The sequence below is a fragment of the Talpa europaea genome (genome assembly GCF_964194135.1).
Source record: "Talpa europaea genome assembly, chromosome: 1".
NCBI lineage: Eukaryota > Metazoa > Chordata > Mammalia > Eulipotyphla > Talpidae > Talpa > Talpa europaea.
The window spans coordinates 109,828,501-109,972,679 of NC_140073.1; the positions used below are offsets into that span (position 1 = coordinate 109,828,501).

General features: G+C 42.5%; 3 protein-coding genes across 3 annotated transcripts; 2 read left to right on the forward strand and 1 right to left on the reverse strand.

Annotated features, from left to right (window-relative positions):
• Positions 1-1,600: 1,600 nt before the first annotated feature.
• Positions 1,601-79,870, forward strand: METAP1D (methionyl aminopeptidase type 1D, mitochondrial; the record flags this gene model as incomplete). Its single annotated transcript, XM_084237157.1, has 10 exons — positions 1,601-1,640; positions 62,382-62,539; positions 64,523-64,672; positions 65,947-66,095; positions 66,674-66,716; positions 70,171-70,334; positions 77,229-77,326; positions 78,620-78,667; positions 79,553-79,631; positions 79,792-79,870. 10 exons carry the CDS (start codon positions 1,601-1,603, stop codon positions 79,868-79,870), a joined length of 1,008 nt encoding a protein of 335 aa, XP_084093283.1.
• A 5,307-nt stretch (positions 79,871-85,177) lies between these two features.
• Positions 85,178-87,779, forward strand: DLX1 (distal-less homeobox 1; the record flags this gene model as incomplete). Its single annotated transcript, XM_084230885.1, has 3 exons — positions 85,178-85,505; positions 86,179-86,378; positions 87,525-87,779. The coding sequence occupies exons 1-3, from the start codon at positions 85,193-85,195 to the stop codon at positions 87,777-87,779; spliced, it is 768 nt and encodes a 255-aa protein (XP_084087011.1). The 5' UTR covers positions 85,178-85,192.
• Positions 87,780-100,256: 12,477 nt separating this feature from the next.
• On the reverse strand, positions 100,257-102,221 carry DLX2 (distal-less homeobox 2; the record flags this gene model as incomplete). Its single annotated transcript, XM_084247975.1, has 3 exons — positions 100,257-100,658; positions 101,145-101,329; positions 101,828-102,221. The coding sequence occupies 3 exons, from the start codon at positions 102,219-102,221 to the stop codon at positions 100,257-100,259; spliced, it is 981 nt and encodes a 326-aa protein (XP_084104101.1).
• Positions 102,222-144,179: the final 41,958 nt, after the last annotated feature.

Sequence of the window (144,179 nt, forward strand, 5' to 3'; positions counted from 1 at the left end):
TGGGCTTAATGTCTTCTGACACTTTGCTAGGGACTTCTAGTTTTCTTTTTTCTGCACACTTCCTGAGACTCTGTGCCGCACTATCAGGCTCCTTTGCTGCACTCAGCTTCTTGGCTTCAGTTACAGAGCAGACAGACTGACCACATTTAAACACCTCCCTGGAATTAACCTGACTTTGAAAAAGTTGAAGCTAGACATCACCTGTGGGAACACATTTCATTCCCTATACATCTTATTTACCTCAGTGGAAAACATTAATAATTCTCTTTCAAGGTGACCCAAAAGCATACAAGACTGGGTCTCCAAGAAGTAGGGCATGTATCCTCTAATTAACTCGTTCAATGTAAAAATATCAGGACTGTGAAGTCAATAAAAAGAACGAACTAGGGCTAAGTGTTCTGAGATTTGATGTTTATGATGAGTGCGATAAGCAAGTTGTAACAGTAAGTATGCAATACCATTAAAATATTTATGCATATTTACCTGTAAAAGTGGGGGTAATGCACACATCGGTTGGCTGCAGAGTGGAACTATGATACATACAGTGAATGAGGCAGGGGACTTGTGCTTTTCCCGTTACTCATTTCTGAATTGTCTGTATTTTTCAGTGTGTAAATTAAAAACTGAAAATTAATTAGGAGACATCTCACATTCGCCCTAATCCTTACACAGCTTTCCTGCATTTAAAATCTGGGACACTATTACATTCTTGGTTTGGCTCGTTCCATGGAGAGTTCAATTCCTTCACCAGACATTTCTTGAGTTTCGGATGCTTCGCCGGAAACCAGGCTACCAAGAAAATGGAAATCTACCCCAAAACGCAGAGTAAGAGGAATAGGAAATTTGGTAAAAATGGGCACTGTCATCACGAGGAAGACATCAGTTCCCTTGACTCATAATTGGCCTTATGTCTGTTTCATCTTTTGGCAGAGCAGGTGGCAGACGTCATCCTCCCGTTCTCAAACGTCAAATTTAAAACTAAGACTCCAGTTAATACCGCCGGCCGGGAGTTGTCCTTGGGGAGAAGTCCCCTGGATACACCCACTGGGGTACCTAAAATAGATTCTGCGGCGGCACACAGATTCTGTCTTGTCTGGAGTCTGCTGAGTAATGTAGATTCTGGGATAGCAAAGGGGCAACTAGTGACTTTGAACCAAATTTTACCTTCCATCTGTATCTAGGGAAATCATTTACAACAAAGTGGCAGACGATGCAAAGTGCTATGTTGAACGCTAGATTGTGCTTTATTTTTTTCCTCCTAACTTCACGTTTCCATGCACCAAAATGTTGATGCTACAAATATTGGATGCCACACTTACCTGACAGGCTTCTTCCATCGCACCTGGACGCGGGGACTCCGAGCGAGCGCGCGAGCTGCGGCTGGAGCGGGTCTCTCGCAGCCGGAGCCAACCGAGGATTCCCTCGCTGGCCCGGGCGCCGGGGCCGCTCCGCCGCCAGGGCTCCCGCAGTCCGCCCCCGGCGCGCACGCGCGCTTCCCTCGGGCGGTCCCGGCGCCGCGGGTTTTCGGCAGGGCTGCGACTGCACGGCTCTGGCGGGTGGGGTGGGGGCCGGCGCTCCTGGCCACGTGACCGACGCCAACATGGCGGCGCCCAGCGGTGTCCACCTGCTCGTCCGCAGAGGTAAGCAACAGGAGGACAGCCGCGCGGGGGTTTGCACCGTCGCCCACTCCTTACGCATCGGGGTTCCAAGGGATATACGCGCCCGCCCTCAGACGTCCCGGCGCGCAAGGAGTTCTGTCGGTGCCGCGGCCACCGCGCCGGCACTCACGGTGACACAATTGAGACCCCGCAGGAAGACGCACATTTGTTCACTCGTTACTCGCGACGACCACGTCACTGCCTAGCATCTATGGCCAGCCACTCCTTGAGGTTTAGGAGACTTTGTCTCAAGTTTTCTTTCCCCACTTCTGTGTAGCAAACTTATTTATTCCAACTGCAAAGCAATAAACCCTCAGAACCTCTGAAATGCGCCTGGACACCCAGTTGCCACAGAGAAGGCAACGAGTATGTGTTGTATCTCTTGGCAGGGTACAAGCCGTCTTTTGGGGAACTTGAAAATGTGATTATTCGTTGCCAGTTTCTTAAAGTTAAGAAAAAGAGAAATTATATGTGGGTTGCTTTTTTTGGTTGAATGGTGAGATTTTAGTAGATGTACATTATACTTTTGCACCTGAATTAGAGTAATCTTTGTTGGATTTGAACTCGTTTCTGAATCTTTGTTGGAAAGAACTAGAAAGCTGTTTCAAAGATGGGGGAAGAGGTGAACTAAATATTTTGAGGGACTCAGATATCAAGCATGTCCTTTGAGGTAGATATTATTTTCATAGTAAATAGTTACCGCATATTATGTGCCTTTTAAGTAGGTGATACTGTGTTAAGCACTTTTACATATGTTAACTACCTTTTAAAAGCCAAGTTAGGCATTATTCCCTGTTTGCAGATGAGAAAAATGAGGCAGAGATTGGGTAATATGACAATGGAAACACAGATGGAGGGAGGTTAGAATGGGCGTTTGAACATGATTTTTTTTTTTTTTAAGTTTTCATTCCTCTACTGCATGGCATGGCCTCTCCATAGGAAATAGGTGTACAGTTTGGGTGAGCAAGGACAAGTATGGTTGGGGGTGTGTGTGTGTGTGTGTAGGAGGTTGGTATTTCAGTGTTAGTGGAGACAAGTAAGGAGACACAGGAAGATTTGAGGTGAGAGGTGCAAAGGGAAGGTGATATTGGCAGCATTTTGGACTGTTTGGAAGAGTGGAGATCAACATGAGAGAGTTGCCTTGTGAAAAGAGCACCAATTTACATTTCTTAAGATTTGGGCCCCAGTCAGGAATACTTACTAATCAAGTTACTTTTCTCTTTCTTCTTTTGTCAAAAAATAATGGTGTTTAGACTTCTTTTTTGTGTGCTGCAGGTAATGGTTGAAAAGGATCTGGGGAGATAGTCAAGTTACAGGAGTCCAAACACACACAGACCTACCACATACATACATATGTGGTTTCTTTGAAGGTTTTATAAATGAAATGTTAATTTTTGGCACTTATATTTCAGATGGTAGTGCTATAGGGAAGCCAGGTCAGGTTATTGGTTCCTATAACCTATCTCTCATTGTGTGAAACAGCTAAAAAGGGGATCTTCTGATGAGAAAAGGGAGGAAAAATGGGTCATCAAGAAGAGATGTAGTAATCCGGAAAAGGGAAGTCAGTAAATGCCATTTTCTTGGATCACTCTAGTTTTCTGCAGTTTGGGTACAAATCATCACCATCCCTCAGCTAGACAGGATCCTTGTAACTGGTCTCCACATCAGTTGATCATCCGCACAACCAAAGTTATCTTTCTAAAATTCAGATATGGGGCCTCCCCGGTGGTGCAGTGGTTGAGGGCTGTGCTGCGAAGCTGCCCACAGCTTCTGCAGCACCAGTTTGATCCCCGGCTGCCAGGCGAGGGTCCCACATGGCGTGCAGACCTCTCCTGCTGCCCACTGCTCCCCTCAGCAGTGTACTTAGTCACTCTGCCTGTTCTGCTCTCCGCTCTGGCTCTGGTGAATTCTCTTACCCTTCCTCGCTTCTGACTGTACCCAGTGCTTGTATAAATAAATAAATAAATAAATAAATAAATAAATAAACTACTTTAAAAAAAATAAAATTCAGATATGATATTTCATGATGAAGAATCTCCATTCTCATTGTTGAGATACGGTCAGACTCCCTTAGCATGGAAGGACAACTTCATCTCAGTCTCAGTTTACCTTTTCAGCTTCTAGCAGTTTACTATCCTCTTGTCTCTGCTAAGGTTTATTATTGTGTGCCTCTATAATCATTCTGCCTGCAGTGTCCTTTTTCACCAAGCAATGCATTCATCCTTTAAAACCACACTTTAATGCCTTATCTCCTTTGAAACTTTTTTGCCGCTGCCCAAGCCAAACACTCTGCTTACATGACAATTAGGGCATACCTTTATTACAACCAGTATCATCCTGTAGCAAATCATACAAACTTATCTCAGGGGCCTCCCTGGTGGCCTAGGGGTTACGTCTCAGCACTGTCACCCTTACAGCAAGAGCTTGGTCCCGGCCAGGGAGCTAACCCACTTCTGGCACAGCAGACCTTCCCTATCTTGCCCGCTGTTCCCCCTAGCAGTATATTTCATAAATCCACCTGTTCTGCTCCCCACTCTGTTTCGGGTAAAACTTCTCATACACACACCCCCCCCCCCCCCCCCGCACTCTGGCCTATAGCCCATTCTCCTATGTCAAAAAAAAAACAAAACAAAACAAAAAAAAAACACCAAAAAAACAACTTACCTCAGAAGTGGTTTTTTTTTTTTTACATCTCTATCTTCCCTCCTAGAGTGGGATCTTCTTACAGGCAAGGATTTTACCTTCTTCCTCTTTGTCTCCCTAAAGCCCGGAGCACAGTGTCTGCACATAGTAAGTACTTGAAGGATGAGTAAGGTGGTCAGCAGTGAGACTGTGGGAATGGAGTGAGGGGATATTCCTAAAGAGATAAGAGGTGGTGGGAAAATCAGATTTTGTTAGATACTTGTAGATGTTTCTTCAACAGAGACTTTGGCTGGAGCTGAGAGTTTCTCCTGGGGAGTCATAAGACATGAAGATTAATAATACATTTTAGGGCCAGATCGTGGAGAATCTTGATGGCCAGCTCAGGGTTTATCTTACAGGGAGCAAAAGACTGCTGAAGGTTTTTGATAGTTAAGTGAAATGGTATGTCTCTTTTAATCTGCTGCTGTTGGTATTCTTGAGATACTGGAGAGGGAAAGCCATTCAGTCATTTAGGAGGTGGTTGTAGAAACAAAGTGATAGAACCTGAACTAGAGCAAACAATGCAGCATGGAAAAGGAGAAATGGTATAAGGAGAAGCAATTAGATTAGAAAGTGACCAAAGGAAGGAGAACAGTCATCAAAGTAAAAAAGTAGTTGGCAGAAATGGAGAGTCTAGTCAGGAAAAAAGGTTCAGGAGAAGGTTTTGGGATAATTCAGTCAAGATTTTGACCACTGGGAGATCATAGTGACGTGGACCAAAACTTTAGCAGGGAAAGGAATGAATGAAAAGTGGCAGTTGATGGTGGCCATAGATAAGTGTGGAAGGTTTTTGTCCTCTTCAGAAAAAAATTTTTATTGAAAAATAATTCACACACTGTTCAACTTATCTCTTTAAACTGTAAAATTCAGTGGTATTTAATGTAGTCATGGAGTTGTGCAATCATCACTTCTGTCACTCTCCAATCCTCCTGTCCCCACTAGCCTTAGTTAATATCTGATCTGCTTTCTAGCTCTATACATTTGCCTATTCTGGACATTTCAAATACACGGAAGCATACATGTATTTGTGGTCTTTTGCAACTGGCTTATTTAATGTAGCTTATATGGTAGCCTGAATCATTCCTTCATTCCTTCTTATTGCTGAATAATATTCTCTGGATATGTCACATTTTGTTTTTCCATTTACCATATGTTGATAATTTTAGGTTATTTCCACTTTTTGACTGTAAGAATAATGCTGCTGTGGACATTGGGGTATAAGTTTTGTGTGGACATAAGGGCAAAATTGGAAATTTCTTTTTCTAGGACTGAAAATATCTTTACAATGTATTTTCTGATTACAGGAGTATAAGGAAGGCTGTATAACGGTGCTAAAAATGTTGGTTTTCAAATCAGGCTGCTTTACTAGGTGTAGAACCCTACACATGTTAGTTAACCAGTCTAAACTTTCTTCCTTTGTAAAAGGGGGGTGAGATGAGTACATAACCTACCGACCTATTATGAGGATTAAAAGAAATAATGGCAGTACAGCTATATTAGTTACTGCTGTGTAATAAATTACCCCAAACAACAGATGCTCATTATAGCAGTTTCTGAGGGCCAGTAAGCCATGTGGCTTAGCTGGGTGCCTCTGGCTTAGGATCTCTCTTGAGGTTGTAGTTGAGTTCTTGGCGGGCGCTGCAGTCACCCCACAACTTGACTGAAGCTGAAGGACCTGCTTCCATGCTCACTCTCATGGATCTTGGCTGGCCTCAGTTCCTTGTGGAAACTTTAGCTTCTTGCCACCTGTCTCTCCAGAGGACTGCTCACAACAGGGTGGCCTGCTTCTTCCCAAACCAATGAACCAAGACAGAGAAACAGAGTTCTGTGCTATGACAGAAGCCGTATCTTTTATAACCCAATCTCAAAAGTGACTTTCCATCACTTCTGCCACATCCTCTTGTTCACACAGACTAGTACACTGTGACTGACCAGGGTGTGAGTGCCAGGAGGCTAGGTCACTGGGGACCATGTCGAAAGCTGGCTTCCACAACAGTTCTTAGCCCAGTGCACGACACATAATAAGCCCTTAATCTATTCACAGTGGTATTATTAAGGTATTATAGAAATGTAAAAGAAGAAAGTAAAAGTTACCCATGAACTCACCATTTAAGTAGAAAGAGTCGTCTTTTCTAAAATGAATTTTTTCCTAAGGAGGCCTTCTAGTCATATGACTGTGATTTAAAAATATTTCTACCACATCCACAAGGGAAAGCTTATTAATTATTGAAACATTAAATTAGGAAAATTAATTTTCAGATTCTTTTATCTCTCTATATTACATTCTTATTTGCCCTTCTTAGTATTGTGACGACTCTGAATTTGGGGCCTCATATACTGTCTCTGTCATCAGTAAGATTATTATTTTCCTATAGGCTCAAACAGAAATAGGTTGGAGTGAAAAGAGCACCCTCTAGTACTCTCTGCCAACTGGCTGTTACTGCTGAAAACCAGCTTCTCTAGGAAGTGATGTTCTAGAAGACAGCTCCTTTCTGACAGCTCTTCTTCATTTCTCCCCAACTTTATGCTCTGTGAATAGCTGGTCTTCAGGACATTGCTAGCACAGGGCCGCTACAGTCAAAAAAGAGAGTAAAACATGGCTGGAGAAGGCTGGGGTGTGGGGAAGTGCTGTGCTCTGGTGATACAGTGAATAAGTGGGAGACAGACAGCTAGATAGCAGTACGAAGGCCCCTCGGGGGCATGTGAAAGATGATCAGTTACCTGCATTAAAAAAAAGGAAAGCCCTTAACATCTCTGTCACCAGTCACTTCAGCAAAGCCTTCTAACTCAGGGGACAAGAAAACTCATAGCTGCTAAGAACAGTCTTAGAAAGTTGACTTAGGTAGATTAGTATGTTGTGCCTGCTTCTTTTATGAGGGTCAGATTAATTTTCTAATACCATTTTCTACTTTAATGTTATTGCTTTAATCATTAGACTACCAATTCCTTCAGGCAATAGGAAGCGATTGAAGATTTAATGAGATTCATATTGCTTATGCTTCAATGTTGATGACTTCCTGCATGCATATTAATCATTCCTGACCTTGATCTTAAATTCCTTCCTAGTACACATTCTCATCAAGCATACCTACTAGATCCCTCAGTGTTCATCAAATACCTGGTTTGTTTCCAAAATTATATTCACTCTAATGTTCAGTGTGTCATATTTTCCAGTGCCCATATCAGATTGGTCTTCCAGCTCTTATGGCTTAAGTCTAGAAAGTCTGAGGAGAAAAAAATTAGCAATGTTTCACAGAGATTTAGCCTAGTTTAAAAGACTTCTGTTCAGCAGACCTTGAATATGCCTTAATTGATTGTCTAGGTCAATAGGTCCAACTGGCAACTCTCAGCCCCCAGCCTGGCCACAGCGCCTTTCTGAGTAGTTATGTGTGTGCAGTCCGGCTGTTGAGCAGCAGGACCTGGCCTCTGTGCCCTGCTTTGACAGCCCTATCCTTTAGTTCAGGCCTACCCCCTCCTGCCACAGAGGCCTGGGAAACCCTAGCTGGCCACCTGGTCTCCTCAGGCTCAGCATCCATGCATCTGCACCCACTCCCTTGCTCCAATTATCTCCTCAGCCATCTTAGCATATTTCCTGACCAAGAGTCCTTCCCTGAACCAAGATCCAGGACAGGGATTGTTGGAGTGTGTGAGAGGAGAAGTGAGAGGGCCCAAGAGTCTATGGGAAGATTCAAGTGAGAACAAAGGCCTGTGGGAGTGAGAGGGGGAAAGGATCACATCAGACAGGAGAAAATAAATACGAAAGAACTTGAGGGCAAGGAGGTATATATACAAAGAGATATGTGAGTGGGAAAAGCTAGGTTAAGAGGTAAGGAGCTTGAGTTTGGTGATGCCAGTTGCTGTGATAAGGAACAAAAGAGGTAAATTTGTGTATGAAAGAAAAGAGAAGTGGAGAGCAAAAGCAGCTCTTCTGGGCACAAGGTGACCACCAACATCGGGAAACACTGAAGCCTGATGAGGCATTTTGTTCAGATTTGTGAATAATTACATAAGAAAAAATGTATTGTTTTAAAATAGTTAAACCACAAATAGACACATCCTTAGAAGATTATGGTAATTGAGATAATTTTAGGCTGTCCCAAATGTATAGTAGTTTGATTCAGAAGCACAGCCAGCTTGCTAGCATATTGATTGCTTTAAATGCAACTCCTCCCGAACAAGAAGTTGGACAGTATGAACTTCAATGACTGAGTGCTGGCTATTTGTAAAAATTGGCTGATTTCTACACTCAGACGTTTTTTTAAAAAAATGTTTATTTATTTATGCATACAAGAACTGGGGTGTAGGTCAGAGATGTGTGGGTCGGGGGTGAGAGGATTCAACAGAGACAGAATGGGGAGCAGAACAGGTGGATCTACTGAAATATACTGCTGAGGGGTGCAGTGGGCGAGAGGAGAGGTCTGCTGCGCCATGTGGGTCTGCTCCCTGGCTGGGGATCCAACTCCTGCTGCAATGGCTGTGGATAGCTGATAGCGCTGTGTCTTTAACCCCTGAGCCACCAGGGAGGCCCCACACAGATGTTTTTTCTTTTCTTTTTTTTTTTTTTTTTTTTAGAGGCATGTTTATTTATTTATTTGTTTGTTTGTTTGTTTTGTTTATACATGCACTGGGTACAGTCAGAAGCGCGGGAGGGTGAAAGAATTCACCAGAGCCAGAGTAGGGAGCAGAGCAGGCAGAAGGACTGAAGTACACTGCTGAGGGGAGCAGCGGGCGGCAGGAGAAGTCTGCGCGCCATGTGGGACCCTCCTCCGGTGGCCGGGGAGCAGCCGGGGATCGAACCGGCGCCGCAGAGGCCGCGGGCAGCTTCGCAACCCAGCGCTCAACCGCTGCGCCACCGGGGAGGCCCTCTTTTCTTTTTTTTAAGCAAGTAATCTGTTGATAGCATTTAACTGAATATATGGAAAGATAACCATTTTGCAAAGTAGACTTTTTTCATGTTTAGTGATTAAAATCTTTGTCTTTTAAAGACAACTTTTAAAAAGACCCAGAAAATTTTGTACCTTATCCTCAATTTATTTTTTAAAGATTTATTTAGTCATTTATACAAGAACTGGGGTACAGGTCAGAAGCATGGGAGGGTGAAAGAATTCACCAGAGACAGTGCAGGAAGCAGAACAGGCAGAAGGACCGAAGTACACTGCTGAGGGGAGCAGCGGGCGAGACAGGAGAGGTCTGCCCCCCCATGTGGGAATCTCCCTGGCCGGCGGGGAATCAAACCGGTGCTGCAGATGCTGCAGACAGCTTTGCAGCACGGCGCTCAACACCTGCGCCACCGGGGAGGCCCCCTTATCCTCAAATCTTTAAGGCTTAATTTTTTAAGGCAAAATTTGTCTTCATATTTTCTATAGGTTCTTTACTATATGTCTTAACAGTTGATTAAAACACAAGAAATTATCATTCTTTATAGCAGACATTCTTCCACCTGGTATAGGTTATAAGGCCAGTAAGATCAGTGGTCTTTACTGAACAGTTTTATAGCAATAGACAAAGTAGTTTCATTACCACAGGCTCAGTTTTCTCTTGTGAGTCTTAGGCAATTATTTTACTGTCCTTATTGCAGCCAGTTCTTTACTGTTTATTTAATTTAACTTTTAGAAATCTGTATTAAGAAAATAATCAGGGATACTGGAAAAATTTTGTTTCAAGGACATGTATTATCCTGTTGCTTATATTATTAGCAGAGAAATGGGATACCCTAAGTAGCCAATAAAATAGAGAAATGACCAAATTATGATACATTTATGAGTGAGTCTGTTATATTAAACTACTTTCTCCAATTCATCTCTACACTGCTGTCAAGCAGCCTTTTAAAAATCATGTTGGATCATTTCACTCCCCCTTGAAACCCTTCCTTGGCTTCCCATTGTAGTAACCACGAACATCCTGATCTTCTAAGCACACTGATCTTATCACCTCCAAATCTTCCGTTACCTTACCCCCCCCTGCCCCCACTTACTACTACTATTCAGGGGCTTTCTTTTTCCCAGCCCTCTCCTCTTTGGGGGTCTTTGTACATGTTGTTCCCTGTGCTTGAACTGCTTTTCATCTCCCTAATTCTTGCTTGTTCTTGGGATTTCCTGACTTGCTTGACTTCCCCCCAGCCCCATTAGATTCTGTCAGAGTGATGGTTCTGTATAATGTATATCATGTTTTAAAATAGTATCTCCATTTGTGTGACTGTTCATTTACTTCCCATATTCCCTGTGGACTCTGTCATTTTGCTCTTCTTTTTTTTTTTTTTCATTTCTTTTCTTTTTTAAGATTTATTTATTTATTTGTTCGTTCGTTCATTCATTCATTCATTCATTCATACAAGTACTGGGTACAGTCAGAAGCACGTGAGGGTGAGAGAATTCACCAGAGCCAGAGCAGGGAGCAGAGCAGACAGAAGGACCAAAGTGCACTGCTGAGGGGAGCAGTGGGCGGCAGGAGAGGTCTGCGCGCCATGTGGGACATTCCTCCTGTGGCCAGTGGCCAGGAGCAGCTGGGGATCGAACCAGCGCTGCAGAGGCTGCGGGCAGCTTCGCAACCTAGCGCTCAACCGCTGCGCCACTGGGGAGGCCCATTTTGCTCTTCTTTCTGGAAGAGTTCTTCAAGTTTATATTCTGCCTCTTCAGTTGAGATTTTCATTTCTGTTGTCATAGTTTTAATTTCCAAGATTCTGTCTTATTCCCTGAAAGGTTTCTTTTTAATATCCTGTTTTTGTTTCATGGTTGCAATATTTTTGTTGAGTTTGTTATTAATAGTTTTCTGGATATGTTCTTCTCTTAGTGTCTGTTTCCTTTGAGTTTTTTTGTTTGTTTAGCTTTTGGTTTTTGATTTGGTATTTTTACCTTTTATGCAAGAGATTGTCTGAGATATCTAGAAATCCGTGGTTGTTTGTGTCTATAAAAGAGGGGGGAATTTTAAAAGCTTAGTGGACATGAAAGCCCAGGAAAGACTTAGGAACTGTCACAAGATTATAGAAGAATAAGAAGACAATTGTTCATTGCATTGTGAAATATTGTATTGGATCCTGGAAAAGAAAAATTATAAATGGAAAAACTGGTAAAATTCAAAAAATATCTACACTTTAGTTAATAGTAATGTACTAATGTTAATTTCCTGGATTTTATGATAAAACTGTGGTTATGTAAAATGTTAGCAATAGGATAAACTAGATGAAGGGTATATAGGTACTTACTGTACTTTTGTTTTCCTTTGTACCATTTTCTGTAAGTCTAAAATTACTTCAAAATAAAAAGAAAAGAAAAACAAGACAAACAGAGTGGAAACTGAGCAAGTGGTGGGGGACAGGTAGCTGTGGTTCAGCTCTGAGCTCTGGGGCGATCTGATTACCTTGGGGAATCTTTTGTGCCATTAGGTCTTTTTTCCTAGGCTGTTCAGAGTACCCAGAGCAGGTTCTATGTATCTCCTGTCTGAGAGGTGAAGGTCTGACCACTAACAATCTGGAAGCTAAATGGGAAGGCTGAGTAGTGGGCAATGGATCTCAGCACCCAAGTTTGTAGTTATCACATAATCCCCTATATTCATCATAGTACACCACCCTTAACAGTTCTGTTTTACTCTGAACAGGATTCAGTTTTCTTGGTTCTAGTGTTATTTAGCTCCCATCATCTGCTTTTTTAGCTTCTGATCTTCTCCCTCCCCACCTAAAGTCTTTCTGTTTTCTCTGATCTGATTGGTCCGTGCCTTCTTCTATAAGAGAGACACATTCCTTTGGACCTTTGTAGGCTTCACTAGACTGTAGGTTCCCCAAAGGCAAGGACTGAACCTTTTTCATTATTGAAGCCCCATGCAAGGTAAGTGCTTGAGAGATTTCTGACAGGAAATTATCAGATATAAAGTATTAGGGTAAGAGAAAGAGAATTAAAGGAAGAGAAAATTAGGAATATGAACAAAATGTGGTTCATAGGTAAATCAGTCTTCAGAGATTAACAGGATTTGACAGAAAAATAAAAGGATGTTTTACAGAAAAACTTTTCATCATATCAGAAGTGGTAAGAATCTGAACCATTCAACAGTTGTCAGTGAGTAAAGAAAAAGGATTGAAAATTAGAGAAGGTTACTGCCACAAAAGAATTTATAAACTTGAAGTAAAATAGAACAAAATTCAAACCATATAGGTAATGTTTCTGGCCAAGAAACACCAAAATTCATTTCAGAAGTCAATAGGATGGTGAACTGAACATGCATCTATTTTTACTGCTTGTCTTGTAGTTGAAGGGTTGAAGCTATCAGATCAGAGGGAACAAGAGAAAAGGCTCTAGAAGGGAGGGGAAGAAGTCTGGAAGCTCAAAAGCAGACAATGGAAGGTAAATAATTTAGTGGAACCAAAAAATGGAATCCTGTTCAGGGGGTAGAGAGCAGGGAGGATTCCCAGAACTCAACTGGTAGCATCAGATTTCTCTAGATATAAGGGTAAAGTGGAGCTAAGAAAAAGGCTTATTCTGTATGAAGCAGATAGACCATGAGAGTCCTGGGGCAAAGGCCAGATTTAACATGATGAGGTATAAGAGGTAGTCAGATCCAGACCATAGGACTATGAAGTATGTTAACAAGGTAGATTTTAAATAAGCTATAAAGTCTTTCCAGATTCATTATCATTGATTCTCAGCATCAACTCTGCATTTCCAAATGTATCCTAAACACCTTCACAGAAGGTACTGCTGCTATTTCACATTCAGTAAATCCAAAACCAGTTATACCTCTGCAATCTCTTTTATTTGTCCCTTTTTTTTTTTTTTTTTTTTTTTACATTGCCTAAATTACCACAGAGTTTTAATCCTTTGCTTCTCATCTGGCCTCTTGTGTTAGCTTTTAACTGAATCATATCCTGAATCTCCTCTCCAATCCATTCTACCCTTATAATTTCCTTAAAGAGTAATTTCTGATATTGGTTACTCAAAAAACTGTAATAATTTGCTGAATTAAATATAAATGCTTTATACTGTTATTACCTCCAAATAAATAACTCAGTGCTTTAGCAAATACCAGACTACTCAATCCTTATGTATTCTGGGCTTTTATAATTCTATACCTTTATTCATTCATTAACCCTCAGCATCATACACTTTTTCCTTCATTTCGGTCAAAATCCTATCTGTATATCAAGAACTATTTCAGCCACCACCTTCTCTGTAGACCCTCTCTTGGTCTTTCCTCATCATTGTGCTTTGTCTCTCTGCTTCTCTTTTCATTCTCTCTTCCATTCTCCTACCAGTATTATTAGAACCCCACCAGTTGGAGTTAAATTGCGGGAAACTGAAGTTACTACAGCTATTTTAAGCAGAAGTGCCTATAATATGTCCATTGGGTGTTTTCTAATTGTAGGGAGGTTAAAGAAACAGCTTGTAGGCTGTGACTGCAAGAACAGTTTCTAGAACAGCTCCTGAACTAGCCCACAAGCAGAGCAGATAGAATTGGCCTACTTTGGGGAAAAAAGGGAGAAAGCACAAATAAACAGGATCATAAATGAAAGAGGAGAAATCACAACGGACACAGCAGAAATCAAAAGAATAATCAGTAACTACTATGAACAGTTATATGGAAACAAGTTCAACAATCTAGAGGAGATGGACAAATTCCTACAACTCTACAATCACCCAAAGCTAGATAAAGAAGAAATAGAACACCTAAACAGACCAATTACAAGCAGCGAAATTGAAATGGTAATCAAAAACCTTCCCAAAAACAAAAGCCCAGGACCTGATGGATTTACAAATGAATTCTACCAAAGATTCAGAGACGAATTAGTGCCTATCCTTCACAAACTCTTCCAAAAAATTGAGAAGGAAGGGACAATACCAAACACGTTCTATGAAGCCAACATTACACTAATACCAAAACCGAATAAGGACAACACAAAAAAAGGAAAACTACAGGCCAATCTCCCTAATGAACACTGATGCAAAAATCCTCAATAAAATTTTAGCTATCAGAATCCAACAATATATCCATAAGATAATTCACCACGACCAAGTAGGATTCATTCCAGGGACACAAGGATGGTTTAACATCAGAAAATCAATCAAAGTTATCCAACACATCAACAAAAAGAAATATAAAAACCATATGATAATATCAATAGATGCTGAGAAAGCTTTCGACAAAGTGCAACACCCATTCATGATAAAAGCCCTTGAAATTCTTGGGATACAAGGAACATACCTCAACATCATAAAGGCCATCTATGACAAGCCAACAGCCAGTATCATCCTCAATGGTGAAAAGCTGAAAGCAATTCCATTAAGATCTGGAACAAGACAAGGATGTCCACTCTCACCACTGCTTTTCAATATAATACTGGAAGTCCTAGCCAGAGCAATAAGACAAGAGAAAGACATCCAAGGAATCCAAATAGGAAAAGAAGAAGTCAAACTATCACTATTTGCAGATGATATGATAATATACATAGAGAACCCCAAAAACTCCACAGAAAAACTAATTCAACTTATCAATCAATTCAGTAAAGTGGCAGGATACAAAATCAACACGCAAAAGTCAGTAGCCTTCCTATACACAAACAATAAATCTGAAGAAGAAGAAATAAAAAAAAAAAACATCCCTTTTATTATCGAAACAAAAAAAATCAAATATTTGGGAATAAATCTAACAAAAGAGGTAAAGGACCTATACAAAGAAAATTATAAAACACTGTTAAAAGAAATAGAATAAGACACAAAGAAATGGAAAGACATCCCCTGCTCATGGATTGGAAGAATAAACATTATTAAAATGGCCATCCTACCAAAAGCAATATACCGATTCAATGCTATTCCAATCAAAATTTCAATGTCATTCTTCAAAGAAATAGAACAATTATTGATGAAATTCATATGGAATCACCAAAAACCCCGAATAGCCAAAGCTCTCCTGAAAAAAAAAGAAGGAAATGGAGGCATCACACTCCTTGACTTCAAACTATACTACAAAGCCATAATCATCAAAACTGCATGGTATTGGAACAAGAACAGACATACAGACCAATGGAATCGAATAGAAAATCCAGAAATAAACCCACAGATTTATGGTCAACTAATCTTTGACAAAGGAGCAAAGACTATGCATTGGAGCAAAGAAAGTTTGTTCAATAAATGGTGCTGGGAAAACTGGGTTGCTACATGCAAAAGAATGAAGCTTGACCACTACCTCACACCATACACAAAAATCAACTCAAAATGGATTAAAGAACTAGACATAAGACCTGAAACCATAAAATACATAGAAGGAAATATAGGTGAAACACTATGTGATTTGCATATCAAAGACATCTTTACAGACACATCACCCAAAGCAGTGATAGTGAAGGCAAAGATAAACAGCTGGGACTACATCAAATTAAAGAGCTTCTGCACAGCAAAAGAGACAATAACAAAAACAAAGAGAAACCCCACCAACTGGGAGAACATTTTTGCACCCAACACTAATGATAAAGGACTGATCACAAAAATCTGCAAAGAGCTGATGAGACTCAACAACAACAAAGAAAATAACCCAGTCAAAAAATGGGCAGAAGAGCTAAAAAGAAACTTCTCTGAAGAGGAAATGCAAATGGCCAACAGACATATGAAAAAATGTTCAACATCACTTGTCATCAGGGAAATGCAAATCAAAACTACCATGAGATACCATCTTACACCAGTGAGAATGGCACATATTAAAAAAACTAGCAACAACAGATGTTGGCGAGGTTGTGGAGAAAAAGGAACTCTCCTGCACTGTTGGTGGGAATGCAAACTGGTCCAACCACTATGGAGAGCTGTGTGGAGATTTCTGGACCTACTAAACATAGAGCTTCCATATGATCCAGCAATTCCACTCCTAGGTATTTACCCAAAGGGCACAGAAACATCAATTCCAAAGAACACCTGCACCCCTATGTTTATAGCAGCACTATTTACAATAGCTAAGCTTTGGAAACAGCCCAAATACCCAAAAATAGATGACTGGATCAAGAAGATGTGGTATATATATACCATGGAATATTACTCAGCATTCAAAAAAGATAAACACATGCAGTTTGCAGCAGCATGGATGGCGCTGGAAGGGATCATGGTCAGTGAAATAAGCCAGAAAGAAAAAGAAAAATACCGGATGGTCTCACTCATAGCAGGAATCTAGAAAACTTAAATAAGGGACCAGGAAAAAGAATAACTATAAGAAAGTGAAAATCAAAATCAACAAAAAACTATGAACCAGAGACACTTTTTGGGGGGTGGGGGCCGGAGGGGAGGGATTGGGGTCAGAATGGGGCATGTGCAGTTGTATGGGGGAATATAAAAATAAAATTTATTATTTAATAAAAAAAAAAAAAAAGAATTGGCCTACTTTGGGAAACTCAGTTGCCACCACTTCTGACCACTTCTTAATATGAAGCTGACATGAGACACTAATGTTCCTGAGAAAAACCTACCACTTCTTTTTGTTTGTTTGTTTGTTTGTTTAATTTTTTTAATTTTTTATATGTATATTTTTTAAAGGTTTATTTATTTATACAAGAACTGGAGTACAGGCCAGATGCGCAGGAGGGTGAGAGGATTCACCAAAGACAGAGCGGGGAACAGAACAGGCAGACTGATTGAAATACACTGCTGAGGGGAGCAGCTGGTGAGACAGGAGAGGTCTGCTCCCCATGTGGGTATCTCCACAGCCAGCGGGGGTCGAACCGCCACTGCAGAGGCTGCAAACAATTTCACAGCACTGCGCTCAACTGCCTGTGCCACCAGGGAAGCCCCTTTATATATTTTTTACATCATGTTTCATTTTTGTACAATGTATGTATTTTCATCTTGGTTATAGTCCCCATACAATTCCCACCCCCCTTGTTTTGATCCTACTCCTTTCTCCCCCCTTCCCCTGCCCCATAGTGTGTCTCTGGTTTATATTGCTTGTTGATTTTGATTTTATTATAATTAGTCTTTTTCCTCATCCCTTATTTAAGTTTTCTAAATTCCTGCTATGAGTGAGACCATCCGGTATTTTTCTTTTTCTTTCTGGCTTATTTCAGTGACCATGATCCCTTCCAGCGCCATCCATGTTGCTGCAAATTGCATGAGTTTATCTTTTTTGATTGCTGAGTAATATTCCACTGTTTTAATGTACCACATCTTCTTGATCCAGTCATCTATTTTTGGGCATTTGGGTTCTTTCCAAAGCTTAGCTAATGTAAATAGTGCTGCTATAAACATAGGGGTGCAGGTGTCCTTTTGAATTAATGTTTCTGTGTCCTTTGGGTAAATATCTAGGAGTGGAATTGCTGGATCATATGGAAGCTCCATCTTTAGCAGATTGAGGAATCTCCACACAGCTCTCCACAGTGGTTGGACCAGTTTGCGCTCCCGCTAGCAGTGCAGAAAAGTTCCTTTTTCTCCACATCCCCACCAACATTTGTTGTTGCTAATTTTTTTAATATGCGCCATTCTCACTGGTGTAAGATGGTATCTCATGGTAGTTTTGATTTGCATTTCCCTGATTACAAGTGATGGTGAATATTTTTTTCATATGCTTGTTGGCCATTTGCATTTCCTCTTTGGAGAAGTTTCTTTTTAGCTCTTCTGCCTACTTTTTGACTGGGTTGTTTACTTTGTTTTTGTTGAGTCTCATCAGCTCTTTGTAGATTTTTGTGATCAGTCCTTTATCATTGTATTGTGTGCAAAAATTTTCTCCCAGTCAGTGGGGTGTCTCTTTTGCTGTACAGAAGCTCTTTAATTTGATGTAGTCCCAGTTGTTTATCTTTGCCTTTGCTATTGCTGCTTTGGGTGATGTGTCTTTAAAGATGTTACTGAGGTGTATGTCATGTAGTGAAAAACCTACCACTTCCACAGCTATGCTAATGAGCAGAAAAAAAAGAATAGAAGCAGCAGGAACAAGTACTCCAACACACTACTGTCTTCAAATATCTCATGAATGTATCTAATCGGTAGAGTGAAATTCAGATGCAGAACCCAGATGTAGAGGAATGTGGGAGATATAATTTTTAATGATCCAGTCTGTATAATATAGAAGACAACTTAGGAGGAGGTTGGAATGGACGGGGAGTCCATCATTTCTTCTACAATCATTGCAAACCACTAGTTGTTCTGCTTGTCAAGTCTACTAGGGCAGGAGATATATATATTAGTAATTCCTATGCGCCCCTCATGGTAAGTATAAAACTTTTTTTAAAGGACAAGAACTAAATAACTATCTGCTAAATGAGTGAAATAGTCATCTTGCCAAGAGTGGCATCATTACTTGGCCATAAGGAAAAAAACCTTTTAATATTAACCCAAGACAAGACAAGGTAGTAATTGAAGGGAATCTAAAAAACTCTAAGGGAAAATTAGAACTTTAATTGAGATTCTAACTACAAATAACTCCTTTCCCCCAACATTGAAGAGAAAAGAGCCTATGAATGGTCCTGATGTTATTACTAGTTATGAAGTGTCTCATGGGGGAGGTGCAGTTGCCATTGAATATGAGATTTGGAATGAGAAGATTCAGGCTAGTAGATGGAATTGAAGGTTGTCAACGTGTGTCTGCTTATTAACAATGAAGGAAGATAATCTAATGTGACGATTAAGAAAGCAGAGACATAAAAAATAAAAGGCTATTAGAAAATATGAGCACCTAGGAAATAAGGGACTTTTATGTCACAGATGGTAAAAGTGATCTCCTTGACTTCATGGCTATTGACAAACTTATGAGAATGTAGGGACTCTCTACCAGGGGTTGTGGTGATGGATCACAGGTGCTGTGGTGGTGGGAGAACTACAGGGACGACACCTGAGAGGAGAAATCAAATACTGTCCAAAAATTAACAATGATATAAGAAAATAAACAAACAGTAGCGTGGTAGTGAAAAACAAAAAGGAAGTAGATACTCTAATAATGAATGGTAGTCAGGCTATGAAAGATGTTGTTATATTAAGATACAAAAATAAGATAATTTTTTTTTTTTTTATAGAGGCATGCTTTATTTATTTGTTTGCTGGTTTGTTTGTTTGTTTTGTTTATACATGCACTGGGTACAGTCAGAAGCGCGGGAGGGTGAGAGAATTCACCAGAGCCAGAGCGGGGAGCAGAGCAGGCAGAAGGACCGAAGTACACTGCTGAGGGGAGCAGCGGGCGGCAGGAGAGGTCTGCACGCCATGTGGGACCCTCCTCTGGTGGCCGGGGAGCAGCCGGGGATCGAACCGGCGCCGCAGAGGCCGCGCGCAGTTTCACAACCCAGCGCTCAACCGCTGCGCCACCAGGGAGGCCCAAAAAAATAAGATAAATTGTATTAGAAATCTTTATCAGAAAAAAGTGACTCACTTTAGAGATGGGTCTGGATAGTTCAGAGTTAGCAACATAAAACTATATGACAAGCAGTAGCTTCATGTCTGGATGTAATTTACTATGTGACATTAGGCAGTTTGGCAGCCTATGGCTTCAGTTGCCATACCTTTCTGATCTCCCTGCCCATCACTCTGTCTGCCCTTCCATCCATCAACTATTTTTTTTATAGTCCCCAAAACTGTCCCCTGACGCTAGAGATTAGGCTGTCCCATTGATTCTAAACTTTAGCTTGCATTAGAATCACCTAAAGGGCTTGTGGAACAATATCTGAGCCCCATTCAATCCCCCAAATTTGTAGTTTTAACTACAGGGTATGCTCATTCCCACTGTGCAATGCTAGATGAAGAGCAGTGGTGATATATGTATCTCACCCCATTCTGCAATGTCAGCATATCCAAAATGAAGCTCATCATCTTTGCCTGAAAAGTCTGCTCTTTCTCCTCTTTACTGTGTTATGGTTAATAACTCCAGCATTCTTCCTGGGTCCTAGGCCAGAAACCTGGGGAAAGGGGTAACCAATTCCTAGACTTCCCCGTCTTACTCATCCCACACACAGCTGCTTCTAGCTACTGTAGATCCTGCCTCCTGAGTGACTTCCCACTCAGACCCACATACTTGTCCCCTTCTGTACTATAATAGCCTTCTTTTTTATCTACCCCCCTCAGATCTGTCCCTCACCCCAGCCTACCCTCATGTATTCGTCCTCCGGATATTTCTAAAATTTAAATATGATCATCGCCTTTCTTTGCTCAAGAGTCTCTAACATCTTCCAAAAATTTTTAACATAAAATGTAAAATCTTTACTTTAGACCACAAAACTTTTCATATTTTGGCTGTCGGTTTACATCTCTAATCTTGTGATGGACATTCTTTCCTCAAGCCAGTGCATCTGTAGCCTTTACAAAGAGTGCTCCTGGGTGAGATACATATATCACCACTGCTCTTAATCTAGCATTGCATTTCTGTACATTCTTTAAAATTCAACTCAAGGCCTCCCTCCTGGCACAGTGGGTTCAGCACCGCACCATGAAGCTATCCACAGCCATTGAAGCACAAGTTCGATCCCATGCCAGGGAAATACCCACATGGTGCAGCAGACCTCTCCTGACTTGCACGCTGCTCCCCTCAGCAGTGTATTTCAGTCAGTCTGCCTGTTCTGCTCCCCACTCTGTCTCTGGTGAATCCTCTCACCCCCTGCATCTCTGGCCTGGACCCCAGTTCTTGTATGCATAAATAAATAAATATTTTTAAAAATAAATAAAATTCAACTCAAGTACACTTTAATTTATGTGCACCACTGTTACAGGGCAGGGAGAGGGGCACTCCAGAACCCCCAAACCTGCCCGTTCTAAATAGGTTCTGCCATCTGCCACATCAAGATAAAACATACTCCAGTATATAAGACCTTTAATGGAAAGGAACTTTAATACAATTAGTGTGCATCAAAGAATATAATTTCCAAATCAAGCACCCAAAGTTACCCATCCCCTTGAGGGTAAATGCACAGCCAAACAGGGTTGGCCCAAAGCAGGGCCACTGAGGCCCAAAAGCCTGCCACCAGTCTAAGGCTTCTGGTGGGGACCCACAGGAAAAGGGCAGGAGGGGCCCAGCATATCTGGGCCAAAAGGAACAAAACCAAGATAAAAGCTGCCACTGTTAACCTCCCCATATTTCTCTCACCCACATCTGTTTCAATCAGTCCAACACCAAGGAGCAAGCAAAGCTTCTTCATGTGTCTCTCTGTTCCATGTGCCTCCTCCAGGTCTCCTTCTTGCTCTTCATCCTGCTTCCTTCCTTCTCAAATGTGGTTTGTTTGTTTGTTTTGTTTTTTGTTTTTGTGGGATCCTCTCCGGTGGTCGGGGATCGAACTGGCGCTGCAGAGGCTGCGGGCAGCCTTGCAACCCAGCGCTCAACCGCTGCACCACCAGGGGAGGCCCACCTGCTTCCTTCCTTCTCTAGTCTCCTCTCCAGCTTCTCTTTTCCTGGGGACCACCCTGTTACACCATCACTTGCTTCCAACAGCCTCCTGACATTTCCTCTAGTCCTATATTGTAACTGTTGGTTTAATCAGTTTATTTTTTCCTTCTAGACAATAAATTACTTGAATATAGGGATTCTCAGACAGTAGGTATGGAACAGGGCCTGGAAATCTGCATATACAGCAAGCTCCTTGGGACATTCTCAGACCTCAATTTTTAAGTAGTTTCTAAGATCAACTGCAGCCCTGTAGGGAGGAGGGAAAGTTTTGGGGCTGTTCATTTCTAAAAAACTTTTTAAAAAACTCTCTTCTTTCATGCCCACAATAAAATAGCTTACTATACTGATAATGTAGGACAAGGTAGATAAGTAGGTATAAGATAAATTCCTCTAGGGCCTCCCCGGTGGTGCAGCGGTTGAGCCCTGGGTTGCAAAGCTGCCGGCAGCCTCTGCAGCCTCTGCAGCACCTGCTGGATCCCCGGCTGCTCCCCTCAGCAGTGTGCTTTGGTCCTTCTGCCTGCTCTGCTCCCCGCTCTGGTGAATTCTCTCACCCAACCGTGCTTCTGACTGTACCCAGTGCTTGTATAAATGAATAAATGAATAAATCTTTAAAAAAAAAAAAGATAAATTCCTCTATTTCATTTAAAAGTGTTTGCTTATTTAATTTAATTTATTCATTAATTCTAAGACCATATCCTGAGAGCTTGCTGTGTGCCGGACACTATGCTAGTCATTTGGAGTGTCAATGAACAAAACAAACAAAAATCCCAACCCTCAAGGAGTTTGCATTGATACGCAGTAAACAAATACAGTAAGTGAAGCACAAAATATTTCAGAAGGTGATAAGTACTATGAGGTAAAATGGACTGAAGGAAGAGGACTGTCATTTAACTTTGTCGAGATTTAGTAATAAATTAGTGGAGATAATAGTTAGTGTAAACTATTTATGCAAGCCCTGTTTTAAAAAAGCAGAATTTAACCTGTACCCAATCATAAGAGAGCTTGGAATTTTCAAGATTCTAGTCTGATTTTCTTTATAAAGTGGAGAATAACTGGTTTTCCCATTATGTCGGTAAGAAGGAAATAATTTAGGGAATTGCTTCCAAGGAGTCCTAAATAGACTATGTTAAAAATTTCTTACTACAATAAAGAAAAAGGAACAAAAGAATTCAGACACAAACCAGTAATGTTTGTGTTTTATACTAATCTGCAAGGTGGTTTAATTGTATTATTAAAAAAAAAAAAAAGAACCAGGCCTCCCTGGTAGTGCAAGGGTTAAAGACAGCTCTATTAAGCTGTTACCAGCCACTGCAGCACGAGTTTGATCCCCCACCAGCCTGGGAGCAACCCACATGGTACAGCAGATCTCTCCTGTCTCCCCAACTGCTCCCCTCAGCAGTGTATTTCAGTAGATCTGCCTGTGCTGCTCCCCACTCTGTCTCTGGTGAATTCTCTCACCCACCCCCCTTATACACCAGTTCTTGTATGCATAAATAAATAAGTCTTAAAAACAAAACAAAAAAACCCTTTATTCCAAAACCTCTTTTCTTATTTCCCCACTTAACCCATTTTACTTTTTTGTTTGTTTGGATTTTCACATTTAGGCAAAAAGTATCAGTTCTTTTGAAATTTATAGGGAAGCCCTCATCAATGGCATGAGAAGTACAGGGCTTTTTCTTCACCTTTGTGGGACGCTTAGGAATAAGAGAAACAGGTTTGTTCTGTGGGGAAAATCACTTATCCATCTCTACTTTCAAATAACTTAATCAAAAGATCTAATGTTTCACTGCAAACAGTCTTAAAAGTCAAATTAATGTCACCTGCAGAGCAAGCTAAAAGAGTGATGAGTATTGTTTTGCACAGCAGTTAAAATTGTTTTCAAAGTCCTACTGCAATGAAAGACCTCTCTTGCACTTCTTAAAAACTAGAACTGTATGGTAATTCTGATGACTGTCAGTTCCTGTGGGGTATTTACACAAAGGTACTTTTAAATGAAGAGTCATTTTTAGAGCAATTAGGAAAGAGGCTAGACGGAGAATAGCCAGCTCAGGGACCTAGCAGGTCGGGGTTAAGATTTATTGACAGGACAGGGTCAGGCGTCTGCTCCACCACCATTGCCCCCTGTACCTGCCCTCCGGATACACCAAGACCTCCACAGGCCTCAGCAGGCCAGCTCTCCCTCCCCCTCCCCAGTGCAGAGTGTGGTGAAGGGAAAGAAGAAAGAAGGAAGATAGGGAAGTCCTGCCTCAACAGTTCGGTTAGGTATTGAAATGCAAGTTTGAAAATGTTTGTGTCTATTTTTCTGGCCCAGTTGTTACATGGCATTAGAAAGAAGAAATTCTGAAACACACAAAGAATTGTCTGTTCTTTTAGCTTTGTAGTTTGCAATTATTGCATCCTGAAGAAAGAAATTGCTTAGCCAAAGAAGTCTTTTAATTTCATTTTTCAGTTTTGAGTTACAGGTTTCTGGCAAGCTCCCTGACCACTACTGTTACCTGGTGGCGCCTATATTTCATCAAATTTAGACATGCAGACTACCTGGATCCAGGCCCAGATGAACTGTTGTGACTGATAAACATGATCCCACCCTCCCCCTTGCATGCTCCTGCTTTTCCCTTTAAAGGAATCTAAGACTTTGAGTCCTTTGGTCCCTGAGGGAGTGAAAGAAAAATATGTTCCGGTATTCACTCTTGCTCTGTGGTTTTCTGTGCTGCATCTCTGCTTGCCCAGAGGCTGGTGAGCATCCTTGCCATGCCCCCACTTCTCCAATGTTGGTAATTAATGCAGGGAAGATTTTTTGTTTTTAATAAAAACAAACAGTGACATCTATCAGTACCCACAGTCAAGGCAGAATTTGTTTGACATCTTGTGATTGCTGCTTACAAAAAGAATGACAGCAGTTATTAAACAAATAACAAAAAAGATGCTGTTTATTGGTAGTTTTCAGATATACTAAGAATATCTTTGTAACATTACTGTCTGCATGAATAGAAAATAGTAGAAAGAATAGAATCATTAAATTTTGAAATCTATTAAATTTAGAGTAATAATAAAAATTCAAATGTTAAGCAAATAGATTCTTTTTAGCTATGTAATATTGTAGGGGCTTTTCCTTTCATTAGAATATATTTCCAACATTTGTTTTTATGATTGCAGGGGGAGTTTTAGCATTCAATGTAATTAAACTTAATTGCATTTCCTATGTGAATTATTTTTAGTCTCTTTTTTAATGCATTTATGATTTTTTTTTTCCTCTATCCTTGCTATTCCTGTAGCTTTACCTTGATAAAAGGTTACGGAAAAATTGTCTATTGGCTTGGAAGTCAGAAGTCATGAATTCAATTTCAATTTAATTTAGAAGCTTTGAAATGAATTTTTTGGATATTGTTAAGTAGGCAAATCATGAAATTGACTGTTCAGGGTCTGAGGTTTTTGTTCTCATGTCATGTTCATATGACCTAAGGAAAATAATTAATGTCTCTCTGAACAAAGTTATCCTACTTGGGAAGTGTTACAATAATGTCAGAAGTGTTATAGTAATGTCAGTAATGACCTCAGCAGATGATGTGGAAGCATCAGATCACATATTTCTGTAGTTACTGGGTGAGGGTGGGAATTACGGGGAAGGAAACTTCCTGGTGTGTTGGTAATAGGTGTGTCTTGATAGATGTTTGGTTATACCACTGTGTACATTTTTTCAGAACTTATCAAGTGATGTTCTTAAGATTTGTGCATCTAAGAGTATGTAAATTTTACCTCAAAATACAGTAAAAAGAACTCTAAACATATATTAAAGTTTGATTAATAATAGGCATATTGGGATGAGGGCCTCCCTGGTGGCACAAGGGATTAAGTCTATGAAGCTATCTGCAATATGAAGCTATCTGCACTGTGAAGCTATCTGTAGCCACTGCTGCATCAGTTCAATCCCCAGCCAGGGAGCTGACCCACATGGCGCAGCATCAAACCTCTCCTGTCTTGCCTACTGCTCCCCTCAGCAGTGCATTTCAGTAGATCTGCCTATTCTGCTCCCCTCTCTGTCTCTGGTGAATCTTCTCTTCCCTCCTTCACCTCTGACCTACACGCCAGCTCTTGTATGCATAAATAAATGAAATACAGCTTTAAAAAAAATAGGCATATTGGATTGTGGGAGAGAGGGGTACTGATCTTTGAAACTTTGAAATATATCTCCCCTCCCCAAAAAATGGCAAGTGGAATGTTTAGAAATGTGCTGTAGAGCAAATGTAATAAAATGTTAATTGTAGAATCTAGGAAGTATGACTGTTTATGAAAAATTCTTTGAACATATTTTTGTTTGAAAATTTTTATAATGTTTAGGGAAAATGGAGATACTGGAGGGTTTTTTTTTTGTCCATTAAAGGATCTGTGTGCCTACTGTTTTTAATTCTACCTTTCTCTAACTCAAAATCAAAACACTTGGATTAATACCAAAAGGGGGAGGGGTGTGAATGTAGCCATTTAGATAAATAGAAAAATGTACCCACTTCATACTTTCTCTGGTTACCATGTGAAAGGCCATTACCAAGCATGGAAGCCAAGGGTACCTTTACAAACAAGAAGAGTTCTGAGAAACCCAAACCATGCAGCCCAACAAATGACCTCTTCTGCACAGATAAAAGTTGGCCTCCTAGAACCCTAACCATGGAAAAGGACATGGCCTCCTGACACATGATCTTCACCAGTAGCAAGCTGGTGACCCCCCTGCTATATACCTTATACTGCAGCCCTATCAAATGAAATTGGACTTTCGGTTTTCAGCCAAATCCCAGGGATTTGGCCATGCACACCTCTACTTTTATCACAATGCCAAGCTATCTCTTACATCCTGAGAGAGCCCTCTTTTTAAAGATACCTTATAAGGGACCCCTGTGATACTTACGTTGTGTGTGTGTGTTTTAATCTTGAAGGGTCAAAAGGGTAAATTGGTTCTGGTGGAATTTGAAGCAAACTTTTAAAGCTAATGACAATATATTTTTAAATGAGTCTGTGTTGTTCAGTTGGTGCTTGAACAAACTAGAAAGTCAAGATCTGAGAGGTTCAAAGACCTCAATTCCTTCAGGGTCTCAAAGTGAACTCTGGCCAGTTAATTTATCTCTATCCTTTGATTTTCTCCCTTGGAAAGTGAGAAATAAAATGACACAAAATTCTCAGTCAGTGTTCTCAAATGTTAGCATTTGTAAGAATCATTTATGTAAGAAACTTCAGTGTGTGTGAAATCATTTAGTTTGTTAAAATAGAGATTTAGGCTTCCACACCTGGGTTTTCTGAATGAGTTGGTCTGCGACAGAGCTCAAGAATCTGCATTTTAATAGACACTGATGCAATTATTGGACCAGGTGAAAAACTGGTGTAGATGTGTTTTGGGTGGCTACTATGTAAACTGATATTCTCTCTCTCTCTCTCCCCGCCCCCCCATATATATATATATATATATACATACACACACACACACACACACACACTTTTTCTTATGGGAATATTTAAACATACACTAGAGAGAATAGCATGATGAACTTTCGTAGGTCCTCATTTAACTTCAATCTTGATTCACTTCTACCCTTATCTACTCCCTGCACCCCTCTTCCACAGATTATTATTGGAAGCAAATCTTAGCTATATAATTACATCCATAAATATTTTAGTAAGCTAATCTAATATGTTAAAATATAAGTACTCTAAACATATACCATGATTAAACTTTACAAAAATTTGAAAATAATTCCTAGAATCAAATATGTCTGCTTCTAGATTTCCTTGATTGCTTCATTTTTTTTCAAATATACATATTTAATTTGTTGGATTCAGGAACCAAACAGAATCTACTCATTACATTTGATTGATGTGCCTCTTTAATCTTTTAATCTATAGGTCCCCCTTCCCCCCTTTTTGTCCCTTGTGATTTATTTGTTGAAGAAATGAGGTCATTTATTCTGAAGAGTTTCTCAATTTAGATTTCCTGATTGGATGCCCATAATGTCATTTACCTTTTTCCTTACCCCTGTATTTCCTGTAAAATCTGTCACTTCTGTCCTGAAATTTGACTGGATCAAAGCTCAGGTATTTGGCAAGAAAGTTATCATGGAGAGTGTCCATCAGGAGACACATGTGGTGGTCCATATCTGGTGGTCTCTCTGTTATGTTAACAGCCATTGATGATCATTGCTGAGATTCTTTCAAGAACCTTTTTTCTCATCATGGATTTTTCCTTTTCTATGTTAAACTTCTCAAGTTTTTGCAGTGGACCTATAGATGCCTACTTAGACATTGTGTTTACTATAGAAAACTGAAAGGCTTTCTAGCTTTCATATCTTAGTTTCATCTCCTCAATATAGCCATCTTTAAAATTTGTTCTAGTGCTTCCAACATTTATATCAGTTCCTGAGACATGTATAGATGAACAGATTACCATACAATTAAAGAGAAAGTTTGGGACCCAGAGTAAGTACAAGTGAGTCAGATTTACTAAATTCGCACCAGTGTCCCCAAGCAATGGGTTTTTAATACCTGTATTTATTTTGTCCTGAAAATAAACGTGATTTCTGGAACAGGGCAGGCAGTTATTATTTATGGCAATAACCACGTTGGTTCCCTATACCCCTGTCTCCTTTAAAGTTATGTGAAGGCGTCTAGAAGAAGGAGGTTGGGTGTGCTAAAATCACTCGAGGAATTGGGAATGAATGGGTTCGTTCCTTCATTGAACAAGCATGTGCTGATTACCAGTTGTATGGCAGAAACTGAGCAGCCCTGTTAGGCGATAAAGTCCCAAAAGAACACATAAAACCGTTTGTCTTTGTGTCTAGATTTAACTATCAGGTATCATCTTGTAATTACAGATAATCAAATATATATATTTACATATGTTTGTGTACATATTTGGCTTTGTGCCTATATATTATGTATATGATTTTATACATATATACTTATGTATGTATGCTATTTGATTTTCTACTCTAACTTACAATATAATTTCAAAAAATCATATTCTTCATTTTAATTTTATCTACAAATGTAATTTGCATTGATGTTTGCATGAAGTTTTCTCATCACCAGCTTTTCAGGTAGCAGATGCATTAACTATATTTTATACCCAGTATGGTTAGTTAAGTGGAGAGTTCTTATGAGAGAGAATGAAATCTATTGTGAAAAGTTAGACTCTGAAAGAAGAAAATCCAAGTGCAAAGTAATAAAAATTTTACCAGGCCGAAGAGACCAAAAGAAAGAGAAGAGGTGGTTCCCAGCAACTTTTTTGATAGGTCCTGGAGTTTAGACCTTATGACGTTGGCATTCTGATAGGGAAGATAGTAAAACACAATTAGACAAACAGCAAAGTGGTAAAATGCTTTGAAGGAGATAAAGTTAAGAGGGAATGAGTATGTGGGGAGACCACTTTAGAGAAAGTGGTCCCAGAAGGCCTCCCTGATGATGACACTTGTGCTGAGGCCTGGTGAATGAGCCAGTGATGTGAGGAGCTGGTGAAAGAGCAAATGAAGAGAAAAGACTTAGCATGTCCAAGGAACAGACAGGGGCCCCTGTGGCTGGTGGGCAGTGAGTGACAGGAAGAGGGGAGTGTGAGGAGGCCAGAGAGGTAGGCAGAGGACAGGCCAGGCAGGGCCTCGTAGACTGAGAAATTGGAATTGTGTTCTAAAGGCATCTGACAAACATTGAAGGATTTAAAGCAGGAAAACTTAGTAGTTATTCTCATCTAATCTTTCCCCATACCCGTGGAGACCTCATGTGTGTATGTTTTTAAGGATATCTTGCTATATGTGATCTACAACTTGCTTTTTCATTGCCCAGTAATATGGGCACCTCAGAAAGGAAGATTTATAAAGAAAAATAAGTTTGTTTTGCTGTGTGAAGTTCTCAACAAATAGATTTAGGTACGTAAGATTTGAAACTGGTGGAAAATCAGTTTCTTTGGGCTAAAAATGTTAGTAAGGTACTGGTTTTTAATGTCTATTATAGAAACCAATTCACTTCAGTAATTTAAGAACAATAAAAATGTGTTCAGACTTAGTCCATGATATTCTCATAAACTTATCATGATTGGTATATTACTTTAATCCTGTGTTTGTTGTAAAAGCAACTTTATAGGCCATTTTTAGTGTTCTAGATACAGCATGGGGGGACAAAGATGGGAAATCGAAGAGTAAGGGCTCAAATAGGAAGCACATGGTCAAGCAACAGCAAACCAGGAGATGGTCCATAAATGCAGAGGACATGTCCCCTTTAAAGTATAGTTTTCTGTTGTCAGTAATTACATATGTACTTATTTATTTTTAAAATGTATTTAGTTTTCGTGAAAATATATACCTAAAAGCCCTTGCCTACTTATAAAAGCTAAGAAAAACTTGAATAGGAGAAATGGTATATTTACAGTAAAGAAGAGATAGGGATTATGTTTCTTGTCCTTTAGTTCCCTATGGTATAGGCTCCTGTGACAAGTGAACCTTTTCCAACAGCGCAGGTGAATGCAAAAGCCAGGACCCACAAAAACAACTGCCTCAAACTCATGAGTCAAACTTACCTTCACTTAATTCATTGTTAAGCCTACATTAAAAAGAGACATACTGTTGAGGTAAAAACCAACAAAAGCAGGCAATAAGCAAAGGAGTCGGAAGATGTGTGACACAAAATTGCTATCACAATACAGACAAAACCCTGGGCTTCATGCTTAACCGAAAGCCCTGGCCCCAGCCTTCAGCATTTGAAGGTACCTTTCTAAGTTCTAGTCCTCGATATGGTTCTAGTTTTGTAATAAAGTCATGGGCAGGGCCTCCCCTGGTGGCGCAGTGGTTGAGCGCTGGGCAGTGGTTGAGCGCTGGGCTGCGAGGCTGCCCGCAGCCTCTGCAGCGCTGGTTCTTTCCCTGGCCGCCGACAAGGGTCTCACAAAAAATAAATAAATAAAAATAAAGTCATGGGCAATAGTAAAGCAGTCATCAAGTCCTTTTATCTTAAATTGGAGACACTGAAACAACATCAATTAGCAAGAAACTCTTGTTTCTTTTCTTTTTGTATTTTTTGTTACTGAATTAATGTTGGTTGACAACACAGCCAATGATTTGGGTTCTTATCTCTTCAGATGTCCATAATCCTCCACCACTGACTCTCTTTCCTACTTTGCTCCCTATTCTCCACCCCCACTCTGGTAGCCTCAATTCTTTTTTTTTTTTTAATCTTGACGTTATTTATTTGGCATATATCTTTTTAAGTATTTTATTTTTTTAGCTTTTTTATTTTTTACATCATTGTTCAGTTTAAAACAATATTTGCTTCCCCCCACCCCCTCAGGTGCAATCCCCATAGAGTTTCTTTTTTTTTTTTTTTTTTTTTTTTTATAGAGGCATGCTTTATTTGTTTGCTGGTTTGTTTGTTTGTTTTGTTTATACATGCACTGGGTACAGTCAGAAGCGCGGGAGGGTGAGAGAATTCACCAGAGCCAGAGCGGGGAGCAGAGCAGACAGAAGGACCGAAGTACACTGCCGAGGGGAGCAGCGGGCGGCAGGAGAGGTCTGCGCGCCATGTGGGACCCTCCTCCAGTGGCCTGGGAGCAGCCGGGGATCGAACCGGCACCGCAGAGGCCACGGGCAGCTTCGCAACCCAGCGCTCAACCGCTGCGCCACCGGGGAGGCCCAATCCCCATAGAGTTTCCTTCACCAGTGCACCCCTGCACTTTCACCTCAGTCCCCTGTGCTCCTGCTTCCCTCCCTCTGATCCCTCTCCCTCCTCCTCCCCTGCAGGATGTCTCTGATTTATAATTGTCTGTTTTTGCTTTGTTGTGTTTTGTACTGTTATTATTTTTTTACACTGATGTCTTATTTTGTTCCCCTATATCCCTGCTATAAGTGAAACCATCCGATATTTTCTTTTTCCTTCTGGCTTATTTCACTGAGCATAATTCCTTCTAGCTCTATCCACGTTGCTGAGAATGTGGTAGCCTCAATTCTACACTTATATTTTCAGAGTTTGCGTTGGTTTAGTTTTGTGTATTCCTTTGTTTTGTTTTGTTTTGTTTTAAATATTTTCAGCTGCTTAATTTCTTTTTTTTTTTTAAGATTTATTTATTTATACAAGCACTGGGTACAGTCAGAAGCGCGGGAGGGTGAGAGAATTCACCAGAGCCAGAGCAGGGAGCAGAGCAGGCAGAAGGACCGAAGTTCACTGCTGAGGGGAGCAGCGGGCGGCAGGAGAGGTCTGCGCACCATGTGGGACCCTCCTCCGGTGTCCGGGGAGCAGCTGGGGATCCAACCGGCACTGCAGAGGCTGCGGGCAGCTTCGCAACCCAGCGCTCAACCGCTGCGCCACCGGGGAGGCCCCTGTTTTGTTTTGTTTTGTTTTTTATAGTCCACGTATGAGTGAAATCATCTGGTAGTTAATAAAATCTTCCATTTAACTTTCTTTTATATTTAAAATGAAGATATATTTAACCACTCCGAATATTTATGATATGTGATCCTTTTGTCAAAAGATGTCTGAATTCTGTAATACCCACTTATATATATATATATATATGCATGTGCATATGTGTGTATCATATATCAAAAATCTTCCTGTTGCAAATAAGAAATTGTTTTGAGGAGTAAATACTGAATGACAATACAGAAATAGTTTAAGTACTTGCTCATCATTTAAAACAATGTGTAATTCAGAAATATTTCACTGGAAGGGGAGAGATTTATAGTTTTCCCCCCCAGAGCTTCATATTTACGAAACATATTATTAACAGTGGTATAATTGATCATTGGAAAGGTACACTGTCCCCAAAACATCTCCCCTCCAGCCTGCATGAAACCTAAATTTCCAACTATTTCTCCTTTGGGTTAAAAGAGTTATCTCTGTAAGGACTTAGTTTAATAGGAGTTGTTGTTCCTGTATCTTGCTGAGATTGGATTAGAAGGAACAAGTTGGTATGTGTTTATTGAATAGCAGTCTTGAAGAGGAGAAGAGGAAGAAGGGGAATCTTAGTGGGAGAGAAGAGAGACAGTCCCCTGCCAAGGGCTCCAGAAGAGGGTTTTGGGCTTGAAATGTCCGTCTAGGTTCTGTACTCATCTCAGCTGTAGAAAGGATATAAGATGGAAAGTCATTCATGAACACTTCTGTCTTTTTTGGAACGTAAAGCCAAATTGTGTGCAGAATAACTTGGCACCTTCACTTCCTCTACCATCTCGGGGTACAGTCCAGAAAACATTCTAGCTGCACTCTCATAATGGGCTTTTGGCAAGAGCACAAGGTGGCTTTATAAAGCTTTTCTCCCATGTTTTTCACTGAGTGTCTGAAAAAAAGGGAGGATTTGTGGACCTGATTAAAACAAGGAAGTAACCTAGTGACTTAAAGAGGCTCATTGTGGAATCTGAATCCTAAAATAAAGCTCTCCCTCGTTGACTTCTCAGCCATGGGAATAACCAGTTGCTTCATTGTGTGTTTTGTCAAAGTGCCTCGGCCATTTGACCGGCCTGATGGTTACCTGCTGCCTCTTTTTATAGCCACTGTGTCCTTTGTTGTTGCCCGGCTGGTCAAACATGTGTAACGGTGCCCTGGGGGCACCAAGCATACCCTCGGGGAGCTAAGTGCTGCCAGATGTGGGGAGCATGATTCACATGGCCATAATTTCAATAGCTAATTTTACCTGTTTTCTTTTGGTTTTGGGTTTCTTTCTTAAAGAAAAATTCACTTGGAGTACATTTTCCTCTTTTAATTTGCAGTCTTGTCTTGTTACCTCTAACCTCCCAGCCCCATCCCACCCTCAAAGTGAAAGTGTGAGAAGAAAGGAAGGGAGAAGATATGTGTTATTGTAAGTCTGGGTGAATAATGTTTTTACAATAAAAATTAGTAAAAAATAGCAAAATTAGTAAAATGCTTCTGTCTTACTGAACTCTGACCAGTAAATTTCTTACCTCATAGTGAAATTTTCACTGACTCAGTCTTTAATGTAAGAAATCATTTACACAGAAATAGATAATATTGTAGATAGAAATTTTAACTAATTGCTAAGCACTAAATTTGTTGTTCAAAGCTCTAGGTTTTTAACTCGCTATTCTGAATACTAAATGCAAAGAATCAAATCTTTTGCTTGATTTCCTGTTAGAATTGAACATTGGATTAACCAAATAGCTTGGTAAAAGAAAGTTTTCCCTTATAGAAGTTATCTCTGCTTGTGAATGAAGGACTCATAAAATATCATCACTTGTCAAACCTCAAATGAAATAATGGGTCTAGGCAGAAACCACCAATGGTTGCTAACATCACAAAAAGAAAGACAGCTGTCAAAGCATACCACCCCCCATTACGTAGTCTTACCATAAAACCTGAATTTGAATTGAAACAATTCCCTAGGTTTAATACCAGTCTATAAGAAATATGAGGGACAAAGACACAAGTTAAAAAAACACACTGAGCTACAGCTAGTGAATTCCAGAATGTGGGAAATGCTAGGGCCAAACTAATTCATTTCTTTAACGAGTACATTACAAAGAAAAAAAGAGGAAAGAGGAATTGATTAAAACAGGCATAAGAGATATGTCAATCAAATGCTATTCGATAGACCTTATTTGTATTATATTTTAATAAATTGTCTGTTTAAAATTAAAAATTATATCACACATAAATATATATACTGTAGATGTAGCACATGTATGTGTGTGTGTGTATATATATATACACATACACAGTATACTTGCAAAGAGTATCTAAAGTCTATCCAATTATTTGATGACCTTAATTAATTACTGTTACTTTTATAAGGTACAATAAGTTTATATTATTAAATCATTAAGAAGAGTTCTCATCTTTTAGAAATATATACTGAAATATTTACACATGATACTATACGATATCTGGGAATGACTTCAAAATAATTTAGTGAGAAGGGAGGATAGTTATAGATGAAACATGATCAGCATGAGTAGACAATTATTACCCTGGATCATGGCTGCATGGAATTTTGCTATGCTAATCTGTCTACTTTTGTGTATGTTTGAAATTTCCAATAAATGAAAAGTTAAAAAAATAGGTGTAGTCCTAGGTATTTACCCAAAGGACACAGAAACATTAAATCCAAAAGGCACCTGTACCTCTATGTTTATTGCAGCACTATTTACAATAGCTAACCTATGGAAACAACCCAAATGCCCCAAAATAGATGACTGGATCAAGAAGATGTGGTACAGGGCCTCCCCGGTGGCACAGCGGTTGAGCGCTGGGTTGCGAGGCTGCCCGCAGCCTCTGCAGTGCCAGTTTGATCCCCGGCTGCTCCCCGGACACTGGAGGAGGGTCCCACATGGCACGCAGACCTCTCCTCCCGCCCGCTGCTCCTCTCAGCAGTGTACTTCGGTGTTTCTGCCTGCTCTGCTCCCCACTCTGGCTCTGGTGAATTCTCTCACCCTCCCGCGCTTCTGACTGTACCCAGTGCTTGTATAAAATGAAGGAAGGAAGGAAGGAAGGGAGGGAGGGAGGGAGGGAGGAAGGGAGGAAGGAAGGAAGGAAGGAAGGAAGGAAGGAAGGAAGGAAGGAAGGAAGGAAGGAGCCTTTAAAAAAAAAAGATGTGGTACATATACACAGTGGAATATTACTCAGCTATCAAAAAAGATAAACTCATGCAATTTGCAGTAACATAGATGGAGCTGGAAGGGATCATGCTCAGCGAAATAAGCCAGAAAGAAAAAGAAAAAGACCAGATGGTCTCACTCCTAGCAGGAATTTAGAAAACCTAAGTAAGGGACAAGGGAAAAGACTAATTATAATAAAGTAAAAATCAAAATTAATAAGCAGCTATAAACCAGAGACACACCACAGGGGGCAGAGAAGGGAGTAGGATCAAAACAAGAGTGGTGAGAATTGGGCCTCCCCGGTGGCGCAGCGGTTGAGCGCTGGGTTGCGAAACTGCGTGCGGCCTCTGCGGCACCGGTTCGATCCCCGGCTGCTCCCCGGCCACCAGAGGAGGGTCCCACATGGCGTGCAGACCTCTCCTGCCGCCCGCTGCTCCCCTCAGCAGTGTACTTCGGTCCTTCTGCCTGCTCTGCTCCCCGCTCTGGCTCTGGTGAATTCTCTCACCCTCCCGTGCTTCTGACTGTACCCAGTGCATGTATAAACAAAACAAACAAACAAACCAGCAAACAAATAAATAAAGCATGCCGCTATTAAAAAAAAAAAAAAAAAAGAGTGGTGAGAATTGTATGGGGACTATAACCAAGATGAAAATGCATACATTGTGCAAAATGAAAAATGATGTAAAAAATATATAAAATTTTTAAAAAATAAGAAAAAAATAAATATAAAAAAGTAGATAGGTGTAGGTTTGAAACCCACATCTGCCTCTTATAATATCTATGATGTTAGGCAAATTCCTAACCACCTTGAGTCTCAGGGGATTTTGCCTATGAAATAAGTATAAGGATATCGTCTCTATTTACAGTAAACAGGTTGCTGGACCAAATTAAATAATATGTATGAAGTTGCTTTGTAAATTGCTATAAATGTGTTAACTCTTTTATTATTAATATTACTATAAAGTTTCTGAAAGGAAGCAATTTTTAAAGATTTATTTATTTATTTATACAAACACTAGGTACAGTCAGAAGCGCGGGAGGGTGAGAAAATTCACCAGAGCCAGAGCAGGCAGACTGATGAGGTACACTGCTGAGGGGAGCAGCGGGTGGCAGGAAAGATCTGCGTGCCATGTGGGACCCCCGCCAGTAGCTGGGGATCGAACCGGAGCTGCAGAGGCTGCAGGCAGCTTCGCAACACAGCGCTCAACCGCTGCGCCACCAGGGAGGCACAACAATACTATTAATGTTTTCTGTATGTGAAGAATTGTCAATTGTTTCTGATTTATTTTGGAAACATTATTAATATATCATGTTAATAAATATTTAAAATCACTTTTTCATCATAGTTTACAGAAACCTGATTGTTAGAAAGCTCCTCTCTTTTTTTTGAATGTATTTTCTAGTTCTGGCTTTTCCCCTCCCGCCCTTCCTTCTTCCTGTCCTGTCTTTCATGCTTTCTTCCTTTCTTTCCTCTTTTCCTCTTCTTTTCCCTCTGTTTTAGCACAATTGTGAAATATTATATATAGAGAGAAACATGAGTAAAACACATGTACAATATAATGAGTGATTATGAACACCTATATACCTACTATGCCAGTTTAAAAGAGAGAGAGGGGCCTCCCTGGTGGAGCAAGGGGTTAAGACACCACCTGTGGAGCTAACCACACCCTCTGCAGCACTAGTTTGATCCCCAGCCGGCCAGGGAGCAACCCACATGGCACAGCAGACCTCTCCTGACTTTCCCCCTGCTTCCCTCAGCAGTGTATTTCAGTCAGTCTGCCTGTTCTATTCCCCACTCTGTCTCTGGTGAATCCTCTCACCCCTCATCTCTGGCCTGTACCCCAGTTCTTGTATGCATAAATAAATAAATCTTTAAAAAAAAATAGAGAGAGAGAGAGAGAAACACTGCCTGCACCTTAGGATGTCCTTCCAAGTCCACATGTTTTCTGTCTCCCACAACCCTTACTTTAATCATGTTCACTTCCTTGCTTTCCTTTAGTTTTACTCCAGGTATAGATTCCTAGACAGTGGGATTCAGTTTGTCATGGTTTTGAAGGAAAACAATTGTTCATAAATAGAACCATAGAGTAGCTACCCCTTTTTTTATGTGCCTGGCTTTATTAGTTTGATTTCTGTTTTACAGATTCATTCATATTGTTGTTTGTAGCCATGGTTAATTCATTTTGGTAATCTTCCATTTTGTGAATTTATCATAATATATCCATTCTATTATTGATAAACATTGGATTGTTTTGATTTTTTTCTTTTTTTTTTAAAGATTTAGTTATGTATACAACAGCTAAGGTGTATGCCAGAGGTGCAGGGTGTGAGAGAATTCACCATAGACAGAGTGGGGAGCAGGCAGATCTACTGAAATACACTGCTGAAGGGAGCAGCATGTAAGACAGGAGAGGTCTGCTGTGCCATGTGGGTCAGCTCCCCCGCCTGGGATCCAACTAGTGCTATAGTGGCTGCAGATAGCTTCATAGTGCTAAGACTTAACCCCTTGTGCCACCAGAGAGGCACCTGATTTTTTTTCTTTTACAAACAATCTGTGCGTGGCTTTTAGGTGCATCTCTATATGCATTTCTTTCTTTCTTTTTTTCTTTTTTTAAAGATTTATTTATTTATCTATTTATACAAGCACTGGGTACAGTCAGAAGCACGGGAGGGTGAGAGAATTCACCAGAGCCGGAGCAGGGAGCAGAGCAGGCAGAAAGACTGAAGTACACTGCTGAGGGGAGCAGCTGGCGGCAGGAGAGGTCTGCGCGCCATGTGGGACCCTCCTCTGGTGGGACCCTCCTCCGGTGGCCGGGGAGCAGCGGGGGATCGAACCGGCACTGCAGAGGCTGCGGGCAGCTTCGCAACCCAGTGCTCAACTGCTGCGTCACCAGGGAGGCCCAGCATATGAGAATTCTTATTGCTCCACATCTTCACCTATACTTGTATCTACTTTTAAAACAATTTCTTTTCTTTTAATATAGTACTGGTAAAAACAATATATATATAAAGTAAGTTTACTGGGCCTCCCCAGTGGCGCAGTGGTTGAGCGCTGGGTTGCAAAGCTGCCCGCAGCCTCTGCAGCGCCGGTTCGATCCCCGGCTGCTTCCTGGCCACCAGAGGAGGGTCCCACATGGCGCGCAGACCTCTCCTGCCGCCCGCTGCTCCCCTCAGCAGTGTACTTCGGTCCTTCTGCCTGCTCTGCTCCCCGCTTTGGCTCTGGTGAATTCCCTCACACTCCTGCGCTTCTGACTGTACCCAGTGCATGTATAAATAAATAAATAAATCTTTAAAAAAAATTAATAAAAAAAATAAAGTAAGTTTACTGTTGTATGTTACTCATATGTACTTGTAATTTAAAAGTCTTAAGTTTTTTTGAGGAATGTGTGTATATAGGAATATTTCAGAGGTACATAAATTGTTTCTAGGCATTAATGTATACTTGTCAAATTACATCTTCCTAATTACTACTCTGGAATCCAGAAAAAAAATAGTATAGTTTTTAAAAAGGAGAGAGCATTTTTGTAGCCCTTTCATTTGTAGTGATATAGAATCTATATTGAGTCACTCATTGATTGCAATGTGCCAGGCACCATTTTGATAAGTACTTACTACATATTAATCCTTATAACAACTGTTAATTTTTCTTTCTTTCTTTCTTTCTTTACTTATTTATTTACTTATTTATACAAGATTTGAGATGTAGCCAGAGGTGTGGGGTGGGGGGTAAGAAGATTCACCAGAGACAGAGTGAGGAGCAGAATAGTCAGATCTACTGAAATGCACTGCTAAGGGAAGCAGCAGGCAATATATGAGAGGTCTGCTGTGCCATGTGGATAGCTTCCTGGCTGGGATCCAACTCAGGCCTTAGTGGTGATAGCACTGAGACTTAACCCCTAGGCCACTAAGAGGTTCTGTTTTCCATTTCTTTTTTTTTTTTTTTTAAGATTTATTTATTTATGCATACAAGAGCTGGGGTACAGGCTAGAGGTGCGGGAGGTGAAAGGATTCACCAGAGACTGTGGAGAACAGAACAGGCAGATTGACCGAAGTACACTGCTGAGGGGAGCAGCGGGTGAGTCAGGAGAGGTCTGCTGCACCATGTGGGTTGCTCCCTGGCCAGCTGGGGATCGAATTCATGCTGCAGAGACTGTGGATTGCTTCATAGTCTGTGGATTGCTTCATAGTGTGGTGCTTAACCCCTTGCACCACCAGGGAGTCCCTGTTTTCCATTTCTTAACCAGAAAAGAAATTAAGGTACAGAATGTTTAAGTAACTTGCTGAAAATTGATGACTTGTAAATCTTAGAGCCAGAACTAGAGCTAGGCAGTGCAGCACTATGGGCACCATCAGACTCTGAACAGTGATTAACTATGCCTCCTACCCACATTGGTGAACTCTGGGTAGAGTGAGAGGTGTCCTCAAGAGCCACCATGTTTCCTCTGTCACTATTTACTGGAGCTTGAGATGCTCATTGTGATGCTAAGGGTCAGGTAAGAGGCATTCCTTCAATCTCAAAACAGACTTGATTCCTTTGACTTGCTCTAGAAGTTGGAAGACACGGAAGCCAAGCAAGGATCGTGGCTGTAGGGAGGGTACAGGTTTTACGGGAAGTGTAGTTCACTGAATTCCTCAGTCCTCTGCTCCGAGCAATCTGTACAATACACATTGTTTGTTGTCTTTAATAGTTAAGCAAAAAAATCTCTAAAATGAAAATAATTTTCTATGGACACACTGGGACTGGACTAAACTTAAGATACTTTGGAATTTCTAGAATATAAATAACTCATCTGTTTTTCATTAGTCAATATGGGCTTTTAGTTACTAGTCTACCTAAAACACTGAAACACATTAATGTAGCCACCTGAACCACTTGTAGATCTTCAGACTTGCGTGGCAAAAGGAATGATAATTATAATCTGCTTCAGGCTACAGGCTGGAATAATTCAAAAGGAAATGTGCATTACTAATATGACTGAACTCATAAATTCTCCATGTCAGTTTGCCACTAGTGGCTGAAAATTGCAGTCAGGTTGGTTGGCTACAGGCAAAAAGACTAGAGTTACATAATATTTATGAGGTCTGCAGTTAGCAATCACCAAACTCAAATATTGCTGTCTTTCAGATTGCTCAGTGAGGTCAGCTTCATCTAGTTGTGGCAGTGAAGTTGAAAGCAGGATGGATTTGGTTATGCTTGAGGTTTTATAACATAAAAGCAGAACTAGAAATTCCCTCACTTCCATGAAGTCTCCATGAAGACTTCCTGCCTCTGTATGTCAGCATAATGGCCAAGTCCATACACTTTTCAGAACCCAGTCAGCGATCACATCACCCTGCACTCAGAAACAAGCGTCCAGATCTGTCATCTCTTGTGTATCTCTGGAGTTTGCATAGTACATGAGGAGTCTCAGGATTTTCCCAAGAAGCAGGTGTGGCTGTGAACTGCAAATTAGAAACGTGTGACTGTGTGGCGTCCACCATAAAGAAACTCTAGTCGTGGGGCTGTGTCTAGCTCACAACCCAGGAAAAACTGTTGTATGTTATTGCAGGTAGATACTGACTTTAAATGCTTTGGTTTTTTATTTTTCTTTTTTTTAAAGATTTATTTATTTATGTGTACAACAACTGGGCTATAGGCCAGAGGTGTGGGGGGGAGGGGTGTGTGTATGTGTGTGTGTGTGTGTGTATTTGAGAGAGAGAGAGAGGATTCACCAGAGACAGAGTGGGGAGCAGGACAGGCAGATCTACTGAAATACTCTGCTGAGGGGAGCAGCAGGCAAGCAAGACAGGAGAGGTCTGCTGTGCCATGTGGCTTGTCTCCCCGGCGGAAGGGGATCGAACTCTCAAACTTGTGAACCAGTGGCTGGTGATAGCTTGATAGCATTGTCTTTTTTTTTTTTCTTTTTTTCTTTAAATTTTATTTTTATATTCCCCATACAATTACAACCCCCTTATTTTGACCCCAATTCCTCCTTTCCCTGCCCCCCCACCCCCCATAGAGTGTCTCTGGTTCATAGTTGTTTGTTGATTTTGATATTTTCTTTCTTATAGTTGTTCTTTTTCCTGGTCCCTTATTTAAGTTTTCTAGATTCCTGCTATGAGTGAGACCATCCGTTATTTTTCTTTTTCTTTCTGGCTTATTTCACTGAGCATGATCCCTTCCAGCTCCATCCATGTTGCTGCAAATTGCATGTGTTTACTTTTTTTGAAGATAGCATTCTGTCTTTAACCCCTGCACCACCAGGGAGGCCCCTGTTTTTTTCTTATATAGACAGCATCCCCAATTTAAAGTAACTCATTTCCTATACTTAGAATGCTGTAGGAAAGCTAATGTTTTCATAGTGTTATTTTTGGTTTTTTCTTTCAGTGCTGGATCAAATCCTTACACTTTCTGTCATTGAAAATTTCAAAAGTAGGGCCTCCCTGGTGGCGCAAGGGGTTGAGACACAACCTATGAAGGTATATGCAGCCACTGCAGCATGAGCTTGATCCCCAGCCAGGGAACTACCCACATGGCACAGCAGACCTCTCCTGTCTCACCTGCTGCTCAGTCAATCTGCTTGTTCTGCTCCCCACTCTGTCTCTGGTGAATCCTCTCACCCCTCACACCTCTGGCCTGTACCCAAGTTCTTGTATGCATAAATAAATCTTTAATAAAAGAGAAAATTTGAAATGTAGATAAAAGGATATAATCCTCCATACTATTACTATGGATCCGATATTTTTAATAGGAAAAAAATGGTCATTTGTTTCTGTCAGCTGGATGGCATTGTGATTTTTCAAACTTGTAGGTAGGCTTGGGAGTAGTATTCTGAAACTCATGATGGAAAATACATAAGGAGAGCATTTGTTGTAAGGGAACAATAGAGTATCCTCTATCCCCCCTTCTACAATTTACACTTCCCAGAAGGAAATCAACTGAATACCAGAGGACTCTAGCAACTAGTGCTGCACAGAGGCCTTGTTCAGAAGGCTGGAAGATTAATTATAAATTTATATTTATTTATTTTTAAAGACTTATTTATTTTTGCACAAGAGCTGGGGTACAGGCCAGAGGCACGGGAGGGTGAGAGGATTCACCAGAGACAGAGCGGGGAGCAGAACAGGCAGAAAGACCGAAAGCACTGCTGAGGGGAGCAGTGGGAGAGACAGGAGAGGTCTGCCACGCCATGTGGGAATCTCCCTGGCTGTCCAGGAATTGAACCCGCACGCAGAGGCTGCGGACAGCTTCACAGCGCTGTGCTCAACTCACTGCACCACCGGGGAGGCCCATAAATTTATATTTATGTAAAGTTCTTGTTCTCTCTCACTGTTCTAAGACTAGGGAAAGTTTGTAACTGTTTGCTCAGTACTCTCAGACATTCATGTGCCTATAACAGTTATAGTTATGTAAGAGCTGAATCAGAACAGGAACCAGAGCACTAAAAAAAAGATAATGGTTGTCCCAACCCAACCCAGACACATAAATCAAAATGAAAACAAGACTATACTGTAAAATTAAAACCATAAGTATAGGGCCTCCCCGGTGGCGCAGCGGTTGAGCGCTGGGTTGCGAAGCTGCCCGCAGCCTCTACGGCACCAGTTCGATCCCCGGCTGCTCCCCGGCCACCGGAGGAGGGTCCCACATGGCTCGCGGACCTCTCCTGCCACCCGCTGCTCCCCTCAGCAGCGTACTTCGGTCCTTCTGCCAGCTCTGCTCCCCGCTCTGGCTCTGGTGAATTCTCTCACCCTCCCGTGCTTCTGATTGTACCCAGTGCATGTATAAGCAAACAAACAAACAAGCAAATAAATAAATAAAACATGCCTCTATTAAAAAAAAATTAAAAAATAAAATCATAAGTATAAATTGTAAGTCTAAAAATGTTCTAACTTTCCCCACCTAACCCTCCCATGACTGGGTTATTACTTTGGGGGTATTTTCAATATTAAATCCTTCTCCCACTTTTTTGGGGGGTGCTTTCAATTTACTGGTACATCTACTGCATTTAGCCTACCCAGTCAATACTTCATATTTAGGAACATGGAGGGTAATCCTGATGGAGGGGTGGGAACAGGGAAGTTAAGAAACGGGGTGAGTCTGTATATATATTTGATTTATTTATACATATATATACACACACATATAGTATGGTGCATGAAATATGGCACTTGAATAGTGTTTCAATTTTTAAAACTTGTTTTTAAATAAAAATCAGTTGAATATTATGCAAAAATGAATTACTATCCTATATTTAGGCATAAAATATAATGGAAAAATTCATTTATAATAGAAACCAAGAATATAAAATACCTAGGAATAAGCAAATAATAAGAAATGTATAGGACCTATATGAAGAAATATCAGATCTCTATTGAGGGATATCAAAGAAGACTGTAGTAAATGTAAAAACATCTCTTGTCTTAAATAAGACACCTAGATATGTTAAAGAGTCATTCTCCTTTGATAAGGCCATAAATTCAATGTAAACCTAACTGTGGCCAGAAATACTTAAAACAAGGTTGAAATGCAAATGGAAAACTGAAAAAAATATTTGAAATAATATAGTCCCCAAATGTTTAATGTTTCTAGATCACTGAGTACTCTAAAATATGTCAAGTAGAAAACAACTAATGAAGTTCTAAATTTTAGAAGATTTCACAAAAAAATATAAAGAGACCTTCAACCTGAGTACCATCTGAATAAAAATAAAAGTGAGATACCATTTTTTACTTGTAAGATTGATAAGGATTTTTTTAAGTTACAACATTGTTTTTCATTTATTTATTATTTATTATTATTTTTAAATTTTATATATTTTTACATCATTTTTCATTTTTGCACAATGTATGCATTTTCATCTTGGTTATAGTCCCCATACAATTCCCACCCCCCCTTGTTTTGATCCTACTCCCTCCTTGCCCCCCCCCAGTGTCTCTTGTTTATAGTTGCTTGTTAATTTTGATTTTTACTTTATTATAATTAGTCTTTTTCCTGGTCCCTTATTTAGGTTTTCTGAATTCCTGCTAAGAGTGAGACCATCCGGTATTTTTCTTTTTCTTTCTGGCTTATTTCACTGAGCATGATCCCTTCCAGCTCCATCCATGTTGCTGCAAATTGTATGAGTTTATCTTTTTTGATTGCTGAGTAATATTCCATTGTGTATATGTACTGCAGCACTATCTACAATAGCTAAGCTATGGAAACAACCCAAATGCCCAAAAATAGATGACTGGATCAAGATCGACAAGGATTTTAACATTAATGGTATTGGTGAGGATGTAGGGAAATAGGCACACTGGGAATATAAATTGCTATCTTGTGGAGAGCAGCTTTGCAGTAACATAAAAATTTTATACATTTTTTAACCCAAGAATTCCACTTCTGTGGATTTAAACTAAAATGCATAATTGGTTACATGTGTTACATGTGCATCTGTACCATAAAATGTGTATTATGCAAGGCAAAAAACAACCCATCTAGACTCTCATCATAGCTATGTGACCCATCCACATAAGGGAATACTATGAAACCACTAAAGAAAAAGACCATGTACATTTTTGTTAAAGACAAAGAAATTACTTGCTTTCAATAAAGCAGTTTAATAAAATGACATATACAAACAGAATATATATAAAATATGATAAATTAATATACTATAAAATATAGTAATATAGTCATTGATGCACAGAAAAATATTCTAAAATATGTTTGGTGAATGTTAACTGATCATTTTAGGATGCTTCTTAACTGTTCTTTTTAAGCCTTTTCATTTTTTATAAAAAAAATTTTATGAAATAGCTTATTTTAATAAAATATTTTAATTTAATACCATACATGTACCATTGTCATAATCAAAAAAGAAAATGAGGGGCTTCCCCTGGTGGCGCAGTGGTTGAGCGCTGAGCTGTGAAGCTGGCTGCAGTCTCTGCGGCGCCGGTTCAATCCCCGGCTGCTGGGCGAGGGTCCCACATGGCGTGCAGATCTCTCCTGCCGCCCGCTGCTCCCCTCAGCAGTGTATTTCATCAGTCTGCCTGTTCTGCTCCCTGCTCTGGCTCTGGTGAATTCTCTCACCCTCCCGCGCTTCTGACTATACCCAGTGCTTGTATAAATAAATAAAGCTTTTAAAAAAAAAAAGAAAACGAAACAAAAATTGGGCTTGAACTCTGGCTCATGCTGTGTGTTTGAAGGAGGTCAGGGCACATCTGCTCAGGAGATAAACTTTTGGGAAGTGGGTTCAGAATGAAAAAGTAAAACTAGACACTGTCTAGTTCACAGCTGCCAAAGACCCAGGAAAGAGATTCAGTGGTGAGGGAAGTGATTGTGTCTCTTCGGCACTTGTGTTTAGGAAACACCTAGTTCGTATGGAACAGGTGAAGTGATGGTATGGTTGTCTAGAATAGTATTCTGGCACATTTGGTAGCCATGCGGAGCACATCATTCCTCCATCAGTACCAATGTAAAGGTCAGTCATGACCTGAAAGGAAAAGGAAATTGGAGTTGCTCTTAGTGAGTTCATGTCTGTGGCTTTCCATGTTCCTTCACTAGATTCTTTTAACTGAGGACTGGAGCAAAGTGATTTGCGGTTGTTTCTCACGACTGGTTCTGCTTTGTCTTTTCCTAAGAGCCCTCAGCTGATGAAAACGGACTCATTGTAGTGAGGGCTGTGCCCTTATCTATGCTGCTGTATATTTTTTATGGATAACATACATCTGATCCTACTCTTGGGGCCCAGCCTCATTTGGAGCCAGGCTCCCCAAATTTTATTGTTTCTTTAGTAAAAAAGTTTTCATAGATTTCCATCTAATGCTTAAAAAAAAATTAGTTTGGTGTCTTAAAAATCTGTCCCTGTGGGTGTTCACTTGGATTCTGAAAATAGAGCTAGGGTCTTGAAGTGGTTTCTGAATAAATAATGCAACATGTGTTCAAAGTCTGTAACTCTTCCTTCTCTTTTAACCACATCCTAGATAACCTGCCAATGGTAAGTGTCATTTGTATGAATAGATTCTCTAGTTTTAGTTTTCAAGGGCTTTTTTTTTTCATTCAGGCTGTCTGAATGATTAATGTGACTAGGAAAATACTGTTGACCCATTTAAATCATGTCAAACAACATCTATTGCTCATCTACATAATGAAACACACACTGAACATTACATCTTAAGTGTGGGAGCCAGTGAATTACAAAATAATATTTTACTCATGTAGTTTATGAAATAAAATATAAGCCATTAGGACTGACTATAGCATTAAATATTAAACCATTCAAATGGTAATTGTCAGTGAAAATCACCTATAAAGTGAAACAACTAATAGCATTTCTGCTTTAGTAGTTAATTAGAGGAAGTGGGGATGGTTACATGTAACAGTGTGAGTTTAAGAAAAGTCTTTATGTCAAAGCATGTTTTAATATTATTTGAGTACAATTTATACAATAAATTTGGGGTTTATTATATATTGTTGAGATTTTTCCAATTGTTAATCAGTGGTTGTAAAATAACAGTTTGCTGAAAAATAGGGGAAAATTGTTTGACATTTTAATTATGGTTTAATTAAATTGGTCCCTGATTAAGATAGCTAATTTATAGTAGAAGCTAGTTTGATCAATGATCAGATAACAAAGATAAGCTTTGACTGTTTTTGAAATATTTAAATTTTGCAAGGACACAATTTGCACAGTGTTTAAATAAATGCAAAAGTTAAAGGCACTGAATTTAGACTATCAGGTTTCCATGGTTACACCTTTCCAAGTTATTTTGTGTATTGTGTAAATGGGTCTGTGAGTCACTGATAATTATTTGTTTTTTTGTTTGTTCTCTTGATAATTCTGTGTTTAGCTGAATTTAATACAGTTCACACAGCTTGCTTTGGTTTATGTATATTTTAGTGTTTGTGATTGACAGTGATTGAGCATTTCTTAGGGAGTGCTTGCCTTTTTTGTCATAAATGATATATGTTGGTAGTGCTTGAAATGTAAATAAGTTCTTCCTGTAGCACTGTTTAGTAAACAGGAATTTTTATTCAAAGGAGACTCCTTGGACATTTAAACAATGGGATTTAGTACACTTGGGAATTTTTTTTTTTAGTTTTTTTTTTTTTAATTTATTTATTTATACAAGCACTGGGGTACAAGCCAGAGGTGCGGGAGGGTGAGAGAATTCACCAGAGACAGAGCAGGTTGCAGAACAGGCAGAAGGACCGAAATACACTGCTGAGGGGAGCAGCGGGCAAGACAGGAGAAGTCTGCCGTGCCATGTGGGAATCTCCCTGGCCGGCGGGGAATCGAACTGGTGCTGTAGAAGCTGCGGACAGCTTCACAGCGCTGTGTTCAACCCGCTGCACCACCAGGGAGACCCCCTGCTTGGGAATATTTCTATTAAATAGTTGCAAACTGAGACAAATATGTTTTGATTCTGGGCCTCCCTGGTGGCGCAAGGGGTTAAGCACTGCATTATGAAGCAATCTGCAGCCTCTGCAACACGAGTTCGATCCCTGGCCGGCCAGAGAGAAACCCACATGGCAAAGCAGACCTCTCCTGTCTCGCCCGCTGCTTCCCTCAGCAGTGTATTTCAGTCAGTCTGCCTGTTCTATTCCCCACTCTGTCTCTGGTGAATCCTCTCACCTCCGCATCTCTGCCTATACCCCAGCTCTTGTATGCATAAATAAATAAATCTTAAAAAAAATATGTTTTGATTCTTATAAAGTTTAAGTTACAGAGGTTACTAAAGACAACCATTTTTTGACATTGAACACTAGTAACAGAAAAAAACAGCAGCATTCTGATCTAACTCTTAAAATTGTTTTAACTGTTAAAATTGTTTGTGACAGTGTTACAGGGAATGTCTTCACAACCCAGTGGAGTCTTTCTCCAACAATTCTCCCATCCCACCCTTTGCACAGATATAAAAACTGTTTTATATACTAATGTGTTTGAAGGCTGTAATTCTTGAGGAAAGCTGGAGTCTATTAGGCCTCTGAATGGAAGAAGAGATTTTCTTTAAACCTCACCAATAGCCATCAGATTCTAGCAAGGTCCCACCAAGAACTGTAAGAAAAAGGTCAAAATTAGGTGGAGCATAACTCAGCCTACTGAGTTTAAGTCTTCTCTTAGTGCACTACAATCATAAGATGTTGTCTGTCTTGTCAAGTGTATGTACATCTGCAGTTTCATTGAATGGTCAGGGTGTACCTGTGATGAAAGCAGGAGAGGCTTTGGATAACATGTTTTTTATTTATTATTTTAAAAGATTTGTTTATTTATGCATACAAAAGCTGGAGTGAGGCCAGAGATGCGGTGGTTGAGAGGGTTCACCAGAGGCAAAGTGGGGAGCAGAATAGGTAGATCTACTGAAAGACACTGCTGAGGGGAGCAGCAGGTGAGACAGGAGCTGTCTGCTGCGCCATGTGGGCCACCTCCCTGGCCAGGGATCGAACTCGTGCTGCAGTGGCTGCTGTGGATAGCTTCATAGTGCTGGGTCTTAACCCCTGGTACCACCAGGGAGGCCCAACATGGTTTTTCAGTAGCAGCTCTGGGACCCCAGGTAGGATTTCATGAATACTTTGCCATACTTAATTTGTGGATTATCCCAAGCACATTTTGAAATTCAGGCTGATTTCTACCTAATGATCAGTCCATTATAGAGTGACCTCCTCCCACAGTCAGACAACCAATGATCATAATTACCATTTATCAAGTGTCTCCCCTTTGCCACTTTCCATACCTTTTTTATACAATAAAGCAACAATGTAAGGAAGGTATTCTTATTCCTGTTAACAGATAAGGAAACTAAGGCTTAGAGAGTTAACTAACTCATTCAAGTAAACCAGCCAGTACTCAGAGTAGGAAAACCAATCTAAACAAAAACTCAAGTGAATATAATTAGGAAGCGTAGCATTTGGAGGGAAAAAATCCCATCATACATTCACAAGGAAAATATAAGGTGTTTTAAATTCCAAACTTTCCTTCTTTTTATCTGTTTTGGCTATTATTTAGATATCTTGGGGGTGTTTTTTTCTTTTTGTAACAACTCTGATAGAAGTATAATTCAAGGGACCTCCCTGGTGGTGCAAGGGGTTAAGTCTGAGGACTATGAAGCACACTGCAGCCACTGCATCACGAGTTCGATCCCAAGCCAGGGAGCTACTCACCTGGCGCAGCAGATCTCTCCTGTCTCACCTGCTGCTCCCCACAGCAGTGTATTTCAGTAGCTCTGCCTGTTCTGCTCCCCACTCTGTCTCTGCTGAATCATCTCACCCCCCCACACCTCTGGCCTGTACCCCAGCTCTTGTACACATAAATAAATCTTTTCTTAAAAAGTATAATTCAAAAAGTGTTCAGCATACTTCACATTAGACAATAAGCTTGTTTCAAATATTGCACACATCAAATATTTCAATTTTTTTTAAGATTTATTTATTCATGCATACAAGAACCGGGGTACAGGCCAGATGCCCAGGAGGGTGAGAGGATTCACCAGAGACAGAGCAGGGAACAGAACAGGCAGACTGACTGAAATACACTGCTGAGGGGAGCAATGGGCGAGACAGGAGAGGTCTGCCGTGCCATGTGGGATTCTTGCTGGCTGGCCAGGATGGAACCTGCGCTGCAGAGACTATGGACAGCTTCACAGCACTGTGCTCAACCACCTGCGCCACCAGGGGAGGCCCTCAAATATTTCAATTTTATGGCAATATTGAAGGCTTTAATCTAGACATGAAAAAATGAAATGATGAATTTGTTATTCCAAGTGTGAATAATCTTAGATATGGTTTTCAAGTTATAATGTGTTTTCAGATATGAGACATTACCTGCTTTATGTCGATGAAGGGTACTCATTTTGTTAATGGTGCTGGTGGTTTTTAATTTTTAATATTTTATATACTGATGTGTTTTATAAATTTTTCAGCATCCATAGCTGAAAAAAAAAAAGATTTTAAGCAAACTTCTATGGGAGTGCCCTTTTAAGCCTGTACATTTTAACGCATTGTACATTTTGCCTTGATCCTTAAAGCTATGGAGTGTTTATTTCTTCACATGGTCAACTAATTCTTTGCAGTTGAATTCAATAAAAATTATGTGTAATGACATGACTACATCATTACAAAAAAACTGTCTTCAGACAATTTGGAATCTCTTCTTTTACTAGAGAGACTACTGGGTTTTTTCTCTTTATTTTTCTTGTGAAAATAACTCCTTGTTGAGTGAGTGGTCTTGGCTTCTTTTGTCTTGAGTGTGTGTAATCCCAACAGCAGAAACTTGTTTTCTTAGAGTTTCACTTTTCTCATTTTAGACTGTGATTATTGATCTCTCTCTTCCCTCTCTATAATTCTTATTGCCTGGTTACAGGGCAGAAATAAAATTCCCACAATTGTCAAAATGCCACCATAGGGTTTATAGTTAAATGTTTTTTTACATAACGGTAGTATTTATGAAGTCTTTTTTATTAAGAATTAAAGGACTTACTGTATCAAAATTTCTTTAATATATGATATTTTTATATGGACTTTCTCTAAAACTAACTCTATATGTGATTTCTGTGAAATTGCTCTTTCTGAGTCTTATTTGTATGCTTAAATATTTTTTTTTCTACTTTCCTCTTCTTTAACTAAAGTGTGTGAGATAACAGGAATGTTTCTGGTAAGAGACTTTGGAAGGTTGAAGTTTGCCAGATGTTCTGTGCTAACCTGGAAGGTACATTCCCTGGGTATCAGGACTGTGAAACTCTTTCCTGTTATTTTGATGGAACCTTTGCTTTTTGTTCGTCTTCGTGTTGTACTTCCACTCTCATCAGAGCTTGTCTTTTATTCTGTTTTAAGTGATAGTACAGCATCCAGAAACTCCGGCAAAGAAAATGATATTTTGATGACATTTTTCACAGGGCTCACTAGAATGAATTATTACATTTCAACCATGGCCCTAATAAACAGCTCCTTTATTTCCCCTCGGAAGGATACAGTATTTCTTTGTCCAGGAAGTTGCCTGAGTATATGTATTGTTGAAGTGCTAAAAAGCAGCTTTTCTCTAAACTTTAGTTGAGAGACAATGGGACTTTCTAAGTATATACTATTTCAGTGTGACTCAATATTTTATGATTATAAAGATGAATTTAGATTTAAATTTTGAAGGAAACACTTTTTATCTTAAAATGGGACATTTTATATAAAAGCCCTTTTGTGTTTTATAAATTAATCATCTCTGTGTAACTTGTACTTATTCACCAAATGATCTTCTCGTAGCCTTAAACTTTGAGGTTTTTTTTTTTTTTTGGATCAGTCTTTTTTTTTTTTTAAAGATTTATTTATTTATGCATACAAGAGCTGTGGTACAGGCCAGAGATGCAGGGGGTGAGAGGATTCACCATAGACAGAGTGGGGAACAGAACAGGCAGATATACTGGAGTACACTGCTGAGGGGAGCAGCGGGCGAATCAGGAGAGGTCTACTGCCCTATGTGGGTTGCTCCCAGGCTGTCTGGGGATCGAACTCGTGCTGCAGAGGCTGTGGGTTGCTTCGTAGTGTGGTGCTTAGCACCTTGTGCCACCAGGGAGGCCCAATTTTGAGTTCTTAACGTAATATTTGACATCTCTTCCACAGCTGTGGTTGGACTAGCCTAAATACATTTTTTTCCTAAGCCCACAAGCATGAGTCTACTTTATTAAGTACATATATTTACTACTCTGAGTTTCTCAAGTAGGTTGGGGTGTTTTTGTCCCCCAAGAATACTTTTTGCTTGAATCCCAGGTGCTACTGTTACACATTAATGCTTAAGTCACATACTATCCAATTTAGATTTTGTAAAGAAGCAAGATGAAATACTTTTCTAAACCATTCCCAAACTTGATGTTATGCTCTGTCAGCTGCTACTGATCAATTTTTGAAAAGGAGGAGGGATGTAGCATGGAGCCAACTTCCTGGTGGAGCCTTGGGGAAGGTCATGTTTTGCTGTAACCTGGGCATCATTTTTGAATGTTGTTATTATTGGGAGAGGGTGCCCTGGGGCTGCCACTCTTCCTTTCCCCAGTGGTGCTCTAACTGTGGCTGATTTCCCAGCTTATCTTCTGGAGAAGCTTTGATTTATGGCTTGCTGATGAGTTGTGACATCCTAGACAAGTACCTAGCCTACCTTCATTTGAGTGCTTAGTTTTATTAGTAGTAGTAGTAGCCCAATGCTGTTTTAATTTGAGAATGATGCCATGTCACAGAAATGGCAAACTTAGAGCTTTCAGCAATTAAGGTAAACTTTTATTTTCTGGCATAAAGATGTGTTACGACTTTTTACAAATTTTAATTTTTATATAATTTTTAAAAGATTTATTCATTTTATGCATACAAGAACTGGGGTACATGCCAGAGCTGAGGAGGTTGAGAGGATTTACCAGAGACAGAGAAGGGAGCAGAACAGGCAGACAGACTGAAATGCACTGCTGAGGGGAGCAGCAGGAGAGACAAGAAGGACAGGTCTGCCATGCCATGTGGGTTTCTCCCTGGCTGGGCTGGGAATCGAACCCACACTGCAGAGGCTGCGGGCAGCTTCACAGTGCGCACTCAACCTGCTGCACTTCCTGGGAGGTCCTTTATATAAATTTTTAATAAATAAAATTTTATATGAAGTTTTTATACATTTTTTATTTATGTAGAATCCTTTTTACTATTTTAGCTATAAATAATTTAAAGGGAAATACTGTTGGATGTCCAGTAGAAACTTTATTTCAGACAAGCATTATACCAGTATATTTTAGGCTTGACTCTTGTTTTATTATGAGAATTAAAGAAAATGACCTGTTTTCCAACACCTGCATATCAGGTGGACCTACATCCTCCTAAAAAAATGTTGTTTAATAACAGTAGCTTTATCATCCAGAGTCTGTTGCCAAATGCTATTAATTGGAGCGGGGGCGGGGTTATAATTTTGTGGAACAGATCCACTGTTCTTGTAATGGCATCTTAGCTTGAAATCCAGGAAGCAATGGTGTATGGTGTCCATATCCATGATTTCCTGAATTGGAGAAAAAGTGTGGAAAGCATCTGGGGAGATACAGGCTCTTTACCAGCTTGTTTCCTGAAGGCTCAATTGGAAGACCTTGTCTGTGCAAATAGATTTCAAAATAGAGCCTGCCCTTTGACTGTCTCCATAATTACATGACTCGCTCTGTATTTTATTTGGCAGCCAGAGCAGTTAACCCCTGGAAGGAAGGGGCCGATGGCATGGCCAGCGTGGCTCCCCAGACATGTCCACGGGAATGAATAAAGCACTGTTTGGAGAAGCCCATAGTTAAAAACACACCAGAATGCTGTTCAACTGACTTAAACTTTTAAAAAACAAGTTAATAATCTTTATTATGATTGATATAAATGCTTTCTTTGTCCCTATTGTGTAGACTGTAGAGAGGTATTTAATTGTTTTGAAAAATTGGAAAAATTGGAAACCAGGGAGTTACTTGTTGCTTTGATGTAATCAACATCTGTCAACAGAATGAATTTGCTTTTGTTTAGTTTCAAGGGCCCTTGTCCTTTAGTTTTGCCCAATCAGTATCCGCGTCAGCCTGGGGCATTCCCCTAGCTGTGTAGTTTTTTCCCTTCTATAACAAATGCACAGGTTATTTCTTGTGAAATTAGAGCTTCTCTTCTATTTTATAGTCTTCTTCTTGAAATGGTAAGGAACCTTAAATCTTTCTCATTTACTTTTGAAACAGTTATCTTAGTTTGAGATTATAATGATCAATGAGAGTTTTATTGAGTGATACAGGCTATTTAATGTTCTTTTTGCAATGTTTATGCAAGTTATCAAACCTATCAAGCAGACACTCAGGGTTAGGTCAAGGTGCATTTGCAGAGTTCTCTTTTGGACTTGAGGCCCACAGTACTGTCAGAGCTAGTCTACCCTGAGAAGTTAGTTGGAATTTTTGGAGTGTGATCTTTCTGTGGTTCTAAATTGCACTTTGAAAATGTGTTTCTATGACACAGCCTTTCCGGCCTACATAGGAAGCAATATTTCTAAACAGTTAAAAAAAAATCTCAGATTGCTGTCACATAGAAAGTTACTTTTTATAAAATATATTATTTAAGTAAACCACTTGGTTTAAAGTTAAAATCATCAATGAATATGAGTCATTTGAAAATGAGTTAGCAAAACATTGCTGTTTACACTCCTCATAATCATAAATCATTTGAATCTGGCAGGCATACCACCCTTCATCCAAAATAATTGCCTCCATTTGTAAAATCAATTAGATCTTGATATGCTATAAATAATAGTTTTGTTATTAGGCTTTGGCATTTGCTGATCATTATGAAAAAATATATTCAGTAAGATGTTTTACACAGTGTCTTGGAAATTACATATGATCACTGGTTGACATTGTTGGCTAATGGAAAGTAGTACCAGGCTACTTTACTGTGTTGTTTTCCACCCAGATATTTGATACCTCTGCAGGGTAACATAACCAAGGATTGTTGGCATGCTGCAGAGTGAAAGTGCTGCCCTAGAAACATACAATAAAAAATATAGGTGCTTGGAGCCAACACATGAGTACAAATATATTTTGTTCAGTTTTACAACTGCTTAAAATAATAATCATTTTAAATGTCTCTTTGAAAGTTCATTCAGATCTCTCCCTTAAAAATACTTGTTGACCAAAAGAAAACACATTTTCAAGGGTAAAATCGGCTTAATTAAGGGTCATTAGTAAAGGTGCACATAAAATCCCAAGGCTCAGTGGGTGAAATGGAAGCGATTCATTATGTGGTATAGAATGCATGAGCAGATAACAATTAAAATGGACCCAGAGTAAGAGGCCAATAAATACAGGGCATGTTGTGCACAGCAACATTAGTTATTTAAAATGCATTCCTCCCTCCATCATACTTGAATTCTGTAATCCTACCTTTCAGGCTTAATCTGTAAAGGGAAACAAAACGCAGCTTTTAGAAATCGATGTATTACTAAATATGAAAATATTTAAAACCCTAACCTAGATTTACATTGCAAATGCAGATATGAAATAGGACAAATGTGCCTTGGGATCCAGAGGACATGTAGCAATTTCAAGAAAGGTACAAGTGTGAGCAGTGTGCTCCTCTTTGAAGTGAAAGAAGTGGTTGTCTATCATTTTTGACGTTCAGCTCAAACTAGGAGCTGATAGAATTTTTGTAACACTGAAAAGAATCCTTAGTGTTACCTTTGATAAAAATAAATGTTATAATATTCTAGTGTTCATTACAAATAACATAGATTTACTACCTAAGGAAACCTTATGTGGAGTTTCTGGTACATAGCCATCAGTAACAACACTCTTTATGCTCGTGTCTTTTAAAATCAAATTTGTCCAGAGCAGCTCCTTGCTGACCTGGGACTTTCCTCGTTGCTGAGGTTTCTGATGATTTCCTACTGGTATCTCCTATATGTCAGATCATTCCACTTGCCCTTTGCAATAATTAGTACACATCCGAACCTTGTTTCCAAAAAGAAGTTTTAATAAGAGAGGGTGTTGGCTGTGGGCCCTGCATGAATGATGGTACCCAGAAGATGGAGAGACTAACCCTGTGGATGATGGGAACCTGGCTGGTGTCCCTGCCTCTCATGATGGACTTCTTACCCCAAATTAGCTGTAGCATCTGCAGGAACAAGTTGGAAGTTAAATGAAGTTATAATAAGGTTATCTGCAGTGTTTTTTATTTATTTGTTTTAAGTGTATTTATAGAAGAAGGAAAAATATAGGAAATGCAACACTTCTTTCTAGAATGATCTATATCAGATATTGTAGTTTGGTTTTCCTTTCTATGTCCCTGAATATAATTGGGACTGGGGAACTTAATTTTGTTCACTCTGCATTTAGAGAATTTGTTAATTACTGGTTTATTAATTGCAACCTGACAAACAAAGTTAAGGATTCCCCCCCACCTTTTCTTTGGCATGTTAATTGGAGCACTGTTATCGTCTAAAGCCAACCATTGACTTAAGCCCACATCTTTATTTCACCTATGAAAACACGAGTTTTTTTTTTCTTCTTTGTAATGTATAGTTAGTGGAGTAAAGGTGGTATGGCACCTTACCCTGTAACCTTGTAACAACATTTATAGGGTATCAGATTGAAAGAAAAGATTTTGCTTCAATTTTAAAAAAGTATTTCATTAAAGTGGAATTGCAGAGAACGCTGCAGAACCGTAATTGTCAACAGATTGGATTTGTTCAGGCGGTGTCCCTCATATTTGAGTCATGCGTGGCAGGACAGGTACATTGGCAACACAGTTCATTCCTGAAGTAAATGTCTCAAAAGCCTCATCCAAATATCCTAGTAGAGTCCTGATGACTTCATGCCTCAAGTTTAACTACAAAGAAAAGATTCCCCCTGTAATGACTGTGTACTTGGACCTGATAATACTGATAAAGATTATCTCTTTCATGTAATCAGCTGCATTGAAATAAACTTCACAAGTCCCAAATTGATCAGTCTACAGCATCCCTTTGACTGGGATGTAGCATGACAACCAAATGCTACTGAATGAAGGCACAAATGTCAAGCTGAAAGGGACCATAAAGATTGTATAGCTCAACATGCTCAGTTTACTAAAAGCCTTCTGGATCATCACAGAGCTCAGTAGAGAGTGTGGCATCCATAAGCTCTCAGCCAGTGCTCCAGGTCACATAGTTAGCTGTGGGTAGGATCAGGAATAGAACCTTAATTCCAAGATGCCATCCATAGCTTTGTCACTCTGACCCTTTTTTTGAAATCATGCATATCACCATGTGCTGTAATCTAATGTATTTCTTGTCTACATACCACCACAGAACCCAAGCTCCTTGAGAGCAAGGACTTTGTCAACTTGTTGATGCTGCATCCAGAATATGGCCTATAGGAGGAGTTCAGCAAATGGTTGTCAAATGAAAGAATAAATAAATTTAGAGACCCACAGGTAAACATCAAAGAGTTTAGAAAGAAAAGAAATTAACATTTTTGGAGCATCTACTTTTTAAAAATGGTTTACATATGTATGTCATCTCAGCTAATGCTTACAATAGCCTGTGGTGAGGAAAGCACCACTATGCCAAGGTAATGGTGTAGTGGGGCTCAGAAGTTTTGGTAACAGATCTGTCTGTCAGTTCATCCTCTTTCTACTACCAAAATAGATCACTTCTAAGAATTTTCATGAAAAGGACCTTCATTCTAAATGTTGGCTGAGCCCATATTTTTTTCATAATTAAAGAGAAAAACAAAAATTCCCTTAAAACCCAATCCCTAAAAAAAACAAAACAAAACAAACAAAAAAAAAAACCGAAAGCATTCTGTAGCAAAGCTTGCTAAATGCTAGAACCCCTCCACACTGCTGAGAGTGGCAAGCACAGTTCTGGATTTGGATTCAGAAGATTTGAGCTGGGGCCATTCCATCAGAAATCCAAGCCTTCGTTCCTCATCTGTAAAATAGTGTGATGTCAACAACTGCCAGAGTTGGTAAGGGATTATATATGTAGAGCACTTAGCTCTGTGCTTAATCAAAGGAAGTGGCTATTAAATGTTAACCACAATTATTATTACTTCTATTTGTGGTATCAATTAAAAGTAACTATGATACATACTTTCCTCAGAAGGTAAACACTTGTCAGCTTGTGTTGTGTTTGTGGTCCTTCCTAGAAATACAGCTAGGGGCCTGAGTCATGGACAGATTCCACCTGAGTCTTTGCTTTAACTGCGACCTCGATTTTCCCTTCCATAGCCACTGTTTGCCCAACCAACTTGTGTCAGTCACCTTATGGTTCAGTCAACAAAGGGAATTTTGCTTGAGAGAGTGGTTGGATTAGATGAACCCATCACCATTTTGGGGGAAATGACTTAGCAACAGTGGTAACTTTGAATAGTTTTATAATGCCTTTGACATTTTCTGGGTCATGTGTTGTTAGCTCATTTTTTTCCCTTATGCGTGCGAGAGAAGTAATATACTCTGTGGATGCAACTTGACCTGCTCTCCCTCAGCTTTGGCACTGTGTGTCCCTAGAGAAATGACTTAGCTCTGTGTGCCTCAGTGTCTTCAACTGTGGAATGGAAAGATAGCAGTTCACAATCTCATGACGGATTAATGAGCTAACATATGTGGAATGCCTAGTACAGTAATTGACACTATACCCAGCATTAGAAGGTATAGTGCAGCCCATGTTTTCTTCTCATTTTACTTTTTGAGTATTCTTGAAGGAAATATTATTCACTGGTCCTCTACTAAAATGCAAGACACTTTCACATACTTTATTCTGATTAATTCTCACCTAATACTCAAAGGAAAAAACTTGCTCAGGGCCACACAGCTAATAAGTGGCAGAACTGAGACACAAGACAAAAGTTCAGGCTTCTGCTTCCCAACTACCTGCTTTCCCTAGGAGAGGAACAGCTGGTGTGTGCCCTCTCCCTCATATGCCAATTGACAATCCTAGGGCTGCTGGCATTGTCTTTAAGGAAATATCAGACCTTACACCTTTTAGGGACTATGTACCTGCTTCTATCAAGCAAAAAGTTTTTTAAAGAAGTGATGTTACTGCCAGTATTTTGTCTGGTGTTTGGAATTGTCTAAAATAATCCCCAAAACACTTTTGTAAGTTTGATTCAACAATATCACATTCAATTTTATGGATGAACATAATTGAGTGAAAGTTGATGACACTGAATCACTGACCACTGGGGTTTTGCTTCAGTAGCTTTTTCCAACTCACTTGAAATCTTGAGTTTGGAGTCAGTTGTCACCTGTAGTTGGTGTCCTATTATGTTTCACAGCTGAAAGGTGACTCTAGGTAGTAATTCTTAACTTTCAGCATGCATCAGCATCACCCTGAAGGCTTGTTAAAGCATGAGTTCTAGCCTCATCTCAGAGATGGAGTCAGCAAATTGAGGGGCTGGAGAACTGGCATCTTTTTTTTTTTTTAAGATTTATTTATTTATACATACAAGAACTGGCATGTAGACCAGAGGTGTGGGGGATTCACCAGAGACAGAGTAGGGAGCAGAACAGGCAGATCTACTGAAATACACTGCTGAGGTGAGCAGCGGGAAAGGGAGGAGAGCTCTGCTGCACCATGTCGGTTGCTCCCTGGCTGGCCGGGGATCTAACTTGTGCTGCAGTGGCTGGTGATAGCTTGATAGCCTGATAGTGCTGTGTCTTTAACCCCTGCACCACTAGGGAGGCTCAGAACTGGCATCTTTTCCCCTTGTGATGCTGATACTGCTTAGCAGTCCGGGTACCACATCGGGAAAACCTGTGCTCTAGACCAGGAGTCAGCAAACTTTTTTTTTTTTTTAATATATTTTCAAATTCAGGTTCTTTTATTTTTTTTAATGATTTATTTATTTATTTTTGCAAGCACTGGGTACAGTCAGAAGCACGGGAGGGTGAGAGAATTCACCAGAGCCAGAGCGGGGAGCAGAGCAGCCAGACTGACGAAATACATTACTGAGGGGAACAGCGGGCAGCAGGAGAGGTCTGCGCGCCATGTGAGACCCTCCCCGGTGGCCAGGGATCAAACCAGCGCTGCAGAGGCTGCGGGCAGCCTCGCAACCCAGCGCGCAACCCAGCGCTCAACCGCTGTACCACCAGGGGAGGCCCCGCAAACTTTTTCTATAAAGGACCAGGTAGCAAATATTTTAGGCTTTATAAGCCGGTAGTCTCTGTCACAACTAGTCTGCCACTGTAGCTCAAAAGTAGTCATAGATCATTGTAAGCAAACATGTACCTATGTTCCCATAAATCTTTATTTGTGGGCACTGAAGTTTAAATTTTATTTAATTTCATATGTTGCAAGGTACTTTTTTTGTTTATTTTTTTCAACCATTTATAAATGTAAAATCATTTTTAGGTCATGAGTTATATAAAAATAGGCAGCAAGCCAGATTTGGCCTTCTAGGCTGTATTTTGCTGTCCCCTGACAGTTAAAGCATGATGGGGATTTTTTAAACTATTGTTTTAATTATAAAATTAATGTAGGGCCTCCCTGCTAGCGCAAGGGGTTAAGCACAGCACTATAAAGCTATCTGCAGCCTCTGCAGCATGAGTTCCATCCCCGGCTGGCCAGGGAGCTACCCACATAGAGCAGCAGACCTTTCCTGTCTCGCCCCCTGCTCCCTTCAGCAGTGTATTTCAGTCTGTCTGTTCTGTTCCCCACTCTGTCTCTGGTAAATCCTCTCACCCCTCACACCTCTGGTCTGTACCTCAGTTCTTGTATGCATAAATAAATAAATCTTTGTAAATGGATGGTTTTAAAAGTTTAGTAGCATGGAAGACAATAAAATGAATCCCAAGGGCCTCACCGGTGGTGCAGTGGGTTGAGCACAGCGCTGTGAAGCTGTCCACAGCCTCTGCAGTGCTGGTTCGATTCCTGGCTGGCCAGGGAGATTCCCACATGGCGCGGCAGACCTCTCCTGTCTCGCCCACTGCTCTCCTCAGCAGTGTACTTCGGTCCTTCTGCCTGTTCTGCTTCCTGCACTGTCTCTGGTGAATTCTCTCACCCTCCCACACCTCTGGCCTGTACCCCAGTGCTTGTATAAATAAATAAATCTTTAAAAAATTTTTAAAAAATAAATAAAATAAAATGAATCCCAAGCTTTCCCACCCGCAACCTCAATCACATGCTCCCAAAATAATCACTGATGATGAATATCAATTTTTAGAAAATGTACAGACATGTACAAGCTTATTTAAGTGCATAAAGTCTTATTGTATTATTGGGATTTTTATTATAATGTTTAGCACTTGTTTTTTCCTTAACTATGCATTGCTACCTCTTTCCATATCAAACACAGAGATGACTTTGTTCATTCTCTAAAAGTTTCATAGTTTCTGTGTGTAGCTGTGCCATAATATATTTAATCAATCCCCAATTGATGGGTGTTTAGATTATTTCCCTTTTTTTTTTAGGCATGTTTTATTTATTTATTTGTTTGTTTTGTTTATACATGCACTGGGTACAGTCAGAAGCGTGGGAAGGTGAGAGAATTCACCAGAGCCAGAGCAGGGAGCAGAGCAGGCAGAAGGACACTGCTGAGGGGAGCAGCGGGCGGCAGGAGAGGTCTGCGCGCCATGTGGGACCCTCCTCCGGTGGCCGGGGAGCGGCCGGGGAGCAGCCAGGGATCGAACTGGCGCCGCAGAGGCCGCGGGCAGCTTTGCAGCCCAGGGCTCAACCGCTGCGCCACCAGGGAGGCCCTATTTCCCTTTTTTTGTACCACAAGCAATGCTGCAGTGAGGGCCTCCCTGGTGGCACAAGGGATTAAGCACAGCACTGTGAAGCTATCAGCAGCCTCTGCAGCACATGTTTGATCCCAGGCTGGCCAGGGAGCTACACACATGGCACAGCAGACCTCCCCTGTCTCACCTGCTGCTCCCCTCAGCAGTGTATTTCAGTCAGTCTGCCTGTTCTGCTCCCACTCTGTCTCTGGTGAATCCTCACACGTCTGGCCTGCACCCCAGTTCTTGCATGCATAAATAAATAAATCTTAAAAAAAATAAACTGCAATGCAGCAGTGAAAATACATCTTCGTACTTCCACCATTGCATAATATATGCAAGGTAAAGCCTTAGGAGATGAATTGCAGCGTTGAAGGATAAATGCATTTAAATTTTTCATAGATATTTCTAAATTCCTGTGATGGGTATGTATGTTCATCTTCTTTCAGGATTATGCCCCACATTTTTGCTGTTTAATCTTTATCTTACTTGAGCATTCATCACAATGAATTTCGGTATAATGCCTCACTGCACGTGAACTTAACACAAAGTAGTAATCCTATCGAGGGCAAAAAGTGCAGCTGGCAATTTGTCCATGATTCTTGAAAGGTAAACGGCTTTAAATAATATAAAGCCACCCAAATAGTGCCCCAAATCCAGGGTCATCTTGGACATTGCTGTACAAGGTACTATATAGCTGAAATTCTTTTTATAGACCTAGTGCTTAGCAGATGTTTCTATATGTTTGTTTCCCATTAGAGTAGAGTTTTTCATTGTCAAACCTTTATGTAAACATAGTATTAGCTAATAAATATGCTGTGCTACTATTATACTAGAACTCAGAATACCACTGTTTTCCTTTCTATTTGGGTCTTTTCTTTTTTGAGTCAATAAAAGATTAGAATAATGATTTAATAGACAACAATCAACATCTTAAAATGTAGCAGTTAGATTTTTTTTTACTTAAAATATATCTATTTCTGCTTATAGGTTATCATAGAATTTTCTTTTCACCACTCAATCATGTCTACTTACACAAGCAGTCAAGCAGTCAACAAAGAAGAAATTTCTTTTTCCGGAGACAAAGAGATATTTCACACAGTATAGTTTTGCCGGCTGCAGTTTCTTCAGCTCATCCAGTCCCTAAGGTACTGTATTGCCTATTATCTGCTGTTTTTTCCAGCCAAGATAAAGGTTAACTGCAGAAGCGATCAAATGTTTTTGCAGCTTTGATTTCTGAGCCATTTGAATTGTAATTTTTAAACTTGGTTTGTGATTTAAAATTGTAATTTAGCAAGTTTTAACATCCTGCAGTTCTAAAATGCAAATTTTTTATAATAATGTGCTGAGCTTACAACTCCTTAGCTTATTTAGAATTTCAATATTTAGAATTTCAAGAAATTTCTATCATGAAATTTTTATATGGAATTTCTAACAGGAGGATAAAACTACTTGTATGTAGTTTCCTAACTTTTCAGAAAAAATTGACTATAAAATTGTGATCATTCAATAAAGATTAATTGAAACTCATATACTAGACATTTTTTCTAAAATGTCTAAAACCTGTTCTTACATTTTCCACATTATTAATGCTGCTGTCTTTGAATTGTCCTTTGAAGTAAATTAAATAAAATGTCTTTTCTCAGAGCCTTCTTGATTTTTTTTTCAGAGATTACAATTCTGTGGAAAGACAATCTATCCATTTTTCAAAATGCAGTATAAAGGAGGTGTGTGGGTCATTTAGGAAGAACGAAAATAGCTGAAAGAAATAGATTTGTCATAGAAATCACCAGCTTTCCCTCTTTTATGCATTTTTTCTTACAGTGAGCCAACACTAAGTATATTATACTCCTTGAAGGTGAATAGTCCATTTTTGTGGCTATAACTCAGGATATAGGCCATGACATCTTCCTGATATTTCCTTAGTATGAAAGAAAAAGAAACCTCCTGAGAGGTGAATGTATTGTTTTAGAATTTTAGTGGCAACCCAGCAGCCTTTCTGCCTATAGTTATAACCTGACCAGGTCACAACGCAGAGTGGAGACAAGAGCACAGAGTCTGTGGGGGAGACCAGGTGAGCCTTTATGAGCACTGGGGTGAAGCTATAGGAAAAAAAATGCTCACCTAGACCTCCGCTGTGGCAACCAGGCAATGGTACTACCTGTGTCTGAAAGGCCCATCAGGACATGAGAATAAGTGAAGGTCCTTAAATTTTGCACTTCACAAAGAGCAGAGCCCCAACCTCAGCCCTTCCAGAGTTGCTGTGATGTCAATTGAATAGTGTTATCTCCCTCAGCTTCCTGTCCCCAACTGCGGTGTAGCCTTACTGGGTACTGTTCAACAATGCTTATGTAGCAGTTTCTATAAATAGCTTGTAAAGAGCTGTACAAAACCTTGGGACTGAAAGAAGCTCTGTGTGTGAGATAGTATTTATTTTCTGAATACCGCCCATGGATTTAAGTAAGTGGTGGAGAATTCTACAAGGGTGCTCAGTGTTGAATGTATTGAATTGGGGGGTGGGGGGTGTTCGTGTTTGCTTTTGACAAATAATGAAAATGTTCTAGGTGTTTTTTTATGTACTTGAGAAAAAGAAAAGAAAAGGAAAGCTGTTTTGTTCTTCAGGCCTCTTAGTTTGGGGACAAAGTTGCAAAGTATAAGAAAAGTGTAACAGGCATGTAAGCCTGTTACATGTATTCATTCTGAAAGGGTATTGTAAACTACCCTTTGCATATATTTTATCTTTGTGTAAAGAAGATGAAAGTGCTCTTAATTAACCATTTGGCAATTTGGTGTTATTTTTCATCAATGGCAATATGCTTCTAACGGTTGGGAGGAAGAAGAAAAAGAAAACTACTGTTTGTTTTGACCAGAACTCTACTTCAGTCCAATTTGACTCAAAGCATGGTAAGGTTAACAGACCATCCAGAGGCAGCACTCACAGGCAATGTTAAGTTCAAAAGGGCAGGGGAAGGAACTGGGGGCAGCCTGGAGGGTCTGTTGTGCTGGCTTCGGAGGTCGGTGCTCCGGCAGGAAGGGCAGAGCTCCATGAAGCAGGAGGCTGTGTCTGAAAAAAATGATCCCATTGTCGTGGGCTGGGTTCTGATCTTCGTTTTCAATCCTTTTTCCTCAAGCACATAAAGAAGCCAGACTATGTGACGACAGGCATTGTACCCGGCTGGGGAGACAGCATAGAAGTTAAGAATGAAGATCAGATTCAAGGGCTTCGTCAGGCTTGTCAGCTGGCTCGGCATGTCCTCCTCCTGGCTGGGAAGAGTTTAAAGGTGGTGTCTCACCAAGCCTCAGAAGGACAACATACTCTTTTTTGTTTTCTCCCTTTTGCTTTAACTCTTCTTTTGTACATATCTAATTGGTTAAAAAATTAAGTAGAGCCTTGGGATGAGGGAAAGAGACCTTATTTTTTGTGTTTATCTAAGTGATAAGTTAAAATCTAAATTTAATTTTAAGTAGCAGAAATTTAGAGATATTTTGAGCTGAAACAGACTATCCAATGGCAAGTGGCTTTGACTTTTGCCCCCTTAGTCTACCTGTAGTTTCTGCTTTTATCCCCCACATTATTTCTGTGTGCCTGAGGAGTTGCTCTATTTCACCCTTTGTCTCCTTTTCTTCACATTAGCCCAACAAAGAAAGATAAGACCAAATGATACGTAATATAGCAAGATTTAGTTTCCAGAATAACCAAACACTCTGGTACATAAGGATCATAAAAGAAAAGATAGGCCTGTAGTTTCCAAAAGGTGGGCAAATTTTTTGAAGTGAGACACAAAGGTGAAATCACTTAAGATATCATCTGTGTAATAAGCTTGTTTTATCAATATAACTGAGCACAAAACAAATATAAAATAACAGAAGTTGCTGAGTAAATTTTTAATTAAATTTTTGTTTTGGAACTTTATTGATGAGATATAATTTAGTGGTGATTTCTTTATGTGCTCACAGAACTTGGTTTCTTTTCGTTTGGGAGCAATTGGATGCCTTCTAGTAAGGGAAAATATTTTTTTTAAAAACACTGATTTATTTAGGCATGAACAAAATCAAAAGTAATTAAAACCAATCTATAAAATATATCAGAGATCCATAATCTCTGTGCCATTACTGAAAAAGCCATGTAATGTTTCAGTCAAGTAAAAAAGTGTAGGTCGACCTACTTTTCAAGCTTTATGATTTAAACCAAAGATTCTTTTGAGTGTTTATTTACATGCTACACGTAGCCCATGACACTGTTGAGGATGAGAAAGGAATTGCCTAGGAAAATATACTTTTAAAAAATCTTCAGGCTAAAAAGGACTCACAGATGATTTAACGATTAATATTTAAAATTTCCATTTCCTAACAGTCCATAACACCATCCTATGCCCAAATGATTGTCCAAAAGGTACAGTCTAGTGTTTTAATGTTAATCATAATTAATTAAATTGTTCTATGACAAGATTATCACAGTGATAATCTTTATAAAGTTTTATCTATAACTAGCGGCATTGTAAGTACAGGAAATGTCTTCAACTGTCACGGCACAACTTCTTTATTAATATTTTAGGTTGACATGACAACTGAAGAAATAGATGCTCTTGTTCATCAGGAAATCATCAGTCATGATGCCTATCCCTCACCTCTAGGCTATGGAGGTTTTCCAAAATCTGTTTGTACCTCTGTAAACAACGTGCTATGTCATGGTATTCCTGACAGGTATTCATTGCTTAATAACATATTGTTCCTTTGGAAATTCAAACATGCAGCTAAGATCTAGAACATATGTTGAATGACACTGTAGTTTAATTGAAACCCACCTGCACACTTCTGAAGCTGATTCTAGTAAAACAAAAATTTTGAGGTATTTTGCTTCTAAGTAGACATAAAACCACCATTTAATGTTTGCTAAAGAGTATATAATCAAAAAGTGGCTGTGCATTAAATATTTATTTTGTCTTCTTAGACTTTCATCATCTAAATAGTAAAAATCCAAATATAGGTAAATACTTGTTCTCAACTATTATTTTGACTCTTTGCACAATTAAAGTTAACTAGTAAGTACATGATTTAAAGACTTTTATACAACAGCAATATTGCTCATATCATACATGTCTTGTAAAATTTGATGTGACTAACATAAGTTAAAAATTAGATAGAGTTACTCAATTTATTCCTCCTCCACTCCAAATTATCATTGTGACTCATTGGGTTTGTGATAGTAGTCATTAGGCATTTATTTTTATATTCCTCGTATTAAGATCTATCACCATTTTTTTTTTCTGTTTATGTTTCAGTCGACCTCTTCAGGATGGAGATATTATCAACATTGATGTCACGGTGAGTAAATCATATAAAAAATAGTCTTTGATCAACTTCAGAATTGCTGGTAGCAACAGGAAGAAGAGTGGATTGAAAATGTGAACTGCACCGATGGAAGTGCTGTTTACTTCTAGCCCCAGACGCAAGCAGCTGGTTTCCTTTTTTGTCTTTAACTCTGTGTTTATTCCAAGTAAACCCAGGCCTGACTTGAATTTAGGGCTGGAATCAGATGCACTGAGATCAATGTTGGCCTAAGTGAAATGTCAACCCAATCCTGCTATGTGTCATGTTTTTGAGAAGGTGTAATTGTTATTGATCCACTGTGTAGTTAATGCAGAGCACCACAGCACTGGGCAGCTGCTGAAGCTAGATATGTATGAGATGAGCTAACGCAAAGAAAGCCAGCATTTTTCCTTCACTCTGCCAAGATTGATCTTCCTCTTCCTGCTGATTTTGAGTGGGGCCTGTCATTATCTTACTCTGTCATTAGGGGCTACATTGGCCTGTGTGTGTCAGTCTATTTGGACAGCAACTCTTTTACTAGCAGTGTTCCTTAGATTTATTAAAATCCCTGAAGGTAACGTCTTGTTCCATTTCTGATAGAGAGAGCCTTGAACTCGAAACCTACAAGCAGAGTGGTTTTCTCCCTGAGCTTAAGTTTTCATCAATGGCTAATAACCTTTATTTTACATAATAATGCTAAGTGATTTAACATAGGAACTTCAAATTGTACGAGTTGTAATCCTTTCTCCTTGTCTTAGCCTTTCATTATTCTCAGATTTCATCTATTTGTTCTTGGCAATTATTTTACTAAGAAATTTTATAATGGTATGCTTGAATTATCTAGATTGTAAGTAATTTCTATACATCTGATAACTAATACATTTGAAATAAATATAATTTAAACATGTGATGAGTAGGTGAGGTAGACAGTGTTCTAGGTGTACAGTTTTTATTAATGAGAAAATATTTTTTAATAGTTATTTTATATACAGAGTGTGAAACTTTGGTAGCAGTATAAATAAGGGAGAAATTGGCATCCGGTAGTTGAATTCAGTCAGATTTTTAGTTGTTTAAATTAATGCCACCTTTTATCTTCATATCAATTTGTGTGAGGATATAGCCAAAGATTCTTTTATTGCTGGTACTCTTTCCTTTGCCACTCTGCCCTACTGAGAATACTTGAACGTTTGTCTCACATATATTCTGTTGGTATCTTTTCAACTTAGAATTACGTAGAAGGAGGTATTTAATAAAGTTTGCCTGAAATAAAATATTTTTAATGATGTATTTTTCTTTTGGGTTATACTTGGTTTGGGAGTTTTACATTTATTATCTCTCCTAATCACTGCCTAATAAAATATTGCTATTTTGAATGAGAGCAATATGTTCTCCCCTCAAATATTCAATGTGTCCAAAGACGATCCCATGCCTCTTTTCAGTTTCCTGAAGGCTTTTACACTTGATCTTAGCCAAAAGGCCGAGAAACAATTTCCTGAAGACTTTTAATAAGCAATTCCAAATGGTTTCACAATTGCAAAACTCATACAGCAAAGTGAAATACTAAGTGAAGGAGTCCATTTAAGAGGTCCTGTACTTTTATCAGAAAATACTCACTGCACTTTATAGTTATTTGCATCTATCATCATATCACAAGAAAGCAGACTTATTTACCATTGAAAATTAGATGTTAAAAATGCGCTTCCTGGTGGCACAAAGGCTTAAGACGCAGCCTACGAAGTTATCTGCAGCCACTGCAGCATGAGTTTAATCCCCGCCCATGGAGCTACCCACATGGCACAGCAGACCTCTCCTGCCTTGCCCGCTGCTCCCCTCAGCAGTGTATTTCGGTCAATCTGCCTGTTCTGCTCCCCACTCTGTCTCTAGTGAATCCTCTCACCCCCCAGACCTCTGGCCTGTACCCCAGTTCTTGTATGCATAAATAAATAAATCTTTAAAAAAAATTTAAAAATGGACAATGTGATGCCCATAGTAGGTGCTCAACAAATACGTTGTTGAATAATTGAAGTACAAAACAAGAATAGTTTGTGTTTACAAACTGTGATTACAGATACTTGCATAGACTTTGAAAAGTATTGTATTTTCATATATATTGAGCCTTTCCAGTTATTATGAAAGCTAGCAAAAAGTAATGTAAACAAGCAAATAAAGATTTTAAAAATTCATTTTACTTAACTGTTATAGAAATAGAAATATTCAGTTACAATTTTTTTACTAATTACTCATATTACAGATGTTATATATTGAATATATAAAATTGAAACTTGTACTTTCTTGGATTGCCAATGGGAACAGATGCATAAAGCATTGTTATGAAGCAATTAAGGTAATCTGATGTAGCAAAGAAAACACCTGGTTAGAAGCCAGTAACCATGGTACTAATCTGGATCTACCTTTGTCTTTACCACTGACCTTAGTTAGTTCCTTGTTTGTGCCTCAATTTCTGAATATTTAATAAAGATAGTTAATAAAGACTTTTTTCGTGCTTCCCTTATAGAATATAGGAGAGTAATTTTTTAATGTGTATTATATACAAACTTAAGACATTACTATTAAAAAAGAAAACTCAATGAATATCTTTTTATAAGTTTCTAAATGTGAAGAATAATTACATAGGACAAATTTATGCAAAACAGCCAATTCCTTGTATCAAAGGATCATTATCAGTCTTCTCTGCCTTCTACATTTATTACAGTGTTTAGTAATCATTAATTTTTATAATGAATCTGGTGTCTACAGGACCTACTGAATCACTGAAGACTGATGCAATTATATTTTTTGTAATTTTATTCTTAAACCTGTTTTGTTATATTCTAGCTAATTCTATATTTCAAAAATTTATGTGTAGTGTTATCTGTTAACATTCTGCTCTCTGGAGTATTTGATTAAGTTTTTACTTCTGGACAGGATTTTTCTGTGTCATACTTCATTCTCATATTGAGCCACTTCAGTTCTTGGAACTAAATTCTCCTACGTTTATTAGAATACTGATATGGCTATTTTATTTCTTCTAGTCATTATATATCACCTCCAAGTATAGAATTGGTAAATTAAAGGTCAGTATCTTCATAACATTGAAGAAACTTTTATGTTAAATACTTCTAGATTCTCCAAACTTTCTGTGGTAGTTGTGGGCCAATGTTTTTGGTCACTAGTTTTGCATATATAATTTTGTCTTCTCAGAAATAAAGTGAGGAGTCAAAATGTCACAATAGCATTACTATGATAAACCTGAAATGGCCATACTCCTGCCTCTATTTAAAATTTTTGCATTTTCATTATATGGTGTCATCTTTTTAATTCCTGCAAGGTTTTGGTATATCTAGTCCTAGATGCTAATTCTGGAAAAGTGAGACACATAAATTTACTAAATACATAAGTGAATACAATGTATATTTCAAGAGAGAAGATTTTTAAACAAGGATGTGTTAAAATTTCGGTCTGTGTTTAGGTATATTACAATGGCTACCATGGAGACACCTCTGAAACATTTTTGGTGGGCAATGTGGATGAATGTGGCAAAAAGTTAGTGGAGGTGGCCAGGAGGTGTAGAGATGAAGCAATTGCAGCTTGCAGAGCAGGGGCCCCCTTCTCTGTAATTGGAAACACAATCAGGTAAGCCTTACACTGACAAGTAAAGGGAGGGTTGGCAAATGGTACAAAGGTTATTGGTGGCTTGGTATAAAGTTGATGACATGTTTTATGATTCAGAACCATCATTTCAGTCTGCTATCAGTATGTGAACTGCCAGGCTGTAATGTTGTTCCCTGGGTTTAAAAAAAAAAAAAAAAAAAAAAAGGTTTTTAGAAAATGAATTATACCAGAGTACCAGAGTCAGCAAAGAAACTTACAAGCAATATCTATATGACTGCTTTAGTTTTAGCTTGACATGTTGGTCCATATAGTGTCCCTTTATTCAAAATCACCCCAGTCATGAAAGAAAGCACCTAAGAAGGGCCTAAATATCCCAACCCTGTGGTAATGAGACAGGAAAAAGTGAAATTTGTAAAGGGATGAGGTGAAACTTTTCCTGTGACACAAAGGTAAAAAGTGTTAGTTAGCCCAAGCAAGCTTAACCTTTCAAATAAATAGATTAGCAAACAGCCTCTAAGGCTCATCTGTCCTTTTTTTGTCTGGTTCCCTTTTTCTGTAAACTATTGTTTATTTTCCACATAGTATTCTATGCTTGCTTTTTGAGTGTATGTGTATTTCCTGAATTCAAGACTTCTCTTTGCAATCTGTTATCTACTTTTAGATCTTTCTTCCCCATAACAGTTTTGCAGGAGACATGCAGAATATGTGTTTTCATTTAAAGGTAATGCATTTTGTTAAAGATGATCACATCAGTACCTTTTAAAGTACTGTCCTTATTAATATGAACCTGAATACTTCCCATTTGCCTAAAGGATGGAAGGCTTAGTCACCTTGAAAAGATGCTGCCTTTTTTCTTCGTAAGCCTTCAAATACTTTGAGAAAAAGGCAGTAAAATATCAGTTAAATGTATTTATGGCTTTAAAAATATTGTAACAGTGTCTGAATCAAACTTTAGTAAAATCTCTTTGGGTTATATCCGAGAAGCTTTTATTGAAGACTTTGAACAAAATTGTGTTTTTGACAGTTTTAAATTATAGGCTAACTAGCCTGGGAAAAAAGGATAGTGTCTCTCTGTTCTTTCATAGGAAATGTTGAATCAGACCCCTACTGGGAAAAGAAATTTAATGCATATCTCACTATCTTACTGTCCATGAATATAATAGAAATGAATTCAAAATGCAGTTTTATTTTTGCAAATGGGATGAGTCGATAGATGTACCTCATATTTTTGAACACCTAGGGTTCAACAAATTTACTGGTGGTGCTCTTGCATTTTAACAAAATTTATTCTTCAGTAGAAGGGGGCAGAGAACACTAGATTCTTATTCAAGCATTCTATCGAGCTCTGCATTCATGGCTGTGTCTAAAGGGCATGTCAGCCTTTGATTCTCTCTGAGAGGTAATTATCCTTTTCCTGTCACGGAACAACAAATGATAGCTAACTACAGAGGCACATTTGCAGTAGTCACATTCATCAACTGCAGAAAAAAAAATTCAATTTAATTGTGCAACACAGCTGCACATGGGCTTTTGAGCATTTCTGTTGTTCTCCCTGTCTCGCTATTCCTCCCTCCAGATCTATTTTTTAAACTTTTTTTCTGGTTATTTTTTCCCCTTTTTGTCTCTTCTTCCATTTTTACTCTCTGTACTTTCTTGTTAAAGTAATTTTCCTTTGTGGCTCTCATTCTTTTTTCCCCATTGAAGGCTATGAATGTAGAAAATTATCACAATTACTCATATAATTGAGCCTCTTTGTAGCAAGTGCAACTCCAGTAGCCTTTCTCCATCATGAAAATGGTTTCATTATAGGGTTTTTCATATTCTCTGACACCATCTACACAGAGGAACAGGCGTGCAGATGAGATGTACTAGGAACAGGCTAGATCAGTAAGGTCACAGTAGGAATAATTAGCTCTGCTATGGAAAGAGCATCTAGGCCTTTTACTGCTACATAAATGTACTGTCCATGGCTTTTAGTCACAAAAAAACTTACTAACAAATGGAGCTCCCGCCTACTACTTTGAAAAAAAGATTTGTATCAACACTACAATTTTCCATCATTAAGACTAATAACACAGAGCCTAGTATACATCAAGGGGAATAAAAAGAAAAATCTCACATTCAAGTGGCGGCTGGGTGCTGACCTTTGTTCCCTTTTTTTGTGTACGACTTAACTCTTTACAAAAAAGAGCCACACGCCACACCAACATGCAGGTGAACTCCAGCTAGTACTAGCAAAGCATAGCATTCAGTCGGAAAATCTGATAAATCTCCATGCAGGATAATGCATTTCATTACATATTCACTACATTAATTCTAGCTACATAAAAAAAAAAAAAAGAAGAAGAAGAAGAGTAGAATTGAAAGTGACATTGGATTTTAGCTATCTGGATGCAAAGGTCAGTTTTCTGAGTATGAATTTGCATGTACAAGCCTCTTTGAAAACCAGATCAGTCCCAACAACTGCACTTACAAAACTATGTGAAAAATAATAGACAATGAACTTTTTTACTTTTACCCTAATACATTTCATTATTTAGATGGTTTGTGTCTGCCACTGGGGAGGAAACTGGCCCGATTTGAACAATTGTTCTGATGTGTTCAGGCAGTGTTTCTGGACATCTATTATTTAGCCTTTTCTTATTCAGGCAAAATCTCAAGGGAGCAAATAAACAAACAATCTCCACCTTTAAGACTAAAATACTTGAAATCATTACAGACTGAAGGTTTACAAACATCTTTCAACTCCGTCTCCTTTAAGATGTTCACCATCTTTTGCGTAGTCTCCCTTTGCTGACAGACTTGAAAGGCGTACTCAGGCATCCTTTATTAGTACTGTGTTACCAAAAGCCTAGTGATCTTTATAGTAAATTTTCAAATTTTCTCTTGAACCTAAAGGATAGGAAGATATGGCTGAAGTAGTATTGGTTAAAATAGTTTAATGAAAAGAGTTCTCTGTGTGCCCTTTTGCTTCATGAGGGATGGCTAGTAATCTTTAAGGTGCAGTTATTATACTTGGTTTACATCCATTTGCATTAAAGTATTTCTAAATTAGTATTTTGGTAATTATGGTGGATAGGATCTGAACATAGAATATTGTGATGTGTAGATTCAGGCTTCACAAATATGTGACAGTTCAATCAAAAATAATTTAAACTTATAGTTGTAGCATGATGAAAGTATCAATAAATGGTTTTTAATGTTTAATTCATAAGTATATATTTTGATATTAATTTAGAAGAATATAAAGCGGATTTTAAAAAATAATCTCTATTAGATTATGCACATTTAAACAATAAGTGGCTCAGGCAAAATAAGTCATTTTAATGTCATCTGTGATGGATTTTTCTTGACAGCTACTGTAAATTACAATTACACTGCTTCTCTCTGCACATGAAAGTAAGCATTGCAATAAATTATCTTTTATTTCAATCCATCATGTCTGCTTTTCAGAGACAGAAAACCTCAAATAAAAGTTCAGCACTATTGTAAGAAAAATACAGTAATTTGTGATCCAGTTTGAAACAAAAAGAGATACCACTCTTTTGGAAAACAGTTGTTGGCTTTCAAAAATATTACTAATTGTACTTAAACATTCCTTGTCATTAGAAGGAATCCCTGTGTTTGTGCATTCCTTCATTTAAAGACTACTGCTTAAAGAACTGGAAACATTAAAGTAAAATTCCATAACTTAGAACATCAGGTACCACTTGAGATTCTTTAATTAAAGTTGTGAACATTTGGAAATTAGTGCTTTTTATAGGATTCATGTAAAAAAGCTCATAAAATAATTTCCATGTGATTTTTATTTCTTTAGAAGAGTATGTACTTAAATATAGTACTCCTCTGCCCTCTTGGGGAATGTATTTTTAGTCATAACATGTAGTTGAAGTGTATTTAGAATTTTAATTTAGCTATACAATACTTTGAGGAAAACTGTCTCATGAAAAGGAATTAAGGGGACAAAATGGTCACAAGGTGAAATTCCTTTTGAGAGATTTCTCTTTCAACCATAAACGATAGCTGAAACAAACTGTAATAATACAGCATACTTTTAAAGTTACTTTATAAATTACCTTTGTACACCTTCTTACTCCAGTCCTCTCTTCTACCTCCCCAAATATTTCTGATAAAGGAGTTCAAATCATAAATGTGCTCAGACTCATGGATAAGTGCTGAACTGGTTTAGAGGATTTTTAGTTAGAGAAAATCAGAACAGAGCGGCTAATACCAGGAGAGTTCTTTTTAGTAAATTTCAGCCAAAAAATAAATAAATAAATAACTCTTTCGTCTGTGAAATGTCCAGGGCAAGAAGACCCTTGTATTCAGAAATGGTTGTGGCCCTGTGGTGTCTGGTACTGGGAACAGGTCTTGGGCACCTGTACCCACCCCCCCTCAGATGTTTCCATTTTCCCTAAAACACCCCTCAAGAGAAGCACACAGATTCCACCTTCCCAAACAACCCTGGGGTTTACCTATACTTGGCTTTTGTGTTACAGCTGAATTTGCTTTAGAATCTGGTAAATAATCTTGTGTTTTCCATGCATTCTTAAATAGTAGAAAAGGCATACTTTTAAATAGTAACTAGGTATATTAGTGAGATTTTACCCAAGTAAGTATGAGTTAAAAACTACCAATCCAAAATGAAAATACATATATATATATATATATATATATATATATATATATATATATATATATATACTTAGCTTCTGGGACCCAAACATTGAAATGGGTACTTAGGCAAGGAACTGAGGAAAATATGTCCTATTTTTTTCTTCTATCTGGTTATGAGAGCCTCTGACCTTGGCATCCATGACATACATACTATGACTCTCCTGTAACCAGAAGTTCTAGCGGGATCCAGGCAGAACATTGTTATAGGAGAATGTACACAGATATCTTTAGCCACCTAGTAACTGCACAGATGCTTTTATGAAGAGGAATGAGAGGTGTGAAGGTAGGAGGGTACCCCAAGTGTTTTTTCAGAGTGGGCTTTCTTCCTCTCCTCTCATCGAAAATTAAAATGGAGATTGCCATTGTAACACACATTTAAAATGTAACTGTGATGCCTGCCAATCAGATTTTTTTTTTTAAGAAAAGAAAATAGGAGAATAAATACTTCTAAAATCATTGAAGATTGTAGGAATTGAATGAACATAGATTTAGGTAGAACCCATTCTTGTAAAAAAAAAAAAAACCTAGGTTATATATTATTTAATAATTTCTCTTCTACCTTCTATGCATTCTCCATCCACCGTTTCTATTTTTTTAATAGAAATTGCTGTAGTACAAATAGAAACTCCCTGAAAGAGTTCTTAGCTCTCCTGCCCAAAGTGCAAAGACGCAGAGAAATAACCAGAAAATACACCTTAAAAGATAAAAACACTGACTTATCGATCTGTCCCCAATACATGCATAGGTTACCTACTTCTGCACTATCAGTTCCATGGAAATTAAATCTGAATGATAAGATGCCCATCTGTGATTTATACTCACATCCTGGCCTAAGTGAAGATACCTTATAAATCTGGAGATGAAGATTATTTATGTTTTAAGAAAGTTTTTTGACACAGATACTTATAAAAATGCTGACTAAAAAACTTTGTGTTCATATTAAAGTAACTCTAGGATCTGTTAAAACCCTAGTTTGGGTTCTAGGAATGTTGGTTTTGTTAAGAATTTACCAATTCCAATCCATTGTTATGATTAAGGCACTTTGTCCTTCATCCACATGAAAATTATTAATGTGTATATGTTCTTATCTTGTGGTGTTGCCAGAAATAAGTATGTTTGACTGATTTCAAAAACAACTCTTAAACCTTGTGGGTGAAAATTTTAGGGCTGTATTCTATGTGCCAGATTTCATTTTTATAGACTGGAAGAAAACCAAAACTTTTGCACACAGAAGTAACTAATGAAGCGTTAGGAATCAGAATTCTAGCTTCTCTGAAGCATCACCGTCATTAAAAGGTATTCTTCGTGAATTTTGCTAATAGCATGAGTCTTGAGTGGAAATCCCAAATGAACACTAAGTTTTGGAGTATTTCTTTTTTTTTTTTTAAGATTTATTTGTGCATACAAGAGCTGGAGTACAGGCCAGAGGTGGGGGGAGGGTGTGTGTGAGAGGATTCATCAGAGACAGAGTGGGGAGCAGAACAGGAGGAATGACTGAAATACACTGCTGAGGGGAGCAGTGGGCGAGTCAGGAGAGGTCTGCTGTGCCATGTGGGTTGCTCCCTGGCCAGCTGGGGATCGAACTTGTGCTGCAGAGGCTGTGGACAGCTTTATAGGTTGCATCTTAACCCCTTGCGCCTCCAGGGAGGCCCCTGTTTGGGAGTATTTCAAGAACATTGACAAAGCAGATTTGGGCTTTTGTGTAAGTGTTCCTATATTTGTAAAATGTATGTTTTGAAATAAACTAGAATAAGGAAACTTCAGAAGTATGAAGTCACATTTCTAGATTGAAATTTTTTTTTTCTATTTGATTTAAAAATGAGTAGTAATTTTCAAAGTGTCAGTGTGGAACCCCATCCAAACCAGACTTGACTTTTTTATGCCTGCCTTATGTTCACATGTGTCATGGCTAGATCTCGATGTAGATGTGTGCATGCACCCTCATTTGTTGTCTAAAAGAGCCTTGTTTGAAAACAGCACTAAGGCAAATGAAGCAAACTACTGTTAGATATCTACCCCTTTTTTTCCTTCACTTATCCTAAAGGAGTTGTTATTGTTATAAGTAATGGCAAAAATTCAGGTTATTCTAGAATAATGAAAACCTATTAGTGCTATCATCTCACTCTAAATATAACTAGTATTTTTTTTGAGATTATGTTAAAGTGATTTTGTTTTATCGAAGCAAACATTAAAAACTTTTCTAATTTAATTAACTATTTTTTTTGGTTACTTTTAAAGCCACATAACTCATCAGAATGGTTTGCAAGTCTGCCCACATTTTGTGGGACATGGGATAGGATCTTACTTTCATGGACATCCAGAAATTTGGCATCATGGTAAGAAACCATTCTATTTCATGGTTTGTTGAATAGAATCAGGATAAGGCAGTTTTATTCCTGAAGCTCTTCTAACTTTGAATCCACATTATAGTTTTTTGTGTGTATATGTGTATGTATGGAAAAGGGGTGTAAACATAATCCTAACCAGCACATCAATTAATATGTTACTGGATTAGAGCTCAGCAGTTTCAATCCCCAAATAGATTTATTTTGCTTTTTGTCTTCTGAAGGGTGCATAGCTAGAAGGCACAAACGATATTTGTCCAGAAAAAGTTACTGAAACAAAACAAAACGCCACTGCATCAGTGTCCCAGTGGCATTCACATGACTGTTTTCTGTTTTTCTTTTACTACCCCCTTTTCTAACCACTGACTGTTGTGGTTAAACTTCATTACATCCTACACAGCGTTGACAGCTGATGTATTTAGCAGCATGTACTCTTTAGTGATTTCTAGATTATACCCACCCTTGTGTTCCTTCCCCAGAATCTCCTGCTTTTCACTGCCTGAGTGTGTGCCCTACAGTGAGAAAGAAGCAGTGGGCCAGAAAGGGGGGGAGGGCCCCCCCAGCTCAAGTTAGAGTAGGAGGCAGATTCTGGGGCAGCCCGGATGTTTTGAAGTGCCCCCAAGGGGGAGTGCACTGAATGAAAGTCCTGAGGCTTGACCTGTGTGCTTGTAATGGGAGTAGTCCCTAGAGTAACTACTGCATCCCCTGGGACATCCCTAGCTACCCAGTAAGTGAGAGCTTCCTTTGGACTAAGGAACCCCATCTGAGGCATCTCAGAACAGGTCCAGATAGAATGCAGAAAGGGCCTCTCTGGCTTATGTTACATTCAGCACCAACACTTGCAGTTACTTGAAGTCACTCCTATCCTTATTCCCTACGCTTACCTCCGTTTTTATCAGTTCCCCCAAGACATCTTCTCATTGGGATGGGAGTTGGGGGATAAAACCCAGAACCCAGCTAAGACCCAAGATCTCCCAGTAAGTAGCCAGAGGACAGGGTTGGGGGCAAGCTAGACAGGTATTTTAAACATCCAGTCTGCCTCTGCTAGGCCTTGATGCCAAGTGCAGAAAATGGAAAGGCTGAGGTACAGGAACACTGTTCAACACTGGGTGGTATCTCCCAACCAGGATTCTAGAAACCACCACCCTTCTCCACTAAAAAGGGGGGGGGGGGAGATCAAGTTTTTTTTGAGCAATCCAACCTTCTGTAATTCTGTTGGTCTCTGATCATCTCTTGGTTTCCCAATGCCCCTACCCAATGTTTTTTTATTTGTTTGTTTTGCAGCAAATGACAGCAATCTACTCATGGAGGAGGGCATGGCGTTTACCATAGGTCAGTGCTGGGTCTCCTCTTCAGAGAGCTGTGGCTCCCGGGCGGAAGCAGCAGCTTTGGCCTAGGCCAGGCAGTCCCGTAAAGGACTAATAAAGCCAATCAGTGTAATGAAATAATTCAGATGCATAGTAAATCTGATTAAATAATATCCTCTAGCCTCATCTTCCTAAATCAGATACTTACTGACACATTTAGGAGACGGCAGCCATCCAACCTCTAATTCTGTTACCAGCATAATGTCATGTTTGGTTTTTTGTTTTGTTTTTGTGGGTTTTTTTTTTTTTTCATTAACACCCAGTAACTAGAAGCGATTATTGTCCCTTGCTCCCTGTCAGCAAGTGGCATGTGTTCCCTGGCAGGCCATTCCTGGCTGATCACGTAATTGGTGTCACCTCCAAATTCCAATCACCTAAGACCCCCAAGGTATCTTATTTCTTACTGTGGAACTTAATAGAGAAGCAATTAGAGTAAAATAAGAAAATTGTTATTTGCTGATTAATGCACATTTTGAACAGGTTTTAAAAATTCAAATATTTTTTTTTAAACTGACTGGTATTTATAAAAGGGACTGGTGTTTGGGTAGTTATTATCCACAGGGTCCTAATTAAAGCTTGATTAAAATGCCCTTTTTTAAAAAATTACGAACTAGGCAACTTCATACATTTTTGAATGCCATAGTGTTTCCTCTTCCTACTGTTTAGTTTGTAGTATACTATGTAAGCAACATCAATTATCAACCCTTCGAGATGACAACATGAACCCGCGGGGGAAGCACTTGGAAGGAAGGGAGAGAACCGTCTTCCTCTCTTTTTTTGATCATCAGCTGAAACAATGCTTGACAAGAATCTGATTAGATCACTGCCGTAACTATTTTCCCTCTTACAGAGCCAATCATAACCGAGGGATCCCCTGAGTTTAAAGTCCTGGAAGATGCATGGACTGTCATCTCTCTGGACAATCAAAGGTGTTTGCTTTCCGCCCTATTGTGTTTAAATTGTAAGGGGAAAAAAAATAAAATAAATTGTAAGGGAAGGGAAGATTTGGCCGGCGTCGCCGGTGAGCGGCGGCTCCGGGGCTGGCGGGCGCTTGCGTGCGTCCTCACTGCGGTGGCGGGTGTGTTTCAGGTCTGCCCAGTTTGAGCACACGGTTCTCATCACGTCGCAGGGAGCGCAGATCCTGACCAAACTGCCCCACGAGGCTTGAGCATCGACCTGAAGGTTGCCTTCCCCCTCAGATTTGCTGGAATTCACCTGAAGAACTTTTTTTTAAAACACAGGCGAAAGCCAGGCTGCGCAGTGCTCTACTCAGCACCCAGGAGCGCCCTGGAAAAAACGCGCTGGAATTTGAGGGTAGTTGAGATCTGGGATCGAAAGCCCTGCCGGGGTCGCGCAACCTGGGAGACGATCCTGGCTGCTGACTCTGCTTCCCAGGGCTGGATGTGCGTGTGAAAGGGCAGTGGGGACGCCCTCGTTTGGAAGACGAGGGATTCCTAGAGTAACAGGATTTTCTCTTTCCCTTGTCTTGACTCTGCCCAAGTAAAAAGCTTTCACCTCTTAAACCCACTGTGTCTGCTCTGTTTTTTTTTCCGTCTCTGACAGTTGGGGCGAGATGGGGGGGGGGGGCAGGTGATTAATTTTTGAGTTCCCGAACTTTTCTTCGCATGCACAAGCTAAAAGAAAAACCCCCGCTGTTAGCTGAGAATTTAAAAAAGTCTGCCCTTGTGGATCGCACACTGGCCACCCCAAGGGCACTCCCAGAGTCCAGTCATCCCTCAGCTCTTCTGGTTCTTTCCCCTTCTTGTTCTGCAATGAAAAGATTAACCCCAGAATGGAATGTCTCCTTCCAAACATGGCCTTGCCTCAATGGATCCCGGCCCTGGCCCTTTTGCAAGTCTTTATCAGTCTAAAAACAGACTTTCCCCGTCCACTTTGGCACCTCCTCCCCAGTGGGCACCCTGCCCTGCCCAGCCAACTCAGAGCAAACTTTTGAGAGACCCTCCCCGCCACACAGGCTGTTAGACTGTTGCCCTGGAAATAGAGACACCAGCCCCACCTACTCAGATGGGAACAGTGTAGGGTGGATCTCGCCCTTAAGTAGACCTCTCCCATTTTTGGACTGGCAATCGTGGCTGGAGACCCAGAGGATCCCAGCAAGAGGAGAAATATGAAGGAAGGCAAGAGCTTACTTAGATGGCTGGAACTGCAGTTAGTGAGCGCCTTTGGCACACCGGCATCTCCACCTGCTTCAGAAGCAGGAAACCCAGTAGCCCACATTCTCTGTTTCCCAATTCCTATTCCTGTTCCTGAATACCTTCCCTACCTTGCACATGCCCCTCAGGACCTGTTCACAGAACCTCTGTTCAGGAGTGGAGAGGGCTTGGGCGGCTAACAGGCCACCTAGGAAAAAATTCCCCTCTGGGCAAGGTTTTACAAACAAGTCCAGGGAAGGTGTCTGGGTCAATGTTTTTTCTAAAGTTTCTACTGAAGCGGGTTTTACAAAGTTGCCTTCTATTAAATAAAGCTTGGACCAGTTAGCTCCTCGGAAATGTGGCTACCTGTGCTGTCATGACCTGTGCTTCCAGGACCTGAGAACTAGCATGTCTTTGTGATATTCAGAAACAGGAGATAGGAAAGCAAGTTCAGTGAGTGCTCTTGGAAAAGTGGTTAGTTCTGGTTTTCCCCCTGAACTTGGGATTCTCTTAGATGATCTGCAGCCCCTCTGGCTCCCTTTCTCTACATCCACGGTTGTGAAATTTGAACAAAGTTCATTCTGATTCTAGTGGGTCTGAGCGCTGGAAAAGAGGAGGGAGGAGCTGAAGATTTACAAGTTCCACAGAAAAACTTTTGGCATGTTGGAGATCTGGCCAAGCAAAGGTCTAGAAACCGAGCCTACTTCAGGACAACGATTGGGTTTCTCTAAAGAGGAGCAAGGCCCAGGTGGCTTTGGGAGAGGTGAGCCAGAGAGTGACTTCACTTCTCTCCTAGAGAAATCCATTGGCAATGATTATCCCCTTCTCTTAACAGATCACTGTACTCAGATGTCCCCCAAGAATAATTTTAGTAGGACTCAGGATTTTACCAACCACTGGGATAACACACTGCTTATGCAGCAATTATTCTTAGGGGAAATAATTTATGGGCCAGGGTTATAATCCCATTTGTTAAAGTGACTAAACTTAAGTGTACACATTATACATCTATATGTAAGTATATATACCCACACCAGTCAATACACAGCAGTTCCATAGCTAAGACCTTGAATTAGAACCAACTCCCTTTAACATGCTTTGAAGTGGAAATTAGAAAGCATATTTTAAAATGACTTGCTATGTTGCCCGGCTCCCCCACGCCAGCGGAACAGGCCCCCAATCTCACCCAGGGCCGTATTCTAGCCACCCGTGGCTACAGCTAACACCACCAGGAGTCTGGTCCTGCGGTGGCTTCAACAGGTCCTACTGGGAATCCGGGACTCTGGATAAATGGGAGAGTTTGTTTCCTCTCAGTGTTAGGACAGGCAAAGATCTAAGCAAACCCGCGTTTGAGAACAGGTGTCGTTTGAGCTATGAGGGACGGGGCGGGGGGTGGGGGTGGGAGACCCACTCTGGACTCAGAGATAAGATCTCACATAGAGGTTCCAGTCTAGCCTGGGTGTCTCGGCGCCCGAGGGCCCTGGCTCAACCGCCCCTCCCCGGGCCTGTTTCTCTGGGGCTAAGAAACAATTCCGGAGCGTAGACACTCCCTCGCCCACACATACTTCATTCTAAAATAAGCAAGACTTTGAAACCGTTTCCCCGAGGGGGCGCGTGCGGGTCCTTTGTTCCCAGTCTCTCCTCCTCACGCACCCACTCTCCGGCCCCTGCGCTGCGAAAGCCTTGGCTACCGCTCCAAACGAGGACGGATAGAAAGCTCTGGAGACAGTATTCCACCTTCGGCCGCCCTATCCCCTTCCCCCACCCTGCACTTCTCGGAATAAATCGTCCCAGGGCTGCCCGCCGTCGGGTTTCCTCAGCGTTGCTCGGAGACCTGGGAGTAGTTCAGCCCTGCTTCTTCGGCCCCGACACCCACCCTGCACCAGCCGCCGGGATCACTTACGTGGGCAGGGCCCGCGAGGCGAGCGCGGGAGACCAGACGCCCCGGCAGCATCCGTGCGGCTGTGCAGGGTGCACCGCGCTCCACACCCCCAAAACAGGCGCTAGGAAGGAGCAATTAGAAGCACAAGTGCAACATGGAAGTCAAGAGGAGTCGAGCGGCTGGCTTCGGGAGTTGTCTGCTGGAGCAGTCATTAGCTGGTTGTTGCTACAAAGCCTCACCGTGTGGTTCGGTGATTAAGAAAAAAAAAAATCTTAAACGTTGGCAAACCCATTACTGGTTTGGAGGATTGGTTGTTGTTGTTTGCTTTTGTTTTTCTTTTTGCTCCAACCACGTTGCCTGAAATATTTCTACCCCCAACATCGTGCCCTTAAACCAAAGGAGAGGAATTCCGCGGGCGGCAGCAGCTGCTGCAGAAGTTAAAAGAGAGAGAGAGAGAGAGAGAGAGAGAGAGAGAGAGAGAGAGAGAGAGAGAGAGAGGAGAGAGAAGCCCCTTCCACTAATATCTGTAACGACAGCACCGATGTAATTTGTTTTGAATGTTCATTTTTATTGGTGTTCCCTCTGCCAAAATGTGCTTGATTACAGAGGTTTGTCCTGTGATCATTGCGCACTCCAGACAGGGGAAGGTGCATCGGCGAAGGTTCAGCTCAGGCCAGATCAAATCCCGAGCTGTTTAACGCTGAAAGGCTGCATGTTGCTATTAGTGTTAAATATATGGCTAATTATGCGTATGAAAATTAAACATCAGTGTTATGCTAATGGGGCGCCTTCAGCTGCGGATCCGAGCACTTGAGACTACCATTTAATCAAATGAATCAGTAACTAATACATCTGCACGTGTGAACTTTCACAAGATCATTTCCCCGTTCCCGTCACACAGCTAAATTATGAAAGAAATAATTATCAACACTTTCTAATTACCTAACAAAGTAATTTGGGATTCACCGTGGGGCTGGCGGGATAGGGAACCAACAGCCCCTTGCAGCCAGCGTGGTGCGCGCCACGCCTCGCCAGGGCGGCCGCGGCTGCGGGCTTTGTGCGCGTCCCGGTGCCGTGCGCCCGGGAAGGCAGGAGGCTCGGCGGCTGCCTCTCGGGGAGCCCTGCCCTCGGGTCCAGTGGTGCCCGCCTTGACCACTGGAGCTGAGAAGGCACCTGGGCGACCCTGAGGGACTTGTCCACACACAGACGTGCAGGCCGCCCACTAGCCGGGGGTGGCCGCGGGGCGCAGTCCCCCAGGACTCCTGGCCCCCTGGCACCTTCTCCAGAGCGCAGGAGGTCGGCAAATGACCACCTGAATCTTCCGTCGTGGCAGAACTGAACCCGTCGACTTCTAGGCTCCGCTCGGGGCGGCACCCTCGGGGCGAATGAGCCCGGGGCGCAGGGCGCCAAGCGAGTGGGAAGGGAGGGGGAGGCGCAGGAAGGCTGGGAGGGAAAGAGGGGGTGTGTGTTGGGGGGAGGGGGCGGTGCGGCCGCCTTTCCTGGGAGGAGAAGCGCGGGCTCCTGGCTCTCCGCGTTCGCTGCTTTAATCAGACCGGTGCAGCCTCGAGCTAGAGTGGCCACCTGGGCCTGGAGCAATGCGAGCGGGCCCCAGGGAGCGGCGGCGGCGGCGCGGCGGCCGAGTGAGTGAGTTCGCCCGGAGGGCCCCAAACCCACCCCCGGAGCCGCGGCAGAGCCGACCCTGACCCCGAGGCGCGGGCAGACGCGCTGCCCCGGGCGCAGCACGCCGGGAGCCCGGCGCGCCCCTGGCTGCTGCGGGCGCCTCCCCCATCGCGCCGCCGGGTATTGCGGAGGCCGCGGCCCGGCTCCAGAGTCGCCCTAGCTGAGCGCACGACCCGCCGGCGGCGGCGGGGAGCGGCACCCCGGTCCCGGGCTTGGGGCGGGCGGAGGGTGGGGACACTAAGGGGGGCTGTCGGCGCGGAACCGCCGGCGGGTTCTGGTAAGTACGGCGGGCACGTCGGGAAGGCGGGAGGCTGAAGAAGCGCGGGCCGCCGAGTCTCGGCGCGGGCGCCGCGGTCCATTGTGCGCCCCCTCGGCGCGCTCTGTTGCAGGGAAGCCCCGGCCGGGAAGCGAGGACGCGTCTCTCCCGAGGCCCGGCCGCCTCGCCCGCTCTAGTCCAGCGGAGCCGGAGCGCCTCGGACCAATCCCCGGTGATTATGCAAGACAGCGGACCAATCAGCTCCGCCAGCTCATGAATATTTATGACCTTGGCTGAGTCAAAGCTTTGAAGCGAGTTTGGGGAGCTCGGCAGCATCATGCTTAGACTTTTCAAAGAGACAAACTCCATTTTCTTATGAATGGAAAGTGAAAACCCCTGTTCCGCTTAAATTGGGTTCCTTCCTGTCCTGAGAAACACAGAGACCCCCAAAAGGGAAGCAGAGGAAGGGAAGCAGAGGCGAGAGAGAGAGAGACCCACACTCAGCCCCCGCGAGAAGAGATGACCATGACCACCATGCCAGAAAGTCTCAACAGCCCCGTGTCGGGCAAGGCGGTGTTCATGGAGTTTGGGCCGCCCAACCAGCAAATGTCTCCTTCTCCCATGTCCCACGGGCACTACTCCATGCACTGTTTACACTCGGCGGGCCATTCGCAGCCCGACGGCGCCTACAGCTCGGCCTCGTCCTTCTCCCGACCGCTGGGCTACCCCTACGTCAACTCGGTCAGCAGCCACGCGTCCAGCCCCTACATCAGTTCGGTGCAGTCCTATCCCGGCAGCGCCAGCCTCGCCCAGAGTCGCCTGGAGGACCCAGGTACGTGTGCCTGCCAGGGAGAGGAAGAGGTACGAAGGGAAGAGGAGGGAGAGAGGGAGAGAGGGTGAGAGGGAGGGAGGGAGGGAGAGAGAGAGAGAGAGAGAGAGAGAGAGAGAGAGAGAGAGAGATGGATGGGGGTGGGGAGGGCGCCAGAACAGTGGAGGTTTCGGGTATCAATCTATGGGTCCTTGCATAGCAAAGAAATAAAAAAAATTCCACCAACTCGCAACTATCCAGCAAAGGATAAAGCCGAGAGAGTTCCCTGGTACTGGGTGAGCCTCTGGGAGGCTCCGTGCGCGGAACACACAATGCCGGGCTGAAAACAGAAACCCACATGTGCACGTATTAGTCTCGGTAATTATTTATTGCGTAGCGCTATAAACAATGTATGCAATTAAGGGTAATTAAACCTCAACTACCGCCTGCAAAAATAGCAAACTTTCTCTGCAAAGGCAGGAGCTGCGCGCCTGGGAACTGCCCCAGTCCGCCTGCAGCGGCCCAGGTCGGGCCTTGGGACTTGGTGGGAGTCCTTTGCTGGCTTTCGGAGTTTCTTGAGGGCTTTCTCTTTCCTGGCTCTGCCTCTTCCACCCCTGGGGAGCCACTCGCCCTCGGCTTCCCTCACTCAAAGCTGTCCCTCGCATTAACAACGGCCCCGCTTCTGCTGTCCCTCCAGGGGCTGACTCTGAGAAGAGCACCGTGGTGGAAGGTGGTGAAGTTCGCTTTAATGGCAAAGGGAAAAAGATCCGAAAACCCAGGACGATTTATTCCAGTTTGCAGTTGCAGGCTTTGAACCGGAGGTTCCAGCAAACTCAGTACCTAGCACTGCCGGAGAGGGCGGAGCTCGCGGCCTCCTTGGGACTCACGCAGACGCAGGTACCTGGCAGCTGCCGCTCCGCCTCGCAGGCTCACCGCGGCCGGCCTGGACTCCGGGGCGTCTCTCTCTCTCTTTTTTTTTTTCCCTTCGGGTGTGTGTGTGTGTGTGTTAGAGTGTGTCTCCTTTCTCCCTCGTTCTTCTCTGCTCTCTGCTCTGATTCTGTCCTGCACTCTGTACCCGGCATGGCCTGCCGCGCGGCCCTCCGGCGCTAGACAATCTGATTAGGGCGCAGGAAGGGTTTCCCTAGATGTTTTGTTTGGAGACTCTGAGGTCACACGTGCCCGAACTACTGGAACAATGGACGCGGGACTTAATCCCTTCTTTGCCTTTAAAGTGTGTGACTAATCACTCCTGGCCTGGGCTGGAGCCGGGGCCTCTGGTCCCTCCTCCCTCTCCCCGACTGCGTCCGCGCGTGGGGCGCGGGATGCTTCCCCCGGCCCTCTCACCGCCCAAGCCCCAGACCCTGAAGGAGAAACCAGACCTTCCTTCCCGGATTTCTCTAAGATTCCTGGAAGCCCGGGGCGTTCTGACCAGGACTGGCGCGGGTTTCCAACGTCTGGGCCGGGATGTGGAGCACAGCTGGGGAGAGCAAACACACGCTAAGGAAAGATTGCTTTATCCAGACGAAAAGTTTAACAAAAGTCCTGTGACATCCTCAGCCAGCCCCAAACTCACTCCAGGGCAGAAAGGATGGCGCAAAGAGGAATGTCCCGTTGCAAGTCAATTCCCTCCATTCCTTTCCTCCACTTGATTATTTATTTTATTGATGTTCTTATTGGATTTGATGACTCGATGTTGGGCAGGCGCTGCAACTGCACCCGATGGCTGCAGACTGTCGAGGTCCGGCCGAGTCCCTGACAGGCGAAGGCCTGGATCGCTGCTCACACCTCACCACCACGCCCCCCTGGCTCCCTGGGAGCGGCCTCTGCTCACCTCGGGCGGCCAGGCCTCCCAACCTTCGGTTCTTAAGAGTAGTGGTGCTGCTCTACTCTTCCAGAAAAAAAAGCTCTCGGGTCCTGGAGGGCAGAGGGGAGTGGGGATCTTTTCTCCGCTATTTCACGACCCTGTTCTCCCCCCCACCACCACCACCACCACAGTGGACACAATGGACCCAGCCTGAGTCACGTTGTTGTCCGTTCTTGCAGGTCAAGATCTGGTTCCAGAACAAGCGCTCCAAGTTCAAGAAGCTGATGAAGCAGGGCGGGGCGGCCCTGGAGGGTGGCGCGCTGGCCAACGGCCGGGCCCTGTCCGCCGGCTCCCCGCCGGTGCCGCCGGGCTGGAACCCCAACTCTTCATCCGCGAAGGGCTCAGGCGGCAGCGCGGGCTCCTACATCCCCAGCTACACGTCATGGTACCCCTCGGCACACCAAGAAGCTATGCAGCAACCCCAACTTATGTGAGGTTGCCCGCCCGAACCAGCCCATCTTCTTCCTGTCTCCCCTGGCCCGGGCCCCTCCCGTCTCCAGGTCCATCCAACCCCGTCTACACGCCCTGGGCCGGGAGGAGGAGGGCGCAGAGGGAAAGAAGAAGGGACAGTGAAGGCAAGACGCCCATCGCCTCCACAGAGTCCAGCGGCGGTCAGCTCTGGCGACTTCCCCGGAGCCCGCGCCCTCACCCAGACCCGACCCCGCGGCGTGGTCACGGCGGAGAGCGGCCTCGGGGCGCGGCGCGGCCGGGGAGTCAGCGCGAGCGGGGCGCTGAGCCCGCGGAGCCCGCCCGCCGCCCCTCAGCCTGTGGGACTATCAGGAAAAAACAAACAAAAACTGTAGAAAAAGCAAACGCTCTTTTCTGTCCTGTTTGTCTCTTGTCTCCTTTCGCTCTGTATCTGTGCGCTGATGAAGTCGAGGTCCTCGCCTGTCCGCGGTCTGCACTCTACGGCCTCTGCAAAAAGTCACCCAGTCGGAGGGGGACATGGGCCTAGGGGCCGCCAAGTTGCTGATACTGGGACATGACATTTTGTCCTTTTGGACCTTCTGGGCCTGCCTAACCATCTGTGTAGAGCCTTCGATAATTGGGGGATATTGGAGGGAGGGGGTTTTATTTATTGAGAAAAGGACTTGCCTGAGGCTGAATGTTGACCCGTTTGCGGGTCTGTGGGACGTGCGGAGCGCCTTGTCTGAACGTACCAATCACTTTAAACGCACCCGGGAAAAGCGAATGAGGACCTGGTGGTTTTTAACTGATAGAGTAACTTTTGTACTTCGCTGGTATGGAGAGGTTGGAGCCGAGTGATTGCATTTTTTTTACGTGTCCCGTATTATTTTGAAAAGAAAAAGAGAAATGAAGCCAACACAATTTTCTCATCTCAAGAAGATGCGTCCTCGCTTTGCCAGAACAAGAAGGAAAATCATATTTTACTCCTTGGGGAGGGAGAGAGAGAGAGAGAGAGAGAGAGAGAGAGAGAGAGAGAGAGAGAGAGAGAGAGAGAGAGAGAACTGATGGGAGAGAGAACAGGCAGGCGTGAGTGAGTGCCCTAACGCCAGTGGACTTAAAAGTAAGACAAAAGCAGCTTTACAACAATCCCCAAAGGCTTGGCCACAGAATTATGCCAGTCACTGCCCTGAAATCACAGTCTCCAGTGCAGGATCAAATCGCTGTACATATTATTGTTGTTATTAATTATTATTATTATTATTGTTCTGTAAACATGTTGCACAAGCTTAGCTTTTTTTTTTTCGTTCTGTTGTGTGTGGCTGTAAAACCTGATGCTTTGTGAAATGAGAATCTTGACATTTTACTTGTGAAATTTGGAAAATGTGATCAATTGAAATCAACCGTGTTTTGTGTTCTCTATGTCAAAGTTTAGTTTTATATTGAGAATGTTAACTTATTGCTTTGTATCTTGGGAAAAAAAGAACTTTGTAAATAAGTTATAAAGTTTCTTTGAAACAGTAAAATTATGGTTTCGAGAAAGAGCTGCTCTTTGGTGTGCTGTGTGAGAGGGTGCTGGGGGGCCAGCCAAGCACCTATCTCTGGGGACGGATAAAGCAAGACAGTGACTCCTGGGTCCAGACATACCAGGATAAGGGACCTGATGCCCAGTATGCCACCCTGATGCTGGGACCATTCCTCTTGCCTTGCTCCTGACATCCAAGGGTTCTGATCTCTACCTAGGTTAGAAGGGTGGGAGAGAATGTCTGACAAGGGTCTCTGGGAAAGAGGATCAGGAACAGGTGCGACTTGGCAAAACCAGAGCTCAGGAACTAAAGGGGTTGTGAAGGCAGACTGAGAGGAGATGAAAGCTGAGCTCTGAGGCAGCCGACCTGGGAGATTTGAAACCCCCCCCCCCCACACACACACCACCACCACCAAATCCAGTCATCTTGTGAGAAGCCTGGAAGCCTGGAAGTGGAGACACAGGACTTTGCCCCTCTTCTGTTTGCCTTGAGGGCACTGGATCCGGACGCGGAAAAGACTAGGCCAGACGCCGGAAACGGGCAGGAAGGGCACGTCTGTCAAATACCCCCCCCCCCCCATCAATCAGCGAGCTCCCGGGGACAGTCCCCAAGTGCCTTCTGAGCCCCTCCACAGCCAATCCCACCCCACCGGGGCCCCAACTACAAAGAGAGGCCCTTTCCCCTCCTAATGAAGTCAGGCTTTTCTCTTAGCCTTGGAGAAATGGAGATGCCAAGAGTGGGGCGGGAGAGCTGCGGTTCACTCCTTGGAATCCGAGAGCTCGGCAAGTCAAAGATAAGCGTACCCTACCACAGCCCGAAAGACCTGAGGCCTGGTCCCTAGGCCAAGTCATTAAGGGGCCATCTGCAGCGGAAAGCTCTGATCAGTTTACCCCGGAAGCTCGTCGTCTCCCACCTCCACCCCGCGCCTTAGCTCAACCTCACCCCCAGATCCTGCTGCTGAGCTGAGGAAGCCCGGGGAGGCTTTGGCCCCCGACCGACGTCCTTAAACGATTCCCGCTTCCCTCGTACCCGCCTTCAGGCGCTGCTTCCCAGCGGGGGCTGGCCCTCCGCCTTTGGGGGGCTCTTGCAGCGCGCGGTGGGGAGCGGAGCGCAGAAGGCAGTGATCTGTGTTGTGACAAGCACCCATTTTTCAATTGGTGCTGGTGAAAGATCAGATGCGCCAGGCTCTTCCGACGCCCTTTGAGAAGGGGAGGAGACGTGGAGGAGGAGGGGGTGATGAAGAGAGCAGGGGAGGTAGTGGGTGTAGAGAGTCAGGGACCTCGAGTCCCTTCTGGGACTGGGGCTTTGCGTCTCGTCTCCCGCAGGTCCCCAGAATTTAGAGCACAAATTGGGGCGATCAGACCTCGGAGACCAGGATACAGGGCGGAAGAAATGGCCTCAAAGTTGAGAGAAGAACCTGATTTCCCAGACTGGGCTCCCACGCACCGCAGGGACCTTTCTGGACTGGGTTTCCCTTGCAAGGTGTGACTTTGCTAGCGGACGAAGTTTTGGCAAAGACTAGCATTGCTCTCAGGCTCGGGTACCCCAGAGGGCAGCCAGAGCCCCAGTGCCTGAAGCCAAAGGCAAAATCTGTTTGGTCAAGCGAATTTTAATACTTTGAGATATTAGCTTATACTAATTTAATAATCTCTTGCTAACAGTTCAAATAGAGAAATTATTAGTTTTAGCTCAACGAAGGCGGTCTTTAGTTAGGCTCTATTATAATTATAAGCAGTTGTACTTTAAAAAAATGTTAATCTCAATATAGGCCTAATTAATGCTGCCTTGTTACTGACAAGTAGTTCATCAAATATCCGATTCAAAGATTTTCATAATGAGTATATTAATTAAACTATGAATAATCTAAAGGTGGTTATATTTAAACAATACCTCATTATAATGATTAAATACTGATTTCGAATATTATGTCTTAACAATTGTCACTTAGAAAACACAACCTTTCCTTATGTATGAGTCTGTAATGGCAAAATGCAATTTTGGGATTTTTTCCCTTGTTCGAAAAATGTGAACCTCATTTTAAAACACTTCTGAAATAGGTTACACACAGCTTAATGATTATCAAAATGACTCTTTTCTGCAAAAAAAGACCCCAAAGTGCGCGTACAGCTGCAAACCCAAGAGGGTCAGCATCATTTCACTGTATTCTCTTCTTGATTACAAGCCGGGCCCATCAAACACAACATAATTACAGTAATTTCAGGTTTATTTATTCTAATGCAGTTTCCCCATCTCTCTGGTAATTATGAGCAATTTTTTCGCCCAGGGAATCTTTTTGCATTAACAAAAGAGATAACGCACTGAAAGCCAAATTTGCTGTGCATTGAGAAAAGGGAAAAAAAAAATCAAATAGGTGCGAGCTGCCATCTCTGCAATTCTCCCGTACCGGAGTCGGCAAATTGCTTGCAGGTGTATGGAGCAAGCTTGTCAATGGCTGGGCCTCCAAATTAGCAAATGCATAGCGTCGAAGTAATGAAGACAGACTTAGCAAAATTGCCAAACAACAGATACCTCTTTAATATCTTCTCTCACACATACCCGCTCTAAAAGGGGTAAGGATGGGGGGTGGAGGGGTAGAAGCAACAATCCCCAGCCCCCTCCTCACTGGTCTTGATTTTCATAAACCCGAGACTGAATGGTCTTGAGAGTAGTAGCCTAACTGTGGAAGAACCCAGCTCCTAAATTTAGGCAAAATTTAAAAATATATATAAAATTGGAAATGTTTATTGTTCACAGCTATCCTTTGCTGATCATTATGTTTTATTTTTCTTTCTTTCTTGGGGATCTGCACCTGGGCTGGGTCAGACAGTTTCTCAACCTTCCCTATTCTATACCCTTCTTCAGAGCTACAAAAAGTTTTAAAACTCCTCCCCCACCTAGATATACAGATGTATGAATTTAGTCTTAGAGTCATTAGATGTGTAAATTGACTAAGTCTCTCCCCTTAAAAAATGATCAATTTTTGTCACATAAGGAAAGGTAGGTCTGGGTCCTGGAAAACAGGACTTGAGATACTTGATCCCTACAAAAATTGAGAAGAAACAATCTAGCCTCACCCCACCCCCAATATATTTTTATCCTTCTGTCCATCTTTTTCATTCTGTGTCTTTTGAAACTGATTTCAGAATTCTCATTTTTTTCATGTCATCCCGCTGCCTGGGTTAAACATCCTGAAACCACAAGCTAAAGCCAACTTTCCTGCTCTTCTCACAAGGCCATAGGGCCCTTCAACAGATGCAGTATAGAGGTTAAGGATCTCTCTTTCCTGTGACTCAAAGAAACCCTCTTTCGGTGCCCAGTTCCACAACAAATCCCAATGTAGACCGGCGAACGGTGCTAAAGGGTGCCTTCCCCAGGCTCAAGAAACATGTCACCCCCACCCTCTCCTTCCCTACCCCCTCCCTCATCCCCCAACCTTCAGGGATTAACACTTCCTGAAACATCAAGTGTTTTTATAAAAAGGAAAAAAAATAATCCTGACATCGCTGACAAGAAGTTTTGATGGAAGAATTAGCTGGTGCATACATAATCACTCCCCCACCCCTACTCCCGGAGCGGGAGCCGCCGCGGCGGGCGCAGCGCAGCCTTCCAACCCTCTGAAAAATGAAACCGGTTTCCACCCTTACCTTCTTCAGTGTCAATTTCAGATAATCTGGACACAATCTTTGCTACATCAAATCAAAAGGGTCGAAGGCGGCTTTTGGCTGGGAGAATGACAGGAAAAAAAAAATGGCAAAAAGAAAAAAAAAGAAAAGAAAAAAAAAAAAACAGGGAAAAAAGGAAAAATAGGAAACACAAAACCGACCAAACTAGACCAAAACAAGTCAGAAAGCCGAAAAGAATCCCCCAGCCCCATCCTCCTATCCTGAGAGTAAAGAGTGGAAAGAGGTCCCCAGGACCAGGCGCCTCCGAGAGCGGCAGGCTTTTTTGCAGCGCAGCGCTTGCAGAATAGGACTGAAATTTTCGGCTATATAGCCTCTGTCTTTATAGCTGATGAAAAAAATTGCAGATTATTAGCATAAATGTTTACTCTTCATTACGCTGATGACATTGTGCACTCGAGATCTTGGTAATCTTTGGGAAAATTATGAGTAATTTTTAAAAATTTTAAAGCAGCAGCAGTTACCATGCAATTCAGGCTAATTCTGCGTAGGCTCCGAACGGATATAATTATCGAGGAGTCAAGATGTTATGCTAAAAACTATGCATTGATATTCCCATTTATTATGTACATACAACTTTGACAATGTTGATGCTTGAAATAGCAGGAAATTGTCTTGCGCAAAAATTACAGTCCATATTAGGACATCTGAAATTGCGAAGAATTATATAGTAATTGCAGGCTTTCAGATGGGAGAGCCAGAATGCTCAAACTAGTGCAAATGTGGATAAAATTACAGATCAGAGCAAAAATTAGGGAAAAAGGGGGTCTGGGATTTTTCAGGTTGGCTATAGGATTCCGGAAGTGTCTAATGCCACATGATTGCTGCAGCTTTAGGGGAGACATTCATGCCTCAAATAGCGCCTTGGCCAGGGTGGCTTTAATTGAATTTCTTGGGCTTTTTCTTTTAATAGGGGCAAATAAGAAAATTGGCCACCCAAGGCAAATTTTCACTGTCCTCCCCGTGAACACGTCGAGCAGAGAATCCCTTTCCCAGCTTGCCTGCTTTCCTGGGTTTGGACGCCTGGGAGACTCCAGGTCCCAACCCTAAATGCTGCAAGTGAGCAAGAAAGTGACTGAGCCGATCCCTACCCGCCTTCCCCACCCCCAGGCCCCCCCCAGCCCCTACTCCCGACACCTCTTTTCCTTTCTAGTTCTCCCCTCCTTCTCTTGGCCCCACTCCCGGATTCTTGCAACCCCCTTCCAAAGGGCAGCGAGGCAGGGCCCAGGAATCTGCGGGCCCGGCGGGGCCCAGGGGGCGGGTGACAGCGGGGTGAGGGAGCAGCCATCAGTGGCGTTGATGTGGGGCAGCGAACACCCCAAGAGCGTGCTAGCGGCCAACCCGCGCGGGTGACCGCCAGGCTGTTATTTGGAGGCTTTAGGAAGAGGAGGGAAGGAGCTGCGTGTCCTCTGGGTCCGCCCCGCAAACGCTTGGGCTCTTCCTGGGTCCTCACCGCCTGGAGATAGCCCCCCACACCGCCCCCCCCCCCCCGGCACGGAAACCCGCACTCCCCACTTGGGCGGCGCTTGCTCGGGCACTGAGACACCCTGCGACTTTAAGAAGCCGAGGCTGGAGCCGCGCAGGGATGGGGCGGGGCGGGGGCTGCCCCGGAGGAGGGGGCCGCGCGGCTGCTCCCGCCTCGAGTAGCCGCCGGGAGCCTGGCTGCTGCTGCGAGCTGCTGGGAATTCGGTCGGGGTTCCTGGGCCAGAAGTTCCTATTGTTCCGGGAGCAAACATTTCACTTGTAGGGTGTCCGAGGCACCAGGACCACAGAAAGGATGGAGGCGCGGGAGTGTGGAAAGCCCGCCATGTTGGCTCAGCGGGGGCCGAGTCGGCCCTCCAGGATCACCCTAGAGGATTTCGAGGCCAGGCCCTGGCTCCCCCACGCCTCTTCTTCCCCCAAATTGCAACCCTCTGTCCCAAAGCCCCCGCCCGTCTCGCGGAGCTGTTCTCCACCGTCCCCAGTGCTGCGCTCCACCCTCGCCCCCGGCTACCCACACCCGCCTGTCTAGCACGGGCGCGACCCCACTGAGGACACGGCCGGGGGCACCACAACTCCTGGGATTCCCAAAATGGGTCTCCTGAGACTCGCGGGAGCACGGCCGCGCAGCCCGCAAACTGTGACATGGCAGTGTTTGCTGTGGGGCGGGTACTGGAGGGCGAGCAGCAGCCGGAGCAGGAGGCCACAGGGAGAAGAAAGGTCTCTCTGGAGACTGTGCTGGAGTTCTCACGTGGAGGCGCCAAGTGGCTGCTGCTCCGAGACCTGCTCGCTCTTTCTTTCCGTGAAGCACACTGTCTCCCCCGCCCCGCCAGGCCCCAGGCCCCGGGGCGGAATGTAACATCTTGTAATGTGGCAATCACTGCCAAAACCGTCCCCGCAAGGGGAACTCCCGCCCGGGGGTCCTTGGAGAGCAGCGGGGCCTCTGCCTCCGCTGGAGCTGGAGTGTTTGGGGAGGAGAGGGCGGGGCAGCGGCTGAGGTTCGCGGGGGCAGAGCCCAGGTAGGGAGGAAGGACCGGGTGGGGGGAGAGGTCTCTGAGGCTGTTTTGGGAGTCACGACCCTGTGAGACCCAGCCAGTCCCCGGAGACTCTAACCCGACAGTCTCCGGCGCGCGCAATTCCTGACGCTTGGCGGGCGCTTCATCCACTGGCCTCTAGGACCCGGGACCCCAATGCAGAATGCAAAAGGACCTAGATTTCAGGGGGAAGAATGACTCTGTAGCCTCATTCTCAAAGAGGTCTGACCCTAAATAGGTCTAAACCGCTGGTGGTCGCTGTTCCTTGGAGGAAAAGAAGCGGGTTGGTGACTTTTGAGCGAGTGCTTGGGACCGCGATGGGGAGGGGCGAGGTTCGGAGCGGAAGAATTGCTCCTGGGTTTTATTATCCGTGGGGACGACTAGTTCTGAAAGGCAAGGGGACTTTCTGTTTACCAACTTCGTTCTCCTTGGCGAAGTCTTGTCACGGGGATTATTCGATCAAGGCTGCGTTCCTCTTTACCCTTCTTCCCCATAAACTGTTTGTAAACAAAGCTTCAGTCTTCCCGCGCTCTCGCAGTCGCCATCAAACTTGATACTTCCCCCAAACTCGCCCCACCAGTCTCGGAAATCCTTCCACAGGACGGATATTCACAATTTTCCGAAGTAATCCTGAAAGAAGGCCAAGGGGAAGCCTCCTAAACGGTCCCACATTGCTGCGGCGCTGATTAGGCAGGGGATGCCTTCCCTTTCTTGTCCGCCCGCCCAGGCCGCGGAGTGGGCTGCGGGAATTCGGGGCAGCGCACTGGGGGTGTCCGTGTGAGTCTACGCCTCGCGGGGTCCCGGGGGCGGGGCGGCCTGCTGCCCCCCGCGCGCAAGGGGGGGAGGTGCGGGGGGGGGAGAGCTGGAAGCAGGGGGCGCGGGAGTGCAGGGGTTGCCAGTATCTGGCGTTGGAACTTTTTGCCTGCGCCCTGCTTGAGTTCCGAGCACCATCACCGCTAGCGCTAGGAGCCGAGAAGGCCGAGCGCCTCTCACTCCTCGGCTGCCCCCCTCCTGCATCCCAGCGTTTGTCAAACCCTGTCTCTGGCCTGATATTTCACGAGAGCTAATGGAAGGGGATTACAGTGAAGATTTATGTGTGTTCCGAGCGCGACTGGTTTCCCAGTGTAGAAAACCGAGATCGCTGTTTCCCATTTCCATTTTTCATGCGCGCCTTGGGGAGAGCAGTTGGATGCGGGGGGGAGACCGTCTGCGCAGGGGCGGGTGGATCACAGGGTTCCGCAGCTCCGGGAGGGCCGCGAGGCTGTGAGAAAGGCTTGCCAGCTCGTCGCCCGCGGCGGGGCTGGAGTCGGCCCCCGCCCCCTGCAGCCCAGCTTTGTTTTTTCCCTTGCTCACCCCTCCGCCTCCCCGCCCCCTCACTTCGAGGACCCGGGCGAACCCTCCCTTTCCCTTTTCTGTGCCCTTCTCCTCTGCGGAAACGCCCCCTTCCTCTGGCCCACGTACCCTCCTGCCCTCTGCTTCGCCGGCTTCCCAGGCAAAGGCGCGCCGTGGCCGGCCCGACCCAGCCGCCGCCGGGTGCCAGGTTCGGTGACTCCGGAGAGTCTGTGGGGCCGAGGCCCACCCCGGAGCTGGGGCCGCCCGCCCTCCCGGCTCCCATGCTTGCTCATGCCAAGGCCTGTTGCGTGATTTCAACTTGGGCTGACATTCCCTGCCCCGGGCGCTCCGGCGTAGGCCTCTTAATCATCTTGTCTGCTGCAGATCCTCGACACCAGCCAATTTACTGCCCCGTCTCTCCTCGCTGGTTTCAGGAGGGGGAGGGGAATGCGCGCAAAGGAGGGGCGGACAGTCAACCGCAGATGGAAGACTGGCACCAGCTACTGGCACTCGGAGAAAACCAAGGAATTTGGAAGTGGGGGGAAGAATTGGGGGTCTGCTAAACAGTGGCTGCTTAGGGCCAACAGGATTGTGGGTGTCAAAGGATTGGATAGCGCCAACCCAGGCCTCTCCAGATAGGGACAAGGCATAAATGTAAATGGACACTGGATTGTGTAGACTGTGTGCATTCCCCGGGACACCCAACACCCTGGACCATGCTCTGTTGTAAACCAGACCTGGAGCAGCCTCCAAAACAATCTTCTCAGGAAAGTCAGAATTCTCAGGATGATGCCACTGAGCCTAGAAAGTCACCTCCACCTCTTGTCCATTTTTTCCCCCTGCAGAAGTGAGTTAAAGACACACAGCAAGGATGGCTTGAATAACCATCTAACAGGAAAAGAGGCCTGGATTTGGCAATCAGGACTCTGGTTTGCTCCAACGACCTCTCCAGAAGGAATGGCTGAGATATTTCTCCCAAATAGGAGCTCTCCCAATCCAGGAATGCTGCTTTTCCATACAAGGTGAAGTTGGAAAGGCCTTTGGGTAACTTTGGACCTTGTAATAGCAGGCAAAAGCAACACCTTCCTTTGGGGGGGGGGGGGATACAACAATACACTACTAATAGCAAAAATTTAATGTCTGCCATGTCCCAGGCACAGTGTTACCTCAGTGCCTCATTAAACAACTCACAACAAGTCCGAGATAGCTGTTATTTCTCTTGTCTTATAGATCTGAAAACAGCACAGAGAGGTTAAGTGGAGAGCCCAAAGTCACACAGCCAGTGATTGAGGCCAGAAAACTCCCAACTATAGGTCCCAGTGCTTTCAAAGCAAGGGAAATTTTAGTTCAGGCCTGGATTAACCACTTACTGGTGGCCTTTCCATGGAATGCCAGAAAGTAGGGTCATTTCCAAACCTAACAGCCAGTTGGATGAGACCCAAGGTGGAAAGTAGAGCTAAATGTGGATCTTTGCGCTTGGAGAATATGAGGCGAAAGGCTATCTATAGCTCTGGCAGCAATGGGCATCAATCTAGATGTGCGTGTGTAAGTGTGCATGAATGCATGTGAGTTTGCATATCAGTGTGTATGAATAGTGAGGGTGCATGGATTTGTTTTATGTGCAAGTGTTAAGAGTAACGCAATGTAAGTGTATGATTGTTAGAATGCATATCACTGTGTGAATGTTTGGAAGCATGAGTGTGTGACTGTGTGTGATAGCATAGATGTGACTGTGAGAGTCACAGTGTGTGGTTGTGTATATGCTAGCCTTGTGGCATCCCTGTGTGCCAGGGTCGCTCTGCATTCCTGAGGAACCAACCATATCTCCCGAGGGTACCGGGTGACTCACAGAGTTCTTGGCTCAGCCAGCCCCCAAGGGCTGCGGGGCAAACAGAGGGGAAGGTCCAATGCAGGGGTCTGACCCGGTGCTGAGGCAGCGCTCGGACCCAAACTGCAGCCGGTCCGCGGCGGCGGCATACACGCACTGCCTGACCGGCCGCGAGGGAGCGGGGGCGGCAGAGACAGCCTAGGCGCGGGGCCCTGGCGCCGGCGCCGGAGGGGTCGGGCTGGCGGAGGCTGCAGCCGCCGGGCGTTGAGTGACTCACAGCTCAGCGAGCTGGCGAAACCCACGAGGGACTAGGGTGGGGGCAGAGCGTGAATCCTCCGCAGAGGCCCCGTGAGGAGTGAGCCCGCGCTTGCCTGCTTCACCTCACTGGCCTCGCTGCCTCTGAAAGATGCAAAAGTCCCTCTCGGCTAACCAGGTTCCCCGCCTGGGCAGCGGCTCCAGCTTCCCGGGCGAGACACCAAGGAAAAAGCGCACACATCCAATGAAAACAATAATTTATTTAAATAATCTCTTCATATTGTAAAATCAACATTAAGAGCATGTTGTTTTCATAATAAATAACCCCAAAATACCTTTCAGGAACAAAGACTTTAGGATAAGATAAAACAAATCCAAATCAGTAGCTTAGTTTAACTGAGAAAATTTTTCAAAGGAAAAATAAAACGGAGGGGTTGCTGAGGTCACTGCAAAACCGCAGTTTTCACAAGTGGGGGTTTACAAAAATGTCTGAAAAGATGAATATTTTATACAAATAAATCAGTGGGAAAATCTGCACAGACACCTTTATTTACAAACTCTATGTCGAAGTCCAGGCTAATAATCCTGAATAGGTTTTAAAAAAGATAATTTAAACACATTTTTTGCAGTGTCCACATATTAAAAAATCATTTTTCCCAACATCAAAATGAGGTCATCCGCAAAGGCACCTAAACTTTTAAAAAAATAAAAATAAAAAAACTCCACTGGTGATGGATGAGCAGAGCGCTAAGGGAGCGTTCCTGGGGGAGACGAGGGCGGGGGCGGGAGGGGGCGCCGGGGGGCTGGAGACAGCAGGGCAGAAAAAAAGCGGCGGGCCGCCCGGGTCACGGGGGCGCGCGGGGGAGGGCGGGCAGCCTGGACCCGAGGTCAGGAACCCTAGCGGACTGGAGCGGGGCCTGGGGGCGGGCGAGGAGAAAGGAGCCTCTGAGAGCCCGGGAGGCCCGGCGGGCGGGGGAGGCGTTCTTCCCCGGGTCTGGGCTAGCGGCCCCGGGCTAGGAAGGCGCCGGACGGCCTCGCCAGGCGGGAGGGCGGGGCGGGGCGGGGAGGCAAGTCTGAGCAACTCGCTCGGAGCGCGAGAGGCCGGGGCTCAGGTCGGAAACGCGGCCTCGGAGGGTGGCCTGCGGCAAGAAGCCTCTTCGGAGAGGTGCCCGTGGAGCCAGAAGACGCTCCGGGTTCCCAGCCGCTCGGTGGGCGCGGAGGGGGCCGGGCCCGGGGCGCGCGTGGTGGCCGCCACCTCCGGGCGGGGTGGGGGGCGTCAGCCGCCGGGCCGGAGGGACCCTCTGGCTCTGGGGGCCTGCGCGGACGAGAACTGGTCTCTGCTCGCTCAGTCTCTGGCGCCGGCTCCCCGGGGTTAGAAAATCGTCCCCGCGCTCACCGGGGCTCCCCCGCCGCCGTGGTGGTGGTGGTGGTGGTGGTGCGGCTGCGGGGTCTGCGTGGGGTGCAGCAGCGGCGCGGCGGCCTGCAGGTGCGAGGCGGAGCCGGAGGCCTGGTGGTACCAGGGGTAGTTGCCCAGGAAAGCCGAGGCCGCGCTGCTGGGGCTGGAGCCCGAGCTGCCCGCGCCGCTGCCGCCGCTGCCCGGGCCGCCGCCCCCCATGCGCGCGGGCGCGCCGAAGTCCCAGGAAGCCGGCGCCGAGACCGGCGGCGACGCGCAGGGTGGCGAGGCGCTGGCCCCGGGGTGCTGCTCCGAGGGGATCTCACCGCTTTTCCACATCTTCTTGAACTTGGAGCGGCGGTTCTGGAACCAGATTTTGACCTTTGTGGAAAAGAACCTAAGCGTTAGCGGAGGGACCGCGGCGCGGGGCCGGGGCGCGGAGCGGGCGCAGACCGGACGCACGCGAGAGGCGGGCTCCGAGCACCCCGGGCTGGTAAGCCGGTCACGTGCCGGGCCGCAGAGGCGCCGAGGGATCCCGCTCCGCGGGGAAGTAAGCTCAAAAAGCCCGAGGCTGCTGGTGACAGTGAGAGGGGGTCCGGCGGGCCAGCCATTTTACCCGCTTAATCAGAAGCGCGCGCAAAGACAACGTGGTACCGATTTCTGCCCACCCCGGTTCTTTCCTTCCCTCACAGAGAGTCAGTTCCTGGAGCACTTCAGCTTCAGGCCTAGGTATTTAGGCCGCCCAAGGCACGAACCTCTCCTTAAAGATACCTCCGAAATACTTTAAGCATACTGTCCTGAACCCGCCTGCTTCCAAGCCAGCACCCCACTCCGTCTCCCCTGCCACCCAGACCGCTGGGCCCTCACCTGAGTCTGGGTGAGGCCCAGCGAAGCCGCCAACTCGGCTCTTTCGGGCAGTGCCAAATACTGAGTCTTTTGGAAACGCCGCTGAAGAGCCGCCAGCTGAAAACTGGAGTAGATGGTGCGGGGTTTGCGGACTTTCTTTGGCTTTCCGTTCACTATCCGGATTTCAGGCTCCAGGTCCTCTTTCTCTGCAATGAAACGGAATCGTGAGCATCGCGCAACCTGGGGTGCCCAAGAGCTCCCGCCAGCCGCCGGGAGGGCCGCGTGGGGGGCTTGGCCTGAACCCGGAGGCGGGTTCCTGGAGACTGCGCAGCGCTCAGGCGCATCTTCGCGCGCACCGACCCGCGCGGCACCGAACTCCGGCGCGGGACCCTCCAGGTAAGGGGAAGAAAGGCGCCTACCGGAGAGAAGGGCGAGCAGGTGCCAAAGAAATGGGGTTACCATGAGGCCTGCACCTTGAGCCCGCTCGATCCCGGAGACCACCCCGTCCGCCCGCTGAGCACCTGGGCAGTCCCCGATGCCCCTCCGCAGATTGGAGGGTTGAGCGGGGCGAAGGGCGCGGGGCGGGCGGGGAGTAGGCAGCAGAAGGCCAGGACTCGGAACAGGTCTCCGCCCCAAACATTTTTATCCCACCCATCGTGGTAACTCGACCGACTTGGCACGCAGGACGCCAGCGTTGTGCATACCAGGTTCGTTGTTGGCCGGGGACGCACTGGTTCCGTAGGGCGCGTAGGAGGTGTAGGCGGCCGTGTAGCCCAGGTCGTAGCCGCTCTTGGCAGAATAGGGGACGTTGTTGAGGCCGCCGGCGTGGTACTGGTAGGAACCCATGTGCGCGTAGGGCGAGCCCCCACCGCCGCCGCCGCCCGCCGGGTGCTGCTGGTTGGTGTAGTAGCTGCTGTCGGTCGCTGTGGACACCGGGAGGGTGGGCGATTCCTGGGGCTTGTGGAGGCTGCTGCCGCTGCTGCCCCCGGAGCCAGCGCCGCCGCCGCTCGGGGGCTGCTGGTGCTGGTGGTAAGTGCTGGAGGCCGTGATCTGGGTCGAGTGCATATCAGCCACCAGACTGTCAAAGACTCCAGTCATCCTGGCCCGGGACGGGAAAGAGCCGGGGTGGCGGGCGCGAGGGGGAAGCGAGGCGCCTCCTCCGTCTCTCCCAGTGCCCTCCAGCAGCCAATGTAATTACGGGGGGCGGGGGAGGAAAACAAGAAATGTGGCAACGGTCTAGGCAACTCCTCCTCCGGGGGAGGCGATCACCGTGCACCGCTCGGGACCGCCGCGGCCGGCCGCATCCTCTCTCCGCCTCTCCGCCTGCTCGGCTGCTCGCCGGCGCGGGCGCGGGCGCGGGCGGGGGCGCGCGGTGGCGGGGGCAGGGGTGGCGGGGCCGGGCCGGGCCGGGGCGCCGGGAGGCGGGAGCAGGTGAGCGGCCCGAGCGGCTTTACGATTGTCTGCTGGGCGGGCTCCCGCCGGGTGGGTATTTAACTCGCGTCACGTGAGCGCAGGCCACGTCACCTAGCAACAGCCAATCGCACGGGCCGGGCCACCCGGCTAGTAGCGCCCCGGAACCCCCGGCCGCCCCGCGGGGTGGCGGGGCTGGCGGCGGCGGGTGCGGACACGCGCTGCTGCAAGTGAGCGCGAGGCCGGGGACAGAGGGGCGGCCTGGGTGAGAGTGGGGAGTCCGGGGGGGCGGCGACGAGGGTTCTGAAGGCTTGAGGACTGAGACTGGTACTTCGCTTCCGAGGAGAAGAAATAGGGTGTCCCGTTTTATTCTGTGCACAAGTGCCAACTGGTTCCAGTGATTCGTACCTTCATATCTGAGGTCAGCTTTGGAACATTCATCAGAATAAAGCGGTACCAAGAGTCAGGCCAGGTCTAACTGCTTTTCTTCGAAGCTTCTGGCACTTTCTTTCGCCAGCCAGCCGGCACTAGGCATGGTCAATTGATTTAAATTATCCATAAACCACGTATAATAATACTTGCATCTTAACCAACCCACAGGGATATTAGTACAATTAGCTGGATAGAATTTAAACGATTTCCCTTGTTACTTGAAAAGCTATATAAACTCACGGGTATTATTGATAATAATACGTTTTCTTGACACGCCAAGACTCTGAGTAATTATGTATGTTTGATGGCTAGTAACTGACACCCGAAAAGTGATTCCAGGGATTTCTTCTGTAGCAGGAAAGCTAGACCAGACTGATTGGATAACCTTCGAAGTTCATTTTAACTCTAAATTCGAGGACTTGAACAAGGAGTTGGGATAATACTCAGGTTCACCAAATTTGCTAAACTTTCAGAAACAAATAGTTTTCTTTTGTGCACTTAACTCCATTTTACAGTTTTGCCATTTAGTATCCTGTTCGGCCATATCCTTGCACTTTCTTCTTCTTTTAAAGCTCAAGTGGCTTTAAAAGTCACTTTATTTCTATTTGCTGGTAGTTGGGAAACAGGGGCGGGAGTTGGGGGGGGGACCCTCGTCTTAACTCCACTCAAGTTGGCTGTTTCTGCGGCAGGGCCTGCCTTGTGGTGCCACCTGGTGGAAGTGTACGAGGTTGCGGCGGGCCGGGTAGACAGTCTAAATACGCCAGAGGCGCCAGCCTCTGAACCCCCCTAAAAGAACAAAACAGTAATTAAAAGCCACAAAATTGTGCTAGTGCGTGCCATCTGAAACATCCCCTCCTAAAGACATAACATGTCGCTGAAAGAACTTGTTACAACAACTGCCTAATAGAAAACAAGTTGATACTTTGAAAAATATGATCATTGGTCCTCTTCCCCAGAAAAAGCAAGTGTGTAATTAAAACTCCAGCATCCACACAGCTCACCCTCTGCGGAATAATGAGGAAGGTAATCATCATTAAATTCCTTCCTTTAGGTTAAGGAAGGCCCTTGGATGGAGAAGGGTGAGTTTGTTAGAAAGGCTTTGGGAGGTGAGCCTCTGGGACTGCATTATGTCTTCCCTGTGCTTTGCCTACTACTTTGTGGGCTCCAGTTACAAAAATAACCTCTTGAGTGCCTCCCTGGTGGCCCAAGGGGTTACACACCGCCCTATGAGGCAACCTGCAACCTCTGCAGCACCAGTTTGATCCCAGTCCCAGCCAGCCAGAGAGCAACCCACATGGTGAGGCAGACCGCTCCTGCTCCTCTCAGCAGTGTGTCTCAATCAGTCTGCCTGTTCTGTTCCCTGCTCTGTCTCTGGTGAATCCTCTGACCCCCCACATTTCTGGCCTGTACCCCAACTCTTGTATGCATAAATAAATAAATCTTTAAAAAATAACCTCTTGATATTAAATCAAGACTGCCTTTTGGTGTCTCGACAATAAATTCCAAATCTTTCTGTCACCACAGTGATAGCTGTTTTGACCCAATATAGACACTTTTCCTCCCCTGAAAATGAAATATGAAAGATCTAATTGCCATAATCTTGTCTTCTCTCTGCTCTTTTGTTCCCACCCCTAAGCATGTCTTCCAGACTTTTTCATCGTGGCAAGTCTGTTGTATTTTATTACCGGTGAGAACCTCTATTAATAGCCTAAGGCCCAGGTCAGCTGACATCTGAAAAATAGCATCCTCCTGAAAGGAAATATGACTTGAGTTCCCCTTTAACTGGAAAACAAGTGTGTGTGTGTGTGTGTGTGTGTGTGTAAAGACCGAGCAAGCCATGAGCAAGAAAGAGAGCGAGGAAAACTGCATTAGGAAAATCAAATAAAGATTTGAGATCTGAATTCGGAATCTCCACACAATCTCAGTTGGTCCAAATTATCGGATTACTCCATCACAATATCCAAATGATACCCTCATTTTGACTTAGAGTCAGGAAGACAGTAGAGAACTGAATTGACACTTTCATCCACAGTCCCAACAAGGTAGTATGCTTCCTCTCCACAGTGATGTGAGAGCGGTGAGAAGAGCTCAGACAGAGTTTGGAGGGCTAGAACTTCCTTTTCAGTCTCAGGAACTATCCTCAGATTTCTGTTTTTTTCTCTCCCCTGGGATTTTTTCACTCTTCAGGGACCTGGGGAAGGATGGGAGGTGAAGGGGGAACTCAGTGTCTCCATTCAGGTCTTGTACGTTCCACCCCCATTGCTGGGACATCTGTGCCTTGGATCCGGTGTCCACCGGGATGTCCTTCAGGCATCCTATCTCGTCACAGAGCCTCACTGTGTCCTCTCATGTGAGAGTCACTATAAACCCTTGCCAGGCAGGGACGGAATCATTCCCATAGCAGAGACTGACTCTGAGACTGTGGGACAGAAACGACTTCCCTGCGGTAGGAACCCCTCCGGGTTCCGGGTTTGCCAGGCTGCCTTTCTCTCTTGCCACAGTGCAGTCCGCAGGGTGCTCGGTTGACCTGCTGCGGGTCTCTGGCAGACAGCGAGCGCTCTTGAGAAACAGGTTGGCGATCCCTGGCTTGCTTTCAGCCTCCTGCCTCACTGCTGGCCAAGGTCAAGATTGCCGAGCATCCTGGCGCCAAGCGCATTGCCTCTTATGGAGCATTGTGCTGCACCAGCCAGAAAGCCGGTCGGGAGTGCCCTGGTGCGGGAGCGTGGGCCCCCATGGCCAGGAAGCGCCGGGAGGCCGCCGGTACCTTTCGCGCGCAGCGGGAACAGGCTCCTGCTCTGGCAGGGCTTACCCACGCGGCCTCAGGACCGCCCAGTATCCTCGCTCGGCACTCTCTGTCTAAGGGCTCGGAACACGGGTTTCTGGGCCACTGGCCCGAGAGGCTTTAGTGTCTCGTGTGTTAGTCCCCGTGTTTTAGTCTCCACCTTTTCCAGACCAGCCTGACCATGCACCCTTCTTCATTGGCTCGATCCTTTCGGGCAAGGTTTATACCCGCTCACCCCTAACGCGGCCTCTAGAGACCCGGGATGTGGTCAGCTCCTCCCACACCATTTGGCCCTCAGGCAGGCCGGATCTCTGACTCCAGGGTCTACAATTTAGGGTCCCATCTCTGACCCACCCCTCAACCCCCGCCCCCATAGACTGGGTGAGAGGACAAAATGAAAACGGACCCATGGGACAGAACCTCCAGAAATCTCTTTGGCTGTGAGTCGGGCCCAGGGACCTGAGATTGCAGGTAGAGTCTGCGCGAGAGTGGTCGTTCTCTGTGCTCTGGCAGCCCCCAGCGGCATCCTCACCCCTCTTTTTGCCTGCAGCTCAGATTGTCTCAGATTTTTGATTATTTACTGGTCCCTACCTAACTCTACTCCACCCTCCCCTACCTGAACTTACTCAGTCACTGTCCTCTCAGCCACCACACCAGGCACTGTGCCAGGTGCTGGTGGTTCCTTTTCTCCCTAGTTTACAATCCAGTGGGCAAAGCAGGTATATTGAGATGACTATTAGTGGCACCAACATTTATTTATGTAGCATTATTGAGCCTCAGGAGTTCTGCCAAGCCCTTTACCTTTTTATCTCACTCCCTTTATCTTTATCTCACTAACACCTCACTGACCATCCACATTGGGGAAACCAAGGCTTAGAGAGATAACATCACTTGTTTTAGGAAAACACAGCAGAGCTAGGACTGGAACTCAATTTTGAACCACAGAAACAAAATACTGCTGCCTCTCTGCTAGGTTTCTGACATGTGGAACACTGGAGAACTAGGCAACATACCAACACTCCCCCTCTAGGTGTTGCCAGCACGGTGGCATAGGTGGGTGGGAGATCACCTCCTCCCCCAGGAGGGAACTTAAAGGAGAGGTATCTTGGGAGACTAGCAGGCTTTCAGGCACTGCACAGAAAGGATTCCTAGTTCGACCCCTCCTAGATCTCCAACAGACTATAGGGTCAGGGGAGGTGGGGGGTAGGTAGGCAGGAGCCTCTCCCCTCAGGCACCCAGCCCTTCCTCTGTCCCCACTCCCTACCCATGCCCCCCCAAACAAAACAAAGCAAAGCAAAGCAAAACAAAACAAAACAAAACAACAAATGCCCCATAGGCAAACCTGAGCTCAGGACAAATGTTTGTCCCTATTGAGATTCCACCAAGGATTAACTACTGTGCTGGAATGTGAGTCAACCCGAGGGGCTTGAAAGACAATGGGCGGCTATGCTACATTCCCAGCTATGATCTTTTCACTGGAGGCTCACAGAGCTGGATCTAGAACTTTCAGGCAGAAGTTCACTATTTGCCTTCTAGGTTTTTCCTGATCCTTGTTATGCCCTTTTCAATTTATTGCTCACTCAGTGTTTAAAGCGAGGAGAGCGGAAGCTAGGGTAGCCAACCAGTGAGAGCTAGAACTCCCAGTGAGGGGTTAGGGGTTCCCGAGGATTTGAGGCATTGTCCTGGTGTGGAGTCCCAGTTCACTTGCCCGGGTACTTAGCATAGGTCAGCAAACATCAGTGGGACATGGCTCCTTTCACAGCTAAAAGCTGCCAGGTCTCAGTGTCCAGGTCATGAAAACAATACCACTTCCACAAGTTACAACCCCATCCCCACCCCCCACCCCCCAAATTGAAGCTACTCAGATCACTGGGATGTTCACTTTGCACTTTCACGTGCACCTCAGTTGCATGGTGACAGGCATGCAAAGCAAATGACTCTTAGCAAGGTTTGTTTTCAAACCTGAAAGAAAATCTCTCACCTTTATATCCCCTAAATTCCCGGCCTCTATTTGCTGACAGGGCTCTGCTGTGAGCTGGAGGGGGTGCAGGTGGAGAGCTTGGCCTTAGCCTTGAAATCTTTTTATACTCCAGGTTGGGGGGTTGGGAAGGCACAGAAGAACTTAGAAGGAAACTTTAGTGCCACTGGGCACTAAAGAGTTGTGCCACCTCTTCTGGATGCAGAGAGGATGTGTTGACAGGTGGATTCTGGGAGCCAAACTTTACTGGGTTGAACCATTGCTGTTACTGTGTGGTCTTGGGAAAAGGGCTTAATTTTTCTGTTCTTCATTGTTTTCATCTGTAGAATGTGATTACTATTAACACTGTTTTCCTCATGGGATTATTGCCTGGGAATACATCTTCCAGGTTTTCTGATCTGTTGCCCTGTTTACCTCAGAGCTTGGTGTTCTCTAGCCTAGGCTCTGCAGGTTTTAAGAGAAAGAGGTAAGGGTATTGGTTTATCTTTTTTTTTTCCTCAAGTTCCCCCAAATCCATTTTTTTAAACTTTATTTTTATATTCCCCATACAATTGCAACCCCCTTATTTTGACCCCAATCTCTCCTTTCCCTGCCCCCCCCCCCCATAGTGTATCTCTGGTTCATAGTTGTTTGTTGATTTTGATTTTTTCTTTCTTATAGTTATTCTTTTTCCTGGTCTCTTATTTAGGTTTTCTAGACTCCTGCTATGAGTGAGACCTGGTTCATCTTTTCTCTAGTTAGTAAAGAAGCCTTTTGCAGGTAATTGAGCTGAAGGCAGACACAGCTTCCTCACCCCAGTGAACCAGAGCAGGTGGGGGATTTGGCATGGATCCTGGAGGAGGCAGTAGATGGTCCTCATATGTTGGGAAGTGGTCAGGCACTGTAGATGAAGGTAACGTGGGGCTTTCTGCAGCACTGAATTTAGGAGGGGTACTAACACCACTCCAAAGCCCAATGCACTGCACTATTGTCACTCAGCAAGCTGGATAGAGTTCTACTGTGCTTCAGCAGCTTCCCTGCATGGCATAGCCAGGCTGCTTCTGCTCACCTCTCTGAAATTGAAGTAGTGGGTGAGGGAGGAACCCTGGAAGTTATTCACAGGGAACTGATTGTCCCTCTGGGTAGCTATATCTACTGTTCCTTGCATCTTTTTTAAATAAAAGGAAATATGTTAATTAAAATATTATAACCACAAATTTATACATAGTGGTTATCAGAGAATCAGTATAAAAATGTATTGGCATGGTTAAAAGTATAAACTCTGGGTTCAAATCCTGACTTGGCCATTTGCAAGCTGTGTAACCTTGGGAAAATTATTTAACACCTCTGTGCCTCAATTTAGTATTTAATCAGAATAAAACTTCATTCTATTGACAAGTGATAGATAATGGTGGAATAGGAAACTGCTTTTTCCCTAAATTATTATTATTTTTTAAAGATTTATTTATTTATTTATACAAGAACCAGGGTACAGGCCAGATGTGTGGGAGGGCAAGAGGATTCACCAGAGACAGAGCGGGGAACAGAACAGGTAGACTGATGAAATACACTGCTGAGGGGAGCAGCGGGCGTGACAGGGGAGGTCTGCTGCACCATGTGGGACCCTCGCCAGCAGGCCGGGATTGAGGGATTGAACCAGCGCTGCAGAGGCTGTGGACAGCTTCACAGTGTGGTGCTCAACCGCCTGCGCCACCAGGGGAGGGCCCCCTACATTGTTTTTTTTTTTTTAAAGATTTATTTATTTATGCATACAAGAGCTGGGGTACAGGCCAGAGGCATGGGGGTGGTGGTGAGAGGATTCACCAGAGACAGAGTGGGGAACATAACAGGCAGATTGACTGAAGTACACTGCTGAGGGGAGCAGCGGGCGAGTCAGGAGAGGTCTGCTGCACAATGTGGGTTGTTCCCTGGCTGGTCAGGGATTGAACTTGTGTTGCAGAGGTTGTAAGCAGCTTCATAAGTTGCATCTTAACCCCTTGTGCCACCAGAGAGGCCTCTTTTCCCATTTATGGATCTTTTTGGGAGCACAGACAGACTCTCATTTCCTAGCCTCCTTTGCAGTTAGTTGAAACAGTGTGGTTGCATTCTGGGGAATGAATGGATCACAAATGAAAGCCACTCCTGATAGGAGAGGGTAGCGCCATGGCTGGCAGAATGATAAAGAGTCACTATGGTGTTGCATGGACAGAGCTTGCTAAAAATTTACTCCCTGGAACTTACCAGAAACTTGCCTTCCTAGGGTGCTGAGGAAAGTTACCCATGCAGAGATGGTTTCTGTTATGAAACTGCTCATGGGGTGCTAGAGAAGCTGCTGGCTGCTGGGCACTTCTGACCATTGTGTACTACAAGAGTTGGGCATTGAAGAAGCTGGTAGTGCTGTATAGGTGTGTGGTGAGTGACTACCCTGAGGCCAGGAAAGAACATCCTTTTTTTCCTGGAATGTCTCTCTAGTGCTCATTATCCACAAAGTTTAGAGTTGTGCTAGATGACAAAGTCTTTAATGAAAGATGAGTTTGGGGCTGAGAGGTACTATGTTGTTAATAGGCTTAAATTTGTCTATAGAAAGCATATACATAGGTGGATCTTGCTTTTCTATTGAGTCTGATAATCTCTGCTTTTTTTTTTTAAAGATTTATTTATTTATTATTTATACAAGCACTGGGTACAGTCAGAAGCACGGGAGGGTGAGAGAATTCACCAGAGCCAGAGCGGGGAGCAGAGCAGGCAGAAGGACCGAAGTACACTGCTGAGGGGAGCAGCGGGCGGCAGGAGAGGTCTGCGCGCCATGTAGGACCCTCCTCCAGTGGCCGGGGAGCAGCCGGGGATCGAACCTGCGCTGCAGAGACTGCGGGCAGCTTCGCAACCCAGCGCTCAACTGCTGCGCCACCGAGGAGGCCCCTCTGCTTTTTAATTGGTGTGTTTGTTTGATTCACTTATATTTAATATACATTGATATTTTGATAGATTTGGATTTAGTTCTATCACTTTGCTATTTCTTTTGTATGGATATCATTTTTATTTTTTTTGTTGTTCTCTGTTCCTCCTCTGTTTTCTCTTAATTCACTTAGGTATATTTTAGAATTCCATTTTTTTCTGTATTGGATTTTTACTTAATATGTTTTGCAGTTTTGTTTGAATAATTGCTTTAGGTATTACAATATACATGCTTAATTTAAGATTTTAGGGTCTACTTAGAGTTATGGTACCACTTAACATAAAATGTAAAAAATTTGTATCCATACAGTGTCATTTACATCTAATCTTTTATGCCGGGGCCACAAGTCTTGCCCTAAACCATGTTTTGTTTTAGTGTAACAAAGGTAAACCCTTCCATTTATGTGTTGCCTATGATGGCTTTCATGTTATGATGGCAAAGTTGAGTAGTTGCAACCCATACCATATGCCTTATAGAGTCTTAAACATTTCCTCTTTTAAAAAATATTCTAACCCTTTATACTTTTTTCTTTTTTTTTTAAATTGAGATAACATTGGTTTACAATACTGTTTATGATTCAGAGATAAAGAATCATACCTCTTCAAGATGTGTATTACCACACCTCTAAAATATTTCCTTTAAAAAATAAATAAAATATTTCTTTTTAGCTTCTTATAGAAAAAATTTATTGCATCCTGTTTTATTCTATATATTAATATAAGTATGTTACAAATGCCAGATACTTTATTATAGCTTTACTTGAGGTAGCATATGTATTTACATAAATTAAGAGAAAAAAGGATATTCTTTCATATTTATCTACATATTTACTGTCCTGGCACTCTATTTTCCCCTGAAGTTCTGAACTTCATTCTGATATCATTTTCCCTCATCTACCTTTTTTTTTTTAAGATTTATTTATTTATGCATACAAGAACTGTACATGAAGGCAGTGGAGTGGAAACAGAAGAAATTGTAAAAGTGATTTTTAATTTCACACCTGCTTTTTTTTAAAAAAAATATTTATTTATTTATGCATACAAGAGCTGGGGTACAGGCCAGAGGTGTGGGGGGTGAGAGGATCCACCAGAGACAAAGTGGGGAACTGAACAGGCGGATTGACTGAAATACACTGCTGAGAGGAGCAGCAGGTGAGTCAGAAGAGATCTGCTGCACCATGTGTGTAGCTCCTTGGCTGGGGATCGAACTCGTGCTGTGGTGGCTGTGAATAGCTTCATAGGTTGGGTCTTAACTTCTTGCACCACCAGGGAGGCCCTGCTTCATCTACCTTTAACATTTTTTGCATTGTTGTTCTGTTGGTGATGAGTTCTTTTAGTTGTCATTTATCAGAAAAATCTTTATTTTGCTTTCATATGTATTTTGCTTGAAGGATATAGAATTTTAAGTTGAAAGTTTTTGACTCTTTAGGTACTTTAAAGGTTTTGAATCATTGTCTTTGGGCCGTCACCATTTTTGGATAGTATGTTGGGTATAAAAGGTATCATTGTTTTATAGTTATGAGTCATTTTTCTCTGACAGCTTTGGAAATCCTTCTCTTTCTCTTTGATTTTCAGCAGTTTGACTGTGATGGGCCTAAGTGTGTGTTCTTCTTTCTCCTGCTTGAGTTTTGCTTAGCTTCTTGAATCTGTAAATTTATGTCTTTTATCAAATTGGGGGTTATCTTGGGGCTCCCTTCTCTCTTTTTAATCAATTTGGGGTTCCAGTTATATGTATTTTCGATTGCTTGATACTGTCTCTGAGACTCTTCTTTTCACTTTCTTTCCTCTGTCTTTTTCAAACTGAATAATTTCTAGCTTACTGATGTTTTCTTCTGCTATCTCAATCTTCCCTTTAAGTGCATTCTTGTTTCATAAAGGATTTCCATTTGGTTCCATTTTGCAGTTTTTGTTCCTTCGCTTAGATTTTCTATTTGTTTATTCACTATGAACATTTTAAAAAATGTCTTTGAACACGGTTAAAATAGGTCCTTTAAAATACTTATGTGCTAATTCCAACATCAAAGTTATTTTAGTCCTGGTCTTTATCGATTGCAACTCATTATTAGGTTGTAAAATGAAACTAGAGAGTTGTGTCTAGCATTTAAAAATTTAAAAAAAATGAAAACAGTAATGTGCATAGTGAGGGTTTTAAGTGAAAATTATATATATAAGTAAATATATACATATTAGTTGCTATGTAAAATGTATTTCTAATTGTCACTATGTCAGAAACATTTGAAAGTTACCAGTTAGAAGACAGTTTTGGAGAGAGACATCTGTTTTAGAAAAAAGACTTGAAGTTCTTAGAACCAGAGTTTTCCTGAGAGAAACAAATATATATACAGATCTAATGAACTTTTTAGTTCAAAGGAGCAAAACAACAGAGAATAGAAATATTTCATTGTTATTTCCCAAAACTTTGCATCAGACTCTCTAGGACTTTTACTAAAACATTGAAATATTGCTTTCTGTACCTGACTCAACAGACCCTGGGAAAGAGCAGGAGAAATCTGCATTTAAAAAGTTCTCCCAGGTGATCTTTAGGCAAAGAAAAAAATTGAGAAAAGAGGCTCACACCAGAAATTAGCACCTGAGAAGAAAATGATGATAATTGTTATCATTTATTTTGAACTTTGACTGGAAAACTGAAGCAAGAGAAGTTAAGTAATCCACTTGAGGCCATTTTGGAAGTGTCTGACCTAAAACTCCAGGTAGGACTATCTGACCGTAAGTCCTAACTCTAAACCACTGAGTGGAACAGGTTTTAGACACCACATCTACAGAGAGGCAGGGCTCCACTTAAAGTCAGGAAGATTTCTTTGTAAAATTAGGCTATAACAACATTTTCCTCTCAGGTTCTCCATGGGCGTGAACTGTTACATGGTGGATGAATGCTCTTGGTCCTTGTCTTTTGTCTATCACATGCTGTCCTTTCCCCAAATAGAGCAGCAATGAAGAGGCTATTGGGGAGACTCTAGGAAAGCAGAGAACAGCTCTGAGATTGCAGGCCAGCCTCTTAGGGTTGGCAGACAAGAAAGGGAGAATGCAGAAGATCTGGGAAAGGTTTCTGGGATAAGCTGCTGAGGGCCTTTTTAAGATTTCCCTGTACCAGTGATCTTCATGACATCAAGAAAGTCAACTTTCAACAGAGTTAAAGTGTATTTTCAAAGGTGAGGGACTACATTTCCTCACTGGGATATTTTGAGGGTTTATATTTTGAAGTACATCAGTCGTTCCAAGTGAAAAGTGTTGTAGAAGGAGGGCAAAGAATCATTTGATTACTTAATCTTCATGTTTACATAGCATTTGTTTTAAAGTAGTATGAATCTAAATTCCAAATGTGGTTACAAAATCAGCCTCCACTTAAACTGGTAAGTGTATTTTAATGAGGCTTAATTTTAAAGCATGCATTTGCATATTGAAATTTGTGTGAGTCAATTTTTTAGACTATGATCTCCAGAGCACTAGTTTTATAGTGTTCCAAGAATATGGCAAATCTTTCAAATTGCTCTTCAGTGCCTGGAAACATTAGCTGAACTGCTATGAGGTCTAGCAAAATGGAGAAGATGCAAAGTAAACATTAGTTAGAAATATAGTACTTTTTTCCAAGTCATTTTCTTTGTTCCTGGAATATTTGAGAACCCAAATGGCACTATTTTGGAATAGTGTGTTCAACATGCTTATTTTACAGATCATTGGTATTTAAATCAACAGACCTGAGAGTTAACATGAGAACTTTCCATTTTCTATTGATAGCTTCCATTTTCTATTGATATATTCATGCAAAAATCAGAGTGTATTGGGGCTTAAAAGTTCATATGCCTTTGTACCTACTTCCTTTCTGTCCTTCTTGTGCATTCAAGAAGTGGAAGCCAGAACGTGGTACGTCCTCTGGTGTGAAATTCTGGATTTCCGTGAGTCTTCTAGAAGGAGCTTTGATCAGCTGTGCTGATAACACAAGAGACAAGAATCTGTACATCATCTTGGCAAAGGGTGTAAAAGGATGACTGAATAGACTCTGCTGCTGGTATGGGTGACATGGTGATGGCCACAGTTAAGAAAGGCAAACCAGGGGGGCCTCCCTGGTGGCACAAGGGGTTAAGACACAACCTATGAAGCTATCTGCAGCCACTGCAGCACAAGTTCGATTCCCAGGCAGGGAGATGACCCACATGGCGCAGCAAACCTCTCCTGACTTGCCCCCTGCTCCCCTCAGCAGTGTACATTGGTTAATCTGCCTGTTGTGTTCCCCGCTCTGTCTCTGGTGAATCCTCTCACCCCCTACACCTCTGGCCTGTACCTCAGCTCTTGTATACATAAATAAATAAATCTAAAAAAAGAAAAAAAGGCAAACCAGAGTTCAGAAAAAAGTTACATCTAGCAGTGGTAATTACATCTAGCATGGTTGATTTTCAACCATGAAAATCGTATTGGAGAAAAGATGGTGTATTTCTTTATTTTGACCATAATGCTGGAGTCATAGTAAATAAAGGTGAGACAAAATGTTCTGCCATCACTGGACCACTTGCAAAATAATATTCAGAATTAAGGCCCAGGATTGCCTCCAATGCTGGCAGCATTGCATGATTCTTACATGTATTTGTAAAAAAGAACTTATTAAAAAATCATTTGCCCCCCAAAAAACCCAAGTTGTATAAATTTACTTATTATAAGTCTAACTATTTTGGAAGGAATTCTATAGTTACATAAAACTAAGCTAATTTATTTATATTAAATCTTTATTAATTGTGAAAGATAACACATAGCAAAAAAAAGGGCATAAAACTCCAACTATGGGGCCTCCCTGGTGGTGCAAGTGGTTAAGACGCAACCTATGAAGCAAGAGGCCCATTTGCCGGGTTTTTTTTTGTGTGTGTGTGTGGTTGCTAAGTTGTATCTATTGAGGTAAAGTTGATTTACATCACAGTATATGTATTAGGGGTATAGGTTTACACCTCTACAAATGTATTGTATTTTATCATACCCACCCCAATAATCACAGCCACTGCAGCTATAGTTTGCTCATGCTCACTATTGTAGGTAACTATGTCATAAGTTATCTATTTTATTACTAATATTGGATTGTCTTCATTGCTTTAGGAATGTTCTTATGCATATCTCCTGGTATAAAAACAGGCATTTCTGTTGGGTGTGTATGTAATAATGGAATTGCTGGGTCACATAGGACATGTGTATCTTATACTTCAGTAAAATAGTTCCAAACTGTTTTCCAAAGTTGTGGTGTGCATTTGCACAATAAATTTTTGAAATGTGATCAATATAGAGAAATAAAAGGTAAAGTAAGTCATTCTTCAGTATGCATCTGCCAATATTTGTCATTAAAAACTGTCTGCACTAAGAGATCAATCAATGCAGGTGGGCTCAGGGTCAAGTAAAATGGTCCACTTTCATCATTGTTCTTGCTCCAGGTGCTTCTGTTTACCCAAGATAACATGGTACCTCTATGAGGGAGATCAGTGTACCTGTAGATTGGTAAGACACTGGTAGATACCCAAGCAGGTGTGTTGGAGTAGGCAGAATAAGATTTAAAGTTTCTTTCACAGGCCCTGTTGTGTTCAAAGCAAGAGGCCAATTTGTGTTTTTTTTTTTTTTTTTTGGTTGTGGTTGCTAAGTTTTATTTATTGAGGTAATGTTGATTTACATCACAGTATATATGTTAGGGGTATAGGTTTACACCTCTACAAATGTATGTTATTTTATTACACCCACCCCAATAATCATCCATTGAATCCTCCTTTTCCCCTTTGTACCCACCCCACCAAATCCCCACTTCTAGTATTCTTAATCATAGTTCAATGTGCTCTTCTCTCTCCTGTTTCCACCGTACCTCCTCCCTCCCCTTGTAGATACCTCATATCTATGGTTAGCTTCAAGGTTTGTCTTTGTCTGACCTTTTGTTTGGTTTCTGTATGTTCTACATGTAAGTGAAATAATCTGGCATTTATCTTTCTCCTTCTGACTGACTTTGCTTTGTATATCCCTTCTGTTTCCAGCCATGTTGCCACAAATGGCATGAGTTTATCATTTTTGATCTCTGAGTAGTATTCCATTGTGTTTATATACCACATCTTTTTGATCCATACATCTAATTTGGGGCATTTAGGTTGCTTCCATATCTTGGTTGCTCTAAATAGTGCTGCAATAAACACTACTGGAGTGAGGGTTTCCTTTTGAATTCCTGCTTTTGTATTCTTTGGGTAGATAGCCTGGGAATGAAAGTTTTGGGTCATATGGCAGATCCATTTTTAGTGTTTTGAGGACCTGCCACAAAGCTTTCCATGGGGGCTGGGCCAGTCTACATTCTTGAGAGCTTTTAAAATATCTGCTTTCTGCAGAGTTCTGGTCACTTTCAGGGTATGATTTTTGTTCTCTGTTGTTGTTTTTTCTCTCTCATCTGATGTTCTGGTTATAAAGGAGGACCTCTTTTAAATTCCCTGCACTCAAATTATATGATGTGTTGATTTGGAGAGGGCAAGAGCAAGAATGAGTGAAGGAAGAGCCTTCCCATTTTTTAGCACAACAGCCTATTTAGGAACGTAATTTTTCTTGTGGACTTTTCTAAATACGACTACATACCTCTCTCATTCCTCTTCCTACTGGATTATTTTGAAGGAACTCTGAGACACCAAATGATTTCATCCATGACTACATCCACATGTGGTTCTCCCTGGTGGTGCAAGGGATTAAGCACAGCACTATGAAGCTATCCGCAGTCTCTACAGCATGAGTTCGATCTCCAGCCTGCCAAGGAGCTACCCACATGGTGCAGCAGACCTTTCCGGTCTCACCCACTGCTCCTCTCAGCAGTGTATTTCAGTCAGTCTGCCTGTTCTGTTCTCCACTCTGTCTCTTATCCCCGCCCCCAGCTCGCGCACTTCTGGCCTGTACCCCAGTTCTTGTGTGCATAAATAAATAAATCTTTAAAAAAATACATCCACATGAGTGCAAACTGGTCCAACCACTGTGGAGAGCTGTGTGGAGATTTCTGGACCTACTAAACATAGAGCTTCCATATGATCCAGCAATTCCACTCCTAGGTAGTTACCCAAAGGACACAGAAACATCAATTCCAAAGAGCACCTGCACCCCTATGTTTATAGCAGCACTGTTTACAATAGCTAAGCTTTGGAAACAGCCCAAATGCCCAAAAATAGATGACTGGATCAAGAAGATGTGGTACATATATACCATAGAATATTACTCAGCATTCAAAAAAGATAAACACATGCAATTTGCAGCAACATGGATGGCGCTGGAAGGGATCATGCTCAGCGAAATAAGCCAGAAAAAAAAAAAAGTAAAATACTGGATGGTCTCACTCATAGCAGGAATCTAGAAAACTTAAATAAGGGACCAGGAAAAAGAATAACTATAAGAAAGAAAATATCAAAATCAACAAACTACTATGAACAAGAGACACTCTATGGGGGGTGGGGGGTGGGGAGGGGAGGGATTGGGGTCAAAATAAGGGGATTGCAATTGTATGGGGAATATAAAAATAAAATTTATTTAAAAAATAAAAAAATACATCCGCATGTATCCCTGCAAGAAGAGTGTTTAAAAAAAAAAAAAACCACAATACAAATAAAATGAACAATTCTTTAGTATCATAAAATTTTTTCTCAGTATCTAGTTTCATAAAGACTGTTATGATTTGCTAGAATCAGGATCTCAAGGAGATAGACACACATTATATCTGGTATTACATCTGTTTTTTAGATCTATTGAGTCTCTTATTTTCTAGTTTCCTCACCCTTTTTCTTGTCATTCAATAAACTAGATTATTATCCAGTAGAGTTTTCCTATCTTACATATTTTTCTATTCCTGTGATGATACAAATTTTACTTCTGGGTAATAAATGCCATGTTAAACCATGTGATATTAATTACACTTTTATCCTCATTTAATTATGAAAATACATAATGACAAAGGACTCCTATAAACTCAGTTACACTTTCAAATTAATTTTTCTTTGTGTGTGTGAGTAAAACAGCTGAAAATCTGTAGGTTTTGGGTTCTCAAAATTTTTGGTCAGGATTTTTTTACATTTGAAATTATGGAGGAGCCACAATAAGATAAAAACCACCTATTTATTGATTGATATTGATTCTAGAAATTAAAACATTAAAAACTGTATTTATTAATTTATTAAAAATTAGTAAAACACATAGACATTATTGCAAATAATATATATGTCAGAAAAAGTGTGTCCCAAAACAAACAAAAACAGTGAGATTGTTTTATATGTTTGCAAATCTTTTTAGTGTCTTGCTTGATGGAAACAACCTGTATACTTAGATCTGCTTTTGGCATTCAGTCTGTTACTTACTGTAGCTTCTGGAAGACTTTGCTGTACATTTCTGAGGGACTGAGCAATTATTTTATTATTATTATTTTTTTTTGGATTTTAAAAGTATAGGTTTGCTAGGAAAATGAAAGGAGAAGAAGATGCTTGCTCAGATACAAGAGGGCAGAAAATGAGACTACAAGTTTAAAAGGCAAGCAATGTCTTAGTTTTACTATGAAAATGTTTTGACTTCGTGGAACCTCTGAAAAGATCTTGGCACCCCTCTGGGTTCCTGGACCACACTTTGAGAACTACTGTAGAATATTTATGTGTGAATGATATTGTTATTATTAGTGTGCAGATAATGCTTGGAGAGGGAGTGTGCTGAGGATCCCATGCAAATACTTCTCAGCATCCTTTCCCTTCTTAAGCTCTAGTTTCTTCCTCCTTGCCTCAAGGTTGGGACTGGCATTATAAAATTTTTCTGTGGGTGTGGCAATGACATTTTGATTATGTTTTATGTTCCTTTTAGAAAAGTGTTTAGTTTTTACAGTATCTGCTCCTCCCCCAACTCCAGAGCAACTGCTATAATTTTTTGCTCAAAGTGTAAATGAAGGCAGTGGAGTGAAAACAGAGGAAATTGCAAAAGTGACTTTTAATTCCATGCCGGCTTTTTTTTAAAAAAAATTATTTATTTATGCATACAAGACCTGGGGTACAGGCCAGAGGTGTTGGGGGTGAGAGGATTCACCAGAGACAGAGTGGGGAGCAGAACAGGCGGATTGACTGAAATACACTGCTGAGGGAAGCAGCAGGTGAGTCAGGAGAGGTCTGCTGCGCCATGTGGGTCATCTCCCTGGACGGGGATCGAACTTGTGTTGCAGTGGCTGAGGCTAGCTTCGTAGTGCTGACGCTTAACCCTTTTTGCCACCAGGGAGGCCCTCACACCTGATTTTAATGAGCTGCAAAAAAAAGGTGACCAAGGTGACCTTGGGCAGATCACTTACCCTCTCTGACATTCTGTTTCTTTAGCTATAACATGTAGAAGTTTGATCAGATTATTTTAAGGCCTTTTCTGGATCCTAACTCTAAGAAATGCTCTTATGGCTCCTAGAGAAGCCCATGCTGATGTTTCCCTTGGCTTAGGCTGAAGGAGGATGGGAGTTTGAACCAGACCTGGGAAGGGGTGGATCACAGAAGGGCACCTGCTAACACACAATAAGAACCCAGCAACCTGAGAAAAAGGGTTAGCACCCTTTTGGGTGAGTCAGCGGGAGAGTGCAAGGACTGGATATACCATGACGAACTCGGGATTGAGGAGAAATGAGTTATATGAGATCCTTGTGAAGGCATTTTGCAAAAATTTCCCACACCAACAGGTATTCTCAGACCAAGAACAAAGCCCAACTTTTTTTTTTTCTCCTAAGATCTGTCTTTATAACTTTCTGAACTCCATTCCCAGAGGGAGGGATTGACAAACTGCAGTTTGTGAACTAGGAATTGTTTTTACATCTTCACCTGGTTGAAAAAAACAAACAAACCCAAAAGATGAATAAACTTTATGATACATGAAAATTCTGTGAAATTGAAATTTAGTGTCAGTTAATAGAGTTTTATTGGAACACAGCCTCACTGGTTTGTTTAGAGCCAGTCGGTGGCTGCTTTTGTGCTGTCATGGCAGAAGGGTTGATGTGACAGATACATTATGGGGAATATTACTATCTGGCCTTTTAGAAAATTTGTAGATCCCTACCCTATGTGAACTTACAATTTGCATTTTAGGGCTGCTCTTTCAAAACACTTGCAAATCACCCATTTACTCACTATCTCTGACTTATATTTGCATCAACTTTTAGGTTCTCTTAAGTTTCTAGTGACGTCTGCTTCAAATCTTCTCTCTTTCTCTTTTTCTCTCTCTCTTTCTCTCTCTCTCTCTCTCTCTCTCTCTCTCTCTCTCTCTCTCTCTCTCTCTCTCTCTCACACACACACACACACACCCTCTGTCTCCACTCTGACAATTTTATTAGCACCTCAATCCCTGTTCTATAAAAGCTTGAGGCTGTAGCAGGTGCTCTTCTGTGATCCACCCCTTTTCAGGTCTAGTTGAAACTCCCATCCTCCTGGCTTTGCCCACAGACATCTTAAATCCAAACCACATGCAGCCTTTGGTGTTCTATGTTTCTAAGGCTTTCCTATGCATAGTAAGAGTGGCAGGAGGGAGATGTGATTTTTTTTTTTTTTGGTAGTAGAGACAGTCTGTCTGCTAAGTCATGGGAGAAACTTCAAATTTGCAGTTTTGTCACTTCATGATTTTCAGTGGTCTTCGTTTCCTCCTTATCAAGGGCATAGACTGAAGTCTGAATGAGTTGGAGAATGAGTTAATTCAACAGTTAAAATGAAAACAAAACAAAGTGGTGTCTCTTCCTCTCTACATGGAAATCCCTGGGATTTAGCATATTCTAAATTTATACCCAGGATTTAGTTTCTACAGGGATGATTGAATGACAGCATGGAGATGCCAACCATAGACTAAAGATTTAACAATGTGTCACAGACCCAGGGAAGCTCCACGATGGTCAGGAGACAGAAGACAGGAGTGAGGGGGAACATGAGGCAACAGCTTTTATTGGGGTTTCTGAGAAAAACCAACGCAAAGCAGAGAAAACTATTTAGAATGGGTTAGTTTGTCAACCCAAATGCCCACAAATAGATGACTGGATCAAGAAGATGTGGTACATATACACAATGGAATATTACTCAGCAATCAAAAAAGATAAACTCATGCAATTTGCAGCAACATGGATGGCACTGGAAGGGATCATGCTCAGCGAAATAAGCCAGAAAGACAAAGAAAAATACCAGATGGTCTCACTCATAGCAGGAAATTAGAAAACCTAAATAAGGGACCAGGAAAAAGACCAAATATAATAAAGTAAAAATCAAAATCAACAAGCAACTATAAACCAGAGACACACTACAGGGGGGGGGGGTGTAGGAGGGATTATGGTCAAAATAAGGGTGATGGGAATTGTATGGGGACTATAACCAAGATGAAAATGCATACATTGTGCAAAAATGAAAAATAATATAAAAATATATAAAATAAAATAAATTTAAAAGATAGAATGGGTTAGTTTGAATAATTCCATTGGGCCTTGGGGCATAGAGGTTGTGGATCTTTGCTTGGTACCTTACCCTGGGAATAATTTAGGACAGTGAAATAGTGGCTTTGTCTTGTGAGTTAGATAGGAGCTAGTTAGAGTATACTTTCTGAAGTTGACTGGTTTGCATATGAAAGAGGCTTTGCTTGCTGTAGTCGAATGCTCTTCCTCCAGAGAGGATCCTAACTGCCTCTTTCACTTTGCTTCATTCTTGACTCAGTATCTCTCCAAGAGGTCTCCTGGACTGGATGGTGGTATGGAATATTGCAATACCCCTTCCCTGATTTCTTTTTATCTTGAGCACTTTGTACATGGTACCTTTTGCTTATTTCTCTTGTTTATTGTTCATCTCCCCCACTGGAGTGTAAGTTCCATACAGGCAGAGATTTTTGTGCTAGTGCTTGATATATAGAAGATTCTCCATAAATATTTGTCGAATGGATGAACAAAAAGCACAATTATACAATACATATTTATTCATGTAATTTCTTTAAAAGTGGGATCACTTTATACATACTTGTTTTTGAACCTAGCAAGGAATCCTGTACATTTCCTCTTGTTGGCACATGTGGACATAGTGTATTCTTTTCAGTAGCTACATAGTATTTCAGAATATAGACAAACCATAATGGATTTAACCAGTCATTTACTGATGGTCTTTAGAATGTCCAGGATTTCACAAGTTTCTACAACAACAGATCAAGGAAAAAGAATGCACACCAGGTTCAGGGGTCCAGGTCTTGCTCTAGAACTGATTAGAAACCTTGGATCATTTCTGACTTTCTTGAGCTTAATTTCTATTTTTCTTTAATCTTGGCTACTCAAGTGAAAAACATTGCTCAGATGAGCAGAGATGGACATGGGATCACCTCATATATTTATAATAATTCCTCAGTAACAGTCAGTTACTAGACCAAGTCTCTCCATTTTTACACACCTGCATATGGTCTATTCCCCGCCCCCTTACTGAGTAGACCATTCTTCTACCATGAGCTTTCTAAGTTAATACCTAACACTCCATGTGCTAGGCAATTTCTCTTCTCAGCAATCTCATTATTCTTCTATTTTCTATTTTTTTCAAAGATTTATTTATTTATGCATACAAGAACTGGGGTATAACCCAGAGGTGTGGGGAGTGAGAGGATTCACCAGAGACAGAGTAGGGAGCAGAACAGGCTGTGGGAGACAGTTTTGTCTTCTGACTTTGGGACTCAGTTTCATCATCAAGGGCCTCTGACTGCCATCAGAGCTGGAGAATTTGGTGGTAGGATTGAGACTGGATTGAGAACAGTGACCTAAAAGCTTTAGGTTGGTACAAGCTTAGAGGTTAGTACTGAAGATCCTGGGTTCAAATCTCCGCTCTGCTAGTTAGAGCTATGTCTCCTTGGGCAACTCACCTAACCTGGAGTCTCAGTTTTCTCATCTGTGAAAGGGGACTAGTAATAGTGCCTATCTCAGAGGATTGCTAAAAAGATCAGATGTGTGTGTGTGTGCACGCATGCACCCTTACCCATTGCTGGGCTGGGATTCAGGGAAAGCACTGGTTAGGAATGGGAACTGGAATGAAGCCAACCAGGGAATGCAACATAGAATTGGGGGCAAGCATTAGAAAAGCTGGGGTTAAGGTTGGTTCTGCAGGATAGCTTGGGCCAGTCATTTGTTGCAGACTTACACTGAGGAGTGAGAGGACAGGGCAGGAGCTGGGGGGAAAACAAAGGCAGCCTCCTTTTTGCCCCTAATTGTGCCTCCCCTTACTAGACCAAGGTTTCTAATCATGGAGGGGACTAAGGAGGAGAAAGGGAAATTCTGAATAATTTGAACATAGACTGGGGCTGACGGTAACAATAGAGCCAGTGCCAAAGGCTAGCTGAAAGAGAAATAGAACTTGCTATTGTCATCTGCCTACCAACTCTCCTCCTCACGGTGAAGGAGATAGTATGGGCATATATCTTGCTGCCATAGCTGTGAAAATCCAAGAGAAACCTTGGGAGGAGTTTTGGGGCCCCAGCTCAGTGGAAATGACACCAATCTTCCCCTGTGCCTGCTCTGACAGCACCAAATCTTGAATGGTGTGCTCAGGAGGGGTGGTTCTCTAGAGAACTCCTTGCCCAGGTCATACACTTAGGTTTTTGTGTCATTGAATCTGAGGGCACATTTCCCTGTATTTGTGCCCATGGTCTTCACGACCTGGAGACAGCTAATGGAGAAGCTTAGTTCTAAAAAGGAGGAGAGGTGTACAAGAGTGGAGAAACTCGGAGACCATAGAAGGGCAGTGTCTCTGCATGGGCTCCAAAATCATTTCCAGTCTCAACTTGCTTTGAATTAAATAGGAAAGACAAAAAAAATAATTTGCTCAAGCACAGATGGGTGGGTGGGTCAGGAAAAGAACTAGAATCTGCCAGTCATTGTCTGGGGCAGGAGCAGAAGTAATTCTTTTTATATCATTGCAATCTGCTGTTTACTTCTTATGCTGATTAGGACGAACACACAGTTACTATCCATTTACTATTATAGCACTGCCAGGCCTCACCATTGGCATATGTTTTGCCAGGGGTGCTAGCTCTTGATGTTCTCAGAGCTTCAGATACGCCCTAGCACAAGTGCTGTGGGTATGCTTGAGCCCTGGAGACATCAGTGTTTCTCCACTACCCTTCGCAGTCCCTGAGTCCCAGGGGTGGCATGGTTTGGACAGGCTACATCTGCTTTGCGTTGGGTGCGTGGGTGCCTGCTTGCATGCATGTGTATTTAACAGAGGCAAAGGAAAATGTTCTCACATTGTGGCTTAGGGACAGAAAGGAAACTTCTTTGAGCGTCAAACACTCTGGTGTTATTAACTTACATTATTACATTAGGATTATTTTAAGTGGCCTGTAATAAGAATAAAGGGAAAGGAAGTGAGCACATGAGAGATTGCTGGGCTCTAGTTGTGAAAATCAGAATGAAGAAACACCAGAGGCCTCCTCATTAGTGCTATGAGTGGATTATAGAACACCCACCACTACCATTATCATTTGATGTCTTTCCTACTTTGTAGCTAGTGCAATTAAAGATGAAATAGAAACAAGATTTAGTTCAATGGAAAGGAAAAGACAAAATTTTGTTATTTGCAGATGATATAATTTTATACCTAGCATGCTAAGGGAACCAAGCAAAAGGAACCCCAACTATTAGTATTAATAAGAGTTTAGTGTTTTGGCTGCAAGCAGGATAGATATACTCAAATCAAAAGCTTTCCTACATGCCAGGGTTGATGGGTTTCAAAATATAAAGAAAGAGTACATTTAAAAAAGACAAATAAAACTCACAAAATATGCTAGAATAAACATTGTGAGAATTATGCTGTGGGAGTTGTATAAAGCAAACGTAAAAATCTGTTGAGAGTTATAAGAAAGATGAATAAATGGAGACCCACACCATGCATACCATGCCCTTGGGCCTCCCCCTGCCCCCGGCCAAATACAATGTTTTTTTTTTTTTTTTTTTAATTAGAAGCATGTTTTATTTATTTATTTGTTTGGTTGTTTGTTTTGTTTATACATGCACTGGGTACAGTCAGAAGCGCGGGAGGGTGAGAGAATTCACCAGAGCCAGAGCAGGGAGCAGAGCAGGCAGAAGGACCGAAGTACACTGCTGAGGGGAGCAGCGGGTGGCAGGAGAGGTCTGCGCGCCATGTGGGACCCTCCTCAGGTGGCCGGGGAGCAGCCGGGGATTGAACCAGCGGCGCAGAGACTGCGGGCAGCTTCGCAACCCAGCGCTCAACCGCTGCGCCACCGGGGAGGCCCCCAAATACAATGTTATATGTAATCTTCCCTCATTAACCACACACTTACACTGTGCTCCGGTTTGGGGATTCATTGGTTAAAAACACAGATATGTTTCCTATCTTTCCGGAATTTACATTTGAATGGAGAGATGGATGATAGAAAAATAAACACAATGAATTATTTACATAAGTACAACTCACAATAATTACCCCAGAGAAACATCCTTTACCTGGGACTTGGGAGATAGATCTCCCTGAGACCCCTCTTGGTTCTCTAAAGTACCCAAACTTTTTTTTTAAAACACAAATCCACTGACTGTAGCAAATTTGTTGTATAAGCAATGAATGAAAAATCTGATTTAATTAAGAAAACATGCAAATAGGGACACCATAAATCACCTCAGCTCTCAGAGAGGCCAGAGCTCCCTGAGTATTGGGTTCTTTCCTTTAAAAGAAAAATATTTTCTTTTCTTGTTACTTCATTTACATGTAGTCTTGCCTGTGTCACTGGAAAGACTGGGGCTCTGTGACCCCTAGAGGTAAGGCAGGCCTACTTCTGGGTTTCATGCTTGTCAGATCTGAACTCCATTGGTTGGAGACTATCACCGAGTGTGGACTGCTGCTTGACTTGAATGGTTTGCAGGGGAAGACATAGTTTAAATATTTTTGCATCGTTATTTATTGTGAACGTAAATAGGATAGAAAATGCCATTTTAGCATAAGGATGTTAAACTTAATGTGGAAATAAATAAGTCTCCAGTACAATATTTTTCTAACATTTTTTCCCCATTTATTACCACTGTCTTACACTTTTCATCTTCTTTATCTGTTCTGGTCACACCCTGGATGAAAGTTTCCTGATTTCCTCTACAATTTCTGACCACATCTTCCATCATCTTTGCCATCAAATTCTGCCCTGTCAGAATTTTCCAAGGGGTTCTATAGCTAACAGAGTTCAGCTTTACAGAGAAAGGAAGAGGATAACCATATACCACACAGAGTATCCCTTTGATGCTCTCTTTATAGTGAAGGCTAAAAGTACATATGGAATTAATTTTCCTTCTGAGCCTTTGCAAATTGCCAACTGACACATTTGTTTGCAGAAGGAAGGTAAGTACAGGCCAGGTGCCTGCCTTGGTGGGTTAGGGCTTTAAAAAATGTTTCTGTTTTGACCAATGGAATCGAATAGAAAATCCAGAAATAAACCCACAGATTTATGGTCAACTAATCTTTGACAAAGGAGCAAAGACTATGCATTGGAGCAAAGAAAGTTTGTTCAATAAATGGTGCTGGGAAAACTGGGTCGCTACATGCAAAAGAATGAAGCTTGACCACCACCTCACACCATACACAAAAATCAACTCAAAATGGATTAAAGAACTAGACATAAGACCTGAAACCATAAAATATATAGAAGGAAATATAGGCGAAACACTACGTGATTTGCACATCAAAGACATCTTTACAGACACATCACCCAAAGCAGTGATAGTGAAGGCAAAGATAAACAGCTGGGACTATATCAAATTAAAGAGCTTTTGCACAGCAAAAGAGACAATAACAAAAACAAAGAGAAACCCCACCAACTGGGAGAACATTTTTGCACCCAACACTAATGATAAAGGACTGATCACAAAAATCTGCAAAGAGCTGATGAGACTCAACAACAACAAAGAAAATAATCCAGTCAAAAAATGGGCAGAAGAGCTTAAAAGAAACTTCTCTGAAGAGGAAATGCAAATGGCCAACAGGCATATGAAAAAATGTTCAACATCACTTGTCATCAGGGAAATGCAAATCAAAACTACCATGAGATACCATCTTACACCAGTGAGAATGGCACATATTAAAAAAACTAGCAACAACAAATGTTGGCGAGGGTGTGGAGAAAAAGGAACTCTTCTGCACTGTTGGTGGGAGTGCAAACTGGTCCAACCACTGTGGAAAGCTGTGTGGAGATTTCTGGACCTACTAAACACAGAGCTTCCATATGACCCAGCAATTCCACTCCTAGGTATTTACCCAAAGGACACAGAAACATCAATTCCAAAGAACACCTGCACCCCTATGTTTATAGCAGCACTGTTTACAATAGCTAAGCTTTGGAAACAACCCAAATGCCCAAAAATAGATGACTGGATCAAGAAGATGTGGTACATATATACCATGGAATATTACTCAGCATTCAAAAAAGATAAACACATGCAATTTGCTGCAACATGGATGGCGCTGGAAGGGATCATGCTCAGCGAAATAAGCCAAAAAGAAAAAGAAAAATACCGGATGGTCTCACTCATAGCAGGAATCTAGAAAACTTAAATAAGGGACCAGGAAAATGAATAACTATAAGAAAGTGAAAATCAAAATCAACAAAAAACTATGAACCAGAGACACTTTTAGGGGGGCGGGGGCGGGAGGGGAGGGATTGGGGTCAGAATGGGGGGCTGCAATTGTATGGGGAATATAACAATAAAATTTATAAAAAAAAATAAAAAAAAATGTTTCTGTTTTGCAGCAAGAGCTACGGGTGCTACTTCACCAAGGGAGCATCCCAGAATTTGAGGACTGTTCTTACAAGAGATGGCTTACCCCTGGCTTTGCCTCTGGACTACAGTGATAGATATGTCTCAGAAAGCAGGGACTTGAAGGAGAAACTGTTAGAGCTTAAAGAGAGCTTTAAAAATAGTCACTCAGCTCACTCTTTTCACTAAGGAAAGAACTGAAGCCCTGAGACATGAAATGACTTTCCCATGGAACTTCATTTTTAGTCTAGCGGTGTTTCCAGTACTCCTTGGTGTTATAATCTTCAGTCACCACTACTGGAGGCTGCTAGTGATCACAGCAGAGGATTCTGGGTGTGGACCCTCCTGCTACACAATAATGAGGAAGTCAGATGATGTTATCTTTTCCTCTATAGTAAGAGAATGATTCATCTTTAAGTCACAAAGAGAGTAAAAGATTCCTAAATCTGCACACATCCATGAGAAAATGACAAACATGTGAGGTGCTGAAGCAGAAAAATGGTCCCAGTGATACAGCTGCAAAGAAGACCCTTGCTGCTCAGTTTCAAGCAGTGGAAACAATGCTTTGCTTAGAACAGGTGTGTGTGCAGCTTCAAATCCTTCTGGAGGGTCAGAATAAAAGGCACTTGAAATAAAAGGAAATTTATAAAGACATGGGAATGCTTTGCCATCCAGGATCATGAAGGAGAGGGGAAAAAAAGCATAGAGACCATATTCAAGTCCCCACCTCTGCATTTTAGTTGAATAATTTCAAATCTACAGGAAAAGTTGAAAGGATGATAGAATTAACACCTGTATTTCCTTTATCAAGATCCCCCAATAGTTAACATTTGAAAGTTGCAGATAATGTGACACTTTTCTTTAGTGTAACCAAAACCGTAATTCCATGATTGTCCCCAGTGTGTGGCAATTTGGGGGGGCAGCTCTCAGAAACTCATCTTTCTGCTCATAAAACTCTATTTTAAAAAAATTCTCATGGAACAACGACTGTGTATACCCAAATATGAGACAAGGTTTTCTTTCAAATGATCCCTCTGGGATATATAAGATGGGGATGGATCTATAAGATATGTAACATGATATGAAGTTTCTTTATATTTAAGACTTTCAAGATCTCATATTTCAGGCCATTTTCTCAGTTGCTTTAGTTTTGAAAAACTAAAGTACTATATGGGGAAGAGCTGATATGGAAACAACTTCAATCAATGCTAGGTTTACTTGCAGATGCAGATAATCTGTTGGAATTGTTTTGAAAAAGGAGAGGGCAAATATTACAACACAAAATTAATAATTATTCTTAGGAATATGAAGCAGATGCTATGGAGTAGCTTGCTCATCTTCTAGTCTAATCTCTTGTGATTTGTCTTTTGGTGTTGAAGAAACTGGAAAGCTTAACATGATGTTTGCTAGATTGTTTGCAGGAAGAATTTTAGATGCACTTTAGGTTCCAAACACTCAGGTTCACTTGTAAAATTTGACTTCAGAACGAGGCACACACTATTTTTGTGGAAGGCAGCAGAGGTGGAATATAGCAGCAGCAGCAGCAGCAGCACCAGCACCAGCACTCAGCGGGCAGCTTCCTGATGATAGTGCTGGGAAGGGCAAGGAGTTAGTTCCAAGGTGCAGTGGTAGCAGCAGGGTCAGATTACCTGTGGCTTCTTCGTCTCTGGCCAGTCCTCTGTTGTGGCTTTGGAATTATTCTTGGAAGCGCAGCCTAGAGTCTTTTTCTTGCCAAAGCCTACTACGCCCCCATCTCCCTTCAGTGATTCTGAGTTATTTGATATCTGATATAAATCTCTTGTACAGTCAGCACAGTTGCTGTAGTTGCCAGAGAGACCCTTACTGATGCAGAGTATGATCTCTCGGTGCAATTATTGGGTATAGATGTAAATAAGCAATGATTAAAAATATAGCTGGTGAATATGTTGAAGAAATTACAAGTAGAAACCTATAGCACAATTTAAAAAACCCTAAATTTATATAATTATGGTTTGAGATTAAAAGTGTTCATGGATTCAAAAAATACTGTATGTAAATAAAAGTGACTGTGTTACTTAACACAGTTAAGAAGTGCCTTTTGTACACACTATGGGGGGTGGGGAAAGAAGGGATTGGGGACAAAATAAGGGGGGGGGTGCAATTGTATGGGGAATATAAAAAAAAACAAATTAAACAAAGAAGTGCCTCTTGGATTGTTGGAGCTATAGAAATAAAATTGCTTGATAAAATGCAAGAATGGAAAAAAGACCATATTTTAAAATTACTTTATTACATCACATATGTGATTTTAACTTTTATGTGTCATTAAATGAATTCAATTCTATTCATAGGCATCAACCTCTTTTCTATAGTTGAAACATACTTGCAAGTTGTCAAAAACAAATAAACATACTAACATTCCCCCCCCCCCCAACAACCCAAAATATCAATTTTGTTTTAAGAGATTTTTTTCCCCTTGTAAATTGTGGGATCACTATATATTCAGATTGACCTTGATATTCAAGTTATATCATATTAATATGGCCTTGCTAATGTGTTAGGGGCCTCCATTGAGAAATGTTTTGATGGATTAAGGCTCAACATAATTTAGGACAATCTGGTGTTCAACAAACTGTTTAAGTGACAAATACATTGGGGAGTCAGTGAGGCTGCTGGGACATAGCTTCTGTTTTCTTTCTTGTTCCCAAGATCTGCAGGGTTCGTGGCACTTCCTCTGCTCCTGACACCAATGACTAATATTTGCTCTCTGGGGCCTCCCGGGTGGCGCAGCGGTTGAGCGCTGGGTTGCGAAGCTGCCCGCAGCCTCTGCAGCGCCGGTTCGATCCCCGGCTGTTCCCCGGCCGCTCCCCGGCCACCGGAGGAGGGTCCCACATGGCACACAGACCTCTCCTGCCGCCCGCTGCTCTCCTCAGCAGTGTACTTCGGTCCTTCTGCCTGCTCTGCTCCCTGCTCTGGCTCTGGTGAATTCTCTCACCCTCCCGCGCTTCTGACTGTACCCAGTGCTTGTATAAATAAATAAATAAATACATCTTTAAAAAAAAAAAAAAAGACTTGCTCTCTGACTCAGGGAGGGTCTAGTGAGGTGGGTGATATGCAAATCTAATTCTAGTGGAGAGACAGTCACATGGGCCTTGACAAGGAGCAAAGGGACACTTCCACTTGCGCAGATGCTGACATCAGAAAGGAGCAGCATTTTGGTGGAGCCTGCTTATACGCCTGTTATCTACAGGTTTTACTAGCTCGTTAGTCATCCTTCTGATAGAAAGCAATCACTGGACCAGTAGTCTGGAATTCTGAATAAAACCCTTCCAGTCTCTCAACCCAGCCTGTGGATTTTCACGTGCACTATGAGAAGTGCCAGACAGACCCGGGACGTTTGGCAACACTGACTTGGCAGACAGATCGACGTTGATAAAGGAGGGAGGAGGCTGCTTCCACTCAACTTTTCCTTGCAGACTTGAAGCAGGTGGCAGGAGGTGACTCTGGGTCTTGCCCTCTCCTAGCAGGGTGGCCGCGGTGGCCGTCGGGCGCAGTTTCCACGCGGCCCGCTGGGGCGCACTGTGGCCCCACGAATGCGCGCCCGGGTCCGGCAGGGGCGCTCGGGAGCGGCGGCCGGTCCAGCCCCCGCGGAGGTGGCGGGCGGCGCGGGGAAGTAGCTGCTGCGGCGCCGCGGGGCGCGGGGGGGCCGGGCCTGCTCAAGCACTTTTCTAAAACCGCAGCGAAGTCACAGCATAGCCCAAGGGTTGGTGCGCACCGCCCTCGCCGCCGGCCCGCGCCACTCTCGGGAAAGGGGGTGAATTTGGCGCGAGTTCCGGCCATCCCTTCTCCGGGGAGTCGGGGGTCTCAACTCAATGTCGCCCCCTCGAATGGCACAAACAAATGGTCCCCGATGATAGAGGGCCAGGGGGTGTCCAGTCGTGGTTAGGGAAGCGGGTGGTTCTCCTGCGCGGCCACACTCTTTCTGGGTAGCCATCTCATTGGTGGACTGTAAGCTCTCCTTACATTGCTTTTTCTTTTTATCTTTTTCTTTTTATTATTACCTTTTAATAATAATAATAATAATATTTTTTAAAAAGTCCCTCTTGCTTCTTCCCTCAGCATTTGACTTTTCTCGGGTGCTCATTGCTTGGGTGAGATGTGGACTCTCCTTCCTCCTGACAGCGGAGCTCAAAGTACCATGGATCCCTCTCACTGCCCTCCCTTGTTTAATATTTATATAAATTAATTAGCTAGTTTAAAAAATGGTAAAATAACCAGTGCATATGGTAGAACATTCAAATGGAAGCCTCCCTGGATCCTAAGCCTCTTTCACTGCACTGTCTCCCTCTCCCTCCTCAAATTTTGGAGATGACCTCACATCAGTGCTGTTGGATTTCTGGCTTTTTATTTTATTGTTAATGATTTGTTTTATTTATCTATTTATTTATTTATGCATTCAAGAGCTGGGATGCTGAGGGAAGGGTGAGAGAATTCCCTAGAGTGGGGAGCAGAACAGGCAGATCTACTGAAACACACTGCTGAGGGGAGCAGCTGGCTGGACAGGAGAGGTCTGCAGCACCATGTGGTTTAGCTCCCTGACTGGGGATCCACTGGTGCTGCAGCAGCTGCAGATAGCGTCACAGTGCTGAGACTTAACACCTTGTGCCACCAGGGAGGCCCAGTTTCTGGCACTGATAAAGAATGCTTGCCTGATGTTATGTTATGTAGCACATCCTAATTATTCAGTCAGTCTTCCACTGAAGGATATCAAGCCTATTTCCAGTCTTTTACTGTTATAATTTCTCAGTGAACATCATGTTTATGTGTCTTGGGCTATATATGTCTATATGATAAATTCCTAGAAGTGGGATTTTCATAGAATATTCATGTTCTTTATTTAATTAATATTGCCAATTAAAGGTAGTAGGAAATCATGCCCCATCCCCTACTTTGAGCTTTTGAAGTTATTTGCCAATGTGAAAGACTAAAAAGTATCATGTCATTGTTTAAATTTACACCTTTTAGTGCCTCCCCGGTGGCGCAGCGGTTGAGCGTTGGGTTGCGAAGCTTCCCGCAGCTTCTGCAGCTCTGGTTCGATCCCCGGCTGCCTCCCCGGCTGCTCCCCGGCCCCCGTTGGAGGGCCCCACATGGCGCGCAGACCTCTCCTGCTGCCCGCTGCTCCCCCCAGCAGTGTACTTCGGTCCTTCTGCCTGCTCTGCTCCCCGCTCTGGCTCTGGTGAATTCTCTCACCCTCCCGCGCTTCTGACTGTACCCAGTGCTTGTATAAATAAATAAAAATAAATCCTTAAAAAAAAAGTCTTAAAAAAATAAAAAAATAAATTTGCACCTTTTAAATTTTGAGTGAGGTTTGTTCTTTTTCACATGGATACAGCTACTTGAATAATATAAGCAGATGGATCATGCCTTTTGCCTACTTCTTTTGGGTTGTTGAATTTTTTCCTTACATATTATAAATGCTTTTTATATATTAAATAAGTTTTTTCTTTGGCTATCATATCTGCACAGTCTTTGACTTCATTTATAGGTTCTTTTTTCTTTCTTTTTTTTTTAAGATTTATTTATTTATACAAGCACGCGGTACAGTCAGAAGCGCGGGAGGGTGAGAGAATTCACCAGAGCCAGAGCGGGGAGCAGAGCAGGCAGAAGGACCGAAGTACACTGCTGAGGGGAGCAGCGGGCGGCAGGAGAGGTCTGCGCGCCATGTGGGACCCTCCTCCCATGTGGGACCCTCCTCTGGTGGCCTGGGAGCAGCCAGGGATCGAACCAGCGCTGCAGAGGCTGCGGGCAGCTTCGCAACCCAGCGCTCAACCGCTGTGCCACTGGGGAGGCCCTAAAAAAAAAATCTTTTTTTTAAAAGATTTATTTTATTTATGTATACAAGAGCTGGGGTGTAGCAGAGGTGGGGGGGGGGCAGGGGGAAGTGAGAGGATTCACCAGAGACAGAATGGGAGCAAAACAGGTGGATTGACTGAAACACACTGCTAAGGGGAGCAGTGGGCGAGACAAGAGAGGTCTGCTGTGCCATGTGGGTATCTCCCTGTCCGGGGATCGAACTCGTGCTGCAGTGGCTGCGGATAGCTTTATAGGTTGCGTCTTAACCTCTTGTGCCACCAGGGAGGCCCTCATTTATAAGTTTTACCATTCATACAGTTTAATAATTATAGAGTCAAATGTGTTGGTATTTTATTTCGTAGCTGTTGGGTTTTCTGTTTTGTTTAGTGAGAACTTTCTGACCCAAATATTGCATCCAAATGCTTCTAGGTTTTACTGGAGTAGAGACACCAAAGAGACCCAGGTAATTTGAAAAACTTACTGTGTACTAGAAGAGAAGGGAGGGAATATTATTATTTTTCTATGGGAAAATATATGATTTGAAGTGAAGCAACTAGTTTGTCTTTTAAAAAATAACATATCCCCCACGTTTTCAAAGATTATATATTTTCAAATTATAAAAAATGTGTAACGATAAAAAGAAAAGAAAGTCATCTATAATTCTAACATAAACAATGATAGATGTATATGTAATATGTTATATACATTTTTATTGTTTATACTTTATAACTGACAAAAATATGGAATATTCTATGGGAATTTTCTCAGGGTAGTAAATATTCTTCTAAACATGATTTTTATGGGGCTTCCCTGGTGGTGCAGGGGTTAAGTCTCAGCGCTTATCAAGCTATCACCATCCACCCAGTGTATTTCAGTAGATCCGCCTGTTCTGCTCCCTACTCTGTCTCTGGAGAATCCTCTCACCCCCCTGTACCTCTGGCCTACACCCCAGTTCTTGTATGCACAAATAAAAGAAAATAAAAAAAATAAAAAACTTCATAGATGTAAGCAAGTAGTGATAAAATGTATCTCTCTTTCTTGTCATCTCACTTAGTATGTGAACAAAGTACTAGGGACGCCTGCCTGTCCCTAACTACCTTTTTGCATAGATTCAGTTAATCTCTGGATATTATGTGCCAGGACTCCACAGATTCTGTGCCTTCATTTAATATCTTTCTGGGAGCTATTTATGTTCCCAGATGTGAATAGTCAACAGACAAGGCAAGTCACCAACCCAGTTCCATATAGTTTTCATATAGCAGTGCCTGCCTGATAGGCTGAAAATGAAAATTTCCCTTTTTAAAAAATACATAAAATCTCTGAGGCTCAGAGTGAGAAATTATAAGAGGTGTCGTTTGTGCATCTGGAAAGGATGTCAGAGACCATCTTGTCCAATCCCTTCATTTACCAGCGAGGAAGTTGAAACTCAGGGATCTTGATTCTTGGACTCATGCCTTAGCTGCACATGATGCCATAGGATTCATGTTGGATTGTTTCTTACCCATTTTCTGAGTTATACAGCCTTTCTTTAACATCATGTGGTGGGGGGTGGAGAATTAGCCTTAACTAGCTGTGATTACAGAATTTCTGATGGGGCAGACTTTTGTAGAATTGTGACTGTGTCCAATGTTTGGCTACAGAGAAAATCTCAACTTTGCATGCACATAGTCTCCTAGTTTTATCATCTGCACTGAAAAGGTCCTTTTATGAGTTTCCTTTTGTTTCTACCATTTTCGTACTACAGAGAATTTAATCTATTTTATGCTGGGTTTTTGCCTCAGCTACTCGTCAGACTTTAATTTTACTTTGCATTGAGAAAGCAGAACTTTGTGGACTCTATTCACTCTGCCTTTCATTTACACTATAAAATAATGCTTTAGATAAACATTGTGAAAATGTTGGAGTCTTTTACCTAATTGAATTAAAGATAAGTGTAATTAAAACACTTACTAGGATTCCTTTTTTTAATAATAAATTTTATTTTTATATTCCTCATACAATTGCAGCCCCCCCATTCTGACCCCAATCCCTCCCCTCCTGCCCCCGCCCCCCTAAAAGTGTCTCTGGTTCATAGTTGTTTGTTGATTTTGATTTTCACTTTCTTCTAGTTATTCATTTTCCTGGTCCCTTATTTAAGTTTTCTAGATTCCTGCTATGAGTGAGATCATCCGGTATTTTTCTTTTTCTTTTTGGCTTATTTCGCTGAGCATGATCCCTTCCAGCGCCATCCATGTTGCTGCAAATTGCATGTAAAACACTTACTAGGATTCTGTATATCTTCTATAGACACCCAGTTGTTGAGGATCTTTTTGGACAAGAAATCATCAAGATTAGTTTGATAAAGCTCAACTAGCAGGGAATTTGAGGAATCTGAGATTGGCTTGTTTTTGTTCTTTCTGTCCTTAGGACTAAGACATCAGGACAAAATCCACCTCCCTTTTCCTTCCCTTAGGAGATTATGTGAATTGTTGTCTCCTTGCCTTTTGACATATAATAAAGCATTTTTTTTCATAAAAGAAAAGGTCTTGGAAATTATTTTTACTCTGGACTTGGCTTCTGATGAATTGTATGACCTTGGGGGAAATTCCATATAGAGAGTTTCTTGTACCTCCTTTTCCTGAAGAATAAATAGGATATCCCACCTACCAATGACAACCAGAATATTAGAATATAGACTTGAATCTTGAGTGTGACTGATTGATTGTCATAGTTATGAAGTGGGTTGTTAAACTTCTCCTAGTCGAGGAGATGGTAATACTAATTAGCAAGAACCCTTTGGGTTACCAGGGGAAAAACCCAACAAAATCTAACTTAAATCACAAGGGGGAATCTATTGATTCATAAAGTGGCACGTCAGAAGGGGTGACTGGCTTCAGACATGGCTGAATCCATGAATTGAAATGATGTCATCAGCTTTGTTCCTCACCCTCCGTCTTTAAACTCTGTTGACTACCTGGGCTTTATTCAAGCTTTGATGGTCTTTGCAGTTCAGGATTCCAGAGGACAAGAGATAACATTTCTCTTTTAGTGTCTACATGTCAAATCTTAGGGAAGATTCCTGTTGGTCCAGCTTAGGACACTTGCCTATTCCTGAACAGATGGTGTGGCCAGAAGAATAGGATATTCTCATGGGTAAGCCAGGATTGTGAGCCTACTTCTTTTGTAGAGAGAAGATTGGGGTACCATGATTAAGAACCTTAACTCAATCCCATGGAGTTAGAGGAGGATAGTTGTACTGTTTCCAGGCAAAAGGCAAAATGATGCTAAACAGACCAAAACAACAGATGTCCACTCCAGAGGGCTTTGGATGAAGTGTGACTCTATTAGTTACATTATTTGTTCAGTGTTTAGACATGCTATGTCTCTCTTCATAAATATAACATTCTATGCTCCCATTTAATTTGATTTCACTATTACGTTTAAGCTCCACTGGATAGAAGCAGCACCACAGTTAAGTTTAACAAAGATGCATCAATACAGGCATATGTTAGGCTAGAGAGATAAAAGTAAGAAGATAACTTTTTTTTTTTAGCTTTAGTTAACACAGAGAGATTATATTTATAAAGTTCCCCTTGGCCTCTTTCATCACATAATTTGGAAGAAGTTTTTAAACTTTTTTAAAAGATTTATTTATTTATGCATACAAGAACTGGGGTACAGGCCATAGGGGTGTATGTGTGTGTGTGTGGGGGGGTGAGAGTATTCCCCAGAGATGGAGAGGGGAATAGAACAGGCAGATTGACTGAAATACACTGATGAGGGGAGCAGGGGCAAGACAGGAGAGGTCTGCTGTGCCATGTGGGTAATTCCCTGGCCGGGGATCGAACTCATGCTGCAGTGGCTGCCGATAGCTTCATAGGTTGCGTCTTAACCCCTTGTGCCACCAGCGAGGCCTTTAATCTATTTTTTTATATTATGAAAGTAGCACAAGAAGATATAAAATGAAAGTGAAACTCCCTCTGTCTCTCCTATTCCTTGATATAGGGTAATTTCTTCTTTATCATTCTAGAAATGTACCATATATCTGCAAGAATATATGTATATCTTATGTAAACAAATGGGATGATTCTGTATGTCTGCACTGTAATTTGCTTTCTTCACCTAGTTCTGTATCTTGGAAATCTTCCTTTGTCCTTCATTCTCTTTATCAGTTGTCTAGTTTTCCATAGTCTGTGTATGTATGTGTAACCCATCCCTTCACCAGAGGGTTTTAAGGTGCTTTACAAATCATGACTCTTTGGTCTGTCCTGACTGCAGGAAACCTGGCATGGCTGGAGGACCTGTGACTAAGAGTAGGGCCAGGCATTGCCGATTGCTGGTAGAAGCAGCAATGTCATCAGGGATTTCCCAGAGAGAGCAAGGTTTTCCAGGGCTAAGTTAGAGTCATAATCTGGTCCTATTACCACCTCACCCACTGCCCTTCCTGTGGTTAAGCAGGAAGAAGTCCCATTGTGAGTGGTTTGGCAAGTGTCTGAGAGAATTGCAAGGGCGTAATGACCTCTTCTCTAGCTTGTAGGCACACACAGGGGACAGATGCTAATTTCACAGGATTGTCAGCATTACAGGGTAGCATCTTTTTTTGTTTTGTTTAAAAAAGATTTATTTATTTATACATACAAGAACTGGGGTACAGGCCAAAGGTGTATGGGGTGAAAGCATTCACCAGAGACAGAGAAGGGAACAGAACAGGCAGATCGACCGAAGTACACTGCTGAGGGGAGCAGCGGGCTAGACAGGATAGGTCTGCTGCAACATGTGGGTTGCTTAAGGTCCCACAAAGCCAACTCCGTCTCTGATATATAGTTAGGAAGCTACGTCTAAAGATACAGGAGAATTCATGTCCTATTCATGCTCCCTGGCCGGCCGGGAATCAAACTCATGTTGTAGAGACTGCGATTGCTTCATAGTGCGGTGCTTAACCCCTTGCGCCGCCAGGGAGGCCCTACAGGGTAGCATCTTTTCTCCGGCCTCCTTAGTGTCCTTTAGCTGCACGCATCAGCAGGTATTTCTGGGTTATGGTCCATTACCCGTTTTATCTGTTTTGGAAATGCTCTTATCAGATGTAACCCCCCAATATCTGTTTCCTGCCACTTAATTACCATGCATGACTATTCTAAAGGCAACATGGGTTGGAGGGACAGTGATCAGGATAGGCCAAAAGGGCAACACTAAGGCAAATAAGCAAAATGTCCCAGCTCCTGGAGTCTTTTGACCAATGGATGACTGTAGTGTTATGATAACCTAGGAGACAGAGTTTAAGACCATAAGGTATCTCATTCATCTTGCTTTTCCTCACACTTTTGCTGCTGCCTCTCTTTGCTCTCCCAAAGGCTTTGCCTCTGAATATTTTATCCTTCTAAACACAGCTCTGATGGAGCATGAGGTGGTTCCTTAGCTTTGCTGCATGCACCAGAGTGTCTCCCTCACTAGACTCTGGATGTTCTCAGAGACCTTGTCTTAGAGCTGCTGGGATAGGTAAGCTTTATCTCTTCTGTACCAGAGGATCCTACTTCTGCCACAAGGCTCAGAAAACTCTGTATTCTTAACAACTAGTATGATGCTTGGCCTGTATTAGGTACTCAGTATGATTGTTGAAAATATCATTTAATGCAAGATCCGCTGTGAGGATTTGGATTTGTTTCATAATGAAATCACTGCTATCTCTTTTGCGTCACTGTGTTTTGCTCTTTGTTGGTGTGAGTTCTGGTGATGCTTTTAACATTTACAAAATATGTATTTATATTTTTAAATGGACACTTTTTCCTCCTTTAGTTGCCTAATAGACCTTAAAACTATCAGATCCTAGGGGAAGTAAATGCATACGGACAGGTTGAATGTAAGTCTAAATTGTTTTGTAAATTCTAAAGTCAGGGGGAAAAAAAGAAACATAAAAAGACCCCAGGAAATAGCATCTTGCCATGCAAGGGGTTGGGCACAATCCCCATCTTGCCACGATATATTTTTGGACCCTGGAAACCCTCCTGAGCTTCTCTCCAACATAAGGAAGAACCTGCAATTACAAGTACAATGGCACTATTTTACCTCCCTAGGGTGGCTGGAGCACAAAGAACTCAGAGAGGCTCACGTGGGTGTTAGTTTGGGGTACAGGAATGTGCTTTGAAAAGGTTCTGTTTGTTTTATTTCTTGACACAAAGGTAAATGGCAGCCTTGAGGCCTTGGTTAAAGCAGACATTTATTCCTTAGGTTTTCTATCTTGGGATATAACCTCCTCCTCTTCCCTGGATGATGGCAGGTATATTTAAAACATGCCACAAAGGTCATCTTTGGCTTTTTATCATCTTCTGAGGACGGTCCAACCTCTTAATGTGGGGTTTTAAGTTCCCACAAAGCCAACTCCGTCTCTGATATATAGTTAGGAAGCTACATCTAACGACACAGGAGAATTCATGTCCTATTCCTAAGTGGAAAGGTTCAGGATTTCTCCTATTTTCCAAGACTGCCAGCAAAGTTTTGTGACTTCTATTTGGTGACCAATTTTCATTTATGACAGCTCTCTCCTAATTGACTTCCTTGTATCCATTTCTTTTAGGAATCCCATTATGGCTTAGGGAGTTTCCTTTCATTTATTCTTTTCAGAACTTATAAGTAAGAAGCTTTTCCTCTGAATAAAATATATCCTCATTGAAGAAAATTAGAATGACACAAAAAAGTGTAAAGAAAATAAAAATTGTCCTAATTTTATCTGCAAGATTAAAAATCACTTAGAATATTCTGTCTCGCGCATGCTCTCTCGATCTCTACATACACACACACACACACACACACATACACATTCTGTGTGTATCTTCCTAACTCAGCTTGACATTGAGAGCATTTTTCTACATCAGTGAGATACTTTGTTAACACTTCAATTATTGCTTAATAGTCTGTGAGAAATGTCATGGCTTACTTGAAATTCCACCCCATTCCTTGACATTTATTTATTTATTTATATTTATTTATTTTAAAGATTTATATATTTATGCATATAAGAGCTGGGGTGTAGGCCAGAAGTGTGGGGGCAGTGGGTGGTGAGATGATTCACCAGTGACAGAGTGGAGAGCAGAACAGGCAGGAGAACTGAAATACACTGCTGAGGGGAGCAGCAGACCAGACAGGAGAGGTCTGGGGCGCCATGTGGGCCAGCTCCCTGGGCTCTGGGGAATTGAACTCATGCTGCAATGGCAGGCGACAGCTTGATAGTACTGTCTTTAACCCCTGTGCCACCTGGGAGGCCCTTGCTTGACATTTAGTTTTCATTCTGACAAGTAAATCTTTCCTTAAGATAGAATCTGAAAATTGCAATTACTAGTTAAGAGAATATAGCCTTTTATATTGTCGTAAAATATACACAACATTTTAGCCACTTTACGTGTACTGTTTAGTGGCATTCATGTTGTATAGCCATCAACCATCAACCATCTCCAGAATGTTTTCATTTTCCCAAACTTAAAATCTGTACCTGCTAAACCCTATCTTCCCATTCCCTCCTCCTCTCATTGGCTGGCAACCATGACTCTATTTTCTGTCTCTATAAATTTGACTACATCATATAAGTAGAATCATACATTTCATCTGGCTTATTTCACTTCAAATAATGAGCAAAGGTTAAATATATGATATGTAAAGGTTTAAATATGTCACCCCATTGTCTGGCCACCATGGTTTCCAATGACATATGAGTGGTTTCTTATTGAAGATCCTTTGCCTGTCATATGTTACAGTAAAGGATAGGGAATTGATTTAAGGAAATCTCTGCCCAATTATTTGGCCACTAAACTAACAGATAAGAGATACAGACTTCATAGAATTTAAATTCAGAGAAATCACTAAATGAATAGCAACAACAACCCCAAGGAAGGAGGAGTAAAGCTCTGATTATCAGAGTTGTCACGTTAAATTATTTAAATTGCTCATTTTAACAAAAAAATCATGAGGTAAGAAAATATGGCCCACACACAGGGGTGGCTTGGTGGTGGTTGTGGTGTGAGGACTTGCATCTGAGGTGGTATGATCCTGTGCTTCTGAGTCACATACAATTATTTTTTTAAGATTTATTTTATTTGTACAAGAGCCGGGGTACAGTCCAGATGTGCTGGAGGGTGAGAGGATCCACCAGAGACAGAGCAGGGAGCAGAACAGGCAGACTGACGAAATACACTGTTGAGGGGAGCAGTGGGCGAGATAGGCAAGGTCTGCTCGCCATGTGGGTTGCCCCGAGGCCGGCGGGGGATCAAACCAGCACTGTAGAGGCTGCGGATAGCTTCACAGCGCTGTGCTCAATCCCCTGCGCCACCAGGGAGGCCCCACATACAATTTTTAAACCAATGTTACCTCAATAAAAAAAAAAAAAGAGAAAGTAAAAAAAAAAATTAAATCAAAATCAAAGACCTAAAAAAACGAGCTAAAACTAAACTTTTAGAAGAAAACATAGGAGGAAATTTTCATGGCATTATATTTGGAAATGATTTGTTAGATATATCACAAAGAACATAGGCAACAAAAGAAAAACTGGATAAATTGTACTTCATCAAAACTAAAATTTTGTGCACCAAAGGACACTGCCAACACGGGGATAAAGCAACCTCCAGAATGAAAGAAAATGATATTTCCGATAAGGGATCAGTATCTAGGATATATAAAAAACTCCTACAACTCAACAACAATAAAAACCAACCAAACCAATTCAAAAATGCACAAAAGACATGGAGAAACTGTTCTCCAAAGATGATACACAGATGGCCAATAATGGTCTGAAAAACTACTCAATATCACTAATCACTTGGGAAATGAAAATAAAAATCAGTGAAACACTGCCACATAAGTAGGATGGTTATTATTATTTTTTTAAAGTAGAAAATAAATATAGACAGTGATGTTGAGACACTGGAACCCTTGTACGTTGCTTCTGGGAATGTAAAATGGTGCAATCCCTGTGGAAAATAATATGGTGGTTTCTTAAAAAATTAAACATAGAATTACCATCTGATCCTGGATGGATACCTAAAAGAATTGGAAATAAGAACTCAGCTATTTGTACATCAATGTTCATTATCAGCATCATTCACTAATTAACCAAAAAAGGGGAAACAACCCAAACGATGTATACATACAATAGAATATTATTTAGTCTTTAAAAAGAGTAAAATTCTGATACATTTGGCCACATAGTGAATCTTGAAGACATTATACTAAGTGAAATAGGCCAGACACAATATACGATTTCACTTAGATGAGATAGTTAAATCAAAGAGGCATAAAGTAGAATGATAGTTGTGAGTGTTGGTTTATGCCTTCAATGCTCAGATAAGTATTTTATATTTCTGACTCAGCCTTTACTTTCTGCTTACGCAGAGACTGAAGGTCAGCCAGAGGTAAGAACTTAGGGTGTTTTCTTTTCTGGACATGTCTTTTCTGGACATGTGCACAGCTCTATGCACATGTGACCTTCTAGATTGCCAGGTATATATTGGAGCTTCTCAAAACCCCCTGCATATATTTCATTCCCCAGGTTTTTCCTTTTAATGTTTTGTTCCACTTGTTTTGTTATTTACCCTAACTATAATCATTGCTTCAGATAACTGTGATATTAAATAATTATCACTGATTGTTCTTGACAGGTGTGCTGTGGGGAAAAGACTATGTGTATAGGTGTGATCTTGGATTGTCCAAATAAAGATGAGACTTGTCAATGGTTTTTCTAGGGAATTGGTAGATAAGTCAAATAATGACAGCTGTCTGTGAATTGGACTTTGAAGGGACCCAACCTTGTTCTGTGCCCTTCAGAGTCTAGTACTTGGCTGCTGTGTTTTACTGTAGTTGTGGGAATATTGGTTTTCAAGACTACCAGGGGGCCAGAGATAGAGATGGCACTAAGGCAAATTAAAATGCCATAAAAGTTTTTGTTATTACTGAGAGTCATAAATTTTTTAC